We start from the raw sequence: 143,658 nt of genomic DNA, 5'->3' as shown, positions 1-143,658 counted from the left end.
CCCAACTTTGTACTAAAGTTAGTATAAAGTTGAGTCATCTATTTTGGAACGGAGGGAGTATTTAGGAACGGAGGGAGTACTCTGTACCTCCCTTCACGGCCAAAATCGTTGTCTTGCGTTTAGAGCAACTCTAGCAGACCCCGCAAAAAGCCCCGACCCACAAAATAACCGCCAAAATGCGGGTCGGCGCGGAAAAATCTCGCCCGAACAGACCCCGCAAACGCGGCCGGCCCGCAAAAAAATTTGAGGGACGCGGCAAAAACTTGACCCCAACCCGCGAATACGCGGGTTTGCCCCCTCCCCCCCGGCCCGTCGGTGCCCTGCATATAGCGGGAGCGGTTGATGGGAGGACATTTCAGCCCGCGCTTTTCCCCACCAACCACCTCCGCTCTCCCCGCCGCCCAAGATTCCGGCGAAAGTAGCCGGCGGAAGCACGTCGAAAGGCCGCCACACGCACGAGGTTGCCCTCTCTCCCTCCTGCGTTGGCGGGCCGAAAAGTTGCGGATCTGCGGCCCTTCATCGTGTGCCGCCGGATTTGGCTTTTCCGGCCGCCGGTGGCTGCGCCAAGCGATGGAATGATCGGGGAGCATCTCGCGCAGCCTCGGCAAGGTCGCATCGCCGCATGCAGGTACGGGTCCGTTATGCGGGGTCTGCATCTACGGCCGTCCGCGCCGGCCCGCAAAGTCGTTTTTCCGCGAACTGCAAACGCGTTCTGCGGGTCGGCGGGATGCGGGGTCTGCTAGAGATGCTCTTAGTGGAAGATTAACAAGATCTGACCCCGGTTTGAAAGTGTCTTCGTGTATGACCCTTTTTCTACCGCCAAACTACCTGGTCAATGGCGGTAGAACCTCGCCACATCACCCGGGCGTGGATGAACTGGATATGTGATTATGTGCAAACGTATGGATGGATGGATATGTGCTACGTTGTATGGATGCATATATATGTGCATATGTCATTGTCACCTAACTTTTTCTAACACAGGGCAACACCATTTTGGTGTATGATGATATTTGATAAATTGAAATGCATATGTATGGATAAATCATGAATGTGTGATGTTGCATTGTCATCTGTGTGTGGTGTTATGTAGGATTTGTCCAAATACATGCATTTTAAGAGTCTTTGGCATGTGTGTGAAGATGAAATGCATATGTATGGAAGTATGGATGTTCTCTTATGTGTTTCAAGTATGCCTTATTCATTTTGATTGCAAGTGCAAATGTCAAATATTTGTTGTAAATTTTATGACTAAGTGTGGATTATTGTGTTGTGTAGGATGACCAATCAGCTGGCCAATGGTCCTCGGTATCATGGGCTTGAGGCCAGTTACGACGCCACTCACCGGGCGCAGTACATCAAGACTGGGCATGTAAGAACCCGTCGAAGCGCTCCCGCCCCCGCTGGAGGCCGCGGCCGCCGCCTCCATCTTCACCGCCGCCGCGGCCAGCACCGCGGCCCTGCTTGAGGCGCCTCGCTTTCCCCATGGGTGGGTTTGGGTTGCTTGGGTTTTCGAGGCGGACGCTTCGGGGGTGGCGCGCCCGCAGCCGGCCTACTTTATCCCGTGACCACCCACCCTGGCGCGAGCTGGCGGCGCGGCCCTAGTCGCGGAAACTTTTCCCTTTTCGTTTGGGCTTCCAGATTCGGAAGAGCAGAGTAATGTCACTCCCTTTTCGCCGGCATGGCATGGCATGCATGCAACGACGTCCGTGAACGATGATGTTTGTAACAATGTTTTGTTAATTCGAAAAGGAAGACAATGTTATGTATACTATGCCTCCCTTCACGGCCAAAATCGTTGGCTTCGCCTTTTAGTGGAAGATTAACGAGATCTGACCCCGGTTTGAAAGTGTCATCTTATATGACCCCTTTTCTACTGCCAAAATGCCTGGTCAACGGTGGTAGAGCCTTGCAACATCACCTGATCATGTCCACGTGTCAAAGGGGTCTACCGCCACTACCAGGGCCGACGGCGATACACCCCTAGAGGGGTAGGGCTGCAGGGGTCGCGTGCAGGCCACCTAGTGCGCCTTTCTTCTCTTGTTCGGAATGAACAGAGGAGAAACCTCCTCTCTCTCCTTCCCTCCATCCCCCCTCCCCCTCGGATATTGCCTGTTTTTGCTCCATTTTTTGTGTATCTTTACTACCCTACGTAGATCAAGGTATTCTCCTTCGATTCCCGTCCCAAAAATGTGACTAAATCTTGCTACTTTTTATGTAACTTTTAGCAATGTAGATGAGCCATAGTTCCTCGGATATCTTCAAATTCCAGCCATGTGAAATCATATTGGTTGTTGTGGTTGGTTTACGTGCAAATCTATAAGAATGTGTACTTATATTACATATATATTTCACTTGGATTTTAATATGTTTGGATGAATGTTTTGGAGATATTTTAAAAAAATGTATGGATGAATGTTAGAGATAATATTTTTTGTTAGTGGTAAAGTAAGGAAACGTGCATATGTATGGAAGCATGGATGTTTCTCTTATATGCATATGTATGGATGAATTGGGTCTGTGATTATGTGCATATGCATGAGATATGTGCATGTGCCATCGTCACCTAACTTCTCAGACAAATTGCAATACCATTTTGGTGTATGGTGATATTTGATAAATTGAAATGCATATGTACCGATAATGTGTGATGTTGCATTGTCATGCGTGTGGTGCTATGTAGGCTCTGTCCAAATACATGCATTTTAAGAGTCTTTGACATGTGTGTGAAGATGAAATGCATATGTATGCAAGTATAGATGTTCTCTTATGTGTTTCAGGTATGCCTTATTCATTTTGATTGCAAGTATAGATGTCAAATATTTGTTGTAAATTTTATGACTAAGTGTGGATTATTGTGTTACATAGGATGACCAATCACAATAAGCTAGCCAATGGTCCTTGGTATCATGGGCTTGAGGCCAGTTACAACGCCACTCATCCGACGCAGTATATCGAGACTAGGCATGTAAGAACCAAATATGCTTTTTTCAGTCAATTAGTAAGGTATTGACCACAACTTCTATAATTTTGACAGTTGTTAAAACCTTTGCGCAAGAGAGGCCACCAAACATCGTGCGAGATGCCATATGATGAACGGTTCGAGGAGTACTTCGAGAGAGCGGGGCTACTACCCATCGTCCTCCAGTTTAAACATGCCCCGCCCAAGATCAACCAACCGAAGTGCAGAACATGGTTTAGAGTCCATATTACCTCAACTGGGACACAAGTGTAAGGGGGGCAACACTAGTAGAAAACTGGGCTTTGGTCACAGGGCAATATTCACATTAGTCCCGGTTCAGTCACGAACCGGGACTAATGTGAGCATTGGTCCCGGTTCGTGCGGCCAGGGGCCTGCCGGGCCTCGTGGGGGCATTGGTCCCGGTTCGTCCGGCCCCTTTGGTCCCGGTTGGTGGGACAAACCGGGACCAATGGGCCTCGCTCCTGGCCCACCACCATTGGTCCCGGTTGGTGGCTTGAACCAGGACCAGAGGCTCACCCTTTGGTCCTAGTAGCGGTCAGAGTTTAGTCCCACCTCGCCAACCGAAGGGCGCTCACACCGGTTTATAAGCCCGTCCCTCTCTGCCTTGTTGAGCTCCTCTCAAAGTGAAAATAGATGCCCTTATACAGGGAATTTGACCTAAATTCAGAGTAAATTTCTTTGAATTTCATAGAAATTTATTATGGATGTAGGTTGAAGTTTCTCTATAGGCGCATCTATGTTCATTTTTTTATAGTAAATAAAATAAATAAACCTTAATAAAATAAATAAACCTTAATAAAATAAAATAAACTATAGTAAGTAAAATAAATAAACCTTAATAAAATAAATAAAAATAGCAGCAGTAAAATAAATAAAAATAGCAGCAGTAAAATAAATAAAAATAAAATAAACAAAGTAAAATACATAAGTAATTAGAAACAAAATGGAATAAAATAAATAAGTTTTTTGTTGTACGTAGAAACAAAACAAAATAAATAAAGCAAAAGAGAAAACAAAAAACAGGGGAAAAAATTATGCCACCTACTAGGCCACCACGGCCTGAATACGACTTGAAACCCATCCATGGGCCAGGATTCAGGCCCGCAGAAGGCCCAGTAGGCCCCATAGGCAAAGAGAACGGTTAGGCCCGAAAGCCTGCAGTTGAGAGGAGCTCGAGAGGGTGGGCGCAGCAGCGCTTATAAACCACTCTCGAGCTCTCTCAACTAGCGAGGTGGGACTAAACTTTTGACGCGGGGCAGCACAAGGCCTTTGGTCCCGGTTGGTGCCACCAACCGGGACTAAAGGGGGGCATTGGTCCCGGTTCGTGGCACCAACCGGGACCAATGCCCCCCTTTAGTCCCGGTTGGTGCCACGAACCGGGACCAATGAGTTGCCTATATATACCCCATCGCCATAGCAGAGCACTCCACAGTGCTCTGTTTTTTCTGGCCGGCGAGGGGAGGGCATTTGGGTGCTCTAGCTCACCTCCTATGCACATGAGGTTTTCGATGGAATGTCTGAGCCACACTAGTTAATCTTTCTCCTCTCGAAACTCGACCTCCGAGCTCCATTTTCCCCGAGATTTGTCTAGGTTTAGCAGTCCGTCACGTCCCGTCCCCGTCTTCACCGCCGTCGATCGCCCGCGCCGATCTCGTCGCCAGCACCACCGTGGTGAGCCTCTTGTTCTTATCTTCTTTCTGAAAGAAAAAAATTCTTACTTTAGATAGATACTTGTCTAATTTTGTTACTTTTATTATTCCTTCTTATTACATAGTGCGATGGTTTTGGTATCCGCCCCCGTCGGCCCTCGTCCTGTCTATGATTCGGATGTGGTATATATTATCTTTTTATAACTATTTGGTTCATTTATTGTTTATGACAAATATGCCGACCAACGTGACATAGATTTTATTTATCTAGGAGGTGGTTGAACCGGAAATTCCAACCGACCCTATTGTCGAGAGGTTAAATTTAGTTGAAGAACAAAACAATTACTTGAAGGAAAAAATAAAAAAATGAGGAGGAGAAGATGATATTGGAGTTGCATGTTGCGGATGTCGTCGATGATCACAAGATCAAGATGGATGCAATGCGCTTGAAGATTAGAAAGATTAGAAAATATGCCATTCATACCGAGGCTTGGTATCATTATGCCGTTGGATCAATTGTTACCTTGGTTGCGATTATGATCGCATTTATTTTCGCATTGAAATGTTTTACATAGTTTCAATGTATGGTTTAATTAATTAGATGCTCTGGAGAGCTATATATATGTTGTTAGATGAGAACTATGTATGTACTTTGGTTTTAATGTGATGATGAACTTCTATTAATTTGGTCACTTAATTATCTATTCATGATGTTCTGTAATGGTTTTTGACACACTTAATTATATATAATGCACGCAGATGAACCGGCAATGGATGTACGGTGACAGACACACCTCCGAGTACATTAAGGGCGTGCATGATTTTCTCGAAGTGGCTGAGGCAAACAAGCAGAATGGTTTTATGTGTTGTCCATGCCCTACATGTGGGAATACGAAGTCTTACTCTGACCGGAAAATCCTTCACACCCACCTGCTTTACAAGGGTTTCATGCCACACTATAATGTTTGGACGAGGCACGGAGAAATAGGGGTTATGATGGAAGACGGCGAAGAAGAAGAGGACGATGACAACTATGTGCCCCCTGAATACGGTGATGCTGCAACGGGGGAAGCTGTTGAAGATCAAGAGGAACCAGACGATGTGCCCAATGATGCTGCAAGGGGGGAAGCTGCTGAAGATCAAGAGGAACCAGTGCCCGATGATGATGATCTCCGTCGGGTCATTGTCGATGCAAGGACGCAATGCGAAAGTCAAAAGGAGAAGCTGAAGTTCGTCGCATGTTAGAGGATCACAAAAAGGGTTGTACCCCAATTGCGAAGATGGCAACACAAAGCTCGGTACCGTACTGGAATTGCTGCAGTGGAAGGCAGAGAATGCTGTGCCTAACAAAGGATTTGAGAAGCTATTGAAAATATTGAAGAAGAAGCTTCCAAAGGATAACGAATTGCCCGACAGTACATACGCAGCAAAGAAGGTCGTATGCCCTCTAGGATTGGAGGTGCAGAAGATACATGCATGCCCTAATGACTGCATCCTCTACCGCGGTGCGTACAAGGATCTGAACGCATGCCCGGTATGCGGTGCATTGCGGTATAAGATCAGACGAGATGACCCTGGTGATGTTGACGGCGAGCCCCCCAGGAAGAGGGTTCCTGCGAAGGTGATGTGGTATGCTCCTATAATACCACGGTTGAAACGTCTGTTCAGAAACGAAGAGCATGCCAAGTTGATGCGATGGCACAGTGAGGACCGTAAGAAAGACAGGAAGTTGAGAGCACCCGCTGACGGGTCGCAGTGGAGAAAAATCGAGAGAAAGTACTGGGCTAAGTTTGCAGCTGACCCAAGGAACGTATGGTTTGGTTTAAGCGTGGATGGCATTAATCCTTTCGGGGAGCAGAGCAGCAATCACAGCACCTGGCCTGTGACTATGTATGTATAACCTTCCTCCTTGGATGTGCATGAAGCGGGAGTTCATTATGATGCCAGTTCTCATCCAAGGCCCTAAGCAACCCGGCAACGACATTGATGTGTACTTAAGGCCATTAGTTGAAGAACTTTTACAGCTGTGGAATGGAAACGGTGTACGTACGTGGGATGAGCACAAACAGGAGGGATTTAACCTGCACGCGTTGCTGTTTGTAACCATCAACGATTGGCCCGCTCCCAGTAACCTTTCAGGACAGACAAACAAGGGATACCACGCATGCACGCACTGTTTAGATGACACTGAAAGTATATACCTGGACAAATGCAGGAAGAATGTGTACCTGGGCCATCGTCGATTTCTTCCGACCAACCATCAATGTTGAAAGAAAGGCAAGCATTTCAAAGGCGAGGCAGATCACCGGAAGAAGCCCGCCATGCGTACCGGTGATCACGTACTTGCTATGGTCAATGATTTACACGTAATCTTTGGAAAGGGTCCCGGCGGACTAGCTGTTCCGAATGACGCTGAGGGACACGCACCCATGTGGAAGAAGAAATCTATATTTTGGGACCTACCCTACTGGAAAGAGCTAGAGGTCCGCTCTTCAATCGACGTGATGCACGTGACGAAGAACCTTTGCGTTAACCTGCTAGGCTTCTTGGGCGTGTATGGGAAGACAAAAGATACACCTGAGGCATGGGAGGACCTGCAACGTTTGCACGAAAAAGACGGCATGCCTCCGAAGCAGTATGAAGGTCCTGCCAGCTACGATCTTACGAAAGAAGAGAAAGAAATCTTCTTTGCATGCCTGCTCAGTATGAAGGTCCCGACTGGCTTCTCGTCGAATATAAAGGGAATAATAAATATGCCAGAGAAAAAGTTCCAGAACCTAAAGTCTCATGACTGCCACGTGATTATGACGCAACTGCTTCCGGTTTCATTGAGGGGGCTTCTACCGGAAAACGTCCGATTAGCCATTGTGAAGCTATGTGCATTCCTCAATGCAATCTCTCAGAAGGTGATCGATCCAGAAATCATACCAAGGCTAAGGAGTGATGTGGCGCAATGTCTTGTCAGTTTCGAGCTGGTGTTCCCACCATCCTTCGTCAATATCATGACGCACGTCCTAGTTCATCTAGTCGACGAGATTGTCATTCTGGGGCCTGTATTTCTACACAATATGTTCCCCTTTGAGAGGTTCATGGGAGTCCTAAAGAAATATGTCCATAACCGCGCTAGGCCAGAAGGAAGCATCTCCATGGGCCATCAAACAGAGGATGTCATTGGGTTTTGTGTTGACTTCATTCCTGGCCTTAAGAAGATAGGTCTCCCTAAATCGTGGTATGAGGGGAGACTGACTGGAAAAGGCACGCTTGGAGGGGACTCAATAATATGCAGGGACAGATATTCTTGGTCTCAAGCACACTACACAGTTCTACAGAACTCTACCTTGGTGACCCCGTATGTCGATGAACACAAGAACAGTCTGCGCTCCAAACACCCGGAGGAGTGTGACGACTGGATTACATGTGAACACATCAGGACTTTCAGCAGTTGGTTGGAAACACGTCTCATAGGTGACACCACTGTTTGTGATGAGTTGTACTCGTTGTCCAGGGGACCATCTTCGACTGTATTGACTTACAAATGATACGAGATAAATGAGAATACATTTTACACGATCGACCAAGATCAAAAGAGCACCAACCAAAACAGCGGTGTCCGCTTTGATGCAACAACCGAGAGGGGAAAGGACACATATTATGGTTACATAATGGACATATGGGAACTTGACTACGGACATGATTTTAAGGTCCCTTTGTTTAAGTGCATGTTGGGAATCGTAGCATAATTTAAAATTTTCCTACGCTCACCAAGATGCATCTATGGAGTCTACTAGCAACGAGGGGAAAGGAGTGCATCTACATACCCTTGTAGATCGCGAGCGGAAGCGTTCCAATGAACGTGGATGACGGAGTCGTACTCGCCGTGATCCAAATCACCGATGACCGAGTGCTGAACGGACGGCACCTCCGCGTTCAACACACGTACGGTGCAGCGACATCTCCTCCTTCTTGATCCAGCAAGGGGGAAGGAGATGTTGATGGAGATCCAGCAGCACGACGGCGTGGTGGTGGATGTAGCGGGTCTCCGGCAGGGCTTCGCCGAGCTTCTGCGAGAGAGAGAGAGAGAGAGAGAGAGGTGTTGCAGGGGGAGAGGGAGGCGCCCAAGGCTGTAGGTTGCTGCCCTCCCTCCCCCCCTTTATATAGGCCCCCTTGGGAGGGGGGCCGGCCAAAACCCATCTAGGGTTGGGGGGCGGCGGCCAAAGGGGGGAAGGGGTTGCCTTGCCCCCCAAGGCAAGGGGGAAGCCCCCCACCCTAGGGTTCCCAACCCTAGGCGCATGGGGGGAGGCCCATGGGGGGGCGCCCAGCCCACTAGGGGCTGGTTCCCTTCCACTTTCAGCCCATGGGGCCCTCCGGGATAGGTGGCCCCACCCGGTGGACCCCCGGGACCCTTCCGGTGGTCCCGGTACAATACCGGTAACCCCCGAAACTTTCCCGGTGGCCGAAACTTGACTTCCTATATATAATTCTTCACCTCCGGACCATTCCGGAACCTCTCGTGACGTCCGGGATCTCATCCGCGACTCCGAACAACTTTCGGGTTTCCGCATACATATATCTCTACAACCCTAGCGTCACTGAACCTTAAGTGTGTAGACCCTACGGGTTCGGGAGACATGCAGACATGACCGAGACGCCTCTCCGGTCAATAACCAACAGCGGGATCTGGATACCCATGTTGGCTCCCACATGTTCCACGATGATCTCATCGGATGAACCACGGTGTCGAGGATTCAATCAATCCCGTATACAATTCCCTTTGTCAATCGGTATGTTACTTGCCCGAGATTCGATCGTCGGTATCCCAATACCTTGTTCAATCTCGTTACCGGCAAGTCTCTTTACTCATACCGCAATGCATGATCCCGTAAATAACGCCTTAGTCACATAGAGCTCATTATGATGATGCATTACCGAGTGGGCCCAGAGATACCTCTCCGTCACACGGAGTGACAAATCCCAGTCTCGATCCGTGCCAACCCAACAGACACTTTCGGAGATACCCGTAGTGCACCTTTATAGTCACCCAGTTACGTTGTGACGTTTGGCACACCCAAAGCACTCCTACGGTATCCGGGAGTTTCACGATCTCATGGTCTAAGGAAAAGATACTTGACATTGGAAAAGCTCTAGCAAACGAAACTACACGATCTTTTATGCTATGCTTAGGATTGGGTCTTGTCCATCACATCATTCTCCTAATGATGTGATCCCGTTATCAATGACATCCAATGTCCATAGTCAGGAAACCATGACTATCTGTTGATCAACGAGCTAGTCAACTAGAGGCTTACTAGGGACACGTTGTGGTCTATGCATTCACACATGTATTACGATTTCCGGACAATACAATTATAGCATGAACAATAGACGATTATCATGAACAAAGAAATATAATAATAACCATTTATTATTGCCTCTAGGGCATATTTCCAACAGTGCAAATGGGTCAATCTGTCAGGAGGCGGGGTACAGGTAGACCCACAGTACGGAATGACAACAGTAGATCTGAACAATCTTGGGTACACTGACGAACCGTTCGTCCTAGCCAATGATGTGGCACAAGTTATCTATGTGAAGGACATGTCTACCAGACCGAGAAAAAGAAAAGATAAGGAAGCGAATACATCATACGATGAGCCAAAGCGCCACATAGTTCTTTCAGGAAAAAGGGACATTGTGGGAGTGGAGGGCAAGACAGACATGTCTGAAGATTATGAAAAGTTTCATGAAATTCCTCCTTTCAAAGTCAAGGCTGACCCAAGCATCCTGATAAACGATGAAGATTATCCATGGTTACGGCGCAATAAGCAAATGACACAAGCGAAGAAGAAGTGAAGACTTTCTCCCGCAACTATTATGATGATACCATGCCAACTTTGTAATAGACGAGTATGATACCATTGTCCGTTTTATACACGAAGTGCATCTAGTTTTTGCCGTAACCCTCTCAACTTTCTTGCACATGCTATGTGGATGAAATGATGATACCATGCCAACTTTCAACCTTTTCAGAGTTCATTTGAAATGCTTTTCAATTTTAGGGTCTTATAGCTCAAAATAATTAGTAAATGCATGAAAAATAACAAATGAAGTCAGAAAGGGTTGAAAATTGATGATGTGGCTTTAAATGGTGCATTTTGAACACACAAAAAGTCAGGAGTTCAAATAAGTTTTAAAAAATGAAATCCCTTTGTAACAGACGAGTTTCCGTATGAAATCCTGATACTTCGAAAGAGATTGTCCGTTTTGTACACGAAGTGCATCCAGTTTTTGCCGTAACCCTCTCAACTTTCTTGCACATGCTATGTGGATGAAATGATGATACCATGCCAACTTTCAACCTTTTCAGAGTTCATTTGAAATGCTTTTCAATTTTAGGGTCTTATAGCTCAAAATAATCAGTAAATGCATGAAAATGGTGCATGAAAAATAACAAATAAAATAAATAAGTAATTAGAAACAAAATAATATAAACTTTAATAAAATATATAAGTAGAAACAAAATAAAATAAACTTTAATAACATAAATAAAATTTATGAAACTAAAATTATCAAAGTATTTTCTGTTCAAAACATTATAAGCAACCTCTAGTATTATTGAAACTAAAATTATATAAAATTGATGCAACTAAAATTATCGAAGTATTTTCTGTTCAAAATCATTGAAAGCAAAAATAATTTTCATAAAGAACTTTTTTTGTTAGAAACTTTAATAGCAAAAGGAATTATCATAAAGTAAAGTAAATAAGTAATTAGAAACAAAATAAAATAAATAAGTTTTTTTGTTGTAAGTAGAAACAAAACAAAATAAAAAAAGCAAAAAAGAAAACAAAAAAACAGGCAAAAAATAAAAATTATGCCACCTACAAGGCCACCACGGCCTGAATACGACTAGAAACCCATCCATGGGCCAGGATTCAGGCTCGTAGAAGGCCCAGTAGGCCCACAGGCATGTACAAAGAGGTTAGGCCCGTAAGCCTGCTTTAGAAAGGAGCTCGACAGCTCAGGCGCACCGCACCTTATAAACAGGTGCGGCTCTCTCTCAGCTAGCGAGGTGGGACTAAACTCCCACCACCACGCCGTTGTGCAAGGCTGAAAGGATCGATACGGTCGACTAGAGGGGGGGTGAATAGGAGACTACAAATTTTACTCTTTCTTGTCAATTTTAAGGCTTAGCGGATAAAAAGGGTTCACTAGATATGCAACTAGGTGAACACAACCTATATGACAAGCAAGCTCTAAGCTAAATATGCTAGGCAACAAACTAATTAGCAAGCCAACAAGCATACAAGGCTAAGTAAAGTGCGGGAAAGGATTAACCACAAGTGAGACGAGGACGCGGATTTTATCCCGAAGTTCACTCTTCCTTGGGGAAGAGCTACTCTCCGTTTGGAGCGGTGCCGGAGCCAAAGCTTGCGGAACGCCACCGAAGGCTCGCCGTAATCTCCGAGTCACCCCCAACGGATGAGCCTTGAATCACTCAGGGTTGGTCTTGAAGGCGACCACCACACCTTTACAAACTTCTCCGGAGCACACCACAAGCAAGGAAGCTTCCGGAGGAACCTCTAACCGCCTAGGAGCCCAAGCTCCAAGAGTAACAAGTCATGGTGGATGAATGTTGCGGGGAATGCGATTTGGTTTGGTCAAAGTGTAGATCGGGTCTTGCTCTCCCAATCCCCAAAGTTTCAACAAGATTGGGTGGAGGGATTGAGAGTAGTGAGCAAAATGGGGTGTAGCAATGGAGGAGCTCAACAAGACATTAGGGTTGAGGGATGGAGGAGGAAGAAGGGGGCTTATATAGTGTTCTTGGCCGGGAGGGGATTTCTGCCCGTTGGACCCCGTGCGCACGGGGTGTCCAGTGAGTTTCGAGGTACCCCGTGCGCACGGGCTAAGTCAGCCCCGTGCGCACGGGGTGTCCCGAAATATTCTGACTACCCCGTGCGCACGGGGGTCAGAGACCCCGTGCACACGGGGTGTCCAGAAGATTTCTGATGAAACATCACAGGACACCACGGCAAAGCACACAATAAGTGGAATATCTGAGGAGGTGTAGGAGGGCTGGTGTATCTGTCTTGGAGGCATTCCCACACGACACTAATTTCACGAAGACCCCTCTTGATAGTGCGGTTTTACCTACGACTCAAATCGAACCAAAACGAAAAACCTTCGAGTCGCCGGTGACCACACCTTTGATCTTTTTGGACTGGGGGGTCGCACACCTCCATCAATGGACACCTTGGAACCAAAGTCCTGAGATAAACTTTAGCAACCAACATTAGTTCCACTAACCACATTGTCATCACACCAAAATATAATCTAAGTGATGCTTGCACTTTCAATCTCCCCCTTTTTGGTGCATTGATGACAATATGGTTAGGACATGGCATATAGGATACAACTTAAGTAAACAGCCATGTGACAATAGTTGATCAAAGGAGCTCCCCCTATATATGTGCAAGGAAAAAAATGCTTGAATATGCATCAAGCACACACATATGAGGCTCCCCCTAGATCCACATTGTCAAGGCATGCGATCAACATAATAAAACCCAACACGGTGCCTAGATCACATGCAAGTGTGGTGAGCAGAAAACGTGAGACTAACATATAGAAGTTTGATCATACTCCACAAGATATATCAACATAAGCATAGATAAATTCCATAAGGTAGATAGTCTCTCGCATAGACTAGGTAGCTCACGACCACACCGCGAAAGCAAGTAAATAAGAGTATCTCAAGCCAAATAAACACAACCAAAACAAACGAGGCCTTGAGATCTCACCCAACTGAAACCAACTAAATAAGAGTATCTCAAGCCAAATAAACACAACCAAAACAAACGAGGCCTTGAGATCTCACCCAACTGAAACCAACTGCAAACGCCCCTAATAGAACACTTCTCCCCCTTTGTCATCAAGACAACAAAAAGGGAAAAGGCGATACTAACGAGACTCTAGACAAGAGGAGGTGCGCTCGAAGCATCATCATCATCATCAAAATGACATCCCCCCAAGGGAAAAGAACGAGTTGTGGCCACACTGTCGATGTCCTCGGACCCTGGACCAACCTCCTCACCAGCTGCAGCACGCTCAGCCTTCTTCTGACGCCTCACCAGCTTGCCCTTGTTGATCTCCTTGACCTGACGGCGCTGAATGGACTGACACATTTTGAACATGTTGCTCACGGTCTTCAGAAGAGACTTCTTCTCCTCTCTGGTGAAACTGGCATCAGTAGCAACCTGCTTCCCTTTGCTACGCGGAATCCGCACATAGGATGAACATCCCTCAGTGTAGGTAGCACGATCCTCAGGCCTGGGGTTGCGCCCCTTCTTGGGAGGCACATATGGTGGAGGAGCAGCCGGAAGCCAGTTGGCATCACGCTTCGGAAAGGAGGTGCGGTACTTGGCAATGTACCTGGCGGGACAGACAGACTCAATCAAAGCTTGGATGAACGGAGCATAGATGCATGACTTGTTCTCCTGAACACACTGCCTGATCTCAAAGAACATGAAGTCCAGAACATCCACTTTCTTCTTGTTATGAAGGTAGACAAAGATGTCCAACATGGAGCTCCTCAGATTGTGAGAGTCCCCGGTCTTAGGATTAAGCGTGTACCTAAGAATGTGACGCATAGTATCATAGGTTGGCTTCAAATGTTTGATAGAACCGGTGGTGAAGGCCTTGTCTGGCTTGTAAGCAAAAGCAATCTCATCCTTCTCTCTACCTGTCTCACGAGCACGGCCATACTTAGGATGCTCCTCAGCAAAGAACTGATACGGAATGATGTCAGAGAACTTGGCCATGGAGGCCTCACACTCATATGTGCCAGACATCCAAGTCATAGTGTGAGCCTCATCACTGTGGAAGTATACGGTGGCAAAGAACTGCATCACAAGATCTTCACTGAACGGATGGTGGAAGGCGACGAACGGGATCAAGCCAAGCCTCCCAAGAGCATTATACACACCGGGATAGATATGATCATTGTCCCGAAGACCCTCCACACTGATTTGCTTGTGGGGGGCAAACTTGTTTTTCTTGGTCATGATCAGCTCAGAGAACACACGGTGTTGAAAATCACTCTTGAATATTGGGTCAACCCCTGCATCAGTGTTTGGCACATAGGGGAAATCCTGCCTGCGAGCCCAAAGCTCTGGCTTGGTCCACTTAGAGAGAGGTAGATTCTTGACATTCCGACCTCCTGGGAGCACATGTTCCTCTCCTTCCTCCTCATCAACATCATCAGCAGAATCATCCTCATCTTCTATCTCTGCATCTGCGGGGTTCTCATAGTGAGCATCTTCCTGCGAATCATACTCCTCTTCTGAATCCTCGGAGGCTTCAATCACTGGCTGCTTGGAGGCGGCACGGCGAACACGGCCCAGCTCAGAGCCCTAACCAATGCTTTCGGACGGCTAACGAGGAGCCAAAGTGAATTCCCTGGAACCTGCCTTGGTGCGCTTGCGACGGAGCTCGGACCTCTTGTCAGCAGAGTCTGAAACACAACAGCAACAAAACACAACAAACACGAGAGACACAAATAAGTACAAGTGCTCGAGAAGATGGCGAGGAATGGAAGACAGAGAAGAAACAGGACTGGCACCACTGTGTACCCCGTGCACACGGGGGTCTGACCACCGTGGACACGGGGGTCCCGTGCGCACGGTACAAGGCCCGTGGACACGGGGGCCCCGTGCGCACGGTACAAGGCCCGTGGACACGGGGTTCGCCCAGCGGCAACCACTTCCAGATCGAGATCCGGGAGTGAGTGCGGCAGGGAGAACCGCCACAGTAATGCCCATCCGATTCTAGTCTACCACAAGGGAACGACTGGCCTAGACTAGTAGAAGAGGAAACCCTAGACTAATAAGGATCCAAGGAGGAAAAAGAAGGACAAGGGGAGGGGGATACCAGAGGAGGACCCCATCCCGGGAGATCTCCACGGAGCAGTGAAGTCCCACGGCGCACGGAGGAGCACCGGCGACAAGGAGGCGGCGGCGGCGGCCTGGAGGCGATCTGGGGCGTGGAGGGGGCGACTGGGTGGGAAAGAACCCCAACCCCCCCACGTCCCACCTCTTCAGGGCCAGAAACCGCAGACCCCGTGCGCACGGGCTAAAGGCCCCATAAGCACGGAGGCCCGTGCGCACGGTACAAGGGCCCTGGGCACGGGGTATCCAGAGGATTTTGACAGGAAGAAGCTTGTTGGGTTATGGCTGAATGCAAATTCTTACCAAGACCCCAAAGAGCATTCCCGCCTCACTTCTGAACACGTCGCAGAAGAAATCCAACACTACTAGAAAGGAGTATGTGTAGCACTTGCACTGGAAGAGAATCGAGAAACACACACACATACCGAAACACGAACACAAGGACAAGAAGAACCACACATAAAAAAGAAAACGATCCAACCTCCAACGGAGGGCGGTGGCCGAAGCCACCATGTTTGAGTTTGTTTGGTATGGCACCGCGAAGATATGAACCTTGGGCCCAAGACCAATACTCATCTTTGAAGCACAAATGCCATCTTCAAATGGCTAATGTGAAAGATTTTGTTCAATTTATGCACTAGTAGGATAAGGTAGCTCATTAGTTGAGCTAGCTCCCCCTACTTAGGTGCCTACATCTAAAACAAGATACTAGAAGAGTATGTGTGTGTATGCAAGAACCTCAATCCAAGTTACTTATATCCACGATATTCAGCTCATGCCTTAACTCGCGGAATCTTGCTTCATCAAGTGGCTTGGTGAAAATGTCGGCAAGTTGCTTCTCGGTGTTGACATGGAATAAATCAATGTCTCCCTTGGCCACATGATCTCGAATGAAGTGATGACGAATCTCAATATGTTTGGTTCGGCTATGTTGCACTGGATTGTCGGCGATCTTGATTGCACTTTCATTGTCACAAAATAGAGGCACTTTGTCACATTTGACACCATAATCCATCAAAGTTTGCCTCATCCATAATAATTGTGCACAACAACTTCCTGCGGCAATGTACTCGGCCTCGGCGGTTGAAAGGGACACACAATTCTGCTTCTTTGAAGACCAACTTACCAATGACCTACCTAGGAATTGACATGACCCGGAAGTGGACTTGCGGTCTACCTTGTCTCCGGCCCAATCCGAATCCGAATATCCCAATAACTTGAAAGTTGCTCCTTTGGGATACCAAAGGCCCAAGTTTGGGGTATGAACCAAATATCGAAGGATTCTTTTCACTGCCGAAAAATGGCTCTCCTTGGGAGCGGATTGAAATCTTGCACACATACACACACTCAACATAATATCCGGCCTAGATGCACAAAGGTAAAGCAAAGAACCGATCATAGAGCGATATACCTTTTGATCCACATCTTTACCATTGGGATCAAGATTAAGTTGGCCATTTGTGGGCATGGGCGTCTTCATGGGCTTGACATCTTGCATTTTGAACCTCTTGAGCATGTCTTGAATATAAAGTGCTTGGTTGATGAAGGTTCCTCCTCTCAATTGCTTCACTTGAAATCCGAGGAAAAACTTCAACTCTCCCATCATGCTCATAGCAAATTCCTTGGTCATAAGATTCTCAAACTCAACGTTAATAGCATGGTTAGTGGAACCAAAAATAATATCATCAACATATATTTGGCACACAAACAATTCTCCTTTTACCCTCTTCGTGAAGAGAGTGGAATCTATTAACCCGATCTGGAACCCCTTCTCGCTTAAGAATGCCGTAAGGTGATCATACCAAGCACGAGGTGCTTGTTTAAGTCCATAGAGCGCCTTATGGAGTTCATAAACGTGAGAGGGGTGATCGAGATCTTCGAAACCGGGAGGTTGTTTGACAAACACCAACTCCTTAAGAGGACCATTAAGAAATGCACTCTTCACATCCATTTGATACAATTTAAAATCATGATGTGAAGCATATGCAAGCAAGATACGAATGGACTCAAGACGGGCAACGGGGGCAAAGGTTTCACCGAAGTCCAAACCTTCAACTTGGGTGAACCCTTGTGCCACTAACCTTGCCTTGTTCCTAGTGACTTGTCCATGCTCATCTTGTTTGTTCTTAAAGATCCACTTTGTTCCAATGACATTATGATGTTCTTTGGGTCTTTTCACAAGAGTCCATACTTTGTTGCGGGTGAAGTTGTTGAGTTCTTCATGCATGGCATTTACCCAATCCGGGTCGTCAAGTGCATCTTCAACCTTAAGGGGCTCAACACAAGAGACAAACGAGTGATGTTCACAAAAGTTTGCCAAACGTCTACGAATAGTTACCCCTTTGTTGATGCTTCCATAAATGTTGTCGGTGAGATGTTGAAGATGCTTTAACTTGGCGGCCGCTTTTTGCACTTTGAGGGTAAGCTCTTCTTCACTTGGTTTTGAACTTGTGGAAGAAGCTTGGCCTTGAGAATGCTTTAGCCTTGGAGACACCCTTCTCTTCACAACCTCTAGTTCTTGATCACTTGGATGTGATGATGTGGAAGACACTTGAGGTTGGGATTGATCTTGATCTTGATCAAGAGCTTGACCTTGGGCCTCACGGATTGGTTCTTCGCCATTTGGTTGAGCTTGCCCTTGATCTTGCTCGGGAACATGAGGGACTTGATCTTGTTCTTGGATAGGTTCATGATTTCCCATAGCATCTTGACCTTGTGGTGGCGGTGATGACTTCCCTTGTGGAGAATCCACAAGAGGGGCTCTTACTCCTTCTTCTTCTACTTGGACTTGGGGTGTTTCTTGTGGACGAATGTGGCCTATCCCCATAGTCCTTATAGCTTGTGAAGGAGCCTCATCACCTACAACACTAGGAACAATTTGCTCCGCACGGGAACCGTTATCTTCATCAAACTCCACATTTACCGTTTCCTCAATACATCCGGTGGATTTGTTGAGAACACGGTAAGCATGAGAGTTTGATGCATATCCAACAAATATGCCCTCATAAGTTTTAGGCACAAACTTAGCTAAACGGGATTTCTTATTTAGAATGAAACACTTACAACCGAATACTCGAAAGTATTTGACGTTAGGCTTTCTCCCGATTAGGAGTTCGTAGGGAGTCTTGTTCTTGAGCTTACGAAGATAAAGCCGGTTTGTAGCATGGCACGCGGTGTTGATGGCTTCGGCCCAAAGCTTGTATGGAGACTTGTACTCATCAAGCATGGTCCTTGCCATCTCAATGAGAGTCCGGTTCTTCCTTTCCGCAACACCATTTTGTTCGGGAGTGTATGGCGCGACATATTGATGCTTGATCCCCTCATCGCTCAAGAACTCGTTCATAGTGTAATTTTTGAACTCGGTGCCTTTGTCACTTCGAATTGCCTTGATCTCACAATTATGTTGACGTTGAGCTTCTTTGGCAAAGTTGATGAAGGTGTCTTGAGTTTCATCTTTACTCTTGAGAAAGAACACCCATGTATATCTTGTATAGTCATCGACAATGACAAGGCAATACCTCCTCCCTCCCAAACTATCATAAGATGGAGGCCCAAAGAGATCCAAGTGAATGAGCTCGAGAGGCCTCAAAGTGGTAATGATAGTCGTCACCTTATGAGCTTTTTCATGAAGTTTTCCGGCAATGCAAGCACTACAAGGACGATCTTTGGAAAAAGACACATTGGTTAGTCCAAGGATGTGCTCCTCCTTTAAGAGAGCTTGTAAATTTCTCATGCCAACGTGTGCTAGCCGACGGTGCCAAAGCCACCCCACGTCGGCCTTGGCCATTAGACATGTTGCAAGATAAGTTTTCTCATTTGAGAAATCAACCACGTAAAGGTTGTCTTCAACATGCCCAACAAAGACCACTTTGAGATTGCTTCTCTTAAAGACGGTCACATGAAATTCACCGAAATGAGAATCATAACCGGCACGTGCCAATTGAATCGTAGAAAGTAAATTGTAGTGAAGGGATTGAACAAGCATGACATTCAAGTGATGCATCACTAGAGATTACCACCTTGCCCAAACCCAATACCTTGCCCTTGCTATTGTCACCAAAAGAGATGTTTGAAGTGGCCTTGAGCGAATCAATGAACTCCACAAGCATCTCCCTCTCTCCGGTCATATGATTGGTGCAACCACTATCGATCACCCATTGTGTTCCACCGGAGGTATAGTCCTACAAGAATCAAGCTTTGATTTTAGGTCCCCATTTTGCAATGGGTCCTAGAGAGTTAGCAACAAGGGTCTTAGGAACCCAAATAGTCCAAGCATAATCATCATAGTTAGTGCCAACAAATTTAGCAAAGGTATAACCATCATCTCCTCTCATGAGGACATAAGATGGGTTGTTCTTGCCGGCAAACTCTTTGGGAATGGCCTTGTCCCTAGTGACCTTGCCATCCCCAACATTCCCTTTTTCCTTCTCCTTCTCCTTGTGTCCTTCATGAACAAATGCTATCTTTTTTTGGGGAGGAGTAGGACCGATCTTCTTCTTGTGGCTCTTCTTCTTGGTCTTCTTCTTCTTAGAAGAGGGGTCAAACCCAATTCCCTCCTTGGCAACACACTCCTTTTGGTTGCTCAAGAGGTCATTGAGGTTTTTCTCCCCTTGAATGCATGACACAAGCCCTTTCTCAATTTGGGCTTTTAACTTCTTATTCTCCTCTTGGAGAGAGGTGCAATCATGAGCAAAGTTAGCCGTACAAGATTCATCATTTAAATCAATATGAGGGACGGAAGTAAGAGCCTTAATGGTTGTAGCTTTAAGTTGAGCATAAGACTCGGTGAGGGCAATGAGGTCACCTTTGACAACCTTGGAACTAGTCACAAGGAGCTCATGTTCCTCAACAAGTCTAGTGTGATCAACTAGAAGCTTTTCAACCCTTACTTTAAGGGCATCTTTGTTCTCAAGAGCAAGTTGCAACGCATCATCGGTTTTAACGAAGTCAATTTTATGAGAAGACAAGGCTTCCTCAAGTGATGCTCTCATGACACTCTCTTCATGTAGCTCGTGCTCAAGGAGTTCGACTCTCTCTTTTCCTCTATGAGGAGGTTTTCAACGTTCTCAATAAAATCATCGCGTTCGGCGAGTGATTTAAGGAGATCGCTAAAACGAGCACGAGCTTCACCATGAAGAGTTTTCATGAAAGCCATCAAGGATTCCTCATCATTATCCACACCATCATCACACTCATCCTCCACTATCTCACATGAAACATTGGGAGTGTGGATGAAGGGTTTTAGAGATTTGGACTTTGTTTTTACCTCTTTGGCCATGAGGCAATGATGAGTGAACGGCTTGTCCTCGTTGGGAGAGTCGAAGAGGCCGGTGGTGGAGGAGGAGGTAGTGGCATGCATGGCAATGGCGGCCGTGCCCACATGATCATCATCATCATCATCTTCATCTCCGGACATGTACTCCTCATGAACAAGAGCCTTTTTATCTTTCCTCTTGGAAAACTTGGTGAACTTCTTCTTCTTGAGCACAAGCTTCTCGGACTTGTCTTCACGTCTCTCATAAGGACAATCGTGCACAAAATGTCTTGGGCTATCACAATTGTAGCATTTTCTTCGTCCAAACGATCTTCCTTGCAGATTCTTCCCTTTGTTTGCCATGGTCCCAGAATATTTCTTGACCAAGAGAGCCAAGTCTTCCGCAAAGTCATTTGCCGGCCATGAGGTGTCACCATCTTCCTCACAAGTCTCTTCAACAACTTCTTCATCCCTTGAGGGTTGGGAAACTACTTTCTTGGCCTTCAATGCAAGATTTGAGTTCTTGGTGGCTTGAGCTATGGCAAAGGTCTTCTTGGACTTGGTCTCCAAAAGAACATGAGTTGAGAAAGTGGATACAACTTGTGCCGCGGTCAACTTTTGATAGTCCGGGCGTTGATGTATCATCATCACCATGGTATGTTCCGTGAGAACCATAGCATCAATGAACTTGTCCTTAATGAAATCATCATTTGCCCAAGTGCACCCAAAGGTTCTCAAATTGAGCACAAGAGACTTCAACCTTCGATATACCTCTTCCGCGGACTCACCCTCATTTCTCACAAATAGGTTGACTTCTTGCTTGAGCAAAGCCAGCCGAGATCTTCGAATTGCTTCATCACCTTTGAGGGCCTCCTCAAGGCGATCCCAAATTTCCTTGGCGGTCTTGAGTAGAGCAATGGAGTCACTATAGTCATCGGTCACCACGGTGCGCAACATGTTGTGGGCGGTAGCATTGAGTTGATCATCAACCGCTTCTCTTGGAGTGAGATTCATGGGATCCTTGGGGTTGAAACCGTTGACCACAATCCACCATAGTTGTGTAGATGCACCGCGAATATGAGACTCCATATCTAGCTTCCACTTAGCAAACGCGTTAGCTTTCAAAGGGGGCGGAGGCCCCACGGGATTAATGCGAGGGTGCTGCAAGGGTTGTGGTGAGTAAAAGGGTTCCACGGCATTGTACTTGGGAACTTGAGTGCGAGCCGGGGATGCAAGAGGTTCTCTCGAATCATCCGCATCATGAACCGCATTTGGATCAAATGAGTTTGAGGCGGATGTCGAGGGCTTTAAGCGAGCATCAATTTCCTCCTTGACCGAGGAGCGAACTTCTTTCAACATAGCGGTTTTGAGGTCCGCAAACATTGAAAGAATATCGGCCGCGGTCAACGGGGCCCCCGGGTTAATGGGGGCAACGGGAGCAACGGCCGGAGCAACAAGTGCGTCGGCCGCGGCGGGGGGTAGGTTTTGACCATCCTCCGCAAGTGGTGCGTCACCTCCCTCATTCCCTAGATCGACCATATCCTCTAAGGTTGTAAAACCTTATATTAGAGCACGAGGCTCTGATACCAATTGAAAGGATCGATACGGTCGACTAGAGGGGGGGGGTGAATAGGAGACTACAAATTTTACTCTTTCTTGTCAATTTTAAGGCTTAGCGGATAAAAAGGGTTCACTAGATATGCAACTAGGTGAACACAACCTATATGACAAGCAAGCTCTAAGCTAAATATGCTAGGCAACAAACTAATTAGCAAGCCAACAAGCATACAAGGCTAAGTAAAGTGCGGGAAAGGATTAACCACAAGTGAGACGAGGACGCGGATTTTATCCCGAAGTTCACTCTTCCTTGGGGAAGAGCTACTCTCTGTTTGGAGCGGTGCCGGAGCCAAAGCTTGCGGAACGCCACCGAAGGCTCACCGTAATCTCCTTCGAGTCACCCCCAACGGATGAGCCTCGAATCACTCGGGGTTGGTCTAGAAGGCGATCACCACACCTTTACAAACTTCTCCGGAGCACACCACAAGCAAGGAAGCTTCCGGAGGAACCTCTAACCGCCTAGGAGCCCAAGCTCCAAGAGTAACAAGTCATGGTGGATGAATGTTGCGGGGAATGCGATTTGGTTTGGTCAAAGTGTAGATCGGGTCTTGCTCTCCCAATCCCCAAAGTTTCAACAAGATTGGGTGGAGGGATTGAGAGTAGTGAGCAAAATGGGGTGTAGCAATAGAGGAGCTCAACAAGACATTAGGGTTGAGGGATGGAGGAGGAAGAAGGGGGCTTATATAGTGTTCTTGGCCGGGAGGGGATTTCGGCCCGTTGGACCCCGTGCGCACGGGCCAAGTCAGCCCCGTGCGCACGGGGTGTCCAGTGAGTTTCGCGGTACCCCGTGCGCACGGGCCAAGTCAGCCCCGTGCGCACGGGGTGTCCAGTGAGTTTCGAGGTACCCCGTGCGCACGGGGTCAGAGACCCCGTGCGCATGGGGTGTCCCGAAATATTCTGACTACCCCGTGCGCACGGGGGTCAGAGACCCCGTGCACACGGGGTGTCCAGAAGATTTCTGATGAAACATCACAGGACACCACGGCAAAGCACACAATAAGTGGAATATCTGAGGAGGTGTAGGAGGGCTAGTGTATCTGTCTTGGAGGCATTCCCACACGACACTAATTCCACGAAGACCCCTCTTGATAGTGCAGTTTTACCTACGACTCAAATCGAACCAAAACGAAAAACCTTCAAGTCGCCGGTAACCACGCCTTTGATCTTTTTGGACTGGGGGGTCGCACACCTCCATCAATGGACACCTTGGAACCAAAGTCCTGAGATAAACTTTAGCAACCAACATTAGTTCCACTAACCACATTGTCATCACACCAAAATATAATCTAAGTGATGCTTGCACTTTCAAAGGCCATTGGTCTCGGTTGGTGGCACGAACCGGGACCAATGCCACCCTTTGGTCCCGGTTCGTGGCACCAACCGGGACCAATGCCCCCCCTTTAGTCCTAGTTGGTGCCACCAACCAGGACCAAAGGCCGCCGCTTCCCGCCCTTTGGGCTGCTGAAAAGAGGCCTTTGGTCCTGGTTGGTGGCACCAACCGGGACTAAAGGGGGGCATTGGTCCCGGTTGGTGCCATGAACCGGGACCAATGCTCTCAGTATATAAGAAAGCACTTAGCGTTTTTCAGATTCATCTCTGCATCAGTTCCCCCGCCCCGACGACGCCGCCAGGCTGCCCGAGCTCGCCCCGTCGACGCCGTCGCCGCCCTCTGCTGCCTCGTCGACGCGCAGCCGCCCCGCCCCGACCACGCCGTCGGCGGCCCGCCCCAACCACGCCGCGCGCCCCTGCCCCGACCACGTCGTCGTCGCCCCAGCTGCCCTGACCACGCCGCCGTCGCCTCTGCCTCGCCCTGCCCCGACCACGCCGCCGTCGCCTCTGCCCCTGCCCCGACCACGCCGCCGTCGCCTCTGCCCCTGCCCCGACGCGCCGCCGTCGCCTTGGTCAGGGCCGGCACTGCCCCCTTCCTCCCGATTTTTTTCTGCACATATATATGATGTTTTTTTTTCCTGATTATATGTATATGTATGAGTATATGTATGTGTGTATATCTGTTTATATGTCCTTTTTTAGATCTTTTTTTTGCATTTTTATAAAAATGTATATATGTATGTATATATGTTCTCTGTGTATATATATGTTCATGTATATATGCAAAAGATAGATTTTTAGAAAAGTTAGGATTTTTTTCTGTTCATAGATTTTTTTGGTGATATTAATTATTGTAGAATATGCAAATGTTTGTATATTCATATGAACAATGCATTAGGCAAAACCTTTACTTTTTCGAAATTTTCTATTTGAACATTTTTTTATGAATGAGAGGAAAAAGGAAAATAAGAAGAGGAAGAAAGGAGAAGAAGAGGAGAGGAAGAAGAGGAGAAATAAATAAGAAGAGGAAAAAAGAAGAAAAAGAAGAGGAGAAGAAGAAAGGAATAGAAGAGAAGAAGAAAAAATAGAAAAAAATTCTATTTTTTTCTTCTTCTCTCCTCTATTCCTTTCTTCTTCTCCTTTTTTTTCTTCTTTTTTTTCTTCGATCTTCTCCTCTATTCCTTTCTTCTTCTCCTCTTTTTATTTCTTCTTCATTTTCTTATGTTTTATCGGGTCTGTCGTCGTCGATATACCCCTCTCCCGATAACTTCAACACGAGGGGGGTCGATATACCCCCTCCCCGATAATATTATTTTCCCATGTACGTATGTCGTCGTTGTCGATATAACCCCGTCCCGATAACTTCAACACGTGGGGGGGGGGTCGATATACCCCCTCCCCGATAACATTATTTTCCCATGTATGTATGTCGTCGTTGTCGATATATATAACTCCCTCCCAGATAACTTCGACATAATGGACGGTCGATATTTATACCCCCTCTTGACCATGATAACTTATACCACGGGAGCACCCCCCGGCCCTCTCGCTCGACCAAAACTCTCGAGGACACCAAAACCCTAGAAAAAAACGATTTCGGTCTCCTACCCCCTCCCGCCGCGCCCCTACCCTTGAAGCGTTGCCGAGGCCACCCCAAACCCGGAATAAGCTAGGTCTACGTTTGCACTAATATATCCACCTGCTGTCATGTTTGTGTAATAATTGCCATGTTGTAATATTTGCAGAAACAATGGAGCACGGACGAGACGAGCAAGAAGAAGAGGTGTTGGGGGACATAATCTTAGCCGGAGGTGATATCTTGTCGTATCTTAACGACAATGATGGTCTGGAAGAACAGGGTGAAGAAGCAGGCTACGGTGATCGAAGAGTGGAGGAGGAAAGACATGATTATGATGGCTCCGGTGACCCAATGCTGGTGCAAGAAGGAGCCCGTGGTGACGGCTCCGGTGACCGAACAGAGTCCGGCCAGGTAAATATATTAGTTAAGCCTGTGCTGACTAGCTAATTGATGCATTCATTGTTTTGGTATGTACACATATTAATTAACACTCGTCTTTCTTCTTTTTTCTAGCCCTCCGGATCGAGCACAACTTCGGTAAAGAGACGAGGCCCGAAGAGAAAGTTGCGCTCGGATGAAAGGTTTGAGATCACAGCAATAGCGCGCGACGGCCAACTGATTGAACCCATCCGGACAAAGGATGCATTTGCTGCTCAGTGCGGGGTTCTAGTTAGGGACAAGATCCCGATCAGCATCCACCAATGGTATAAGCCTAAGAAGGAAGACCCTGAGGTGTCTTATGTCAATGATATGCAGAAAGATGATCTTTGGACTGAGCTGAAGGCAAATTTCACCCTACCGCCAGAGGAGGATCCGGAGAAGCCAGTTAAAGAGCAATTAATCAAGTCTCATGCTCTTAAGAAGATGGCAGACCTATTCAGGAGGTGGAAGAATGAGCTGAAAACGTTTGTCGACAAAGAAGAGACACCAAAATTCATTGGCCGGTATGAGAAGATCAGAGATCACTGGCCCGCATTTGTGGCCCACAAGACAACGGAAAAGAGTAAGAAGATGTCAGCGACAAACAAGAAGAATGCTGCGAAGAAGAAGCTTCACCATCGCACGGGGTCAGGTGGCTACCTCAAAGCCCGGCCTAAGTGGGCCAAGGCTGAGAATGATCTGCTTGAAAAAGGGATCGAACCACAGACAATGAACTGGACAGATCGTTGCCGGACTTGGTTCTTCGGGGCTGGCGGAACCTTGGACCCTGTATCAGGGAGGTGCGTTTGGACGAACGAGCTTTTGAGAATACCGGTCAAGAAGATTCAGCAATATATCGATGCAGCGCAGGAAGGGACGCTCGTTCCAAACAGAGAGAACGACGAGCTCACAATGGCCCTCGGGAATCCTGAGCACCCTGGACGGACACGAGGCACGCCAGGCTCCGTTCCGTGGAAGGCTGGTTTTCCGGACACAGGCGGTTACAAAAGCCAGGAGAGGAGGAAAAAAATGGAGCAGACCCAAATTCAGAAGCTGCACGAAAGGGTTCAAGCGCTAGAGGAACGAGACGACAATCGACATGCCGAAACTACCCCCGAAGCTACCCCGCCATCTCAGCGGAGAAGCAGCGTGGCTTCCACCGAGCTGCTTCAGCTGGAGCATGTCTTGACGGCTCCTGCTAGCTACCCCGTGGATGCTATCACGGAGTCTCAACATTGCCACCTTATGGCGCAATGGCAGAACTTCAAAGTCAAGGCGGTTGTTGGCTCTGTTTTACCTCTTGAACCCGGCGCAACCTACCACTGCCGGCCGATTCCAGAAGGATATGCTAGGGTGATGGTGGATGAAATAACGGAGGGATTTGAGGACCTCCAGCTTGACCACCCTACCGGTGAAGGGGAGACTCGGCTGGGTTTAGCTCTGAAGACTCCGTGCCTATGGCGGAAGGAGCTCATTAACCTTCCGAACTGGACGCCTCCGGCGAGTAAGGGCACTCCGCCGCCGCCTCCTCCTCCGGCGAGTGATCAGGGCACTCAGCCTCCTTCTCCGGCGCGTGGCGGCACTCCGCCTCCTCCTCCGGCGAGTGATCAGGGCACTCAGCCTCCTTCTCCGGCGTGTGGCGGCACTCCGCCTCCTTCTCCGCCAGCGCCGGCGTGCCAGAGCAGCCAGCCTCCTCCTTCTCCGCCTCGTCGGCAAGGGCGGAAGAGACCCGCCGCCGCTCCGGCTGCTCCCGGCGCGTCGTAGTCCTTCTCCTCCGCCTCGTAAGCAAGGAAAGAAGACAGCCGCAGCCGCTTCGTCTGCTCTGCCGGCGTCTAGCAGTACAGCTGCCAGAGGCGGGAGGCAATACAGATTCGGTCCTTCTCTGAAGACTCCAGAGAAGTTACCATACGAGAGGACCAAGGAGGAGAACGCGAAGATCGTGCGAGCTGAAGTGAAGAACTTCTTTGAAGGGGTGAAAGCAAAGAAACATCCACCTCCGGAGGAGAAGGTAGATCCGGTGAAAGCGAAGCGCACTCTGGATGCCCTAACAAAACCACCAAAGTCTCCGCCGAAAGGCAACTATAAGCGCATTATTGCAAAGACATTTGTCGAAGCGGAGCGGTCGGGAAGTACTGTCAGTGATCAAAGGTTAAAAGAACGACGAGCTGGGGAAAAAATTGCCCAGCTCGGCGAACAAGCGAACCAATCGTGCCCCCCGCTCAAGGTGTCTAAAGACATCGTCGCTAATGATCCGAGGATGGTGGCCAGTTATAGCAATCTTGGAGATTACCTGCCCGACGATGTACATTATGAAATCATGGAGGTGGACGAACACAAATACCATTACGGGAAGCCTCTTGTCAAAGATGAAAGATCTCTAACAACGATGATGCGAAGATTACATGATTGGTACATGAAAACCTGCAGAGAGTCTGATGGGATGAATACTTTGACGTTGAGAGTTAAACCGGAGCATGACCTCGTTGGAATTGAACTGTTGAATGTTCCATTTGAGGAGTTCTTCCAGTTTTTCAATCAAAAGGCCATCGATAAATCAACGATCACTTGCTACTGTGTGTAAGTAGTACTACTTCTGTCATTAAGTCTCTCTATATAGGTCAGCTCTTTCATTGCATGTATTTATAATTATCCTCACTATATTATGCAGATTGAAGATCGCCGAATTGAAGAAAAGACAAATCGGTGATATTGGGTTCATTAACACAAATCTCATAGATGCATATACGGTTGAAAAACATGCCAAAGAAGCCGAGGCCAACTTGCTACGATCGTTGGTATTAAATCAAAACAAAGATATAATACTCTTTCCTTACAACATCAAGTGAGTGTTACTGTCTTGTGCATATTCGGTTTCCCTTATTAGTCCAGGTTATGGTAATGTAATTGATGACTTATGCATGCATGCGCAGCTTCCACTATATTCTCCTAGAGATTAAGCTTGAGCAGGGAGTAGTAACCGTCTTAGACTCGAGACGAAAAGATCCCCAGGACTATGCGGACATGACTCAAATGCTCGAGAAGTAAGTTAAATCGATCATTATCCACCATATCAGCAACTTTGTTCATTTCCTGATATCAAGTAATTGTTTTCTTTGTCTGGCAGGGTTTGGAGAAAATTCACCACAAAAGCTCCGGGACTGCCGAAGAAGCTGCAATTTAGACACCCGAAAGTAAGTACTGTAGTAGCATGTTCCGCACATCTCCTAGTGATTCAAGCGCTAGTTTCATCAATACCATTTAGCATGCTTGCATATTAGTTAGATTGACCTCTATTTCTTGTAAAGTGGTTGTGGCAGGAACAAGGGAATGATTTCTGTGGATACTACGTTTGCGAGTCTATCCGCCACACGACCTGTGAGCGGGGCTACTCTGACGAACAATATGAAGTGCGTAAGCAATAATATTCACAATTTTATTTCATTACCATCATTTGTGTCGAGTTTCATTTATTCATATATATATGTATTGACCCCCTTCTTCAAATTAGATGTTTCGGATGCGGGATGAACTCCTAGCAGAAGATCGTATGCGAGCAATTCAAGAGGAATTGGCGGCATTCTTCCTTAACCACGTGATCGCTGAAAACGGAGAATACTATGTGGACCCTGTGTTCTTACAATTTAATTAGGAGATTATATTGTAAGAGATAATTATTGTATATATGTAGCCGGAAGTGTCAGATAGATATACGAGAACTTGTTGTTCGACCAATCTCTCGGAGAAGGAGAGGTGGTCGATATCACTTCTTTCTGTATGCATATGTTCATGACGATCTTCTGTTTCCTTCATTTGCTTACTAGCTAGCGTGTCTAGTCCTCTCCATACGTATATAGTACGTAGCGTCGACCAAGCACGGAGATAAGAGAGGACACTTCTCTCTATTAATTAGCTAGCTAACACAATATATGAAACACCTAAATTAACCCCCCAAAACCCCCCACCCCCTCCCCTTTCAAAAAAAAACAAAAACCCCAGCCCCTGAAATGCTGACGCGTGGATGCCTATTGGTCCCGGTTGGTGACACCAACAGGGACCAATAGGCCACCAACCGGGACCAAAGGCCCCCCTGCCTGGGCTGGCAGCAGCGGCCACGTGGAGGACCTTTTGTTCCGGTTCGTGTAAGAACCGGGACTAAAGGGTTAGGGCTTTAGTAACGACCCTTTAGTCCCGGTTCGAAAACCGGGACAAAAGGCCCTTACCAACCGGGGTAAAAGCCCCTTTTTCTACTAGTGCAAATAGCTGCACACAACCAAACATGCCCGAAATTCCAAGTTAAATGTTGAAATTTGCTTTCAATTAGAGCATCTCCAACAGATACCAAAAAAACAGCCGCCATGCCCGACAAACTGACATTTGAGGGACTTCAAAAACAGCTTATCTCTATTGTCTCGGAAAGAAAGATGCCCTATCTCTATACAGTGGCAAAAAAAAAATTACAACTACCCTAAAATTCTGCTACAAGTGTTGCAAACTTGCAGCACCTCTAGGAGCTGCCCTAAAGCCAAAAATGTCGTGGCGAAAACCCAACCACCATGGTGAAACTTCCTTGTTGCCGACCATCACCACCCCACGCCGAGGTTGGTTCTCACCGCCACAACTTCGTCGACCGCCCCTGGCCCCACCGCTCAAGACATTCAACACGCCCCCCCCCCCCCACACACACACACGACCACCACTGAATCCCATGAAGTCACCACCCAATTCCGACCGTTCCCCACTCCATTGCCGCCCTCCGACATCCATTGGCAGCCATCGCGACCCCCGCGTTACCATTAGCAAAGCCACTTCTCCTTGAAAGCTCTTGGCGCTCGGTCGGCGTGGCGCTGCCAAATTTGACCGCACCCCCCGATTCCCCTCCAACCTCTACCCCGCCCTCGCTGCATTTCCTCTACCTCTACGGACCAAAATCGAGCTCGACACTTGCAATTGTCATATCTGCCTCCCTGCCTCTCCACCATAGGATCTCATGTTTCAATTGCTTTCAAATTTTAGGTCATCAACTTATTTGAGATCATCCGTCCAGCCAATACCCTGTCAAACAAGTAATACCCACCCAACCGCTCATCGAAATCATTTCTTTTTCTTCCCAACCATGCAGAAAAGGCGAGCCAAAGATGGCTCCAATACGGCTAAGGCCCTGTTTGGGTTATCGTTTCCATTTCAAATACCCCTGTAAAACTTAGACCTCCACCAGTCGTTTTCATTTCTGGCAGGAAATAGCTCTTGGCCAGTAAGTTACACTTGTATTTAATTACATCGATGCCAAGCGCGGCCTAACTGGGAAAAAAGTTCAAAATGGCGCGCATCAGGAGCGTTCTAGACGGATTTGGATGAATTAAGTGCCAAAACTGATTAAAGCGCTCGCACACGCAAGCACCCATGGCCATGTAGCAACAACGCAACGTTTCACGGTTTCTCAGACAAAAACGAGATCACCAGACGTAAAACAAGCCGGAAGGGAACCAGTGAGCACAGCCGAAACCAGCCCGCCCATGCAGGCCCTAATCAGATTCAGATGAGCTGCCGCTGGACACAGCGTCAAGTTCCTCCTTCATTGCCGCAACGGCACCCCTGAAAATGTCAGACGTAGCACCGGTTATTATGGAGCCACCGTGGTGTTTTCAATTCAAGCTACGCAAGTTCAATATATTCCAAACTTCTTTTAAGAATATACTATTCCCTCCGTTCCTAAATATAAGACCTTTTAGACATTCCACTATGAACTACATAAGGATGTATATGGACATATTTTAGAGTGTAGATTTACTCATTTTGCTCCTTATGTAGTCTATAGTGGAATCTCTAAAAGGTATTATATTTAGGGACGGAAGGAATACCAAGGATTTCAGCTCAAATGTAATGATGCAACCAAATATACACCATGGGAATGCACATGATGACACTAACGACACGCTACGACAGTGCACCCGCTATGATAATAAATCATGCTTCACTTGATTATCAATTCTGCCAGAATAATGATATGCATAACATAACGACAAAGTTACGTATGGAGTCAAAGTTAAAACGAGTTATTATATTTAAAGGACCCTTGGAATTAGAAGACGTGTTGAAGAAAAAGAAAGGCGAGACGGGAAGAGTTACCAAAATGCTTCACGGATCTCCTGACTGGCAGGATCCAGCTTCATCGCAGCCATGTACGTGTCGCATGCTTCCTTGTGATCCTAGGATACAAGAACACAAAGCATATAGTTATTGTCTACATGAGGAGACGGTGTTGACATGTAAAACAGCAAGCTAAAGGCCAGCAATGCGCTGATTTTGTCTGACCTTGAGTGCCGTTAAGGCAGCTCCTTTCCGCCAGTAACCTTTTGGCCAATCAGGCTGCAGCCTTATGCAAGCATTGGCATCCACCAGAGCATCATGTGCTTCACCAATCCTTAGATGGCAAAGGCTCCTGTTTGAATAGAGCGTTGCATCTTCAGGATCCACTTTGATTGCCTGCATCAAACCAAATCATGAGCACGATCCGCCATCCCAGAATCAAAGGGCTCAAACGGATAGAGCAACAATATACCTCACTGTAGAATTTTGATGCACCGGCGTAGTCCTTCTCCTCTACTGCTTTTGCACCAAGTGATTTCAGCTCAGCCTTCTTATCTTGACCTACCTTGTCCTACACCATTAAGAGAACATGTACTTAAGCCCTCTCTTCAGAGCAACAATTTTATCACTTCAATTCATAAGCATGTTTAGTTGAAAACAATTGGAATGCCCTAAACGTGGTACTTTCATCTCCAAGCAACAGTATTGGCAAAATTGTGCAATGATAACACCTAAAAACCAGTTAATAATGACAAATGAATATGCGCAGCAAAACATACTTGACTGACTTGCAGTGAGTAATATCATGATGTTCTGTTTCATGCGACCAGTTAATAGGATTATGTTTCTATTTTGTACTTGCTTCCCTCTTAACCAGAGTTTCACTATATGTGTTCAGGACTTCCTGATTTTATTTGCCAGACTAGACTATTAACATCGTCCCAGTGATGGTTCCGCACTACTATTTCTACATATTTGTTATTGTAGCTGCTACACAGATGCTGTTGAAAAAGAATATCACACCATAGCGAACGAATGACATGCACCTTATTTCACACATCTCACGAACAGGACAAACATAAGGTTCTACAAATTGTAACATCGAAATAAATGAGCTTTGAATTGAGTTTGTACCTTGTCCTTCAAGTGCTTTGATTTTACGTGGGTAATGATTCCATCAACACTCCAGCTTGGCACACATTGAACGGGTTTGGTGTATGGAAATAGAATGTCCACGAGCTCTCTTCTTCCAGAGTCTGCAACGATTTCTATTGGTGTCGTACCGCACTGTTATGTACAAAAAAGAACAGGAGGAAGATATTTATGGAGGATGATCGCAATGTGACAACAGAAACATAGGATACATCCAGCTAAAACAACACTGTGATACACTAAAGCAGCAATAATTAAGACATTCCACGTGTTCCAACAGTTACCAACACGACATCATCACCACAAGTAATAGTATTATGACCTTTTTTCACAAGTAATATTCTATAAATGGAATATCAAATGATACAAACTGGTTAGCTGCCTCTTCATGGAAAATACCAAGAACCACATACAACAGCAGCAGCAGCAGCACAGTCTTTCAGTGCCAAACAAGTTGGGGTAGGCTAGAGTTGAAAACCATGAGATATCAACTCTATCACGTATATCAACATTCCCCGATCCTTTCTTGTGTGGCCATATATTATCCATCTCAACATGCGCATCTCTGCTACACCTAGTTGTTGGGCATGTCGCCTTTTAGTTGGCCAACACTCAGCGACATACAACATCGCAGGTCGAATCGCCATCCTATAGAACATGTCTTTTGCCTTTTGTGGCACTCTCTTAACATAGAGAATGTCAGACGCTTGGCGCCACTTCATTCATCCAGCTTTGATTCAATGGCTCACATCTTCATCGATATCATCATCCTTCTACAGTGTAGGCGTCTGAAACATCATCATCTGCACTCCTATCCAGGCGTAGGCGTCTGAAACAGTCTTTGTCTCCTTAATAGCCTTTTGGTTTTGGACATCATCATTCCACTACCTGGTATCTTTAGCTTCGATTCTACTACTGGTCACTCCAAACTCCCCTAAAGCTACCTTCCGAATGCAAGTCGTCATCTTCATCCACATATTGTTTGCATCGCCTCCTTCCTCCCATGGGCCCTCCGTAATAACCCTCTCCTTGAAAGCTACCTCCCCCTTGAGCTTCCACCAGTTTGTTCTATATCCTGCTGGACACGAATCCAAAAGCAAAAATCAGCCACCACAAGCTTATGTTGAGGGACAACACTCTCTCCAGGTATCACCTTACAACCTACGCAAGGATGCATGTCTTCTCTTCTCAAGAGGACGAAATCAATTTGGCTCGAGTGTTTTCCACTACTAAGTCACTAGATGGGATTCTCTCTTTCTAAAAAGTACCCACGATCATGTCGTAGGCTAAAGCAAAGCTTAAGACATCCTCTCCTTCTTGATCCCTGCTGCCATATCCAAAGCCCCCCATGCACCCCTTCAAAATCTGTGTTAGATGTACCCACGTGGCCATTGATGAGGTCTCCTCCTATGAAGAGCTTCTCACCAATAGGTACACCGTACACTCCTAACCATGTCCTTCGGGCCTTCCCATAATTCCATCTTGGTGCTCTCGCTATGGCCTACTCGCAGAGCATACCCATTGAGAACTAAGTCCCCAATGACCAGCTTGACCAGGATAATCCGGTCCCCTTGCCTTTTGACGTCTACCACCCCCTTCTTGAGGCTCTTTAATCAAGATGCCTACTCCATTTCTGTTTGTAGTCGTCCCCGTGTACCACAACTTGAAGTCGGTATCCTCTACCTCCTTCGCCTTTTGTCCCTTCCATTTGGTTTCTTGCACGAATAGGATATCAACACCTCTCCTCACCGCTGCATCCACAAACTCCCGTAATTTACCCGTCAAGGACCCTATGTTCCAGCTACCTACGCAGATCCTACTAGGCTCGGCTAGCTTCCTTACCCTTCACACTCATCGAGTCAAATGCTAAGAACCACGCAACTTAAAAAAAATACTCATTATGCCCCATGGTTCTCCCCTTTTTTAAGACAAAACTAACAACCTTTTGACCACAATGTTTGTTTTCTGGAAACATGTAATATTCTTACAAGTTACAATAACATTCCACATAAAACTTAAATAAAAGTCAACTACCCGCCACTTGTTGCAGTAAAATCAAGACAAAAGGGGTATGCGTCCAGCTCGAGTCGAACGGTTGCATTCAATAATCCTGCCCCGTTCAAGTTGAATCAACAAGCCCCCCCCCCCCCCCCCCCCCCCCCCCGCATCAATCTCGAAGAGGGAAAAAACTTTCCATAAGATTTGTAAGGTTAGACATGACTTATCCACCGTGTCACAAGCATATGACACATTGAGCCAACAAAGGTACCATATGCATCAAGAATAACAAAAAATAAGAGGAACAAAGATTCACCTGCTCATCTGGAATGTTAGGATTTGCACCAGCCTCTAGCAAGTACTTAATACAATCAGCCAAGCCATACGTAGCTGCCACCACCAAGGGAGTGTACGGATTAGCAGAATCCATGTCAGCACCAGCCTGTGGACGCATGTTATGCAAAGCAAAATGCCATGCATAAAACAGATAATGAAAAAAAGAATTAGATAACAAAACCCACTATATCTATATACTATACACACACACACACACACACACACAATCTAATGAGTTCCCGTCTAGAAATCAAGACATGAAGAAACAAGACAAACAGGATACCAGACCTTGACAAGTAGCTTGACACAGTTCAGTGAGTCAGATTCACTCACTCCATGCTTGGTAGAATTAAGAGCCATAAGTAGAGGGGTACATGAAACTTCTGACACCCTGTTTGGGTACAAATTAAAAAGAAGAAAATCAGTTTCCTAAGAAGTGACATAATTCAACAGTTACAGCAATAAGACTTCAAATACAACATAAGAACAGAAAACACAGGTTAGACGCATTTGACTATACACAGCCACATAATATGTCTGAACTCACATCCGTACATTAGCATTATTTTGGATTTGTAAAGCTATAAGTTACCAGCGAACTACCCTAAACTTGGCCACTATAGGTATTCCCATTATTCTGAACGTGAGGTGACTAGAAAATTTATGAATGAAGACATGTCAAAACAATACAGTAAAAACTTCAATACTTGTGAAAGTAGATTTGGTAAAATATCAAAGATAAGTCCAACATAACAGATGAAAACAAGCATATAAACCGTCTAGATTGCATCAAGTTGTCCAAATTGTCAATGAAAAAAGTATGGAATTTACACATTACATCTGCATGGTGGTCCAACAAAATCTTCAAAGCACCAGCATTCCCATAGTAAGAAGCAGTGTGCAGGGGCGTCCCATGAGCGCCATCTATATCCACACTGGCTCCTCTGGATAATAATAGACGCAGTACACATTCATGCCCTAGCAAAACACACGAATAGCATGGGTGTCATAAAGAACAACCATTAAAAAGACACACAATAAGGGCTGGCTAAGACAAATATGCAATAAATTCCTATAAGATGTGCACTGAGCCACTAAAGAGTTCCATAACAACCTTTTCTTCCTGTAATAAGCCAAAACATTTGAAGATACAGACATCAGTTCACCATAAAATTCATTTGAGTTCCTCTAAGTTGTTACAAAAAAATCTTTCAGAAATTGCAATGACAATCATGAGAAGATCAAAAGCAGAACCGACAACTGAACATTAATGGCACCTTAACCAGATGGGTCAATATTGTTACCCGGACACCCACGTCTTAAACTTATCAATGATATGTGTGGATCACTGGATCAAACATGGCTGTGTGCATTATGATGACGCAGAGGCCGGCTACCCCCTTTCGTTAAAAATGTGTGGATCAAACACCATTGCTTCAAAGCATGGTCTGAAAGAACCACTAGAATTAAATGCTGCCGGGATTGAAGGCTCATATTGACAACGGTAAGTAATGATTGTTAAGGAGTATTAGTATTAGGTCTAGGAGTCCTGTTAGGCTATGTTTCATTTCCTTGTACCCCAAGTCTTGTGTAATATTTATATGCCCCTTGGGCTATGCAATAGAGATAAATTGCATCATAACATGATATTAGAGCCTAGGTTTAGGTCTCCTCCGGACGCCCCAACTCGTCCTCCTCTTCCTATCGATTTTTTTTCGGTCTCCCGATCCAATCTCTCACGCCGCCGGTTTCTTCTGGCTGTCTGTCTCACCGCCGGCTGCTGCTCTGTCCTGACGCCGCGCATGCCTCCGCCTCTGGCCAACCTCCTTCAGCCCGCACGCGCTGCCCGCTTGCTCCGGCACCCCGCCCTGCAGTCCACGTCACCCCGCCCTGCAGTCCGCGTCACTCCGCCCTGCATGTCCACGCTCCTGCTGCAGGAGCGGCTGCAAGCGCTTGACAAGGCCAGGAGTGGCTGCTACTTCGTCCGCCTCCACCATCCGCAGGTCAACCCTGCCGCTCCTCCCTGCAGGTCCACGCCCCTGCTGCAGGAGCGGCTGCAAGCGCTTGACAAGGCCAGGAGTGGATGCTACTTCGTCCGCCTCCACCATCCGCAGGTTAACCCTGCTGCTCCTCCCATGACGCCGCCACCTCCCCAAGGTCACGTCGCTGCTGCTGCCACCCCAGGGCGCCGCCAGCTGCCGAATCCTGCTGCCTCTCTCTGGTCAACACCCGCCGATCCAGCCGCATGGATCAGCTCACCGCTCAATCCGCCAGCTCCGCGCCATTCCGTCCCAATTCAGGAGGCTTCCGATTCACTGGCCGTCCTTCGTCAACTGCTGCAGCGTCTAAACTGCTCTCCTACACCCGTGCATGAAGCTGCCTTTCTGGTCAATGGCCGCAACGTGTGCTTGCCCGCCCCCTGCTACGATCTGGCTGTCTCTTCTGCTCCGCTGCCATGGTTCCTGGACGCTGCGTTTTCGTATTTTGATTTGGTTCTTCTGGCTGATTGCCTGTGTTTAAAAAAAAAGACACGATTTTCTCGGGTGCCATGAGGATTCTGTAAAACAATTTCACCAACATAGCTTTAAGAAGATTGAGAGAAGAATGTTAAAGATAGGTACATAAAAGATTGTCGGGTGGTTTCTAGATTGCTGATCCTGAGGCCAGAACAGACCAGCCCAGCATAGAAAATATAGGGCAACAAATAAGTCAGTGGAACAAACTAACATGGAACAAAGAGTTACTGCACAACAGTGAAATTACCGGAAAGTATTTTCAATATTCAAAACCGGAAGGTTTGATGGTTACAGCTTCGCATTCACTTGTTCTTGTTTAGCAACAGATTAATATTCATGAAAATCACCAATGGATCAATGAGCTTATGCACAGAGAGAGAGAGAGAGAGAGAGAGAGAGAGAGAGAGAGACCATTTTTGGCAGCACAATGAAGAGGAGCAAAGCCTGTCCCATCTATCTTATTTGGATCGGCTCCATGGTTGAGAAGATATCTGGCAGCAACAAATTCTCCACACAACGCTGCACAACCCAAAGGTGGTGGACCTGCCAACAAACAAGTATTCTGTCAGGTCACCAATATATCTCGCTCTCTCATCTCAAAGGTGAAAACATTCAAGCTCTACTAATGTACAATACTATAAGGTATACATGTTTCTTTCTTACACGCATGTGCTGCCATTAGATAAATTCCTGTAAATGTGGCTGATAAACCACATTCCATGTAAATACTAAAAGATCCTCTCACCACCAGATAACCACATAAAACATGTAGTATGGTATGCGTGCATGAGCAGGCATGCCCACATGTGTGGTGTGTTCCAGTTTGCATGTTTGGAAAGGGAGGTAGATGCTCCCACGTGCTCTGAACTGCACTAAAAGATGTTATATGTGGAAGCATATTGACAAAATACCACATAAAAATGGTAAACAACTTTAAAGCCAGAATGTGATTAATTATATTAACAGAAAAACTAATCGGTGCAAGTGCCCAGATAGTTTTCCTATACAGCGGATTTCAATGTAGCGCCTCGCCTATAGGAAAGATGGTGTATGCATGTGGGGAACCTACCACTTCGTGCCGATGCCATCAGTGTTTATTGCTAAATTCAAAATTCAAAACAATTTATGTCCTAAACCACCAACCTGATTAACAACCCATCTTAATTGTTGAGTTCATCTCGGCAGAAGCTTCTAAACAAGATCCCATTTTGTCGCTACCAACTACCAGATGGTTACCAAGTAATAATGTATTTAAGCATTGCAATCTTGTGCAGTCTCAGAGAGTGAGAATTCAATTGTTGCCAGTAAGTAGGAGATGATATTAGACCATAGAAGTACCACCATGCAAGTCTTATATGAGTGGGAGAGTGATGTCCCTAATGTGGCAACCAAGCGTCTATAACCCAGTAACCAAGTGGCTATCACATGGTAACCAAGTCACTATAACCTAAAAACTACTGACAGAAAAAAAAGGTCATCAAAACATACCAACATGGGATCTAGTTTCAAAGATCTCGTCACAAGAATGCTAGTGGTGAAAACAGATCACCAATCAGGTACATGATTTGAGAGAAAAGATTTTGAAAATTCAAAATCAAGGTAATCTTCGCTGACATAATACTATGGATTGGTTTGCATGCTACATGCAAGTTAGATTACCGAGCTCGTGCCACCTTTATCGGCGGGCACCATATGGGAAGACTACCCGAGGGCCATGCATCAAACAGTTTGTCCTTCTATTTGTAACAAAGTAGAATATGTGTGATGATTAATTAATGTAATGGGAGCTACATATTTGATCATAAGAGCATCCCCAATAGCTTGTATGTATATGTGTTCGTAAATTTGTCCATGTCATCAACCAACAAGCTATCATACAATCATTCCAATAGAGTGTATATAAGAAAATGAGATAATAAATAGCTCTGCTTCCCCTTTGCACCTTGGAGCTGGATGCTAAAAATGACATAAAAAGTGAAAGGCTCTCAAAAGGACCTGCATCAGCATCATTTAGTTAAGCAGAAACACAAAAACATACATGCATTGAATTCAGCTTCCCAACGTGCCTTGAAAAAATAATATCAAGAACACCAGAGAAGTGCAAAACAGAGAAAAGAAACGGTGAAAACGTACAATTTGACAGCACAGCACCACTTGTTTCCACATGCAATTTCTGCTTTTAACATTCAGAATTAGATATGGCAATTGCATGCTAGAGCTAAAAAGAATATGTAAACAAAATAGCTAAGCCATTATCTGAGTTACATGTTGCATCAGACAGAACAGCTTACATGACAGTATGGCAATCCAAAATGCAGTAACTGATCTAGAAGAGGAAAAGCACGCACCACCACGGGAGCCACCGGCATTGACGTCAAGACGAAGCTCCTCTACCAGGTATTCGCAGACCTTCATTTGACGCGTGTATGAGGCCAATCCTAGCAGTCCAACGCCCTCTAGTATATCCATGTCAGCAAGGTTTGCTCTATCCTCCACATCCATTGCACGAACCAAATCTACATCACCCCAAAATGTGGCAGATGAGTTGTGATAAAATGCATATGAGAACTGTAAGTCTGCGACTCAGGTCCCAAAACAAAATGATTGCAGAATCTGGGTAAAATTGTCGATAAACATGGAAATTCAGCAGCCTAAAGCACCATGGTATAATCTCAAAACCAAATCTGGCCGAGAACCTCAGTTCATCACAAGGGTAGGTGCCACTACTTCCTTTTCAGGGGCAATTGGGTAGGTACCAACCACCACCATGGTGTGTCAGATGGCAAAAATAATCGTGATGATACACGTCCAGTACGCGCGAAGCAAACCAAGCGCTCCTGCAGGCAACAGGAGCCTCACGGGCAGGCGAGCGCGCCGCGGACGAGGCGGCGGGGGGCGGCGAGGCGTGCGGTGCGGTACGGGTACGGTACTCACCCTTGAGGCGGGGAACGTCGCCATCCAGGACCGCCGCGAGCAGCGCCCTCTCCGTCGGGCCGGGGCAGGCTGTAGGAAGCAGGGACCGAGTCAGCTCGCCGCCGTGGGAGACGAGGGAACGCGCGAGGCGGGGCTAGGGTTTCGCGCGGTGGCGGAGATGCGCGTACCGTCGAGCGTGGAGGCCAGGTCGAGGACGGGCTCGTCCGGGGACGACTGCGCCGCCCCCATTGTAGCGGGGCTTCCGCGGCGGGCGGCGGCCGGCGGCGGCTCCGGTGGCGGGGGCTCTCGGCGGTGGGTTCGAGGGGGAGAAGACGAGGAAGGGGAAATGGGGAGGAGAAGAAGCGGAAGCGGGAACGTGGGGAGCGAGCGAGGGAAAGTGAAATGGGCAGCCGGGCTTGTGCCACTTTTTTTTTCAATGGAAAAAGTTGAGGGAAAATGTGGGGATAGAAAATTTTCATCTGGGTGCATTTGGTTTTCGCGAAAGTCAATTATCACAAACCTTTTTTTTCGAAAATTATCACAAACTTTAATTAAAAGACAAATTTTTTGAACATCAGTACAGACGCAAGCACTCATACATACGCGCATACACTCACCCTTTTGAACGCACACACGCACACCCTGCCCCTATGAGCACCTCCGAGAGAAGAGCCGGCAATGTCATCTTGAAATTTACGAAGTCACCGTAGGCGCCTCGTCGCAAAGCGCTCATACACACGCGCATACACTCATCCCTATGAACGCACACACGCACACACGCACACCCTACCCCTATGAGCACCTCCGAGAGACCGAGCCGGCATGTCATCTTAAAATTTACGAAGTCACCGTAGGCGCCTCGTCATCGACGGGAACGTCTCCTCCCACTGAAAGCGCATCGCCGGAAATCATTTTGTCACCGTAGGCGCCTTGTCGTCGACGGGAACGTCTCCTCCCACTGAAAGCGCATCGCCGGAAATCCTGAAATAAATCCAGGAAATAATGCGAGCGCCAGGACTTGAACCCGGATGGGTTGGGATACCACTATCCCTCTAACCATCCAACCACAGGTTGGTTCGCAATCAAAGGACAAATTGATCGAGTAAACTATCTATCTCCACGATGCCAAATACATACATACCGCATGAAAACATGTTCCTTCATGAATATAATGTTTTTGATTTGGTATTTTAGGCGAGGACGTTTTTTCTGTAAATTTGGTCAGAATTTTCAAGGTTTGACTTTGACAACATCTTTTTCTGTTTTAGATGGACTTTGGAAATATCTAATACACACTATATTTTTTGGACGGTGGGGGTATTCTATTCATGCCTTCGGTTCGGAAAAACTGGGGCAAAGGAAAACAAAACTTGCTTCACTCGAGAACATAAAACAGAATGCATGTTAGGCACTCTCACAACCCTGATTGCAGACGGGGCGTTGCAAATAAATTATCATATGTCACCCTAAGCGTTCGTTTATTTCGGTTCGAGTAGTTCGGTTTATGGGTAATTCGGGTACTCGAAAATGGGAACAGAATTTTTTCTGTAAAAAAACCCCAAAATTTCGGTTTGGGTAATCCGGATACCCAGAAAACCCGAAATATTCAGAGCACACATCAGCTTTTTCGTATGAATAATTCAAGTAGTATGGGTAACATGACAGTGTGATAGTAGCATGAATAATTCGGGTAGTATGGGTATTTCGGATTTTTCAGACTGGAACCCGGAAACCGAATAGCCAAGAAATGAGAACCAAACCTTGACCCGATATCCGAATTACCTGACAATTCGGGTTCCGATAGCGGGTTAGGGTACCCAAATTCCCAGGGTGATATGTCCTCATCAGCTGTACCCTTCTCAATTTGTTGCCGTGTTGGTGTTGGTGATTCCACTGAGTGGTATGCCGACAAAATTCTTTAGCTTTTCATGTGCCATCAAACACTCTTTCACTCAGTTCATGTGGTTTTTTCTAGTCGTTGTGTTCCACGTCGCAAACAAAAGGAAATAAATGATCGGTGGTGTCTATTTCTTTTCTGATGATCCACTTTAGATTGAAGGCTTTCTTGGATAAATACAAGCGAGCCCAGGCTGAAGTTATTAGGACAACTATGCAGAGCGTCCGGCGATTCCAATGCCCACCCAACCCAGCCGCTCATCCAAATCATCATCCTTTTAAATTCTTCTCAACCATGCAGTGCGGCTAACTGAAAGAAGTTCAAAACGGCCTAGGGCATCTGTAGACGGATTTGGACGGACCAAACAGAGACGATAAAACAAGTTCAATCCAAAGCATCCATCACCAGAGTCTAGCAAAATACAGCACCATCCATGCTTCAAACAGATCGTCAAAGCACCAGACTAATTCAAAGCGCTCGCACGAGCAGCCATGGCCCATGTAGCAACAGCGCGGCGTTTCTAAGGAACTGAGCGCCACTTCGCCATACGTCCATGACAAAAAAGAGATCGACAGTTTCGCCAGACGTAAACACGCACGCAATGAGAAGCCTGGAAGGGAACCACTGGGCACGTCCACCCAGGCCGCGGCCCTAATCGGAGTCCGATGAGCTGCCGCTTTGTCCAGCGCCAAGTTCCGCCTTCATTGCCGCAACCGCCTCCCTGAAAATGGCGCAACAACCGTTGTTATGGAGCCTCCATGGTGGCCAGGGTTCAATTCAAACCGTGCAAACTTCAATGTATTCCAAAGAATGCACAAGATGCATGAAACTAGCAGTACACAACGACAGTGTGCAAGCAATACCAAAATAGTGACAGAGCTACATGTGGAGTTAAAACCAGGTTCTATTTAAGCAGTCCTTGGAATTAGAAGACATGTTCAGGAAAAGAAAGGCAAGATGGAAATACTCCGCATTGCAAGGTTAAGCGGAAAGAGTAATACCAAAATGCTTCATGCAGCTCCTGATTTGAAGGATCCAGTTTCACCGCAGCCATGTACGCATCGCATGCTTCCTTGTGATCCTAATGATTACAAAAAAAAAAACGAAGCACATCATTGTCTACTGGGGGAGATGGGGTTGAAATGTAAAACAGCGAGTTAAAGGCTAGCCATGTGTGGTTTTGTCTGACCTTGAGCGCTGTTAAGGCAGCTCCTTTCCGGCAGTAACCCTTTGGCCAATCAGGCCGCAGCCTGATGCAAGCATCAGCATCCACCAGAGCATCATGTGCTTCACCAATCCTTAGATGGCATAGGCTTCTATTCGAATAGAGCGTTGCATCTTTAGGATCCACTTTGATTGCCTGCGTCAAACCAAATCCCAAGCACGATCCGTTATCCCAGAATCAAACCACTCAAACTCAAAAGGACAGAGCGTATACATCCATGCCCAACAGCCAACTATGTTACCACAAATATGGAACAGCTGCAACAATATACCTCGCTGTAGAATTTTGATGCACCGGCATAGTCCTTTTCCTCTACTGCTTTTGCACCAAGTGATTTCAGCTCAGCCTTCTTATCTTGAATTACCTTCTCCTACACCATTAAGAGAAGACATTTATATCCACAGTACCCATTTGATGCAGCTTTTATAGTGTGCTAGATGTGCAAGATATACATACCTCGGAAGAGGACTTCCGTGCACTGGCATCCTCTTTCCGCTTAACCTTGCTGTCCTTGTCACTTTGCTTAACCTTGCTGGCCTTATCACATTGCTTACCCTGAATCACGATGGTTAAGCATGTTAATAAGTACAAAACATGAAAGTTAACAAACATGGAGAAGCTCAATTAAACAACTTTTATAGAAGTAAGAACAGCAATACTTTTATAGAGCAACAATTTTATCACTTCAATTCGTAAGCATGTTTAATTACGAACAATTGGAATGCCTTAAACGTGGTACTTCCATCTCCAAGCAATGGCATTGGCAAAATTGTGCAATGAAAACACCTAAAAACCAGTAAATGATGGCAAATGAATATGCGCACCAAAACATACTTGACTGACTTGCAGTGAGTAACACCATGATGCTATCTCAATGGAACAACCTATTAAAAGTTCTGTTTCATGCAACCAGTTAATAGGATTATGTTTCTATTTTGTATTTGCTATTTTGCTTCCCTATTGACCAGAGTTTCACTATATATGTGTTCAGGACTTCCTGAATTTACTTGCCAGACTAAACTAGTCAACTTTGTCCAAGTGATGGTTCTGCAATACTGTTTCTACATATTTGTTATTTAGTAGCTGCTAGGCAGATTCCGTGGAAAAGAATATCACACCATCACAAACGAATGGCATTCACCTTATTTCATACATATCTCACAAACAGGAGAAACATAAGATTCTACAGATTGCGGCATCGAAATAAATGAACTTCAAATTGAGTTTGTACCTTGTCCTTCAAGTGCTTTGATTTTGCGTGGGTAATGATTCCATCAACACTCCAGTTTGACACACGTTGAATGGGTTTAGTGTATGGAAATAGAATCTCCACGAGCTCTCTTTTTCCAGAGTCTGCAGCGATTTCTATTGGTGTCGTACCATTCTGTTGTGTACAGGAGGAAAATATTTAGGATGATCGCAAATATGTTTTAACAGAGACACAGGATACATCCAATTAAAAACAAGTGTGATACAGTAAAGCAGCAATAATTAAGACATTCCCACGTGCTCCAACAGTTACCAACACGACATCATCACCACGAGTCTCAGTTTAGAAGTGCCAAGGATAATATTATTCAAGAAAAGCAAGTCACAAAAGTCAAAAACTTACATAGTTGCTTGGAATATTGGCATCTGCACCGACCTCCAACAAGTACTGGACACATTCAGTTAAGTCTTTGCTGGTTGCTATCACCAATGGAGTATCAGGAGTCGTGCAGTTCAAACCAGCACCAGCCTGTGGATACAACCAGTGTAATAAATGAATCTGTGTGGATATTTACACTTCCATAAAATTCAGAAATCCGGTACAACAAAAGCCACACTGGATTTCCCGCAGCAGTCAAGATAAAAAGAAGATGAATTGGTTACCGTACCTTGACAAGAAGCTTCATGCACTTCAAAGCAGCAGACACAGAAATTTTTCCAGCGACACAAATAACATCAGCACAAAGAACTGCAGCAGTCATGGGTGTTCCTAAATCTGAAAAAACCCTGTTTGGCTACAGGTATTTGCGCAACAAAGTCAGTTCCCATGAAAAAGCAAAATAATTCTACAGATACAGAATCAAAACATTAAACTACTTATTACATCTGCATCATGCTGCAATAAAGACTGGACGATGCCATAATTCCCATCCGACACAGCCACGTGTAGTGGTGTCCCTTCACAAGAGGATATATCAGCACTAGCTCCTTTGGATAGCAACAGTCGTACCAGCCCATCGTTTCCTAAGAAAAATGAGAAGTAAAGTATATTAATTACAATGAATACTAAGTTGTTTTAGACAATTCTTATTTTAGGACAATAAAGTAACACAGATCATAAGATCAGGACTACACTATTCAATTGAATAAAGTGATGTATTTTGAGGACAGAGATACACATACACAGTGCACATAGCTTCAAGTACAAACTGGCAAAATAAGCAATTGAATTCCATTTCATACTAGAGAGTAAACACATAAGAGGTAATAAAATATATCCAAGAGGCACGTTATACATGTCATAGTGCTTAGATGCAACAAACCGTCATGCTTTGAGTACAAAGTACTACAAACATATAGATATGCAGTCTAAAAACAAACTGGGCATGGCCATTACTCATTGGTAACCAGATCAGGCAGGGCCTCTAACAAAGAAAATGAGTAATAAGTGGCAAAAACATTTATGCAGCGACAAAATAGTAAAGATACAAATGTAAATAGGTGCTGAAAGAGAGAACCACCTTTCTTTGTAGCATAGTGCAGAGGAGAAAAGCCCACACTGTCTTGCTTATTCAGATTAGCGCCTTTGTCAAGCAAATACCTCACAGCAATTGCTTTACCACGCGCCACCGCACAAGCCAAGGGTGTCATGCCTGCCAGAGCATTCAAATAACTCAGATCAGACATCTTTGGCAGACAAACACAACATAATGTGAGTGAGGCATAAAAGTCCTACAAATGCGCCATCGCATACCGGACCGCAACTACAACTTTAACATATAACAATCCACACATCAGCACAATATATTTACAGATAATATAGCATTGCAAAATGCAAAATGCAAAGTTTATTGAGAAAATGCATGCACGAAATTAAGAACCTGCAGTGTAGGTTACACATGTACAGCAAACAATTTACTACATATAGAGATGAATGAGCCCACACAATACAGCATTTAATCTAGCATTGAGGAAGCAGCAGGGGCATATACCCGAATCATTGTTGGCATCAGCATTGATGTCGAACCCAAGCTCCTCCACCAGGTACTTGCAGGTGTCCATCCTCCCCGTGCCGGCCGCCTCGTGCAGCGGCCCATAGTCCTCCATCTCCTCGTTGTCCGACGAATCGCTGTCGCTCGCATTCACATTGTCCAACATCCCTACAAAACGCAGATTTCCCAAAGGAGCCACGTCAAGGCACAAGTTTTTTTGAGAAGTAAAATAAATCTTGCAGAAGCCAACATCAAGGGACCCAAGAGACAGGGACCAACAGTTGACCGCACAATGCTGGGCGAGAACCCTGGGAAAACCCAAACCCTAGCTAGAAGGAGGGAAAAAGGAGGGGCATTTCGCGGGGGGTGCTCACTCATGGCGCGGTCGGGGTCGACGACGTCCGAGGACTCGATGACGCGCTTAATCGCCTCCGACTGCTCGCTGTCTGGAAGCAAAAAAAACAGGGGCACACCGCCGGCCATTAGTTAGAGACCTCTACCCGGACAGATCGGAGGGAGAGGGCGACGGATATCGGTGGTGGCGCGACGGACGTACTCATGCGGCGCATCCCGAGGTGGGCGCCCATGAGGTTGACGCCGGCGGAGATGTAGTCCTTGCTCCCCGAAGCGGCCGCCGCTCCGGCAGACCCGCCCCCGCGGGGCCGGCCGCCGCCGGCGGCGACGGCGCGGCGCCTCCCCTTCGCCATGGAGCGCGGCCGCAGAACCCTGGAGGGCGGTGAGGGAGGGAGTGGGGTTGGGTCGGTGGGGGTTTGGATTCCGGTGTGTGGAGGCGGAAGCTTCGGGAAGGTGGCCGCTGCCGCTGCGTGCTTTATGGGATGGGATGGGATGGGAGGGGCGGGAACGTGGGAGAGAGATAGACTCGGGAGCGCGGGATGCGGGGGATCGGGCGCCACGTGTCGTAGCCGACGGTCGCGATCGTGCAGGGAGCAGGTGGGGGAGGGGTTTCCGCTACGCGGCACCGGAAATGGTGGCTCCTGCTCGGGGGTTTTGAAATGGAAATGCTAGGCGTACATCCACTGCTTCCAAGCTCCAAGCTTGTTCAGGTGAACCATTCTCCCTCGCCCCTCTTCCGCGGTTTCTACCCGTGGGCGGTACCGTCCCTCCCCACCCCCTGCCGTTTCTGCTGTGGGTGGCACGGTCATCGGTTTGTCATGGCCGTGGATTCGCCTCCCTCTCTCCTTCGCCTCTCACTTGTTTGCCGCAATTTATGGTCGCGGGTCGGGAGGCCACGGATGTTGATTGTAGCGTTCACCGGCCATCATCACCGAGGGGAGAAACAAGATCGCCTCCCCCACTTATCTTTCCCATGTGTTGTCGTCCAGTTTTTATGTGGGTCGTTGCTAAATGTGTCACCATCTAGTGTGGGAATGCACATCACCGAGAGGACGTGCCCACACACCGACATGAGGATGGATGCATCAGTGAGGCACCGACGTACGGCGGCGAACGGGTGCAACGCACTGACGTGGCAAGTATTGACGACAGATCCAAATTTTATTCAAACTTTAATAGTTTCCAAAATATCCAGAAAAATCGTACCCCCTCCGTCCCATAGCATAGGAGCATTTTTTACACTAGCATAGTGTACAAAACGCTCTTATATGGAACGGAGGGAGTAGTAAATACTACATGTTTCCAGCGGTGATCTGGGAATATTCCAGTTTATCTAGAGAAAGGGGTTAAGAGATAATGATTTTTTTTCCTTGAGTGGACATTTAGTTTTCTCGTCGTTAACTTTGAGCCCACCCTCTGTTTTCCTCCTGGATCCGCCACTGTCTCTATGTATCTGTGCAAACACTATGAATATATAACGGTCACATCATATATATAAAATCAGTGCAGTTTCACGCCACACAGTCTTCAACTATTTCCAATCGAAGAGGAATTTGCAAGACCCGGTCTACATCAACGGGGTAGAGACATGAGCGGATTAGTGCTTCGTCCCACCGACCAGAGTGTGGGTCGATTAATTCTTCCACCTTTGTCAAGTAATTGCATCTCTTGTTCTTTTTTTTTTGTTGAGAAACCTGGTACATCATTTAAACGTCCATAACATCCGGTACATCATAGGAGTGGCAATTAACCAAACATGTCTACCACCAAGACCTAGCCAAGCCTTAAGTAAATTATTAGCACATTCAAAATTCCTTTGTCAACATAATTGCATCTCTTGGTGGTTTGCAGGTCGCTCGGCCCGTGCTCTGGGCTCTGGAGTAGCACCGGCCACCAGCATTCAACTCCCTGGTGGGTGGTCAGCGGCAAACTGGGGCTGCGGATCCGGAGCGGCAGGCTCAATCATGGACGCTTGAAACACGGGCAGGGAAAGTGCGGGGCCCAACCCTGTGCCTGCAGCGGCAGCGGCTCATGCATGTCCATGGACGCACTCCTGAAGAACTAATCCAGTGGGCGGAGACTCGCCTCAGACTGTTCCTTCCTCATTGCCTCAACCGCCCCCCTGAAATTGCCAACCAATTAGAAATGTTTGTCAGTTAAACGCGATGAAATGGGATTAGAGATGCTCCGTCCGGTTTCGTTTCATAGTCCTCCTTTTGTTTGAACACGGAGCTAGCAAGTACTCCCTCCGTCTCATATTAGCTGTCGCTGAAATGGATGTATCTGGACCCTTCCTTTTTTTGTCGCGCAAGGAATGATATGCTACAGTACAATATGTAACTACGTACTACTGTACCAAACAGCGAGCAAAGTAAGATCAACTTTCATAGCGTGAAACCATCATACAAGCACCAAGGTTCGACAAAACACGGTCCATGACATCGCTGCTGCTTAAAGGCAATTTAATTAAGCAATCGTTGAAGAGCAGCTGCATAAGGAGTGCAATGCGGGATTTTATCAGTTATAAATGTCATCCAAATTTATTTGAAGAAATAATGATTTACGCACTTACGAAAACATAAAAATTAAGTCAAAACAGATAAATCAACCATGACTGTTTCCCTTTGGTGGAGTATGAAATCCAATTTGGAGAACCTCCCTTCAGTTATTTTCACTTTGCGGGAAAAATCACCCCCTGGACCCGCTCCGCTAGGGTTCCTACCCTCGCCGCCGCCGCCCCGACCTAGCCGCCCCGCTGCCGCCGGCCGCCGGGCGCGCGCCTCCCGGCCCGCCCCGCTCCCCCCCTCTCCTCCCCTCCCCTCCCCTCCCCTCCCCTCCCGCGGCGCGCCCGGGGGGCTCCCCCCGCCGTCGCCGGCGAGCTCCATCGGGCAAAGCCCGGGGGGCGCGGCGACGGCGGGGCCTTCCATCCCCGTCCGCTTGTGGGCGCCGGCGCGGGGCGGCTCCTTCGAGCGGCGGCGCTGGACGTCCGCGGGATCCAGCGGCGCGGTGGCGGTTTCGCGGGGCAGCGGGGTGGCCTGCTGGTGGCGGCGCTCCGACGTCCCTCGTTCTGCGCGCGGGGCGGCTGCGGTGCTCCCGTCTCGGGAGGTGGCGCGCGACCGGTCTCTTGCCGGATCCGGTCGGATCTGGCTTTGGGGGCCGGCCGGCGGCGCCTGGCTCCGGTGGTGCGTGCTCGGCGGCTCCAGCGCTTGGAGCTCGCCGGGCGACGCGGGTAGGGCAGCGGCTGGGCGTGGCCGTTGCTCCGGCCATGGGCGGCGGCAGGGGTAGGTCTCGGTGGTGGCCTACCAGTGTCGTGGCGGCTTCACGGTGGCTCGATGGATCTGCCCGCGGCAACGGCCGGCTTCTTTGGCGTCGGTTTGTCCGCGTTCGGGCTGTCTCGACCTTCACCCCATCTCCTCGTCGCCCGGGCGCTACCCCCATCAATGGGCTGGTCCTCTCCCAGCTGCGGTCCACCGCTCGTCTCGCGCCCGATGCCGCAGGACCGAGCTCGTCTCGCGCACGATGCAGCAGGACCGAGCTCGTCTCGCGCACGGTGCAGCAGGACCGAGCTCGTCTCGCGCACGGTGCAGCAGGACCGACCTCGTCCCCCTCTCGGTGCTGCAGGACCGAGCTCGTCTCGCGCTTGGGGCAGCAGGATGGGTCGGTGGATGCCAGTTCTGGCCGACCTATTGGGTCTCGACGTTGGGGGTTGCCCAGGGGCGCGAAAGGTGGGACCTTTCCGCTCGTCCCTTCCGTTGGGGTGCGGCGGGTCTCGGGTGAGGTGGTGTCGAGGTCTTGGATGCTGGGGCGGCGGCCCTGGTGGTGGTTGCGCGGTGCTCTTGGGCAGAGCCCGTGCCTTGGTGCTACCCGGTCACCATGGTCGTGTGGGCGGCGTGGTTGCCGGGGTGTGGCGTTCGGTGGCGGTAAATATTGGCCGAGGTGAAAACCTGCTCTATCTTCGGACGGACCGGCGGCGGCGAAGATCGTTCCCTTCTTGAAGGCGTCGTCGCGGCTCTCATTGCCCGTCATGCGGCTCCGGGGGAAACTCTGATCCTTGGATCGGGAGGTGGCGGCGCTCCGGCGTCGTACCCTTCCTGAAGGCGCCGCCTTGGAGCGTATGGTTCGTCATATGTAGCTTCATCTCTTCGGGGCGGTAGTGCTAGGAGTGGTGTTGCTGCGCTCAGCGCCTATGTATCCTGTCCTGGGTGTGTGCGTGTGTTGCGGTGGCGTAGCGTGTGTTTGTACTGAATGCTTGTGGTTTGATGCTTTATATATAAAGCAGGGCGAAAGCCTTTTTCGGCAAAAATCACCCCCAAATTCTGATTCCTAAATCCTAATTAAGCTGTAACCTAGTTGTGTGAAACTAGTCAGTACATAGCGCAGACATGTAAATTAGGAAGGATGTTTAAAAATCAGTTCCCAGCTAATGTCGACTAGTTAATGTTACATTAGCAATACAGAAATAGAAGTGTTTTCCAATGGTTTTTCAGTAACAGCACTTACCTCCGTATAGAATTTTGATGCCGCAGCATAGTCCTTGCACTCAACTGCTTTTGCACCTTGTGATTTCAGCCAAGCCTTCCTATCTTTGTCACTTGACTTGTCCTACATTATTAAGAGAACTTGTACCAACATTAAATCGAAAAATAAGATGCCACAGGCTGTAAAATGTCGGAATAACGGATGTCTCATTCCCCGAACTAGTACAAAAAAACATGGTTTTCTTCATACAGCAGGATACATGCAGAGATATACTCAAGGTGAAATATTGTTAAAAAATAATAATCTATATACTTAAAAAGGGGATAGAAATATTAGTCAAAAGACACAAATCAACAGTAACTTGCTTTTGCTGGTATGTTAACTCCCGACCCTACACAGCTATACCTGTCAATTATAGCAGCACAACAAGCATTCTTAGATGTGGGAATCAGTAACCTGTATTGTGTGAACATGTACATTCGTAGGATGCCAAGCTATTGTCCACTACTTAGTGATGTCTTAGCAATATGAAAATAACAGTGCTCTCCAACAGCTTGTTCAGTAGAGGGCCATCGAAATGATTGCACAACAATATACCTCAGAATAGAATTTTGATGCAGCAACATAGTTCTTCCCTTCAGCAGCTTTTGCAACACTTGATTTCAGTGAAGCTTTGCTATCACTGTCACCTTTCTTAACCTAAATAATTAAACAAAACTTATGTTAAGATACGTTAAAAATTACAGATGCTGCAAAACTGTACTAAGGCAGGATAACCTGTCTTATTTCTCCTAGTAATAAGAATAGCTGATGACATATTAACTGTACAGAACTGAAGATGGCATTCTAACACAATGACATGGATTACTTTCATACATCACCCAACTATTAATATGCAGAGTAAATTTCCCAGTTCTCAATGAAATGATTCCAAATATCCCGTTTATTACACTGTATACCTCTGATGGATCCATCAAATATCCTATCTTAGCTCCATCCTATAGTTTTGACCCCAAAATGGATGGATCTAGGAAACTATCTATCTAGCTTTCAGACTATTATTCTTGAAAGCAGATCAAAGTGCTCTATCTATTCATCAACGAGATGAGTAGAGTTTGATTATTGCATCATCTTCTTGCATGGACTTGTCGCCAGCCATCTAAATTCTGGCAACAAGAGGCACCTGATACCAGTTTATACCAACAAAAAAACACTGCATAAATGTCCTTATTTGTTTTCCATCACTTCAATATCCATGTGTGTGAGAGAGAGGGTACCTTGGTTTCCCAAGCAGGCCAGGGTATGGAGGATAGAAAAAAGGAAAATACAAGGGCTGTGAGTTGAAAAAAATGACGCGAGAAGATTTTTGCAAAAACACGAAGATACATAATTTATAACATAATGCCATGAAAGACAACCAGTTTGAGACAAAACAAACAGTTATTTGGCTTGTGACATGTCTGGATCTAAAATTTCTCATGGAACTAGTAAAAACGTAACATCATTGGGCGCCTACAAACACTAAGCTAAACATGAAATTGCCCATATTGAAAAGCGAAGTCATGAATGATACTAGGTCTGGATCCAACAAGTGTCAGAGAAAACAACAATGATGTTAGAGCATCAAGTATCAAGGTTTAAGAACTAACATAAATTAGAAAAATAATTCACCTGCTTAGATGGAACATTGATATTTGCGCCAACCTCCAACAAGTATTTAACGCATGTGGTTAAGCCATTGTTAGTTGCTATCGCCAATGGAGTTTCAGGAGTTGTACAATTGACATCCGCACCAGCCTGTGGGTGAACAGACATAACATAAAACACATGGAGAATACAAAAGGTATCTTCCACCATAAGATTCGCTCAAGCAATCATAATGTGCAGAATGTGAACAGCACACCATACCTTGACAAGAAGTTTCATGCACTCTAAGCAAGTGGATCCATTCATTCTTTCAGGAGTAACATAGAGTGATGTGGTCAGGGGTGTACCAAGGTCCCATGAGACTTTATTCGGCTGCAATTTTAGTTTGAAAAACAAAAGTCACTTCCCAGGTTCCATATATGTTGGAGAAATATGATTCTAGGGATTGTATATGCATAAGAACTTGAGCTATGAAGAAAAGAAAATAGCTCAAATGGAAGAACATCAATTTACTAATTACATCTGCATGGTGCTCCAGCAAAATCTTCATAGCACTGAACTTCCCATGAGCTGCAGCGGCAACTAGAGGTGTCCCATGAGGAGAAGGTGCATCAACATTAGCTCCTTTCGATAGCAGCAGTCGTGCAATTTCATCACAGCCTAGCAAGAAAGGAGGCATCCACACAGTTTGAGTACCGTATCCACGACACATTGACAATTTTTTTATCAATTCAGAACAAATTCGTTTTGGGTATTATCACTCCCCCGCCGCATCCCAATCATAAACTAAAAGTGGGATGATCAACTCATAACCAGATCGGACAGCAATTCAACAGAGAAATATGATACTTGTCATATGCAACCATTTTTTACGGAGCAGAATGTGAAGAAATAGGCACCTGTTGCTACTGCTTCATGCAGAGGAGTCGTGCCGTTGGAGGAATCTTTTATGTTGGGATCAGCACCTTTTTCAAGAAAATACCTTGTGGCATTCACTTCCCCATGCCCCACCGCAAAAGACAAAGGCGTCGCACCTGCCAACAGAGCATTACAATCAAGCAATTTAGTCAAACATTGACACCCTGCCATACCGTAATAACAAACGGTTGGGCCTAAGAAATCTACTGCTGCCTTCTTCGCTCCCTTAGCATATGAAGGGATGCATATCACAAGCAATAATGAAGATTGAAATCTCACAGATATGTACACTTGCAGGTGCATATAAACAAGTGGTGGTATAATTAATATTGCATCGGAAAACCTCATTCACAAGCATGTTTTTAGAAGGAGATCTTATAATCATCAGGTTTCACTAGCACAAGCTTATATTACGCGGCAAAAATATGTTTAAACGAAGTAATAAACTGAATGGTAAGAATTTAATTAACCGGCCCGTACACGAGAGATGAAACAAATAAGGAAATCCCTATAAATGGAACGCGTGGAATGAAGTAAGTAGCTTGCTTCCCAGACACAAGAGCTCAACTGAAACACACAAGCATTTAATTTCGAAGAGGCGCCGTACCAGAGCCGGGATTAGCAGCCTCGGAGTCGACATCAAATCCAAGCTCCTCCACCAAGTACTTGCAGATCCCCATATCACCCTTGGATGCTGCGGAATGCAATGCCCCAACGCCCCTGAACCTCACGTAGGCAAGCGACTCCCTGTCATCGTCGTCCATGCCATCTACCACGGCTTCAAGACGACCCAGATTTCAAAAGAACCACATTAAGGCACAGCCTCGCATATATATGATACAATTTCCAACAAGATTGTTGCATGAAACAAGATCAAGATACCCGGTAAACTGAGGGTAATATAAATGTACCTTCCGAAATCCAACTTAACATTACCAAAATACAGTAATATAGAAGGGCCCCAAAAGGGCGAAATCAATCAATAAAAGTGAACAGACCATCATCACATAGCATTAGCATTTAGCAACCACGGCTAAAATAAAACCCTAATCCAGAACAATGGCATTACGGAGGAGGATCTTACCCTTGAGGCGGTCCAGGTCGCCGTCCTCGCACGCGAAGAGGAACTGCTCCTGCGGCGGCCACTGCCAGCCGGTGCTACCTAGATCGCGCGCGCGACGAGCGGGAGGCCAGGAAGGAACACGTCAGGGGCCATGGTAGAGCGAATGAATCTCGCCCGAAATGGTGAGGCGAGACAGAGCGGAGGGGGTCGCGTGCGCACGCACGTACCCACGTCGGTGACGGTGGCCTGGAGGCCGAGGCGGGCGGCGGCGTCGGTGAGGGCGCGAGTCGCCGCTGCTCTCTGGAGGTCGCTCGCGCTCGCGCCGCCTCCTCCTCCTCCGGCGCCGCTAGGGATCCTCCCATTCTCCATGGCGGGACAGAGCTCGAGTAGGCTCTGGAAGCGTGCGGGCAGACGGTTGGGTTTAGCAGCGGTGGGGCGGTGGCTTCTAGGGGAAGCAAGGAAAGGGAGCCTCGGTGTGGGAGAAGGGAGAGGGAAGTGGGAGAGAGAAGGATGGGATGCGACGGGACGGGACGGGGTGCGGAGGCGTCAGTGGGAGGACCGTTGAGTTGACTGCGGTTGACGACGGAGAATCCGGGGAGGCGTGACGGTGCCCATGTGTTGGTGCACTGTGGCTGTGGGTGAGCGGAGTGATGGCGAGCTGCTTCTGCTGCAGCTATCACTTCAACGTAGTGGATGCATCGAGTGTGTGCCCAAAATAGTGTAGCAGAGTGTGGCTTGCGTGCGTGTCGCGCGCACCGCTACGTTTTTTTCTCTCCCGATGGCAAGAGAGTTTTATCATCCAGAACTATAACTATGTTAGTTGGGAGCTCCCGAGCGTTCTCAGAGTTTAGATCATTTTTTTGGCCGTTCGATCGATTTTTTGATGCGTTTTGCACCGTCGGATCACCCCACCGGTTGACATCGGCCGTCGGATCGAGTCCGTGACACTGCTACAATGAACAGTTTCACCCCCGCTGTAAAGATCTCGTGCCACCGCCGTTATTCCCGTGCCCCGCAGAGGGTATTTTTGTCTTTTCACATCTTAGGTCAACATGCGCCCTTCTCCTATTCGTTGCCTCATCCCCAATCAGCCGATCTCTCCTCCACTTCCCTCTCCCGCACATCTCTCTCCCATCCTCCCCGTCCGCCACACCATCGCCGCCGCCTACCCTCGGCGGGCGGCCCACCCCCTCCTCCTTCTCCGCCGTGGCGCGGTGCTCCGCGGCAACCTCTCGCTGGTCTGGCCGGTTTGAGCCCCTTCGCGCTGACCCCGACCCCCCTTCTTCCAAGCCGCCGCGGCCACCATCGACGGCGAGGGCCGCAGCAGGAGCAGGAGCACGGCGGGAAGGAGGAGAACGACCAGGGGAGGTCGAGCCGCCATCCGTCGCCGGCCCTCGACACCTCCTGTTCGACCACACAGTGGGAGCACCGGACCGTTGTCCTTGTGTTCGTGCTCCTCCAGGAAGAAGACGACCCAAGGTGAGCCGCCTCCGATCCATCTTGCGGAGGCAGCGGTGAGCGCCCTCTCCACTCCCCCGATTCTCTCTCTCTCTCTCTCTCTCTCTCTCTCTCTCTCTCTCTGACCGTTGCTTCTCCCGAACTGCAGGAGTTCTCCTCCTCAAGGTGTCAACCGTCCTCGATCTACTGCTCCTCCTTGGTCTTCTGCGATGGCTTCCTCGCGTGTCGGCGCTGGTTGAGATGCTTGTGGGATTCCCGCAGTTGATTTGCTAGGTTGCTTTTGATATGGTCACGGGACTCACGTTCGATTTTGCTGCAGGTTCCTTCCTGTCGTTGTTTGCATTTGTTGCGGATCAAGGTCGTCCTGACGTCTGCTACTGCTGTGAGGGAGGAAGAAAGCTTTCTGGTCGTGAGCATTTCCTTTATTTCCTCTTAATTCCTTTGGATGCATTTGGTGCTCGGATCTGCTTCGATCCCTGGGGTCTTTTGTTGCTTTGCAAACAACTCAATGGCAAGCCCAAATTCGTAGTTTTTTGTTTCTTCCTTCTTTCGTCCGTTGGCTGTAGGTTTGGCATGTGCTGCTGTTGTTTGATTATGCAGGACTACAATATTTGGCTGGCCTCACTGTTACCTTGGGTTATTTGCTGGTTTAGGTGCCTGGCTTGAGGATTAGTTGCTGAATTGTGTCAGTCTAAAGTGTGTCCCAGATTTGTTGGTTTCGGTGTTTAGGTTAAGTTGGGCTGATTAGTCTCTGATTTGGTTCTTTGGCTTGACGATTAATTGCATAGATGGCGTGGATTTAGTTCGGTTAGTCATGGGTTTAGGTGCTCATCTTGAGGATTGCTTGCCGGATGATTTGGCCATTTAGCGAGAGGGTTAACCGCATGGATGGCATGGCTTGTTAGTTAGGTTAGTCCCTGGTTTAGGTGCTCACCTTGATGATTACTTGTTGGATTAGGTGCTTACGTTGAGGATTGCTTCCTAGATTATATTAGTCTGAAGTGTGTCACATATTAGTTGGTCTGGGTGCTTGGCTTAAGGATTGACTTTTGAACTGGTTAGTCTCTGATTTGGTTCTTTGGCTTTAGGATTCACTACACGCTGAATTATGTAAGGCTAAAATGTGTCCCAAATTTGTTGGTTCGAGTGTTTGGCTTGAGGGTTGATTGTTGGTCTGGGTTAGTCTCTGATTTAGTTCTTTAGCTTAAGGATTGATTGCATGGCTGGTTAGTATAATGAAGATTAATTGTTGGTCTGGGTTAGTCTCTGATTTCGTTCTTTGCCTCAAGGATTAATTGGGTGGATTCATAGCTGCTATGACATCATTATAGTGGTGATGGATACTGTTGGTTGTGAGCTATTTCTAGGCTAGAAATTATTCCTTTTCTTATGAAGGTTAATTATATTCACAACATCATATTTTGGAAACGAGCGGTTATGATTTTTTTTAGTGTCAGGAGTGCAGTGGATTATGATCAATTAAGACAAATCTATGGACAATCATTACAAATGTGATTATTTCATTGCCTGCAAATTTAGTACGTACTCTTATTTCCAGGATCGTTGGTTGGTTCTATTGCTATTTATTGTGCAAGGACCCTCTTTTGCTGGCCTCGGTCTTCTGCACTGTGTACCCTCTTTTGTTGGCATCAGCCTTTGAGATGATTTGCCCGTGTGTGTGTGTGTGTGTGATCTTGGTATAATGATGTGATGAACTAATCGATCCTACTTAGAACATTTGATATAGTCTTCTTCCACGAATAATAAATCATGCATGTGTGGGAGGGTGAAGGGGGACAGGAGATAGGATCACTATTTACCCTTATTGTCGCTTTTACATGTTCTTCTGGTGGGTTTCTGACGATTTGGCTCTTGGATGCAGGGTGGGAACGAGGAGATGAGTCTCGTGGCGGTGAGCGGAACGGAGACAAGGATGGCGACTTGATGTTTTGGTGGTCTGATGCTTTTAGTCACCGCTCTCGTTCCCGAGGTGCTCCTTTATCTTGACCATGACTCTGATTTTTAGTTAGACACCATGTTTGCAGATTCAAGTTCCAAAATCAGGGTACATTTTTTTATTTTTGGTAAGCTTTAGTGATCTGAAATATGTAGAGTTTGGATTGGGGATATAAGCATTGTTAAACTAGGTTACATACTAGATTTTTCTGAATTTCTCCTCCTTTTCTGGTTCATTGCATGCATGTTTATGGTTAAACTAGGTTACATAGCTTCTGGTTTCCTACAAGTGAGCTATAAAATTAATATGGGTTGTTATCATTGCATGCATGTTTATTATGAACTTTACCTAAATTTGGTTGTGTATTGTGCAGGTGGTGGCCAAAGGCAAATGGTATAGAGCCTCCATGAGATTTTGAATTCTGCTTGATGCATATGGGAAAGGATATTGTGAACATTTGGTTCATTTTGGTTGTGGATTGACCTATGCTGTGCAAAGGAAACATGTTGTCACGCCTTCAAGTGAGATTCTATCCGATAAAAATGTGCACTCTTGACATGCTTAATCTTTGATGTTTTCGGCTTCAATTGTGAGGCTGCACTGCAATCCAAATCTCCTTTTGGGTATTGTGTCTTTGTAGCATAGGATACCTTCATAAGATATGGCTGGCCATATGTACTTACGGTTGCCCTGGTGGTTTACTTCCTGCTTAGTGCTTTGGGAGAGATATATGCATTTTGGTTCATATCCATGTCTGTAGGGTGTGCCCAATTTTCAGTGCACCGCAATACCTGTTTTGGTTAGTGATTTGGCAGAAATATGTGCAGCGGGTAGTAGTTGCTGCTTCCTAACAGAGGAAGTCTACCTACACAGATAATTAATCTATGTGTTCCAGAATTAGACCGCCTCCTCATTGTTTATAGATTCACCAAGCAATGATTGATGGGTTGCATAGTCCATTAGGTCACCTGCTTATTGTTTATATACGAAAAAAATAACAGTTCCTCCTTGCTGATAAAGGAAAGTTGGGTAGGAAGAAATCTAGGTAGACAACCTTCTGATTGTTTTTATATGCATCAAGCAATAGTTGGTACTCGTTGATTGCATTAATGGTAACTACAGAAACCTTTCCATGCTCAGCATTATCGGCGACCTCTCAGATTTGGAGTTGTACTTCGTTATTGTGAATGATGAATATGGTCAACAATCTGAAGAAGAGTCACCTTCTGCCGAGAGAGTGATGCGTGTTACTGCCGGGAGAGCTGCTTCTTGCCGGGAGAGTGATGTGTGTTACTAATCTCCTATTTAGCATTGCTCTAGGATCAGTAGTACCATATGAACGATCAAACATTTCATTCCTCCTTTTGTTCTAATGCAAATGCTTGCTTATGTGGTTGCAGATCGACTTGCGATGTGTTAAGCGGATGATTGTGTAACTGAACGATCAATCAGAGAAGAGTGTTTTTCCACCCAAAGTGAGGTGAGATGTTTCTGTTCATCTTGGTTGTACTTAAGATAAGATTTAGTTACAGATATTCATTAATCACCTAATGTATTTCTTTGCCAAGTGTGTAGTTAGAGCTAATGTGTCACTTGTTATTTTACATCCTTTATTCTTATTCCCTTTAACCTCCAAATGAAATACTCTACGAGATTTGTTGGTACTCCATTAACCAAATATCGCTGACAAAATGTGGTTCTCATTTCAGTTGAGAGAAAAATTGCATACTTTGTGAACCAACGGGAGATTCATCTTTAATATTATTCTTTAATCACTAAATCATATAGGAGATTCCTTTGGTGCCCCATTAACCAAATATTAGTATTACTAAAAAAACTGACAAAATGTTATTCTGGTTGCGACTGAGCCCTGCTGAGGCGAGGTCGCCCCTTTTACCCGGTTACATCCTCAATCGGTGAGTCCCTGACACCCCTCTCTTTATTGATTGATCCATATATCGCCAGGAAAGAATGGCCATCAGTTCAGCAACTTCAGCTACTGTTGGACTATGAATTATTGTTTTTTAGGGAAATTAATTACTCCTTGGAGAATCATAGATCCATGTTCTATTTTGTCATGTAAGTTAGGTTATAACTATGTAGTTACAACCACATATTTAGAATTGCAATAAAAAACAATTAATAATAGAAACAAGTCAATTATGCGACTCAGTTGCGTCTTTCTGCATATCAATCTTGGTTTAGGTCATTTATTATTTGATCCAGTGATTGTGTTGATGGCTTAGTTTCTATTTCTTCAGAAAGGCACAAATAGGATCACCTCTATCCAATTAAAGTTTAATCACCTCACATATACATCCTTTTTTTCAATATAGAGTTGTATTCAATTTGGCTAGGATGTAATCCCAGTGCTCCTTCAGTTATTCCCCAAGCAATCACATATTTGCAGTGTTCTTTTAGAAGAAATGTCTTCCTGCACAATACTATGTATGGCTAGCTGCTAGCTGTTGATTTATATTGATTTCTGTCAAAGCAATTGCAGTTATATAAACCTTAATGAGACATCTTTGAAGAGAGTTTAGCCATTTCATATTTCTCTTTCGGGCATGTGTTGGCATGAGATTAATACCAGCGACTCATGTGGTGGCTTACATGAGAAGTGTTACATGTCTTGGCATGATTTTATATAAGCTAGTAACACCGTTTTATTATCTGTCTGCCATAATTTATCAGTTTGGTTGTTATAAATCAGTTTTTCATCAAGCTCGTATCACTGTTTATTTGAATTCCTTGCATTTGTGATTAGCTGACGGTATAAGCATTATTTATCAAGTGAATTTGTAGACTGATGTACTTGCAGACTAATAATAGTATTGACATTTGCTTACTAACTAATGTCTCTGTAGCAGGCCAATTTGTGTGTTTTTGGTTGTGGCAGACCATTTTCAGTCAAATTGAGAAACAACCGCCTTTTGATCTCGGCCCATAACCAGCCGTGAAAGACGAGATGTTTATGCTGCCCTTCTACCTTCCTCCTTATCCCTACTTTTCCCCATCGCGTGTTGGGCTCTCTGGAGTAAATTAAACAGGAAACTATATGCTGAAAAGTGGGGTGATAAATATCCAGTTACTAAATTCACTAAAGTTGTGATCCCAATATTGTGAGCAAAATAGTGAAATGTCAGGGTTTGCTCTACTGCAAATTTGCAGTTTACTTTAACTTTGTTGTGATGAGCAATTCTGGTCTGACCAAACTAATAAATGCATGTGCTTTCCATGTTTTGTTCCCAGTAAGAAGTTGATTCTGTATTTTATGTATTTGTTGTGAGCTACTTTTAACTCTGATAAAGAATGTACATTGGATTGTTGCTTGCTGGTGTTCTTACATCTTTGAGCTGATGCTTTATTACCGGGTTGGGAGTGATCGCACGCGTAGGGGTGCGGCAAGCCACAATTTCTATCTGGTCTACGTTAGGCCTGTCGAGATGACTTCAGCTTCTGTCGTCATTTCTACCATCCAAGGATTTATCAGTTTGGTTGTTATAAATTGTCTGTAAGCTACTATGTGCTGTCGAATCTTTTATGCCTGAGATATTTAGGGCTAAACCTAACGGCGAAACATGCTTTCTATGTTCATGCATTGTTCAGAGGCTTCTTATTGTGTGTATATAAACATTTGGACCGGCACCCCGCGCCAAGGCGCGATACCGATCTAGTCACTTAAGATACATGGTGGGAGGAACCCAGCCTCCTTGGAGTTTAGAGCTTTCTGGCCGTTGGATCTCTCCTCCGACGCGTTTTCGACCGTCCGATCACGAGATGGAGGGATCTGGGACGTCGGATCAAACCGTGAAACTATAGATCGAAACAGTGTCCATACCGGGATGCCACCGCCTGTAGTTTTGATCGCCCACCGAGGGCATTCCTGGAATTTCTCTATGAGGGATAAAAGCTCAACGCCCATAGGATTTCTCCTCAATCGGCTTCCTCTCCGCTTCCTGTTCCACGCGAGGAGCCGCCGCCGCCCCTGCCCCCTCCCCTTCCACCCTAGCCGCCGGGTGCCATCGTGCAACGGCGAGACCGCCCTCCCATCCCCCTCTCCTCTCCATGGTCCTCGGCAGAGGCAGCACGAGCGACCGCCGCACCACTTCTATATGCATAGGGTCACAATCGAGAGGCGACAACTCGTCAATACAAGGTGCACCTCTACCAAGCCATACAGCAGTTGTGCTCTCTGTACGGCTATACAATACCAACCGATGTGCTACCCTATTTTGCTCACGTTTAATTTTTGAAGGAATAAACTCTCGCTCAACCATGTGATGCCGAATCTCCGCTACCAAATGTCCATACGCCGACCTGGTAAGACTCTCCCCAGTCATAGCCGCCAGTGCCTCTGAGGAGTACGACTGAATGATGATAGGTAAGGTACAGTGTTGGATAGCTAGCGCCATACCCTGCATTATCGCATGTAGCTCCGCCTTCAACGCATCATTACAGTTAAAGATGCACCGGTAGGCCGTGAATATTACACTTCCATCCTGCCTTCGCAGTATCATCCCTGCCGCCGCCGATCCATCAGAATGTAGGAACGCTCCATCTACAGACAGAGCAGCTCGGTCAGCAGGTGGGTGCAGCCATGGCAATGGTTTGCCCGCTCCAAGCTGCTCGACGGTCATCTCATGAATCATTGCCATCTTTCCTTTGATAATCTCTTACATGGTGACCCTCCTGCACATATTCAGTGAGTTCATATAACTTTGAAGAAAGTCGGCCGTTGTCGCCAAGGATGGAACATCTTTCCCATGCGCTAAATCAGATCGCAAGGACCATATTCTCCAAAGCAGCATTATTGTACAGTCACGCATGCTATAATCACAATTTGCAAGGATGTTCAGGAGCCAATCTTTCCGCGCGGGCACCGGTACGGTTAGAGTCACTTGATAAATCTGGAACTAAAAACACATGCGGATGTGCCCGCGGGCATTATTCGGTCACATCCTAAACCTCAGTTAGCATACCTTAAATTCATACAAACTTATGCAACTACATAAACGATGAATTATACACATCGTCCGGCTACTACATCAGAACATGCCATCCGACTACCAAAATTTGGCGTGTTTACCCTACATGCTAGCTACGGAGAAGATCATCCACGACTGCTCTTGCCCTTTCCGGCGCCCTTGTCGTCCTTCTCGCGAAAGTAGAGGTCGAAAACACAGTAAGAATCGAGCCGGATCTGCTCATCATCAAAGTTGTCCGACCCGTCACTGTCCTGCTCACTACAAAAAACAGACACACCTATAACATTATGGGCCGAACAAAAACATTTTTTTGTCATGAAAGTGATGATAATTGTGACAAAAATACGTATCATCATGGATGTGGTGGGCTCATACTTATATGGAAAACAAATGAGATTTTCGTCATAGGCGGGCCGAAAGCACATGACATTCTTTTTTTTTGTTGCCGTCAAAATCATGGTAGAATTGAGGGCGAGAATTTTTCGGGGATTTCCCAGTATACGGTGGGTGGTCGGGCCCGAGCGAATGCAGTGTGGTTTGCGCGTTTTTCTTGTACGCGCGCATGTGCGAGCCCTTCATTAACTGAACCCAAGCGAGCTATTTGTTTATAGTACCCGATCGATCGATCCCTCTCGCACGTACTATACTACTGAACACAAGCGACCGATCACTCGGACCACGTACTGAACCTAAGCGATCCCTACGCTGCTTACTGAACCCGAGCGATCCCTTCACTGCTTACTGAACCTGATCGATGCGAGAGAGACTTGTGCACGTACGTAGTTTGCTAGCCTGATCGATCCATGCGTTGCATCAACCCCCCGCGTGAGACCTGAATTGACCTAGCCGGTTGACTGCCTCTCGATAAATAGTCCCCATTGCTGCCCCGCATGCGATACGTAGATGGAGTCAAGACCAACAACTGGTTGCATCGATCCAACCCTTCGTGCAATGTGTTGACCTAGCCGGTTGGTTGGTTGTGGATGAGCAGTCCCCGCTACTGCCACCCACGTGTACGCCCCACCCCACCGGTGTGGGTTGGATGAACAGTACCCGGCCATGCAGGCGGTTGCCGCTGGATGAAAGGACCCCGATCTATCGAGGAGGCCGTGTCGCGGTACCCCCACACCCTAGCCTGTTAGGGGTGGAAGAATAGGACCCTGTGGAGGCTGTAGGTAGTTGACGATGAATGAACAGTAGCCCGTGGAGTCCGTAGGAAGTAGATGGTGGATGACCAGTAGCCCGGGGAGTCCATTTTGTGGTACGCCACACCCTCCCGATGAATAGTACTTTGTTTCGACCGTAAGTAGTTGAACTGAACTCTGTTTCGTCTGTTTTACGGTACTCCACACCCCTTCAAATGAACAGGACCCCGTTTTCGACCGTAGGTGGTTGAACATAACTTTGTTTCATCTGTTTTGCGGTACGCCACACCCCCAACAGGTGCGGGAGGGGGTTCAATGAACAGGACCCCGTTTCGGTTGTTCCGTCCAAGTTGGTTGGCTCCCGATGAATAGGACGCATTTCGACCCAGTAGGTCGGTTCCTGATGCACATGACACTGTTTCGTCCGTTTCGACCTTTCCGATTGGCTGCCGATGAATAGGACGCCGTTGCTGCGCACCCCACCGTCCATGGAGCCAACCTGTTCAGTAAGCGAAGGGCTTGCACATAGTCACGTGCAACCACACATGCATCACTTGGGCCCGACCACCCACCCACCGTATACCGATCCCCGGAAATTTTCTCGCCTTCACTTCTATCATGATTTTTTATGTCATGGATGGCCCAAAAAATGTCATGCAGGTCCGCCTCTGGCCCGCCCAGGACCAAAAACCCAATTTCTGTCGTAGAAGTAGGTGTCCACCACATCCATGATGATATGTAATTAAATGTTTTCGTTCGGACCATAATGTCACATATATGTCTTTTATTTTTTTGTAGTGTGAGTTAACCGACGTGGAGAATGCTGGATGGTATTCTCATTTGATTGAAGAAGTGTCCTCCCTTATGATGCGTCAACTATATTGCAGATTCCAGTTAGTACGCGAAATGTAGAGGATTTCTGGTCCTGGAACTTTAAGAAGTCCGAAAGGTTCACCGTCAGATCAACATGCAACATACAAAATGATTGTTCAAACAAAGTAGAGAAAATTGGCTCGATGAGCGTGCGGGGTCCTCCAACACTTCTGCCTTTGAAAAATCTTGGGAGACGCTTTGGAAGGTAGTAGTACCAGCAAAATTGAAAATGTTTCTATGGAGACTAGCATAACATTCCCTCCAAACGGAAGATGTTCGGAAACATAGGAACATGAGCAGCGTTGATTATTGCTGCGTGTGTGGTATGCAAGATCTATGGCGTCACAGTCTCATCGAGTGCGCGATGGCGAGATGTGTGTGGTCTCTGGTTGATCCAGTGCTATTGGAACATATGATCGCCGCTTCGGAGGTTCTCCATGATGGAGGTTCTGCCGCATGAGGAGCTAACTCGTATGATGGTAACATTGTGGGCGATCTGGACGGCGAGAAGAAAACTCATCCATGAGGGTATATATCAGAGCCCCCTTTCCACTCACCTTGTTGTGACGAGTTCTATTTCACAACTTGATCAAGTTATCCCTTTGCTGACGCCAAACATCGGCCTTGCAAATCAGGGGGAGAAGAGATGGATGCCACCTCTTGTTGGATGTGTTAAGATGAATGTTGATGCGGGAGTATCTGTGAACCATAATATTGGGGCGGCTGCAGCAATTTGCCGTGACAGAGATGGCACATACTTAGAGTCATCAGTCCTGGTCACTAATGGTGGATCCTACTCCCTCCGGAGGCAATTGGTACAAAGTTGGTACAAAGTTGAGTCATCTATTTTGAAACGGAGGGAGTACTTCACTAGAGGCAATTGCATGCAGAGAAGCTCTGTTGTTGGCTGAAGACTTAGGGGTGCAACATCTTCATATTGCATCGAATTGCAAAGAAGTGGTGAAAAATATCAATTGTGTGGCAGGAGGATCTTATGGTGTCGTCATCAAGGAGATTAAGGAGATGGAGGAATCTTTTGTTTCATGCTCTTTTGTTCATGAATTTCGAGCTTCTAATTTTGAAGCTCATAGTTGTCTAGGCTAGGTGTTTCCCTACCACAGGGTAGACATTTGTGGTTAGGTGCTCCTCACGATCCATATGTAATACCTGTAAACATTACCTCGGTTTAATAAAGCCTAGCTGATTTTGCTCCCCCAAAAAATACAATTATAGCAGTACCGAAAGAAAATGTAGCACCAGAAATATACCTTGCTAGCTGTGTTTGCCTTCAACCGTTTTAGCCTCCATAAATATTAACAAATGTCCTTATGGCAATCGAAATTCTGCAGGATCCACTAGAGTTGCTCTTGCAAGCCCTGAGCGGAGGACCAATACATCTTGATCGGAAAACCAATGAAAACATCCAAGCTGCATCAAACACGCAGAAAAAAGAAGACATGCCGACTGCCGAGCGGCATTTGGTAACAGTTTCAGGTACTGATAAGAGCTCCCAGCATCCAAAGAGCGTTTTTGATCGTAACATGCAAAACCACTACACAAGTACGTTCTACCTTTTTACAGGTACATATACACAGAACGAACATTCCGAAAAGACTACTGTGGAAGCAGAAGCACTCCTGAAGAACTAATCCAGTGCGTAGAGACTCGGCTCAGACTGTTCCTTCCTCATTGCCTCAACCGCCTCCCTGAAATTGCCAACAGGAATTTGAAATCTCAGTCCTTTCACACGACGTGACGCGATGCAATGGTATTAGAAATGCTCCAGGTTGTTTCATTTTCACACAGCCATTTCATAGTCCCTTTGTTTGAAAATCAGACGGGAATGCTATTTTTTCGTCGCAAAAAGAATGATATGCCACAGTACAATATGCACTACCATACGGCGAGCAAGGTAACACTAACTTTCATAATGTGAAACCATCATACAAGCACCAAGGTTCGTAAAACATGGTCCATAATATCACTACTGTTTACAAGTAATTTAATTAATCAACCGTTGAAGAATAGCTATGGAAGGAATGAACTGGATTGTAATACCTATGCGCCTCCTGCATCTCCTTGCTGTTAGGCGCCAGTTTCATTCCAGCCGAGAACGCATCAGAGGCCTCTTTGTACTCCTAATAATGAAATCATCGTTCAAAGATTTTCTACAGGGCCGGAGGTGATGTATAAAGCAGCAAAAAAACATTTATTCTTACCAGAAGAGACATAAGGGCGGCTCCTTTACGGTAGTAACCTTTATGCCACTTAGGGTCCAGACTTATGCAAGCATTGGCATCCATCAAAGCATCATGTGCTTCACCACACTTCAGATGGCAAAGGCTCCTGTTCGAATACAACACCGCGTCAGCGGGATCCAGCTTGATTGCCTGCACCAAACCAAATGTTAAAAGACCACGAAGCACAACTTGTTTATTCCGGGATAAAACAAGAACCATGATCTGCTCCATTTGTGTTAACTAGTTAATCATACATTATTACATTAGCAATACAAAAATAAAAGTGTTTTACGTTGGGTTTTCAGTAACAGCGTTTTTGAGTATAACTGCCTCAAAATATACCTCTGTATAGAATTTTGATGCGGTGGCATAGTCCTTGCCCTCAACTGCTTTTGCACCTTGTGATTTCAGCCGAGCCTTCCTATCTTTGTCACTTGACTTGCCCTGCATTATTAAGAGAACTCGTACCAAATTAAACAGAAAAGTAAGATGCCACAGACTGTAAAATGCCGGAATAACGGATGTCTTATTTCCCAAACTAGTACAAAAAGCATGGTTTTCTTCAAACAGCAGGATACATGCCAAGATATACTCGAATCCAAATGAATGGGCAGAGCTTTCACTATAAGTGTTATATTCTCATCTAATATCCACGACTGTGATGTATTAGCAATATGGAAATAACAGTTCTCTCCCAACAGCTTGTTCAGTAAGAGGACCATTGAAAATGATTGCACAACAATATACCTCAGAACACAATTTTGATGCGGCAACATAGTTCTTCCCCCTAACAGCTTTTGCACCGCTTGATTTCAGTGGAGCTTTGCTATCACTGTCACTTTTCTTAACCTAAATCATTAAACAAAACTTATGTTAAGATGCTGCAAAACTGTACCAAGGCAGAATAACCTGTCTTATTTCTCCTATTAATAGAAACAGCTGGTGACATATTAACTGTACAGAACTAAGATGACATTCTAACACAAGGACACGAATTACTTCCATAAATTACCCACTCTTAATATGCAGAGTAAATTTCCCAGTTCTCGATGAAATGATTCCAAATATCCCACATTTATCGGAAAGGTGTGGCTACTCTGATGGATGGATCAAATCTCATATCTAGCTTTCCATCTTATAGTTATGTCCCCAAAATGGAAGGATCTAGGAAACTATCTATCTAGCTTTCTGACTATTATTTTTGAAAGCGGATCAAAGTGCTCTATCTATTCATCAAAGAGATGATTAGAGTTTGATTATTGCGTCTGATTGTATAGACTTGTCGCCAACCATCCAAATTCTGGCAACCAGAGGCACCTGATAGGCTGATACCAGTTTATACTTTATACCAAAAAAACGAACAAATAAATGTCCCCATTTGTCACTCCTACATCAGAAAATCCCAGCTGACAGTTTCTTGTTTGCAATAACCCTTCACTATTGTTTTCCATCACTTCAATGTCCATATGTGTGTGTGAGAGGGGTTTCCCAAGCAGGTCAGGGTATGGAGGATGCAAAAAAGGAAATACAGGGGCTGTGAGTGCAAAAAAATGACACGAGAAGTTTTTTGCAAAAATCAAAGATACATAATTTATGCAACCTCCTCTATAACATAATGTCATGACAGACAACTAGTGTGAGCAAAAGCAAACAGTTCTTGGGCTTGTGATATGTCTAGATCCAAAACTTCGCATGGAACTAGTAAAAACGTAACATCATTGGGCGCCTACAATTCTAACACTAAGCTAAACATGAAATTGCAAATATTAAAAAGTGAAGTCATGAATGATACAATGGAACAGCAACAGATCTCAGCAATAGGTTCATTCCGTCCAGATGACCTCCATGCTGGAAATCATCAGCACCTACTTTTTGGATAGGACTACTGGGGCTTCTAAACTGATTTTCTCTCCATGATTTTGTCTCAACGTCACTGAACCTCACATATTGAATACTACGATATGCACTGAAGGAGCAGTAAACAAGAAATACTACGATATGCACTGAAGGAGCAGTAAACAAGAAATACTACGATATGCACTGAAGGAGCAGTAAACAAGAAATACGATTTGAGTGCACTCCAAGATTTCCATGAGACATAACATAATCATCACCAGGACAAGTTTATGCAACAAGTGCCAGAGATAACAACAATGGTGTTAGAGCATCAAGTATCAAGGTTTAAGAACAAACATGAATTAGAAAAAATAATTCACCTGGTTAGCTGGAACATTGATATTGGCGCCAACCTCCAACAAGTATTTAAAGCATGTGGTTAAGCCATTGTTAGTTGCTATTGCCAATGGAGTTTCAGGAATTGTACAATTGACATCCGCGCCAGCCTGTGGGTGAACAGATATAACATAAAACACGTGGAGAATACAAAAAAGTATCTTCCGACATGAGATTCCATCAAGCAACCAAAATGTGCAGAATGTGAATTGCACACACACCTTGACAAGAAGTTTCACGCACTCTAAGCAGGTGGACTCATTCATTCTGTCAGGAGTAGCATAGAGTGCTGTGGTCAGGGGTGTACCAAAGTCCCATGAGACTTTGTTCGGCTGCAATTTTATTTTGAAAAAATACAAGTCACTTCTCAGGTCCCATATATGTTGAACAAATAGGATTCTAGGGATTGTATACGCATCAAAACTTGAGCTATGCAGAAAAAGAAGTAAGCTCAAGTGGAAGAACATCAATTTACTAATTACATCTGCATGGTGCTCCAGCAAAATCTTCATAGCATTGAACTTCCCATGGGCTGCAGCGGCAACTAGAGGTGTCCCATGAGGAGAAGGTGCCTCAACATTAGCTCCTTTCGATAGCAGCAGTTGTGCAATTTCATCACAGCCTAGCAAGAAAGGAGGCGTCCACACCGTTTAAATAGTTATATCCTATCAGTATACACAACATGTTGACAAGAAGGTTTTCAATTGCTGGACAAATTCATTTTGGGACATTTTTTTTAAAGAAGTCATGTAGTGGAACCATCACTTCCGTATTATCACTCCCGGGCTGCACCCCAATCATAAACACAAAGTTGGGACGGTCAACCTCATAACACAATTGGACAGCAACTCAACAGAGAAATATGACATCATATATATGCAACCAACTTTAACAGAGCAGAATGTGAAGAAATAGACACCTGTTGCTACTGCTTCATGCAGAGGAGTCGTGCCGGTGGAGGAACTTTTTGTGTTGGGATTAGCACCTTTGTCAAGAAAATACCACGCAGCAGTCATTTCCCCATGTGCCACCGCGAAAGACAAGGGTGTCGAACCTGCCAAGAGAATTACAATCAAGCAATTTTAGTCAAATAGCAACCGGTTGGGCCTAAGAAATCTACTGCCATTGTCTGCACTTCCTCAGCATCATATCACAAGCAATACTGAAGACTGAAATCTCACAGACACGCACATTTGCAGGTGCATATAAACAAAATGGTATAATTAATACTACATTCACAAGCATGTTTAGAGGGAAATCTTATAGTCATCAGGTCTCACTATCACAAGCTAATATTATGCGACAAAAATATATGAGAACTGAATAGTAAGATTATTATTTTTGAATTTTGAATAGTAATAATTTGATTAATTGGCCCTAACACGAGCAGATGGTCAGAGCATGAGAGATGAAACAAATAAGGAAATCCCTATAAATGGAACGCCAATAATCCACGTTCCATCTACGAATTGCGTCGTATGGTATGATTATGAAGTAGTAGTAGCTTGGTTCCCAGAAACAAGAACTGGAAAGGAACATTGGAACCCGAAATGGCGGCGCGAAACGGGACAGAGAGAGGGGGGGTCGGTCGCGGCGCGGCGGCACGTACCGACGTCGGTGACCTCGAACCCGTGGCGGGCGGCGGCTTCGGCGAGGGTGAGCGCCGCGGCGGCTCGCTGGACGTCGCTCGCGCTCGCCGCCGGCGCGCGCCCTCCTCCGGCGCCGCGGCGGCTCTTCCCCTTCCCCATGGCGAGAGGCGAGAGGCTAGAGAGAGCTCGAGAAGGGTCTGGAAGCGGGCGGAGGGTCGGGTTTAGGGGTGGCGCGGTGGTGGCTTCGGTGGGAAGGAGCGGAAGAAGGGCGAGGGAAATGGGAGAGAGAAGCCCGGGACGAGGTGGATCGCTCGACGCGTGTCTCCACGGACGGTGAGGATGTGACGGGGCGGGGTGCGACGGGTTTGGCCGTGCGGAATCAGGGGGGCGTGCGCGCCGTTGACTGCGGTTGACGACGGAGAATCCGGGAGGCGTGATGGTTTCCAGGTGATACGAACGACCAAGCGTGGCATCACTGTACGTTGAATTAGGTCAACTTCAACGCGCCGATGCAAACGGACGCATATTTTATTCGTCTTTTATTCGTCTGGATTGTTGGTAGAGGCGGCGTTCGCTCCTTGTCCGTGCATTTCTAGGCCGTCCAACCAGGCCGACCCATTTGATCCATTTCGGCCGGTTTTCTAATAAACATATTTTCATCATCAAAATAGCAAGCGGATGGCAAAATAAAGCTAGAAAATTGTTGCATAGTATTATATGCCATGCCGGCGTACATCATTGCGTTAAAACAATCGCATCTTGGACATGGCATGCATCTCGGCCCTAATTATGCAAAACGGACAAACATAAGATGATCGCGCATCTCGCTCGAGCATTAACTTTTGCTTCTTCTGCAACCAAACCTTTTTTTTCTTCTTGGGGGCATCCTGCTCAGTTGGCCTCATGATCTCTAGTTCGTTCGAGATTAGCGCGAGCTCTACCTCCTTGGCTCTTGATCAGGCATTGTCCTTCATTGCCTACTCTTTCTCTTGTCGCTTCCTCTCTTCTCTCTCTTCTCTCTTCTCAATTGACACCTCCTTTTGGGTCACGAATCCCTTCGAAGTTTCTTGCAATGCGAGTGTCGAAGCATCACGCTTTGAATCCACCTTGGATTTGGTCTTTTCCTTCTGCCTCTTCTCACTTTCACTTGGGCCGACAGACGATACAAGGAGCTAATTAGAGCATATTACAACGCAACACATACAACAATCTAAAGGAATCAAAGAGAGAGTATATCTTGTAAATGTCGATGCCCACTACACTCAATAACCTAAAACGACTAAGCAAAAGAGGTATCCTGGTTCAATCGACAGCTACGAGAAGAACGTTGTCGATGCTGCTCCACCGGGATGAGGGAACACAACTCCTTCCTTCTCTAATTCCGAAGAAGGACCCTACCCTCTCGTCATGGCTCGAAGGATGTCGCACCGGCAGCAAGAAGAGGCGCTCACCCGAGAGCTAAGCAAGGAGCTGGTTACGCGGCCACATGGAGACATCACGGCACACTGCTCGCTCGAAGCACGAAGCACACGACACAACCTACATCGTCGTCGTCCTCGGACACCTGAGCGAAGGGGAAAGCTACCGGGGGTAGGCAAAGAAGAAATGCAACTCCGAGGATAGGGAAACAACTGGTGTGCCGGTACAACGTGCGCCTGAGCGGAGAAAGAACCTGACACTCCCTGCCGTGGCCGAGCTATAGCCATCGAGGAGGGAAACCCGATTCCCCTTCCTCCCAGGGACGAGGACGTCAAACCATTGGGACTCGATGACGCAGGCTGGACTGGAGAGCACCGCCAACAAAGAAGACGACACACCTGCAAGAAAGAATAGTGCGCGCAATTACCACACAAGGCTCGGAGCCGCCGGTCACCTCCGCCCCAAGGCACCACCCTACCAAGACCAATTCCCCCAAACAACGTCTCCAAGGAGAACATGACGCACACGTCGCCGCCCAATCCACCATTGATTTTGATCTTTCACTCGGGAAAGAAGCCGGTGATGGGGAGGCAGTGTCCTCAACAACGCCTCAGGGGAGGAAAGCAGTGCCCTTGGGCGCCGCCACTGCCGTGGCCGAATTGGTTGGCCAGCGTTTCCCTAGGACCCGAGCGTACCACCATCACCATGCCAGTGAGAGAACCAGGACCAGAGGCCATCGAGAACCCTAGGTGGCAAGGAAGAGTGGGCCGGAGAGGGGAAAGGGGATCGAACCTACAAATCTCGATTTGAAAACCGAAGGTGCACCGACGCCTTGACCACCACCCGCCGACACCTCGTCGCGCCCACGCGGCCAAGAGATCCGGTCGCCAGCCCCAGCGAACATCATCTGCCGAAAGACGCCGCCACCTCTCCACTCGGGAGCCCCGTCCCGCGATCGGAGTCCTTTGCCCGAGAGACAGAGCAACGCGAACCTCGCCACCACCTTCACCGGCGACTGCGCGAGCAAAGCCGACTTTCTTCTCTGATGACGGTGAGTGATTTGGAGGAGGATGCGTGGCGGAGAAAACGGGAACCGAGTCGCCCTCGAGAAGACGACGCGAGGGCCTGTTTCTTTTCACTCACTTTGCTATGTTATACTTTTTAAATAGCTCAATTATGTTAATCTGTGTGTTCCATCAAACATGCAAGCTGGCAATTCTTTAGATGTAAAATTCATTTTCAGGAGAAGCAAATTTTGACTGCGGAGTGCTTAAGTTTATTCCAATATTCCCTAAGACTGCAACATGGTTCCACTATATCTTATATTTGTTTAGTTTATTCACTATTTTACTTCAACCAAACATGCTTCATTCTTTCACCCATTTTTATTTCTAATGTTCGTGCTTCCTTTGCTTCATACACATGCCTCTTTTGTATAAATGGTTTATTGCACACAATGATATATGCTTCCTCCGCCCATCATGTTTCTATGGTCCTCGTTGTTCAACTTGATATATACTCCATGCGCTATCACTATCAATCCATGCTTCTTTTATTTTTCTTTGTGTTGCACATAATATATTTTTTTGACAGCATTCCACATAAATTTCACTATTTCTCACATATGTTTCCATGGTTTACCAATTGTATTCTGCAGCCGTTATTGAGTACGAGCTTCCTCCAGTTCTCATGTATCCTATGTACTGACAACAATATGGATATTGTCCACATTTTCAATGTATGCAATTATGGTTCACTATTTAGTTACATGTGTACCAATGGTGCTGGAATTTTGCATCAACCACCATTGATGTGTGATTCTTATTGTATAAACATTTTCTCTAAACCACACGTGCCACAACCACCGTGAGCATAGCTTCTTCTAATGAACTTTTATTTTACTAACATTTTCCCGATACATTTCCATTGCAAGTGTGTGCTTCCTTGTTTCTATTTGTTTTGTTTTGTTTATAGACATTTTTCTGCACCTGACTTTAGCCATGATCATCCCATTGCAATGAAAATTGTTGTTCATACCAAGAGATTTTTTTTCCAATGGCATACCAAGTGGTTTGTTCCAATTCTTCATGGTGATTGTTGCGCTTCCAGACGTGTTTTTTCACCAGTAATATGTTCAATCACACGAGAATTTGATGCTTCTAAGGGACTTTCGGTTGTGGTCATACTACAGAAAAGTGTTTACTATCATGCGAGCATTTCGTTTCAGAAAAATGTTTATTAGCATGTGATCAGTTTGTTCCAAAACGAAAATTATGCTTCAAATACCCTCAGTCTTTTCACCAAGCTTGTAACAACACTTATGGCTACGTGTTTAGTTAGGCTTTCCACACTGTGGTTCCATTTTTCTGATGGCAATCTAGCCAAATTGTGCGAAAAAGGGAAGGTACCCTCGGTCTTTCTTCAGTCATGTTTGGTTTGCGTACCATAATGTTTGCCACGAGTCGCGCCACACTTCTATTAGACCTATGGCCCATAGGTAAAATACACATCTTCCACTTACAAAAAATACTTTGGAGCTATGCAATTATAAAATATTACAGGGCAAGCATGCAGTTCTCAAATATGTTCCTCAATTCAAATTTGAAGTTTGAAAAAGCAAAATATAAATATACAAAGCAGCATAAAGTAGATAAATTGATGAAGCAGCATGGCATTGTTCCACACCAAAATAAATTGGAAGTGTATGAACGTATCAATATAAATTAAACAAGCAATTGTATACAAGTTAACACCTGAACTTGTGAAGAATCCCTTTGTATGGAACTTCAAACGTGAAAAGCAACGGTGAGAACCGGAGCCGCGGTATCAGAGAAATAATGTGCATAGCTCAGCTCTGTAGGAATTTAAAACCAACACCCTACCAGCACAATCGCATCGGACGGCAGATGCAAAACCCACTAAAGACCAAAGCCACCAGCTCCACCTTTCTCACATATTTTACCCACAATTCTCGGTTGGCGTCATTCATGGTATTTTGGGTCATAGAATACACTACCAAAAAGTGGAGTGGCAAGTACTCACTCCGTCCCATAATATAAGATGTTATTACAACCGATGAATACATTGGTTGTAATAACATCTTATATTATACTCGGAGGGAGTAAGAAATTGACTAAGAAACATGTGTCTCACACATCAGAAGGTAAAACTAAAATCATGTCTTAGACAACACAATGGCGTCCAAGGATAAACATATGGGCCTTTATGGTGGATAGTAGATACACCACAAGCTTGTGTGTGTTATTCACCATGCTTGCGCGGCTGACAGGTGTGCGCCGATTTGCCATATTTCTCCAGTATGACTAACTGCGGTCGTGAACTAAGCAGTAAATCAAACAAGTATGAAATGCATTAACTTCTGGAGGCAGACTTGTTATCATAAACCAGGCAGGACCAGCAGTCCAGCACTAAAGTGCTGCCAAGTTTACAATGTAGATACACAGTTAGGCATGCACGAATGATTAAGTTGAAACCGTCCATGTGAAAAAGTTTATGATGTACATGAAAATGTTTGACCATCAAAATGGGAACAACCAAAAGAATAGTTCACGATGAGCAGTATCTTAGACACTGCAAAACATAATTCTTAGTAGGCACATTTCACATAATCAAGTCAAAAAGAGTTTTGCTGGTGCATTTGTTCTCAACTGACAAGTGGCATGCACATAACCATTCCAATCTGTCAATCTAGTTACATCTTTTATATTCTACTTATATAGAAATATGTACAAGGATAGGTGTAAAAAGTAAATTACACAGGACATTGTGAATGCTTTGCGAGATGTAATGGGATTCCTCAAAAAAATTATGGGCTTATGAAGTTTGACTAAACTAGCCACACGTATGACTAAATTTTATGTGTTCCATGTTGACTAAATTTTATGTGTTCCATGGTAACACTATGCCTGTAAATATTCTCTCCTCTTGGAGAAATACCAATATGTATGCTGGTTCAAGAAATCGTGTACATTACCATGTTACTTCAGAGTAGGAAACATGCATATCCAGTAGATGCGCTCCACACATTCAGGAAAACTTGGTCCCTCGATTTCCAGAATGTCGAGGGTTGAGTGTATCCTGGGAAACATGAAAATAAAAATGCACACTCCCTTCGCAGGCATTATCCTGTTCAGGTTCAAAGGGACTTTCTCAGCCCATATCGCAACAATCCAGGCCAAGGGGCCTTAAGATCGTTGGGAATACAAGCACCCCTGGTGCAACTTTCATCACTAGCAATCCCATAATGATATGCAAAGACAATTATAACATAAGTAACACAACATAGAGTTCACTTTTATTACAACCCATAATCCATAATGACATTAAGAACTGACGCTAAGCAGCAGTAGCTTTATTGAGGCATATATCCTGCTTACCACCTCCTAACAGAAGATGGTAGAAGTGCTGCTGACAAACGACCTAGCCACCAAATCTGCATCACTTGGATCAGACGGCTGCCAAGGACATCTGCACAAAGTTTGTATTTCTGAATTCAGAGATTACATTAGAGAGATACAAAACATTGTCTATTTCACACTGGTACATTATACAAGTCAACGATAATCATCGTTTGTTAACTGCCTTAAACTTACAATTGGAAAAGGTCACTTCAATAAAAGTTCATTATGATGTCAACGTAATTGGTTCGAATTTAATGAATGGATCATTCAACCACATTGTCATGCTACTAAATGTTTGCTTAATTCGACCATTCTAAAACACAGTTTGTTTAATTCGACGCTGACTTTTTAAAAGAAGATAAAGTTTGCTCAGTGCTGGAAAAGTTTCACACTCTATGCAAATGGAACTAATCCATTGCATGACATCACAATGTAGAACTATGATCAAGCAGATCATGCAATGCAATTACGATATGTTCTAACTGATGGGATCATCCTTGGTTAGAATTATTACCTAGAGGATAAAAAACATATGTGGCTCCAAATTTAAATTGTGCTTTATTTTCTGAAATATTTCAGATGTAGGGGGAATAGCAGTATTATTATCATGTATAGTCTTCCCAAAGGGGAAAAGTTTTATGAGCGTCCTCTCCTACTTGCAAGACAATCTTTAAAAGATACACAACAAACTAACCTTATTTCTGAACTACGTAGCTTTCTGGCACATAGATTTCCCCTCCAGCTTCACCATGTTGTTCGCCACTAATTGTTTTTCTTGCAGCCAAAAATTCAGCACTCATCTCACTCATTCCTTGTCTCACCGCTTCCTCTACTGTCCCGTAACCATGTTCATCAGCATACTTTCTAATATCCTCGGTGATTTTCATCGAGCAAAACTTGGGACCACACATTGAGCAGAAATGTGCTACTTTGGCGCCATCAGACGGCAGTGTTTCATCATGGAAAGACATTGCAGTAACTGGATCCAGGGATAAAGCAAATTGGTCCAACCATCTAAACTCAAACCTTGCCTTGCTTAGTGCATCATCCCATGCTTGTGCATAGGGGTGACGCTTTGCCAAATCAGCAGCATGAGCAGCGATTTTGTAGGATATCACACCTGTCTTAACATCATCCCTGTTAGGCAACCCAAGGTGCTCCTTTGGTGTTACATAACAAAGAAGTGCAGTGCCAAGAGCCCCAATGTTGGCAGCACCAATGGCTGAGGTGATGTGATCATAACCAGGTGCAATATCAGTGGTCAATGGACCCAACGTATAGAAAGGTGCTTCGTTGCACCACTCCAGCTGTTTCTCCATATTTTCAGGAATCTTATGCATCGGAATATGCCCAGGACCTTCATTCATCACCTAGAAGTTAAGAAGTGTAAATATCAGAAAGACAACTCCTAAGTTTCGACTATTGAATAACATAGCAGATAGAAACAATTCATCGTTCAAAGCATAATACAGTTCCAAGTTCAACTGTTGAGTCACTAGGGCATAATAAATGATTGATCACTTAAAGCACCTTACAATCAAGAATTCGAATATTAGATCTCCGATATTTCCTCACGTGTTGGTTTCTGACAACTAATCTCTATGCAAGCTTATTCATTAAGGTAAGCTATGGTACCCTATAGATGTATATGTTTGTCTATACAATGTTTCAAAAACAATTGACCCATTAGGCAGCAGTGCAGAAATCTTGTTTTTAACTGAAAATGCAGAAACGTTGGATGATAAACAGCTAACATATATCCTAATAAAAGTGTTCTTTTACATGTAATATATAATCTGTCGATCTGGCGATCATCTTCAACTGTAGTGGAAAAACAAATCTTGTTTCTACTATTACCAGTTACTTGAAATATCCACTTATCTTATGCATATAGCAAGGTACAGTTTTGAATGGATAACGTAGTTAATAGTCTTGTGAGCAGAATTTATATCAAAGGTTGATTACTCGAAGCAGAATTTTATATCAAAGGTTGATTACTCGAAACTTATTTAGAACGTCATGTTGCTGATTATTGCAATAGAAAAAGAAAAGAAAAGCATAACTGTACATACTAGAATATTTGATATTGTAAAGGAAACAACTCTGCATGTTGAACTTCACTCCTATTATTCTCACCTGCACATCTTTCTCCCATGCTCGGCGAGTTAGTTCCCCCTGAGTCAGCAGTTCTGCAAACTGAGCACTATCATTAGCATCATAAATGGAACCAGGCCTCAGGCCATCACCAATAGATAATGCCACATCATACTGGTTACATATGTCAAGAATGTCATCCCAGTGCTCATAAGCAAAGTTCTCCTTGTGATACGTCAAGCACCATTTTGCATGGATTGATCCACCACGAGAAACTATGCCGGTCATTCTCTTTGCTGTGAGAGGAATATATCGAAGCAGCACACCAGCGTGGATGGTGAAGTAATCAACACCCTGCTCGGCTTGTTCAATTAAAGTGTCCCTAAAGACTTCCCAGCTCAGATCTTCAGCAATACCGTTAACTTTCTCAAGTGCTTGGTAAATAGGAACAGTTCCAATAGGAACCGAAGAGTTACGAATAATCCATTCCCGGGTCTCATGGATATGGCGCCCTGTTGAAAGGTCCATGACAGTATCTGCTCCCCACATTGTGGCCCACTGGAGCTTGTGGACTTCCTCCTCAATGGAGCTCACAACAGCAGAGTTCCCAATGTTAGCATTCACCTTTACAAGGAAGTTTCTTCCAACAATCATGGGTTCCAATTCCAGGTGCCTCTTGTTGGAAGGGATAATGGCTCGTCCACGGGCGACTTCTGACCGGACAAATTCAGGAGCAAGGTTCTCGCGTTTGGCACAGTACAGTATCTCCTCTGTTATGATTCCCTGCTTAGCATAGTACATTTGCGTGTAACGAGGACTACCCAACTTCTCTCTCCTGTCAATCCATTCCTTTCTTATCTTTGGGAGTCCTGTAAAAGTTTAATGCATGCTTATTACAAACTTACATTACTTGAATTGTATGTTCTGTTTTTAATTATATGGGATTAACGAAAGAATTATATTGGTATTTTTATTCTATCTAACTTTTTGAGGGACCTAAATAAACAGGAGGAAACTACTTTTTTTTTCTGAAGGAGTGGGGAGAACCCGAGTCCTGGACCAAAACCTTGTGCTCTACCAACATTTTTGGTTTTTTAAATTAAATATATCTTTATCTCTACTACTAGGAAAAAATATCAACAAAAAGAAACAACTCCAACTAAACAATAATGACGACATAGAGAAGACAAATCTCAACAAGGTAGAGCCAATGTGCTTACTAGGGTAATATGATTATTTTTATCCTTATCAAAGCACAGCCATTCAGTTAGGTAAACTTAAGAATGCGCAACAGTCTGAAATAATACAACTAAGAAAACACAAGACAAATATCTAGAGATATCCAATATATGATCATAAAAAGTTAATAGGTCTATTGTGCCTTTTCAACTATTTTCTAAGTCCAAAATCAACCCTCAACTCCAAAACCAGGAATCTGAATACCATCCGACTGTTGAAACAATGAAACTGTCCATTATTTGACTATAAGATGAACTTATTAACACACAAAAAGGGAAACATCAGAGCAATTCAAGGCACCAAAACTAATACGTGGTTGCATGAGAGCAATAATAGAAACACACCATGTAAGTTCCTATTGGACAGCTGATCTAGATGTTATGCTTATGAGTACAAACAGTCTACATGGTTTAGGACAGAGAATATGACAAGAGAGATAAGGCTAGTGAGTTACCGAGCCTTGGGCTTATGTTTTGTGGACCACTGGTGTCATATGTGTCGAAATGCCCGCTATCTCCGGTCAAATGGACTCTCCGAAATGGAACCTTCAGGGCATGACCTGTTTCCTCATGAACGACTTCACTGCAGAGCATAACCATGCCAAATATAAGATAAAACTGATACATTAGAACACAACAATATTGGCACACTCCCAGTACAGTTGCTAGGTGAAGCAAAAGCAGGAAGCATGCCTGCATTCTTTGGTGCTCCGTGGGAAGCAGTCTTCAAATGCTGGGAGCGGCAGAAATTCGGGAGCAGCAGGATCAACTGTGTGTTTCGTTTGCCTGGGTTTTGCTGGCTCTGCTACTGACTGATCAGTCACTGAAACTGCCTTGGGCCTTGAACAGGTGAGGCTAGCATTCCTGTCCTGCACATCTTGAGGGCGCGAAATGCCACCGAAACCAGGCAAAAGTGCAGTCTTGGGGAATTTCATGGTGTTGCAGCTATTGTTCATAGCCATTAGTGAAGAGAACGATGGTTGCAGCGCGGCCATTTCCTGTTCAAGGTACAGATTAGTAGATGCAGGCAATATGTTGCAATAGATTAGTGGATGCATATTTCATGACCGCAAACTACGTTACACAGTACGAGGATACGGATGCGGGGACACGGGAAAACGGGATTTTCCAAAAATGCATTTACAGGGATATGGCAAGTATATGTATATGGATGATGAATAAAATAGTTCAACAGTGAATCACGAACTAAATTAATACAACCTCCATCCGTAATTAAGATATACTCATTTCAGCGACAGTTAATTCTAGGCTGAGGGAGTAACATATAAGTATAAATTCATCGGACAATTCACAATTGATCAAAAAAGTTAATCCAGTGGATGGCGACGGACAGTTGATCCGACACAAGTAATCCACCGAAGCAAGAGATATATAGCAGTCCAGCAGAAGATGGACGAGACGCAAGATTGAGAATTTTTACGCCACTAGTGATAGACGACGAAACATGATGAACGTACTTGGCTTGGCAATGGAGCTTGCCTGCGAAATGGAGATGGACGGAGACAGTGAGACTTACGGCGAGGCGCTGCGTCGCTGCCGGCGGCGCGGAGAGATCGGCGAGAGTTGTAAGTGAGGGTTTGTTTTCGCGATCAGACGTTGATATAAGTTAATTATAAGGCAACCCACGTCGGCCTCCTGACGGGCTTTGGATCAAGTGGTAACAGCCCATACGTATCCTTGAGGTATCCCAGCCGTTTACTATATTTTTTTCCTTTTTCTTTAATTCAGAAAAAAGGGATACATCAGAGGATACGCGTATCCCGGGCGTATCCCCGTTCTGGCCGCGTATCCTGCACCGATTCGGCAAAGAGGTGCCGTATCCCTGCAGCAAATGCCAAAGATTGCAGTAGTACTGCTGTCTCTATTCAACTTTGATGCATTTTGTGCTCTTGTGAAAGAAAAACCTCGATGCAACAGGGAGCATTCTAATGACACGTTTTTGTAATTCCTGTGAAAAGATGAATGTTGAACCCTCCTTTACATTAAAAACAAAACAAAAAGGATGATTAAACACCCCCGGCCTCTGCACCGAGGTGATGCTTACATTTTAACTTTGTTATTATTACAGGAGGCTAGCTGTATCTGAACCACACGCTCCTACTGCCGATCTTGGGTCCTTTCTGCAACTACACAGCCACCGATCTCCAGGTTTAGACAGGGCAACATCACACTCACTCGATTGTGAGGTCTCCCAATTCCCATTACAAAACGGATTCTCTATGTTTTCTTCTTCTTTCACCAGGGACAGTTGGACATGGATCAATTGAACTGACACAAACGAAAAAGTACTCGCAACTCGCTTAGAAACCCAGCAAAAATTGGAGCAGCTTCCCACAAATTCAGACCCAAACAAGCATCCACTCTGACCGGGCAGGGAGGGGCCTCACCTGAGAAACGGCGGATCCGGCGAGCGGCGCGGGAGGGCAGCCGGAAGCGTTGCTGACGGTGAGGAGAAGGGATGGGAGTGCGCACCTGGTCAGTGGTGCCGAGAGTGAGATTTTTTATAGAGGGTGCGGCGGATCCCGGAGCACGGGTGGCCACAGCTCGCCGCGGAGAGCGACAAGCCGCAACCGGACGTGGCGGGTGCCTGAGTGGGGGCGGCCAGCCAAAATGATGGGAAAACGACGCCAGCAGTGGCGCCAGATATTTCTCCCCGCCGGAGATATTTTCCTCGCGCTCGCGACAAGCGCGTCCACCTCCACGGAAAAGGCGGCCATGACGCCTCAACGGACACAGGATCGCGGGCTGATCGACGGAACAGCGTAGCTGACGGCGACTCGGCGGCGACGGTCGAATGCGGGCGGCCTGCCACGGCGCGGTCGCGGGGGACGGCGAGGGGCGTTGGGCGTGACAAGGCTTGGCTGGGCCTCTTGCGAGGCGCTTTAGAGCGGATGGGCTGGTAAAGTTTGTGTAGCCTACTGAGCTGGCCAGTGGAGCTATTGGGCTGCCCAATATGCGTTTCCCCCGGCTTGCCTTAAAAAAAAACAATACCAGTATCTGCGTGTTTCTAAAAAAAAGTGTATGTGTGTGTGTTATATCTTCACCTAGCGTCCTAGCACCCCTAAAGAAAAAGAACCTACCGTCCTAGCCATAGGAAGCTATGGGGGTGTTTGGTTACAGGGACTTTTTTATGTTGGGACTAAAAAAAAGTCCCTAGCAAACCAAACAGGGGGGACTTTTTTAGGACTTTTGCTAAAAGTCTTTAGAAGCACCACTTGAGAGTCTTTTTCAAAAAGTCCTAGGGACTAGAAAAAGTCTTAGGACTAGAGAACCAAACACCACCTATGTTTTCTCGTGTGTGTTTCCGGCGGTTCCTATGACCTATTTGGCACCGGGGAGGCAGGGAAACCACTTATCATCGTTCAAGTGAGTGCAAATTGTTTTCTCAATGTTAGTTTTCCATGTCCATGGGGGCGAGGTCTTGGTCTGATCACCATGGCTGACACGGCACAAATTAGAAAGTCTATGGTGTTTTGGTGCCACGGATTTGATGGGTGATCATACGAACTTCGGCATGTTAAGGCAATGCAACAACAAGTTTGGGGCCGAGCTTGGTATGGTCAATGGTTCTTCCATTTTGCCCTTTTTTCTAATCTAGCAAGGAATAAAATGGTTCGACAACCTGACTAGCAAGAGGTTTGTACCTAGGGCCCATGCTTGGGGGGGGGGGGGGGGGCACCCCTATTTCTCGCTTTAAGCGAGCACAGGGGGCAGCCTCGAGCGAGGCCACAGCCTGTTTTTCCGGTTTATTTTTAGGTTTTTGGTTTCGTTTTCCGTTTTATTTTGTACTTTTGTTTATAATTTAAAATATTTTAAATATATTTATATATTACAAAAAGCTGTATAAAAATCATTTTGAAAATGTTAAATAAGTATTTGAAAAATATTGAACGAGTATTTGAAAAATATTATCAAGTATTCAAAACCAATGTTGAAAAAATGTTGAACAAGTATTTAAAAAATGTTAATGTAGCATTCAGAGAAATGCTGAACAAGTATTTGAAAAAATGTCGATCAAGCATACGAAAAATGTTGAACAAGTATTTGAAAAATGTTAATCAAGCATTTAGAAAAATGTTGAACAAATAGTTGAAAAATGTTAATCAAGCGTTCAAAAATGTTGAACGTGTATTTGAAAAATGTTGAACAAGGATTTAAAAAGAATGCTAATCAAGCATTCGAAAAATGTTGAACAAGTATTTGAAAAAAATGTTGATCATATATATATAAATGTTGAATAAGTGTTTGAAAAAAAATTATGGAGTATTTGAAAAATGTTGATCATGTATATAAGAATGTGGAATGAAAAATAAAAAATAACAAAGAAAAAACCCAAAAAAGGAAAACCAAAACTGGATAAGAAAAAAATAAAAAAAAGGAACAAAATGAAAAAAAGGAAAAAGAAAATGAAAAAAGTGTTGAAAACAAGAAAGAAAAAAAGAAGGAAAATGTGTAAAAGCCGACTCTTTTCCTTCTAATAGGTCATGCCTTACCTATTGTACATGAAATCGAGGCTAGCGAAGTGGTTAGCAATGCCGTCGGGCAACCAGGAGGTCGCAGGATCGATCCCTCGTAATTATTTTACTAAAAAGTTGATGTGACCAGCTGAAGGATTTTGGAAAGGTGTTTGGTTTCTTATTTATTACGGAAAAAATTGAAGTCTTTGTATGATAGCAATCTAAGGAAATTTCTCATACTAACTCGTCTAATGTTGATCTAGATGATTTTTTCTATGAAATAAAAGTATTGCAAGTAACTTGCCGGTCGATGAGGGAGGGTAATGGCGATGACGCGCCTTCGGCTCGCTCCAGTGCTTGTACGCCAGATGGGGCATAGCCCGCCCAATATTTTAAAATTTGTACACAACTTTTTGTACTGTTGGGCCTTAGAACACCGACCCACAGGCTATTTCTTTCATTTTGGCCCGCTCAGCCCGCCAGAGTTGGGCTTCAAGCTCCACCACTGACTATTTTGGTACTGTTGGGCCTTAGAACACCGACCCATAGGCTATTTCTTTCATTTTGGCCCACTCAACCCGGCAGAGTTGGGCTTCAAGCTCCGCCACTGGCTAGGTGGTCTAGAACCTTGATGTAATTCTTACCTCTAGTGTTTTTTGTAGTATCACGACAGTAGATAAACAGATCGAAAGTTTTCTCGCAAAAAGACTTTCTAGTTGATTTGAGTCAACCCTTGAGATTCTTCAGTTTGTTACGGATGTACTTTCTCTTTTTCTAAATGTAAGCCTTTTTAGATATTTTACGGACTACATACGAAGCAAAATGAGTGAATCTACATTTTAAAATATGTCTATATACATCTGTACGTAATACATGTTGAAATCTCTAAAAGGGCTTATATTTAAAAACGGAGGGGGTAGATTGTTATCCAAATGTTTGGCACGTATGACCATCTCTGTACTATCGGTATATACTCTTGGTCGATGGTCATGCGTGACTTAGAGCTGGTACAGAGATGATGTTCGTCCAAGTCTAGCAAATGGAAAAAGACGAGGAGAAATTGGTAAGTGGAGTTGGAAAAGGTGACGCTACGTAGATACCAAAAGTAAAAAAGTGCAGGCCGAATGTCACCCGACACGGTCCGCTCGTCGTAGGATTCTTACCAACATTACACTATTACTTACGCGTAACAACCAACAATAAGGTGAGTGGCCAAGTTGCATACAGTATCCGGATCCGCTTCAGCAAACTTTTTAGATACTTTGAAGGAAATATCAATCATCCACTATAGAGAAACACCAACGCTAATCTAATTAACAACAAAGAAACAAACCAATTCAGTTATGCAATTTTCTAAAGGTCTTTGACCTTACGCGGATCATTGGGTCTCGGGTGCCAATGCACCAAATTTTTAAAAAATACAAATTGCAAAAAAAAAAGTATAAACTTTTTGAAAATAAACATGACCTAATGTCACACTCGTGCGTGACGTTTAGCAGAGGAATGGTTTTCATGGTATTCTGGCGAAAAAAGACAAAAGCAACATGAACACACTATACAAAAAGTTACTACTATTCAAGAGCGGCGTTTCTGCTCCCGGTCTCAGATGAGCCCGGGCAAAATCAAAAATTCGTTTGAAAGCAAAATGCTCATGTGCGTGATGTTCGTGCAAAAATTGGTGGAGTTTGGACATTAGAGAAGAGCGCGACAAAAAAGACAAATTTCGGATGTGTGAGTAAGGTTATTGTTCACGCAATTTTTGGACCGATTTTCTCTTTTTTGCCACGAGCTTCTCAGATATCCAAATGGGATGAAATTTTGCACAGATATCACACACGCGAACATCTTCCATACAAAAAGAATCAGATTTTTTTGAATTTTCTACTGTAGCTCAGGAGCAGATGAGCCCGGACGCCGAGTTGGATTTTCGCTGCTATTCACGTTTTTTTTATTTTTACTCGTAGTTTTGTTTTCTTACCCTGAACTAAGTCGACCGAAGTCATTCTTTCGTGAAACTATTTAATTTTAATTTTATACGAGTATAACACTAGATCATGTTTGTTTTTAAAAAAATAGAAACTTTTGCCTTGTCATGGCATTTCCGGTCTTCGACCCGATTATACTACTGGCTAGATTTTTCTGAATTGTCTGTGCGATTTTGATCACAGTCCAACTGTTCCGGAGTTTTGAGTACCACTCTACTTTGCTTTATTATTAATTAAGAGAAGAGAAAATAGAGTAATTAACTAGTCCATTTCTGTTAAATGTTCGTCCAAACACTATGTACACTTGCAGCTTGCACAAACACTCTAATTAATTAAAGCTGACAACAACAATCAACAAAAGAAAGATCTCCTAATTAAACCAGACCGATCAAAAAAGAGAGTGGATCGAAGGCGACCGTCAGTCATCACAAGACGGCGTCGATCCCGGTGTCCGGGCGGAGCAGGTCGTACTTGGCCCAGACGGCGTCGAGCGGGCAGGGCCGGCCGGCGTCGAGCCGGTCCCACGGCTTGCCCTTGCCGCTCCAGTGCAGGAGGCTGACGGGGCCGGCGTGGAGGCCGCGGCATAGCCCGCGGTAGTTGTCGCCGCCGAGGCCGTGCTGGTTCCAGCGGTGGTCGACGGCGGCGATGCGGCCGGCGAACACCAGGAGGAAGGGCGGCAGGGAGCCGAGCTCGTAGATGCGCACCCGCCGCTGCAGCTCCATCCACCCCTCGATCTGCGCCGTGTACCCCGCCGCCCGCCACCGCGGCAGGTCGAGCACCATGACGCCCGTGTTGAAGTAGCACGCGCGGCGCCCGCGGAAGGTCCGGGAGAGTGCCGGGCTGGCCCAGAACCCCGGCGTGAAGTAGGCGGTGAAGTTGGCGCCGCAGTACTCGGGCGCCGCCACCGCCGCGTTCCCCGGGAGCGGCGTGGCGGCGAGCGCGGCGACGTCGTCGGTGAGCACGACGTCCGAGTCCAGGTACACGACGCGGCGCACGCAGGGCGGCAGCGTGGTGGCCAGGTAGGAGCGCGCGTAGTTGAGCGGCCGGTCGAGCGCGCCGCGGACGGACGCCGAGATGCGGCCCGCCACCCGCGACTCGTCGAACGGGTACGCCCGGAACGCCAGCGACGGGAACGACGCGCGCACGGCGGCCACCAGCTCCGCCGTCCGGGAGGGCGACCCGGCGGCGGTGAGGAAGTGGAAGTGGACGGACTCCGGGCAGGAGGCGTGGCGCAGGACGGAGAGCACCGCGGCCATGGTGCCCCGCAGGTAGGACGCGTCCAGCGTCATCGCCACGTGCACGGCCGCGCGCGGCGAGCAGGCGCCGTCGTCCTTGCCGGACGCGGGCGGGAGCGGCGCCGGGCAGCGCGCGGAGGCCGAGTTGGTGAAGTGCGGCGCCTCCCTGAACCTGGGCAGGGGCGCGGCCGCGGCCGCCGCGCCGGCGGCGCAGAGGAAGAGCAAGACGAGGAGGCGCGACATGCTTGGCTACTGCTTGGTTTAGAAGGTGGTGCGTGCGGTGGCGCGTTGTTTGTGTGCGGGCATGAGAGCATGAGCATGAGCGCGCGGCCGACCGTGTTTTTATACGGGCGCGTGGCCGCGTGCGGCGTGCGGGAAAGGGGAGGCGTCAAATTTGGGTCAAAGGCTTGGAGAGGTAGGAGCGAAGGAAAGCGTGTTTGAAATCATGTGTAACACGCGCGTAACTTGGTAAAGAAAACCGGGTGAAAATGCCGGTAGGTCAAACGTGTCTACGTGTTCGACTATGGTCTATAGTATGGCATTGGGCAGCAAAATCGATATATTTGTACATGAGTGCAAATGTGATGCATCTTCCCGAATATCCAATTCTGAGCTTAAATTTGTTTTTTTTCTAAAGTTACTCAATGTCCAAACAATTTAAAATTTGGAGCGGACATCACCCACCAATTATCTGTCATGGCAAAAAAAAGGAATTTTTTGAAATTTTCTACTATTTGTTTTGAATTTTTTATTCAGCATGGGTGCAGATGAGCCTGCGAGCCAAAACGCCTCACTCTGCATCTTCCATTTTACTTGTAATGAGCATTTGAAATCATGTGTTTCAGTGTACGTGGATATCAAATGCTTACCACTGTGAACTGTGTTTGTGGGAGCGGTGATAGTTTTCGTTCATAAAGCATCTACAGTTGGGCGCCCCAATTCCGTCTTAAACGTCCGGACGGACGGCCCAGTCACTAACCGGTCATGAAAAATGCGATCCATATAGGCTTTTTAAACGGGACTCAAACGTCCGAACTGACGGGCGCCCCTCATATCCAGCTCAAATATGGGGCGTATATGAGGGCGTCCGGGCGTGTCCCTCACGTCGGACTGATGATGGGGTCCCACAGGAAAACAGTCTTAAACCCGGCGGTCCGAAGCTTGTTTCCTTTGTCGGACCAATGTTGACGTTCCAGCGGGTCGCGTAGTGCCTACCCCGGCTATTTAAGCCGACCGCCGACACTGAAACTCAACCCGTCAATATTCCCTCCCCCCCACCACCTGGTCCGCCGCCGTCACATTCCACTCTCCGCCCGCCACCACTAGCATCGAATGCCCCCACGTCGTCGGGTAAGGAGCTATCCATGTCTAATGCTGGAGCGCTGGCTGCAGCTCCTTAAGCAGATCTGGACAAGGCGCGAAGTCCGGGTCACTGCGGGGCTACCTCTGGATGCAGTGGATCCAGAGGAAGACTTGGAGGAGGAGGAGCCGAAGGAGGATGTGGGGGACGCTGGGGACGCGGATCTGCAGGCCATCCTCGGTTCCTTCCGCTCAGAGTCAGATGCGGAGGCTAGACAACGTTGTCAGTAGGAGATGGAGGCAGAGCACTCTGCGGAGGAGGAGATGCTCGCGTACATGGATGGGGTCAAGGAGGAGGAGGAGCCCTCCTACGTGCCCTTCCACCCGGCGCCCTGCACCGACGTCGTGGCCTGGCTGCGGGACCTGGTCAAGTAGTACGTGCCACGTGGTAGCATGCTGCCCGATGCCAGATCTGTCTGTGCGAGCGAATCCTCCGGTACAATGTCCAGGCTCGCGTCTGCCCAAGGCGCGGCGGCGGTGGAGAGCTCTGCCCGAGGGTGAACGGCGATCTTGAGAATTATTATCAGTACTAGTAGTAAACCCAAGCGAGAAAGGAAAAACAATGTTGTCATGCTACGACGTAAGCATGGGCATATAATTTTTTTTGCCATGACATGCAAAATAATATCCCGAGCATCATAAATAAGGTGTACCCTCAATAAAAAGAACGCACTAATTTGAAACAACTCCTTATTCCGGATGGGCAGAAAAATGCAAATATTTATAATCAATCGAGATTTACTAAAGTACTTGTTTTATTTTATCTTACAAATGATGACTTATGAATGTCAACTAGACCAATTATGCACGCCTGACTCCTTTGGTTTTATTTTAGAATGAAAGGACACCTCGACATTTGTAGCAACTAATGTCAACCACCTCTATAAACCACTTCTACTTTGATTTTATTTTGAAAAGAAAGGACAATCCGACCTTTTCAACGGCTGATGCCTGCTACAGCAATATGCAACACATGGTATAACATAATTCGCAAAAAAAACACATGGTATAACATATACATCACATATTCTTTTACAAAAGGTCATAATCCAAATCAGATGAATAAAGTACAAAGCATGGGCATCACAAATATATAATTGTTAAATAGGTTATAAGCTGGGTCTCACTCAATATGCTATAGCAAACTAGAATTCCTCCAATGCTTAATACCACTGGGAGCCTTAGGGTGGAGTCTACATGCCACCATTTCCTCTTCTAGTTTTGACCCCTCAAATCATGCGAGAGGAGAGAGAAATACGTTTTAATTCTTTATGGCTTGGTTTTAGTACATAACCCGGTGTTAGTTAGTTTTTTTTCAAAGACCCCTTCTGACAATGTTTCAGAATAGGTTTTAAGTGTTTCTTTTGGCTTAAGACCCATATCTTTGCAACATTGGAGATGACCTTCCATGCAGTAATAAGAAACAAATCTGGATAAAGTGGGTAGCCGTATGGATGATAAATATTAAAAAAAACTCTCATTTTGCTATAAGCATGTAACAATTCCATACATCTTATTATTAGCCACACAATTTGACAAGGACCTGAGCCTTACTTTGTTCCTTTGTCCTGAAAATCCCTTTGGCGAAAATATTGTCTCGGGTTGATGGAAGTTTATTTCCAAAAACACATGCCAAGTCTTTTTTTACGGGGGAACACTATGTCAAGTCCTGGTGCCGCTACTAACAACAGATGCTCTGCTTCGGTTGACTCTCATAAGCCCTTTCTAAAACGTAGAGGCCAGCCATTCACCGAGTGCGGTTGTGTCGGCTCGACATAAAGATTGAATGAAATGCGATTTGTCAAAAAAATACACAGAGTTATCGAGTTGCATCATGATTTGGCGTTGAGTTCTCTAGTGAAGATGCCCATCATTCATAAATTCTTACTGCGATCCTTTTATTCTGTCCAAGGTGAACTTATTAGGTGAAAGTGAAACCAAAGCCAATGTGCCGATGGTCCATGGGTTTAATTAAAAAGAGTTTCTACCATACACTTACCCATTTGTCTCACAGAAGGCAACACGCCAACAAGTCTAAGGTGACTTCCGCGAGCAGGTCAGACGGGTAAATGGTTGGTCAACTTTTAGGCGACTGTTTTTTTTTGAGGGGTTTTTAGGCGACTGTTAGGCACGTACACCTGGAGTCCACATCTCATCTCTCTTTTTTACCTTTTGATCGAGACCACGTCGATCCATTCAAACAAGCTTACCATGCCACCCCTCGAAAGCGCTATAACAGTAGTAGAAAAGCGCGGGAAAACCAGCGGAGTTGAGTGTGCGTCCCTCACAGAATCTCAGGTAAAATATCTCGGCGCGTACAGGTACGCCGACTTGCGGCTCGCTCGCTCATGATGTGGGGCGAACGGCCGGGATATATTTCGAGGTCTACGTACCATAGCGTGTGACTACGAACTATGAACTATGACCCAGTACGCCGCGGTTGGACCATGGACTAGATAGTTAGTTATGCATACACTGATCGATCCAGGAGCAGCGCACGGATAATATCTAGGATACATTCTCAGTTTCTTTGTTTGCAAAAAACTTTCGATCTATTCATTCTCAATCATGACAGTATAAAGAAGATCAGAGGTTACTCGCAAAAACAAAGAACATCAGAGGTAATAAAAATTTCAAGCAGGTCCGTGGACCACCTAGCGACAATTATAAGCACTAGAACGAGCCGAATGCGCGCCGCCATCATTGCCCCCTCCCTCGCCAGAGCTGAGCAAACCTTGTTGTAGTAGACAGTAGGAAAGTTGTCGGGCTAAGACCTCATAGAACCAACGCACCAGAGCAGCAACCATATTCAATGGAGAAAATCGTAGATTGGAAGGATCAAACTTGTAAACACCCAAACGAAGACCAGATCCAAACAGATCCACCGAAGACCAGCACCGAAAGAATAAGATTTGAAAACTTATGGGGAGATATTGCCGCGCCGACGCAAGTACGATGAGACAACACCGGACATTCATTAGATCATCTTATTAATTATGACATGGTAGAGAAAATCAACTGGTACCGTTGGTTTAAACCCGTGACGAGCAAAATCCTCTGAATAAAACACACCATGAAAGCACGCAGATGGCATCTACCTTGCATGCTTGAATTTTTTTTCATGGAAACCGAAGTATAAACGATGAATCGGGGGAGGGTGGTCAGGGGTAGTAAAGGGACGTCATGGGGAAGGATGGTTTGAATAATGGAACCTTGTTAGATGTTTCGTAAGAGAGTCACACGTCAAAAGGATTAATACTACTGTTAAAACCGAGTGAGAAAGGAAAACAACTATGTTTTCATGCTACGACGCAACCATGGGCAAATCAAAACTTTTGGCCATGACATGCAAAAAAGTATCTCGGGTGTCAAAAATAAGGTGTACCCTAAATAAAAGAACACATTAATTTGAAAACCACTCCTTATTCCGAATAAGCAAAAAAATACAAATGTTTATAATCAATCGAGATGTACTATAGTACTTGATTTATTTTATTTTATTTTACAAATGATGACTTATCAATGGCAACTCTACCATACACGTCTGACTCCTTTGGTTTTATTTTAAAAAGAAAGGACACCTCGACATTTGCAGCAAGTAATGTCAACGGCCTCTATAAACCACTTCTAACTTCTTTGTTTTTATTTTGAAAAGGAAGGACAGTCCGACCTTTTCAACGACTGATGCATGCAACATATTTTGATGAAATCTATTATTGCTTTTGTAGAACGAAAAATGTATTATTGTAAAGCATAATGTCTTCATGCTACAGCAATATGCAGCAAATGGTATAACTTATACATCACATATTCTTGTACCAGGTCATAAACCAAATCAGATGAATAAAGTACAAAGCATGGGCATCACATCTGTTATAAGCTGGGTCTCACTCAATATGCTATAGCAAACCAGAATTCATCCAATGCTTAATACCGCCATGGACCTTAGGGTAGTAGTAGTTTTGACCCCTCAAATCATTTTTATTCCTTATGGCTTTGTTTTAGCACTATGACCCAGTCTTAAGATTTTACTGCTACCCCTTTTCACAAAGTTCAGGGTGGGTCTTAAGTTACCTTTTTGGCATAAGATCCATGTTTTTTCAACGTTGGAGATGCCCCTCCACACGCCGTAATAAGAACTAAATCCGGATAAAATGGGTAGTCGTATGGATGAGTTATAATTACAAAAATCTCTCATCTTGTTATAAGCATGTGAGATTCCATACATCGTGCCATTGCTGACCGCAAATGCTCTCCTCAATTTGACTCCTGTAAGGCCTTACTAGAACGTAGGAGCCAGTCATTTGCTCAACGCGGTTGTCGAGTTGCACCATAGATTTGTCATTGACTTTTCTAAGTGAAGGTACCAGTTATTACTTGTTCCGCCGGGATTTATAACCCCTCTTGTATTTTTGGTCAAATTTTGATCATAGATTTAATTAACAAAATATAAGTTACACACCACAAAATTTATATAGTTGGATTCCTATTCGTGGGAAGTTTTGAATGGAATTATTTCTAATAAATAAAACATATAATTTATTGGTTAAATTTACAGCCAAAATTTGACACAAAATACAAGGCCGACTAATGAACCAAGACAGAGGGAGTGTGAAGAAGTTTTTGTTTTTTTAACTAGTATGAAGAAGTTCTTACCGCAATCCTATTGTTCTGTTACCGAAAAAGGATTTCCCCCCGCTTTGTATTCCAACGCAACCAGCCAACATAGGATACATCTCGACGCTGGGGCGAGCAGCACAACAAGCCCAAAGACAAAAAAAGAAGAAGAAACATAATGCCAACAACGGCAGATCGACAAAGCGCGGAAGGCCCGCCACCGCTGCGCCCTTCGGAAACACCCCACCACCGCCCGAGGCTCCGAGTGCCGCATACCAAGCAGCACCTCCAAGAAGGTATGCGACGCCGACGACGCTGCTGCCCGGACAAGTCCTAGGGTTTCCCCCGGTATGCGGAGGAAAGTAGGGGATGGCTACCACCGAGGCCCTTCAAGAAGGAATGGTGGCACCCGCCGGTGTCACCGCATCGGCGCCGGACGAACCGGCAAGGATTTCTCCCGCACACCAAACACCACCGCCCATCCGGAGCCAACCATCCAAACTACCACCCAATGCGCCATCGCGGTTGCGCCGCCGCACACGCCGTCTCACTACGAGGCCGAGAAGACCGGAGAGAAGCGCCACGCGACGAGAACAACAACACCAATGCCGAGCGGAAGGGAACCACCTCCACCGCCGTCGTGCGAGAAGTCGAGCCTCCGGCACTGTCGCGGTAGCCGACCGGACACGGCAGCGGGGCATACCAGGCCACCCCTGGCCCGGCCAGGCCCGAAACGGGCCCGCTAAGCCCCGCCGGCCGTGCTGCAGCAAGCTGGCATCGGTGCCGCCAGCCCCCGTCGCGCAACACCGCTCCCCTGCATCCTGGGAATCACGCCGCCAACCAGCCCAGGCGCCGGCCCGCCCAGGCCCAGATGGGCCCGTAGGGCCTAGATCTGGGCTGAGCGCCGCCGCCAGGACGAGCCACAGCGCCACCTCGCCGCCAACGACGACGCCGCCGCCCAGCCGCCCCCTGCTCTGCGACAGGGAACCCCGCCGCCAGCTGGACCGCCACCGCCTAGGAGCACCCCCCGGTGCAACTCCGCCCGCGCCGGAGCCACCGGGAAGGGAAGGGCAGGAAGGCCGCCGCCACCAGCGACCCCGGGGCCAGGCCGGCGCGGGCGCCAGCGACGGCGGCGGGGAGGAAGGGGAGAGGGGGGCTGGAGGCGGGAGAGAGAGAGGTGCGCGGCCGGCTGCCCGCAGGGGGGCGACGCGGTCGCGAGAGAGGGCTCAGATTTTCTCTTCGTGATGAACCTCTCCGAAAGCCAGTTTACCTTGCCATCCCTATTGTTCTGTTCAAGATGAACTTGAGGGAAACCAAAGCCAATGTGCTCACCGACAATAAGCCGAGCTTCACCATGGGTTAAAAAAAAGAGTTTCTACCATACACGCACTCATGTCTCACAAAGGGCAACACACGCCAACAAGTCCAAGGTGACTTCCGCGAGCATGTCAAACGGGTAAACCGTTGGTCAACTTTTAGGCCACTGTTAGGCACGTACACCTGCCCGCGACGCGAGTCCACATTTTGTCTCTTCTTTTTTCACCTTTTGATCGAGACCACGCCCGTTCATTCACACGGCTTACCACGTCCCCCGGCCCCTCGAAAGCGCTAGAACAGCCGTGGAAAAGCGCGGGAAGGAAAACCAGCGGAGTCTTTTTTGTGCGTCCCTCACAGAATCTCCGGTAGTAAAATACTATCTCGGCGGCGCGTACACGTACTCGAGTAACTCGACTGCGGCTGATGATGGGGCGAACGGCCGGAATATATATATATTTCCAGGTCTACGTAGCATAGCGTGTGACTACGACCCAGGACGCCGAGGTCGGACTATGGAGTAGATAGTTTGTTATGCATACACTGATCGATCCAGGAGCAATATCTAGGATGCATTCGAAATATGTAGCATGGTACAGATGATGCATTGCATTGGCAACATTGCATTTACACTGATCATCTCCATGTTATCCGGCAGATGAGAAGTATGAGAATGACGGATAGGCGCGAGTGGTACAAATGATGCGTTTCATTGGCAACATTGCACTTATGTCGCTTGCTATTCAGTTTTTACTATGCATTGCCTTTTGGAAGCCACGTCTTCTGATGAACAAAAGTGCAATTATTTTGACATGCGGCATGTATACCTTTTACTAGTTGGTGCAGTGCTCCGGTCGCTAGTCTACAGGGTCGCTAGGCAGTGGCCATTCCACTCATCGTAGATCGGCTTGCCCAACCCACTCCCCGGTCCGACTCAGTCGATCATCGATCCTTGCCCGTATAGTGTCGGCAACCTGCATCATCTTCCGTGAAGCTTCCCACTAGCCGCGCCCGCGCTCAGCATGCATGCCAATCATCCAACCCCCTCGTCCCATAATTTTGAGAGTAGACACCACTCTTTTCTCTTTGTTTTTGTGTGCAAACCACCCATGGAAATTCCCTAAAAAAAAAAAACTATCCATGGACATGAAGAGCTTTTCTAGTACGTAAAAGTGAGCAAGCTAAAGCATTGCATCGGCGGTCCATGTACATCTACGTCCATGAAGAAAAGAAAGTTTGGATAGATACGATTCGGCGTTCCATGTACAGCCAAGTTCGGACAGCTACGTCCATGAATGAGGAAAAAGGTTTGGATAGATGCGAATCGGTGGTGCCCAAAGTACAAGTAAAAGATAACCGAAAATTCGAAGTCGCGGTAACAGTGCATTCATACACGGTGACGACTCTAAATTTTGATGATGATATACAAGCGTCTAAGAGCATCTACAGCCGGTCGCCCCAAACCCGCCTCAAACACCCAAGCGGTCCGTCTGGTCACTGACCGGCCACAAAATTTCGACTTAGACGAAAGTCTCAAAAGGGACTCAAATGCCCGAGCTAACCGGCACCCCTCATATCCAGCCAAAATATGGGGCGGATATGGGGCGCCCGTGCGCGTCCGCCACGTCGAACCCAGTCCACGCTGGCTCACCTGACCCCACATATATTCCTCTCCATCCACTCGTTGGATCAAACCCTAGCCACTTCACACTCCACTCCCATCCACTCCCTCCGCCACCCAAACTCACCTCCAGCGATCTCCGACCGTCTCCGGCATGACGGGCAGCGGATCCGAGTCCTTCACCTCTATATCCATCGACCCCGAGCTCATCCCACACGCCCCCGAGGAGGAGATGGTTGTCCGCTTGCGCTTCTCCGCTCCCGGGAGGAGGCCCGTGCTCGGCAGCGCTCGGACTCCTTCCGTCGGGAATCCATTGTGTCCGCCCAAATGGCGCATGGATCCGCGCTAGGTGTGTCGTCGCTGCCTCGCAGGAGGCGGTGCGGTCCGGCTCGCGTCCGAACGCGGTGGCGGGTATCGGTGTCAAAACCGGCAGATCTCGGGTAGGGGGACCCGAACTGTGCGTCTAAGGATCGAAGGTGACAGGAGGCGGGGGACTCGATGTTTACCCAAGTTCGGGCCCTCTTAATGGAGGTAATACCCTACTTCCTGCTTGATTGACTTTGATGAGTATAGGGGTTACAAGAGTTGATCTACCTCGAGATCGTAATGGCTAAACCCTAGATGTATAGCCTGTATGTTTTGCGATAGTCTCTACGGACTAAACCCTCCGGTTTATATAGGCACAGGAGGGGACTAGGGTTGTACAAAGTCGGTTTACAGAGGAAGGAAACTACACATCCGGACGCCAAGCTTGCCATCCACGCAAAGGAGAGTCCCATCCGGACACGGGAGAAGGCCTTCTATCTTGTATCTTCATGGCCCATCAGTCCAGCCCAGGTCACATAGGCCAGCTCCCCGAGGACCCCATAATCCAGGACTCCCTCAGTAGCCCTTGAATCAGGCTTCAATGACGACATGTCCGGTGCGCAGGTTATCTTCGGCATTGCAAGGCGGGTTCCTCCTCCGAATACTCCAAAGTGGTCTTTCGAACATGAGAACGGTATCCGGCTCTATTTAACAGTTACAACCCTCAACCGCAAGGGCACAATACTTAATCAAAAAACAAGTCATGTCTTATTGAACGCTTTACTGGCGAAACGTTACGTCTGGCCACTTTATTATTTCGAACCGTTTTTCGGCCTCGCGTTTCGCGTTTTGAGACACGACCTCCGGTGACACGTCTTGTCAAAGCAGAGATAGTGTCCCCTTATCGCGGGATTCTCATCAATGCGGGTTTGGGTAACCCAACCGTGCCGTTCGCACGACCCCTTGGGAACAGGCGAGTTTTAAGGCTTAAGGGGGGGTGCTCGATATTCACTTCCTTTATAAGAGGATAAGACCTCGTCGTTTTACCCCACGCCTTCTTCTTCCTCAGCCCTTCCCTCCTCGAGCTCCAGCGCCCATGTTTCGATCCTTTCCAACGCCACCAAACACTCCAGCCATGTCCGGATCCGGCTCTCAAGGCAAGTGGGTGGCTTCCTCCGTAACGGAGAAGGACGTCAAGGAGCTCCGAGAGGCGGGATACCTGAGTGCGGACGTTGCGCACAGGATCCCCACCAAAAAGCAGGTCATCCCCACCCCGGAGCCTGGTGAAAGGGTGGTATTCATCCCCCACTTCCTCCGCAGACTAGGGTTTCCCCTTCACCCTTTCGTCCGCGGCCTTACGTTCTACTACGGGCGGATTTCCATGATCTAGCCCCGAATTCTTTTCTCCACACCTCGGCGTTTATCGTCGTGTGCGAGGCGCTCCTCCGCATCCCCCCACACTTCGGCTTATGGCTCAAAGTTTTCAACGTGAAGCCGAAGGTGGTCGACGGGCAGCAGACGGACTGTGGTGGCGCCATGGTGAGCAAGCTCCCCAACGCCACCTGGACAAAGGGGGCCTTCGTGGAAACCGCCAAGATATGGCAACAGGAGTGGTTCTACATCACTGAACCCTGCGGCGCCAACTGGGCGGCCACTCCTGAGTTTAGGTCCGGCCCCCCAATGCGGCTCGAGTCGTGGACCAACAAGGGTCTAGTATGGGGGTCAACGGACGAAGTGATGATGCTGCAAAAGCGCATCAAAAATATTATTGACAAGAACACCAGCCTCACTGACGTGATCCAGGTGATGTTATTCCGCCGGATCCTTCCCTGCCAGCGCCGGCCTCTCCACATGTGGGAGTTCAATCCGGAAGGACCGCGGACCCTGCAGCGATTCTTCGGCACGACACACGGAGATCTGGAAGCTGCTTTTCAAGGCCCAGAAGAAGTGGCCGAAGACGACCGATGACATCGGCCTCGATTCACATTTTTAGAAGGGTGTATTAAAACTCCCATCCTTTAATCAGGGCTGGACAAGGAAGGCAGAGCGGATCAAATGTCCGGCTCCGCTGCCCGAAGACCCCGCTGACCCTTTGCTAACGAGGATCCGGTCCCGGCGCAGTACCAGGCGCCGGAGAAGAATGCCAAGAAGAAGGGCAAGGAGGCCAAAAGTGGCCTCCGCCGTAAAGGTACTTCGGACGTACTGTCCGAAGAGACCGAGGCTCATTCCTCCCACGAGGGAGATGAAGACGAGGAGGAGGAAGAAATCAACTCTCCCCCTAAGGGGAGGAAGAAGAAAAGGGCGGCCTCCGCAGATCCAGAGGCGGAGGCGTCCAAGAGGGGGAAGCTATCCCTTTCGGATGGCTCGGATTCATACATCGAAGCCACCCCCAAGCGGCGCCCTAGGGCAAAGCCCCTGGCCGAATCGCAAGTATTCAAAGATACTGTGCATATACCTGGTTTTACACCCTACGGTTGTAACACATTGAACTACGTGCTGCAGTCCGGCCCGCGATCTCCCCCAACGATCATCGTCTTCTGGGAATTCGCTAGGGCCGAACATGATGAAAAGCGAGACGCCTCCACAGGCCTCTCCGCCCACTACTACGGACAACACCGAAGTGTTGTCCCGAAGAACCTCTCCAGGCCATGGGGAGGTGCATGAGGCCGTCAAGGTGGCACCAGAGGGTAATACATCTACCGCCGAAAACATGGAGGAACCGACCCCCATGGAGACCGGCGACGGGGGCCATGCCCAATTCGGCCCCCGACCGAATATAGTTCCGGAGATCCGCACGGCTCCGGAATCAGGCGAGCAGCCTCCTTTGAAAGAAGGAGGCGCGTCGACTCCACCGGCGACCTCTGTCAATCCAGGGGCGCCGGACACTCTGGTGGAAGCACTTCAGCGCGCTTCCATTGTGGAGGAACACCGTACCCTTATGGGTACGGTGGTCGAAAAGGTCCAGTCCGCTAAAAGCGGATTGAATGAAGCTTATACCAGCCTTCTCACAGGCTTTGAGGTTTGTGATGTAATATTCCTTTTATGTATATATACGAAAGGTATGCCTGATATAGATAGTAGCCCCTGAGACTCCATGCGGCTTTTGTAAAGAAGGGCCGAACAGAGGGTCAAACAGTATCCAAAGGAGATAACGTACGTATCTATTGTAATCAACAGGCTTTGCTGGGAGAGGCTGATACGTCTCCAACGTATCTATAATTTTTGATTGTTCCATGCTATTATATTATCCATCTAGGATGTTTTATATGCTATTTTATATGATTTTTGAGACTAACCTATTAACCTGGAGCCCAGTGCCAGTTTCTGTTTTTTTCTTGTTTTTGAGTATCGCAGAAAAGGAAAACCAAACGGAGTCCAATTGACCTGAAAATTGACGGAGATTATTTTTGGACCAGAAGAAGCCCACGAAGTATCGGAGATGGGCCAGAAGAGTCCCGAGGCACCCACGAGGGTGGGGGGCGAGCCCTACCCCCTGGGCGCGCCCCCTACCTCGTGGCCGCCTCGGAGACCCCCCTGACTTGTTCCCGACGCCAACACCTCTTATATATACCCAAACTTCCAGAACATAACCTAGATCGGGAGTTCCGCCGCCGCAAGCCTCTGTAGCCACCAAAAACCAATCGGGACCCTGTTCCGGCACCCTGCCGGAGGGGGGATCCCTCACCGGTGGCCATCTTCATCATCCCGGCGCTCTCCATGACGAGGAGGGAGTAGTTCACCCTCGGGGCTGAGGGTATGTACCAGTAGCTATGTGTTTGATCTCTCTCTCTCTCTCTCGTGTTCTTGATTTGGCACGATCCTGATGTACCGCGAGCTTTGCTATTATAGTTGGATCATATGATGTTTCTCCCCCTCTACTCTCTTGTAATGGATTGAGTTTCCCCTTTGAAGTTATCTTATCGGATTGAGTCTTTAAGGATTTGAGAACACTTGATGTATGTCTTGCATGTGCTTATCTATGGTGCAATGGGATATTCACGTGATCTACTTGATGTATGTTTTGGTGATCAACTTGCGGGTTCAGTGACCTTGTGAACTTATGCATAGGGGTTGGCACACGTTTTCGTCTTGACTCTCCGGTAGAAACTTTGGGGCACTCTTTGAAGTTCTTTGTGTTGGTTGAATGGATGCATCTGAGATTGTGTGATGCATATCGTATAATCATACCCACGGATACTTGAGGTGACATTGGAGTATCTAGGTGACATTAGGGTTTTGGTTGATTTGTCTCTTAAGGTGTTATTCTAGTACGAACTCTAGGATAGATCAAACGGAAAGAATAGCTTCATGTTATTTTACTACGGACTCTTGAATAGATCGATCAGAAAGGATAACTTTGAGGTGGTTTCGTACCCTACCATAATCTCTTCGTTTGTTCTCCGCTATTAGTGACTTTGGAGTGACTCTTTGTTGCATGTTGAGGGATAGTTATATGATCCAACTATGTTATTATTGTTGAGAGAACTTTCGCTAGTGAAAGTATGAACCCTAGGCCTTGTTTCAACGCATTGCAATACCGTTTACGCTCACTTTTATTACTTGTTACCTTGCTGTTTTTATAATTTCAGATTACAAAAACCTATATCTACCATCCATATTGCACTTGTATCACCATTTCTTCGGCGAACTAGTGCACCTATACAATTTACCATTGTATTGGGTGTGTTGGGGGACACAAGAGACTCTTTGTTATTTGGTTGCAGGGTTGTTTGAGAGAGACCATCTTCAACCTGCGCCTCCCACGGATTGATAAACCTTAGGTCATCCACTTGAGGGAAATTTGCTACTGTCCTACAAACCTCTGCACTTGGAGGCCCAACAACGTCTACAAGAAGAAGGTTGTGTAGTAGACATCAGCGGCTACCACTCAGGCCGCCGAAGTGTCCGAACTGAAGCGGAAGTTGGAGGAAAAGCAAGGTATGCAATACCTATGCATATCTGAGGTGATATGAATTCTTATTTGTTATCTGACTGATCTTTATGATTATGCTCATAGTTGATGCGTCTGAGGTCGAGACCCTCAAGAGCTTGCTGGCTGAAGCCAAGAAGGAGGCGGAGGAGGAACGAGCCGCCCGACGAAAACATGAATCGAGGGTGGAGGAAGTCCAGCAAGAGCTCAAGGATGCTATAAGTAAATGTGAGTCCTTGGAGCGCAAAATCTCGGATCGAGACTCCGAACTTGTTAAGGCCCTCCAAAGCATGAAGGAAACCCGGGTTGAAGCCCAAGGCGCCTACCGGGAGATCCAAGAGGCAAAGCAGATAGCGGCGGGTAAGGCCTTTACTATGCAAAGCAAATTTGTAGGGAGAAGGTACATCTTACTGACTCGGGTTTGGAGTTCTCCAGGAGCGTTTGCGGATCTTCCCCGGAGTGTTGCTGATGCTGCGGAGTTCTTCCGAGCCGAAGAGGGGAGCTCAACGGAGAAGCTGTTCTGGTCGTAGTACCTTGCGCCAGAGCATCCAGTACCCCTCAACGATCAGCTGAAGCAGTTGACCGAACTGCATAGGGTGACCGAATTGGCCATGAAGGATGTTATAGTCCGTCTTTTGCCAGCCGAGCCCATACCCGCAGCTACTTTGGACTTGTGAAGCGGCTAGTCAATGCCTGCCCCCGGTTTGACGCCATAAAGCGGTCGGTCTGTATCGAAGGTGCTCGGATGGCCTTCGCCCGTGTCAAGGTGCAGTGGGCGAAGATGAATGCCACCAAGCTTGCGACCGAGGGGCCACCCGCCGGCAAGGAGCATCGTACGCCGGAGAAGTACTTTGAAGAGGCCATGGAAGGCTCCCGCATTGTAGAGGGCCAGTGTTCGAAGGATATTATTTTTTGAATGAATGTATCCGTGCCTAGACTTTGTATTATGGAACAACTCCTTGTAATATATGTATGCTTTTGTCTGAAATTATTTTCCTCCCATGCAGACGTTTTTATTTCTGAGAGTTTACCAGTCGTCGGCTTCAGCCCCTACGTAGTTATTACGGGGGGTGTTCGGAGTAGCGCATGACTACACTTGACCCAACGTCTTGGTCCGTGAAGGAGGTGTCAGCGCGGCGAACCAGGCAATCGGACTATGAGGTTTTAGCACTCTTGCTTAACCAAAGAAGTTTGACAATGGGGCTATTAGCTAGCCCCTGGTGTGTATGCGGCTATCGAACTAGGACGCCTTAAGCGCATGACCAAACCGAGGCTGGTCCTTCATATAATACGGAAGAAATCGCAAGGGATTTATATTAAGTTGCCGAATAGCTGACCAGCTCTCGCCGGATCATGACAGTCAGTTTTCGGCTTTCTCTACTGAGGTGCTTGACCGGACGAACCGGAAGCACAATCGCAGTAGTTCTCCCTTTACTACCTTAGCCGAAAAAAGGAACGTAAGGTAGTAAGCACAGGAGCCAGGCAACCCAACTATTGACCAAAGACATGATTCGGAGCCGATGCATATAATGCTATATTCGGGACGCCGAAGTGTACTGTAAAAGTGTTCGGACTTCTTCGTTTAAAAAATGTATGTGGCCAGATGCAGCCCCTGGCGACTTGAATCACGCCAAGGTATGTGCGATAATCTGACGTAAAGAGGGGATACAGATTAGCAAAGAAGCCAATATCGCACGGGATTGGGCGAAGATGTTTCCATTATAGTCTGATTGGTACGTCAAAACGTATTTTTACGGAGGATGCGATAAGCATCGAGGCTATTTTACATCCCGAATACAAGGGAAAGCTGTGTACAAGTCCTAAAGAGAAAAGGGTGATCTTGAAGATCCTTTGGACATTCTGTCGCATGTCTGCGCAGCTGTTCACCCTGGTGTATAATCCTTTGAGAGGATCTCATGATCGAGTATAAATAGGGAACCTGAAAAAAGGAGCCCTTGGCATCATCAAAAAGTGATGTGTGTCGTAAAGAACCTGAAAAGAAAAAATAAGAAGAAGAAAAAGAAAAAGATACGAGGGTCCGCATAGGGTCGAGCCGTATTGTGGACCTTGCTTGTGGTGTGCCTCCGTCCTTGCCCATGGTATTTTTAGTGTGTAGTTATGTACGCGCGGTATATATGCCGCTATGAAGTTCGGGTTCAGACGGGGGCCGGATTGCTAATCTAGCTCTGGACGAGCTGGACTGTACGGCAGGGTAGACCGGACTCGTTTGACAGTGTCCGGGGGCTTGACTGACGATGTAGTGTTCGGCTTAATGAGGCCAACCTATACTTTGGCTGCAAGGGCCGCGGTATGCTCCTCGGTACGGAGGGAGCGATCCGTGTTCCCATTGACTGTTATGACGCCGCGTGGTCCGGGCATCTTGAGTTTTAGATAAGCATAGTGCGGGACCGCATTAAAGCGGGCGAAGGCGGTTCTTCCGAGCAATGCGTGATAACCACTGCGGAAGGGGACGATGTCGAAGATCAAGCCTTCGCTTCGGAAGTTATCCGGCGAGTCGAAGACCACTTCCAATGTTACGGAGCCCGTGCAACGAGCTTCTACACCGGGGATTACCCCTTTAAAGGTGGTTTTAGTGGGCGTGACCCTTGATGGATCAATACCCACTTTGCGGACAGTGTCCTGATAAAGTAGGTTAGGACTGCTGCCGCCGTCCATAAGGACTCCCGTGAGATGGAATCCGTCGATAATTGGATCGAGGATCAATGCTGCCGAACCTCCGTGACGGATACTGGTCGGATGGTCCCTGCGATCAAAGGTGATCAGACAGGTTGACCATGGGTTGAATTTTGGGGCGACCGGCTCGACGGCGTAGACGTCCCTTAACGCGCGCTTGCGCTCCCTCTTGGGGATATGTGTGACATATATCATATTCACCGTTTTTACCTTGGGGGGGAATTTCTTCTGTCCCCCTGTCTTCGGTGGGCGAGGTTCTTCATCGTCGTCCTCGCTGGGCGACCCTTTCCCCTTGTGTTCGGTGTTTAATTTACCGGCCTGTTTAAAGACCCAACAACTTCTGTTGGTATGGTTGGCAGGCTTGTCAGGGGTGCCGTGAATCTGGCAAGGTCGATCGAGTATTCGGTCCAAGCTAGATGGACTGTCTTTGTTTCCTTTGAATGGCTTCTTCTGCTGACCGGATTTAGAGCCACTGAATCCGGCATTGACCGCCGTATCTTCGGTATCTGTACTGTTGTTTCAACGCTTGTGTTTGTTGCGTCGGGGCCTACCGTTGCCGTTTCTGGCTTCGGATGTGCCAGGGTCGCTGGTACTGTTGCTGCTTCGGGCTAGCCAGCTATCTTCGCCCGTGCAAAAGCGGGTCATGAGTGCGGTTAGGGCTGCCATGGATTTTGGCTTTTCTTGGCCGAGGTGTCGGGCGAGCCACTCGTCCCAGATGTTGTGCTTAAAGGTCGCGAGGGCTTCGGCGTCCGGACAATCCACAATTTGGTTCTTTTTAATTAAGAACCCGGTCCAGAGCTTCTGGGCTGACTCTCCGGGTTGCTGGACTATGTGACTAAGGTCGTCGGCGTTTGGAGGCCGGACATAGGTGCCTTGGAACTTGTCTCTAAAGGCATCCTCCAAATCTTCCTAACTGCCAATAGAGTTTTCTGGGAGGCTGTTTAACCAGTGCCGTGTTGGTCCCTTGAGCTTCAGGGGGAGGTACTTGATGGCGTGGAGATCATCACCGCGAGCCATGTGGATATGGAGAAGAAAATCTTCGATCCATACTGCGGGATCTGTTGTTCCATCGTATGATTCAATGTTCATGGGTTTAAACCCTTCTAGGAACTGGTGCTTCATTACCTCATCGGTGAAGCATAAGGGGTGTGCGGCGCCTCTATATTGGGCGACATCGCGGCGGAGTTCAGATGATGTCCGTATGCGGTTTTCGGCCCGGGTGAGGTTGTGCTTATCGCGCCAGGCCTGATGGCCGTCCTCTCGGGTTGGGGTGCGCCCCTTTGATCCGTAGATTGATCTGATCTGACCGGCTCTATTGTCCAGGTCCTGTCGTAGGTCGTAGGTATGTCCTAGGGCCGCTGTCTTCCTGCCTCTAAGCCGGGGTGGTGCGGTCTGGTGTTCGGCCTGAGTGGCCGCTCTATCCCGTCCGCGCGGTGGCCGGTCAGGTTCGTCAGCAGCATTATACTTTGGCGGTATTGGCTCAAGGGCCTCGTCGTCAAATTGTGGTAGTAGCTCGCACTTCGGGTAGCTCTTTGTTGGGCGTTCGAGGCCGTACTCTTCGGCTGCCAGGACTTTAGTCCATCTGTCGTTGAGCGTATCCTGCTCGGCTTGAAGTTGCTGGTGCTTCTTTTTTAGGCTTCTCGCAGTGACAATTAACTGGCGCTTAAAGCGCTCTTGTTTGATGGGTTCCTCTGGCATGATAAAATCTTCGTCCCCAAGGCTTACATCATCCTCAGATATTGGTAGATAATTGCTATCTTCCGAGTCCTCGTTCCCGATTGGTTCGTCGGGGTTGACTTGCCCCTCCTCCCAATCATCTTGTTCGGATGTTGGTTCGACGGGGGGCTTCCTGGTCTTCAGCGTTCTCCAGAGTATTATTGTCTCCGGTGCCGGTATTGCTGTCCTTTTCGCGACGCGATTTCGAGCGGCGCCGTTGACGTCGACGCTTTGGTGGTGTCTCAACAGGCTTGTCCTCGACTGGATCATTCCCACCATTGCCGTCATCCTCTTTGGGTGTGCCCACCATGTATACGTCATATGTGGAAGTGGTTGTCCAGCGTCCGGTGAACGGCGGGTTTTGGTCTTGCTCATCTCCGGCATCGTCGTCCATATCGTCGATGTCTTCGGAGCCGTAGTCAAGCATGTCGGTTAAGTCCTCGACAGTGGCTATGAAGTGGGTGGTGGGTGGGACGTAAAATTTCCTGCTCTCAGCCCCTAGTCCGGGCTGGACACAATTCGGAAGCGATTCCTCTGTAATGGCGAGGGATCACATTAAGTCCAGAGCCTCGTTTAAGAGTGAGGTTTGGACGGGGGAGCGAGAGTCCGTGGAGCTGGGCGGGGCAGAAGTCTCCTGGCCGAGCTCAAGTGACGCGACCCTTGAGAGTTCGGAGCTGATATCCGGAGGTGAGTCCAGCTTTACGATGACAGAGGGAACCTGGTTTAACTCCGGGCCTGCTGGTAACGCAGTCCCCTCCGGATCTCCGGTGGCGAGCTCTATAGCTGCAGAGAGTCCGGTGGGCTCTAAACTCCCGTCTTCGGACCTGGTGATATGCTTCGGATCTAAGGCCAGAGCTGTGGTCGAGGCCGCGAACCCTTGGAAGATCAAGTCTCCTCGGATATCAGCGATATAGTTCAGATTTCCAAAACTGATCTGATGACCAGGGTCGAAGCTGTCGATTTGTTCGAGGTGGCCAATTGAGTTGGCACGCAGCGAGAAGCCGCCGGACACAAAAATTTGACCGGGGAGGAAAGTCTCCCCTGAAACAGCATCGTTGTGGATGATTGATCAGGCTATCGAACCTTCCGTCGACGACACAGAGGAACTCTTAGTGAAAGCACCAATATCGGTGTAAAAACCGGCAGATCTCGGGTAGGGGGTCCCGAACTTTGCGTCTAAGGATCGAAGGTGACAGGAGGCGGGGGACACGATGTTTACCCAGGTTCAGGCCCTCTTAATGGAGGTAATACCCTACTTCCTGCTTGATTGACTTTGATGAGTATAGGGGTTACAAGAGTTGATCTACCTTGAGATCGTAATGGCATAAACCCTAGATGTCTAGCATGTATGTTTTGTGATAGCCTCTACGGACTAAACCCTCCGTTTTATATAGGCACCGGAGGGGACTAGGGTTATACAAAGTCGGTTTATAGAGGAAGGGAACTACACATCCGGACGCCAAGCTTGCCATCCACGCAAAGGGGAGTCCCATCCGGACACGGGAGAAGGCCTTCTATCTTGTATCTTCACGGCCCATCAGTCCGGCCCAGGTCACATAGGCCGGCTCCCCGAGGACCCCATAATCCAGGACTCCCTCAGCGGGCGTGCAACCCCTCTGTTGGCGCGTCGAGCTTCAGGATGCACCATGGGCCTCGTCCGACGAGAACATGGCACGACGTGCCCGCCGTGCGAGGCAGCGGGCGCGGGAGGCGGCAGCAGCCCTCGCGGCGGTGGACGTCGGTGAGGCGGAGTCGCATTCTCCGACGCCCATATGGTGCAACAGTGCTGACGCCGCAACCGCGTCGTCGTGGACGTCATCGGCTCGTCCGAGGACGAATTCATCATCGATCCGACGTCCACCGGCACCGTTCGGGTTCCGGTGAGGAAGAGTAGGGCATGGGAGACGACGGTGCCTTGAGTCTCGTGAGCCGGCTCATGTTCCATGCCCTACTCTACCTTGCCGGCGTCCGAACCAACACTCTGAGGGGCGTCGCAGACCGCCGGACATGGGCACGGCGGAGCCGGACGAGCTCCACTTAAAGATTGATGTGTTGCGTGTAATAATACGGATTTTAGGTTTCTAATTTGAGGTATCCAGATGTGGAATGCATTATTTGAGACATGACCGGTCACTGTCTGCGGACACGCCTGGGCGCGTCCGCCGGCGTTTGAGGGGTCGGATTTACCAAGTCCAGCTGTAGATGCTCTAAATGAGTCAAGTATATCGATGTTTTTCTTTTCCAAACACAGTACAGACGCAAACACACAACATGCGTGCACACTCATCCCTATGAATAGGTACGCAAACTCTATTTTTATAAGCATCTTCGAGAGAACGTGCCGGTAGATCTTGCATCTTGTCTAGGATTTGAATCGGTGGTTTAGTTCCACGTAATAAAGAACTTAACAAAGGAAACCTTGTTTTGCTTTGTCTTCGTTCAGTTCATCGGCGTGGTCGGCACAAGAGGCTGAGGCTGGTGGCGATTCAGCAGAATAGCCTGGATGCAGACAAATTCACAGGTCTCGTTGCACATGCCACAGGGATTCTGCTTGTGTGTGGAGCAAGTGCAGTAGCGTCGCCGTTACAGTAGAAGATTCGGTCAAGTGGTGAGAGTTTCTGAGATAGCCAACAAAGATGAAATAGCCCATCTCCAACCTTCACAAACAAGCATAGACATAGATCCTACATTCAAATTTACCGATATTTGTACAAGAATGGCAACACCTTGAGCTTGCTGTCAAAAGGTACATGAACTGTCACTTTGTGCAAACATGAGAATTATTACATGTAAATGTACTCATCTACACTGTCCAATCTAGATTGATACAGGTTACAGACACGGGGGGATGACCTCCCAACAATTGTACACCACGTTTATCAAATCAAAGGAGTCAAAACTACAAAACATAGGATGATGTATCATGCAGAGGAAGACCATCCAGATCTAGATACACAAACTCCATGGACCCTTCATACAAACATTCGAACGAACAGAACTTATCTCCAATTTGGTAGAGATAAGCCTACACCAAGGTATGCTCTGGCAACTCCTACCAAACACCACCACAATTTTGATGATAGCGGTAACCAATTTAAGCTGCGAGGAGGCTTGCGATCACAAGAACCCCGACCATGATAAGAAGGGCCTTGAGGTAGACATCTGCCTGCTGCTGCTGCTGCCCTAGCGGCCCCTGGCGGGGGACGCCGTGGGCGTGCTGCCCGCCATGGAAGCCATGGCCATGACCAAACCCGTAGTGGAACCCGGCGGGCTGAGCATATGCAGCTGGATCTGGAAATCCATGCATCTGGAAGCTGAGCATAGGGAATAGGCCCCCAAATGCAGCCGAGAACGCATAGTTGCCCCACCGTCCATTCGCTAGCGGAACACCCGCCCCTGCACCCGCGCCCCCCATGCCCATGAACCATGGATTTGCATGGGCGTTGCCGAAATTGTTGTTAGGATCAGCTTGTTGGGCTGTCGCAGGCCTCTGGCCAGCTGGGCGTTGAGGAATGTCGACTCCAGGAGTGTTCTTTGACCTTGGGTCGACGCGGTCCTTGCCACGGCCATAAAGGGGGACAAGCTTGTCTTCTTCAACAATGGCCTTGCACACAGGGCACTCTGGTGTGTTTGCGTGCATGTGCAGCCATCTGTAGAGGCACGGCCAGCAGAATAGGTGACCGCAGAGAGTTACTATTGGCTCCTGTGGCAACTCAAAGCAAATATTGCACTCGAAGCTCCCTCCAGCTGCATCACTGCTGCTGCCACCGACTGCCGCTGATTCCCCAACATTGGCAGCCATCTTGAGGTTGCTAACGGTTGAAACCTGCGATTTCAAGTGATAACGATCACCAACACTGCTAGAAAGAGCTATGGCAAACACTACAAAGTTATTACAAACAGTAGAGAGTTACACCACATACAGCAACCTATTCTTTGCACGAGCCTCAGTCAGTACTATGAAACCTCCCAAAACCAAAAGGGTCTTGATTTTGGGCGAATGTGAAAATACATCATCCATGTAATAAATATGAAAAAAAAACTTAATCTAACAAGATTTTTTTTTCGAAACGGAAATCTAACAAAAAGATCACCTATAAAGATTGCTCATGGTTACAACTGTGCTAAAATACAGCTGCGTTGTATAATACTTCCTCCATCCGGAATTACTTGACGCTCTAGATGTAGACGCTCGAACAGATGTATCTAGACGTATTTTAGTGTTACATACATCCGGACATACGGAGTAAGAAATACTAATACATCTCTAATCATAAACATTTTAGTATTTAGCCTAACCCACAGGGCATTCAGCTAAATAAGGCACTTGATGATCAGGGACTCCCAGAAATGTTGATTTTGCTACTCAGGTGAGCATATTATTTTCTTACAAAATAATCTGAGTACCCACAGCAACAGAATCACTGATATAACCTACACCCTTTCAGCCCGCTCAAACAACAAAATTCCATGGATTATCCACAGAAGAATATTCATCAGACCCTCTAGAAATCAGACACGGCTACACCAGATCGATTTGAGTTCACAGTCCAGGCTCTAGAAGAAGATTAATTTCTAATAAACTACTCGGGAATATTGAATTGCTGAATCAATTCAATCTATTTCTTCAACAAACGGAAGGAAAATTCCCAATTTCCCCCAAATCACCAAGCCGCGCCCAGGGATCCAATTCCGAGCGCAAATCAGCACCCCGAAGCCTACCACTCAAGGCTCGCCTGGATCACCAGGACGCCGACAGGATACCCCCATGAATCGGCCAGCGGACGCAGCGAGAGACCCCATCGAACGAATCACATCCGCCCCCACAGGAAGCGAGTAAATCCTAAATCACGACGAAATTTCACGCGGAGCGACAGGGGGGGAGGGCAGGCGCCATTTACCTCGGGGGAGCGGCGAGCGGAGGCCGATCGGCGGGCGGCGGGCGGCGAGCGGCGAGCGGAGGCCTGCCTGCAAGGCGAATCGACGGCGATGGCCTGGACGGGACCACGACGGCCCTTAATAAAATCGGGGAGGGCGCGCGGCACGCCTGGAAGATTCCAGCAGAATCTGGACGCCTTCGCGGCGGGTCCGCGGTTTGGCCCGCTGAATTCCGGGGCGGGAGGCGTTTTCCGTGAAAGATTACGGAAACTGCCTTTTCTTTTTTCTTTTTTTATTCTTTACGAAATGACACAGAAACTTCTTAGAAACGGCAGACACAGGGCACGCACTGAACTAGCGCCAGCCAGATGTAGGGTAGGAAAGATCAACCGTTCTCCCCAGCGGTTTTTTTCTTTTTTTGCGGGTAGTTGTTTTTTGACAACAACAAAACAAAGTCTCCCGGGCAGTTTGATTATCACGCGCGTGACCGACGGATTGGGTCTACGCATCGTCCTCCCATGTCTCGCACAGCGGCACCCGTGTGCCCGCAGAGGATGCTCCCTTCTGCGGCAGCGCTCCTCTTCCACTCGCCGCGGTAGGATTCTCTAACCTCCAGCATAGGCCCTTCGGAGCATCGCGACACTTGCAGCGAGTGGCCTCGTTGCATCGGCGAGTTACCTCGCTGAACCGATGACCCCTTGCTTGCAGCATCTATCTATATATCATGTAGAATGATGGCGCCCTCGTCGCAGATTCGACACGTAGCACGGTGGTGCTCCTCGTACCTTTGGATCACTACAACAATGGACCTTCCAGCATCTGGCTCGGAGCACGGCGACGCTCCTCGCAACTCTAGTCCGCAACAACCACGGGCCTTGAAGCATCTTGCTCAAAGCACGACAAGGCCCCTTGCAGCTCTGGTTCGCAGCACCTACGGGCCTTGCATCATCTCCCTCGAAGCACAGTGGCGCCCCTCGTAAATATGGTCACCAGCACCGCCTTGCAACATTTGCGGTGGGTCTCTCATAGCAACATCACGTGCTTCTGGAGTGTCAATGGGCGGCCCCCTCTACAACAGCTCGTGTCGGGGCTTTCACCCCCTGAATCATTGGGTGGCCATCTCCCTCTCCTTGCAACAGCTCACGCCGAGATTTATAGCATCCCGATCATCTGCCTAAAGCAGCCACAACGGTGGCTGGTGGCTATCATCTTCGTGGCTTACGGCAACTGCGGGTTGCAACAACGCTAACAACACGAGCTACCTAGACGCGTGGTGGTCCGAGAGGTTCAAGAGCGGCGACGTGGGTGGCACAAGGCATTGTGTGTGGTGGTAGATACGGAGATGGAGAAGGGGCGGTGGGTAGAGGAGAGCGTTGAGAGGATTGGATCAGTGTAGAAAGACAACATAGTGGACCATAGGCTTTGGTAAAGGGGAAAGTGGTGTGTGGGTTCCATGGGGCACGTACCCTGTATACATGGCGGTTGATGCATCATAAAAAACTGTTCAATTGAAATGAAGTGATTTCTTTTGCGGGAATTGAAATGAAGTGATTTCCCACATTGAGAGGATGTCAAGATATGATTTGTCATGATGGCACAATGCTCCAAGAGTTGTCGTTGGGCAGCAGCCAACACAGCTGCATCGGAGTGCAAGCCTGCCTAGATAGGAACCGGCTCCTTTGACATATGCGATGAAAGGCCGGGAAGCTACAATACTACTCCCTCCATGCCATAATATAATAAGTTTTTGCAAACTTGAACGGAGGGACTACTTCCTTGTGTAAGATAGTGAAGGCAAGTCATAGAGGTGCAACGCATAATGTGGACAATCAACCTAGATACAATAATGTTCTGGTCGCTTTTCGTCTGCATGTAGCAGAGACAAGCCAGGGTATTGTAGCTCCCCTGACTTTACTTCATACATCACAAAATATGGATCCGCCGAGGTATGACTTGTCGTGACCAAGGTTTTGGATTTCAGCCGACGAAAGTGAAGTGTGGCTGAAATTTAACAATCTTGTCTGGGCCGACATAACTGAAAGCACAAGTGCTCCCTGGGTGATTTTGGTAATTAATGTGAACATATCTCTTGTTGGACTAATGCTTCTACCTAGTATGTTTCAGATAAGTTCAACAATGGAGTGGCATGGACTAGAGGATGTGGAACCCCTTTAAGATGCTGAGGACAAAGGATTGGCTCAAGCTCAAAACTCAGGACTCTACATTTTCTATTTTAGTGATCCAAGATCACATTGAGTCCATAGGAAAGCCAATACTATTAAGAGGGGATGAGGTGTTGCTTAATGGCTTGCTTGCTCAAAGTGCTTAGAGATATGCTCCAAAGCCCTCAACCACTTTCTCATATCCACAATATGTCCCAAACCAAAAGTCAAACTCGGCCCCACCGAAACGTTCTATCCGGCGCCACCGAGTTCTCTTGACATAGCCACTGCCACAAGCCCTGATCAATTCGGTCTCACCGAGATGGGCTTGCAAACTCTCTGTTGCCTACTACAATAATTTCGGTCTCACCGAGATATGCAATCGGCTCCACCGAGTTTGCTTGGCTAACTTTTTGTTTTGCTTATTACCCAAATCGGTCCCACCGAGTTTGAGTAATCGGTCGAACCGAGATGAGGCTTTACCCTAACCCTAGCACATCGGTCCCACCGAGTTGATCAATTCGGTCCCACCGAAATGCCTAATGGTCACATTATGAACTAAATCGGTCTGACCGAGTTCTCTGAATCAGTCCCACCGAGTTTGGTAAATTGTGTGTAACGGTTAGATTTTGTGTGGAGGCTATATATACCCCTCCACCCACTCTTCATTCATGAAGAGAGCCATCAGAACATGCCTACACTTCCAACATACATTTTCTGAGAGAGAACCACCTACACTTGTGTTGAGGTCAAGATATTCCATTCCAACCACATAAATCTTGATCTCTAGCCTTCCCCAAGTTGCTTTCCACTCAAATCTTCTTTCCACCAAATCAAATCCTGTGTGAGAGAGTTGAGTGTTGGGGAGACTATCATTTGAAGCACAAGAGCAAGGAGTTCATCATCAACACACCATTTGTTACCTCTTGGAGAGTGGTGTCTCCTAGATTGGTTAGGTGTCACTTGGGAGCCTCCGTCAAGATTGTGGAGTTGAATCAAGGAGTTTGTAAGGGCAAGGAGATCGCCTACTTCGTGAAGATCTACCCGAGTGAGGCAAGTCCTTCATGGGCGACGGCCATGGTGGGATAGACAAGGTTGCTTCTTCGTGGACCCTTCATGGGTGGAGCCCTCTGTGGACTCGCGCAACCGTTACCCTTCGTGGGCTGAAGTCTCTATCAACGTGGATGTACGATAGCACCACCTATCGGAACCACGGATAAAAAATCTCCGTGTCTCCAAATTGTGTTTGCACACTCCAATCCCATCCCTTTACATTCTTGCAACTTGCATGCTTTACTTCTGTTGCTCATATACTCTTGTCATGCTTGCTTGATATGTATTGTGAATGTTTAAACGTGTGCCAAAACTCCACTTCAACTTAAAGAATTTAAAAACTGCAACTTTTCTTACTTAGAGTCTATTCACCCCCCTCTAGACACCTCTTCTCGATCCTTTCAATTGGTATCAGAGCTTTGGTCTCCATGGCTTTGGTTTAATCACCATTGGAGGAAGATGGATGAGTCTACGTTGGGGAGTCTTAGACGTAGAGTGCCTATTCTTGATGGAGAGTTCTTTCATGAGTGGAAAAATGAGATGCTTGAGATTTTCAATGAATATCGTTTGAACAAGTACATTACTAGCCCTTGTGCACCTCATGTTGATCCTTTGCATCCTACCCTTGATGAGTCTATTGACATGATCCGCAATCTTAGAACTGTTAATCTTATCACTAGAGGCTTGCCTAGAAACTTGATTGGATGTTTGCCTACTCTTGATTGTGCCTACACTATATGGAGATTTCTTGAGGAAAGATTTCCAAACTATTCCTTGCAAAACTTAGATAAAATTCTTCACAAGTCTATTGCCTTGAGTAAGATGAACTCTAGTGATCCCAAGTTTGGTGATTGTCTATTTGAGCTTACCAATCTCATGCGTGCCAAAGGAGATGTTGAAATCATTAGCAATATCATATCCGAAGCTATTAGAATTCATAAAGGTGACCATTCTAATGATCATTTATCTAATGAATTACCCTCTCTAGGAATTGATCAAATACAAGACGATGTTGAACATGGATACTATGATGAGGATGATGATAGTGACTATGATCTTGACGATGCGATGAGACACTTTGGTCTTATGGCTAATCTTCGCGGCTACATGGCTGGAGGAAAGGAATGGGTCCTTGATAGTGGATATACTGATCATATGACCTGAGACAAAGATATGTTTCGTGAGCTTGCTGAAAACGACGGCCCTCGAAAGTATGTCACTTTTGGTGATAACTCAAAGGGTAAGGTGGTTGGCCTCGGTAAGGTGGCCATCTCACATGATAGCTCCATACAAAATGTCATGCTCGTTGAATCTCTTGGGTACAATTTACTTTTAGTATCTAGACTTGCTGATTTCGGCTTCAATGTCCTATTTACTGAAGTAGATTGCCAAGTGTTTCGAAGAGACAATCATAAAATGGTCTTTACCGGTATACGTAGAGGTGATCTTTACATTGTTGATTTCTCTAAAAAGGCTCAACCTAGAACTTGCTTAATTGCTAAATCTTCTAAAGGCTGGTTATGGCATAGAAGGCTAGGTCATGTGGGCATGCGAAATCTTGATAAGCTTATTAAAGGTGATCATATCCTTGGAGTAAAAAATGTTATATTTGACAAGGATAGACTTGTAGTGCCTGTCAAGCAGGAAAACAAGTTGGAGGGAGTCACCCCGTGAAGAACATCATGACCACGAGAAGACCGCTCGAGCTACTTCACATGGATCTCTTCGGTCCCAATGCCTACAAGAGTCTCGGTGGTAACTCATTTGGTCTAGTCATAGTCGATGATTTTTCAAGATTTACGTGGGTGTTCTTTCTTGATGATAAATCGCAGGTCCAAAAGATCTTCAAAAACTTCGCTAGGAAGGCCCAAAATCAATTTGAAGTGAAGATCAAGAAGGTTCGGAGCGACAACGGAAGGGAGTTCAAGAATGCAAATGTGGATACCTTTCTTGACGAAGAGGGGATTTCACACGAGTTCTCGGCTACGTACACACCTCAACAAAATGGAGTTGTTGAGAGGAAGAACCGGACTCTTATTGAGATGGCAAGAACGATGCTTGATGAGTACAAGACTCCAAAACACTTTTGGGCGGAAGCGGTTGAGACAGCTTGTCATGCAACAAATCGCTTGTATCTTCACAAGCTACTCGGCAAGACGGCATACGACCTCCTCACCGGTAACAAACCTCAAGTTGGATACTTTTGAGTATTCGGCTCAAAGTGCTACATTCTTGATAAGCATCGTCGTTCTAAATTTGCTCCTAAATCTCATGAAGGTTTCCTACTTGGTTATGGCTCAAACTCTCACACTTACCGTGTCTACAACAATTTCACCCGAAAGGTTGAAGAGACGGTAGATGTGAAGTTTGATGAATCTAACGGCTCGCAAGTAGAGCAATTGCCAATTGATGTAGGAGACAAAGACCCTTCAGAAGCAATCCAAGACTTGTCTATTGGCAAGATTCGTCCAACGGATGTGAAGGAGAGTACCTCGTCCGTCCAAGTGGAAGCATCCACCTCACGACAAGGTGAACCAAGAGTTGATACGGAAGCATCCACAAGTGGGACACACCAAGACGAAGAGAACGAGGAAGTACACCAAGATGAACATCAACAACCTCCTTCTCCACCACGACAAGAGAACGACAACGTCAACAATGAAGAAGGCCAAGAAGAAGAACAAGATGAAGAGGATGTTCCACCCTGAGCCAAGCAAAATCTCCCACGAGTTCGAGCAAGAGTCGCCAAAGACCATCCCGTCGAGCAAATCTACAATGATATCCAAACCGGGAGAATCACTCGCTCTAAAACTCGTTTGGCTAACTTTTGTGAACATAATTCATTCATCTCTAGCATTGAACCTATGAAGGTTGAAGAAGCATTAGAAGATCCGGATTGGATAAACGCCATGCATGAAGAGCTACACAACTTTGAGAGAAATCAAGTGTGGATATTGGTCGAGAAGCCCGACAACAACCACAACATCATTGGTACCAAATGGGTGTTTCGCAACAAGCAAGATGAAGATGGACAAGTTGTTCGCAACAAAGCACGTCTAGTCGCCCAAGGCTACACTCAATCGAAGGTATGGACTATGGTGAGACATATGCCCCCGTTGCTAGACTTGAGTCCATTCGCATCATACTTGCCTATGCAAATCATCATGAGATCACCTTGTACCAAATGGACATTAAAAGTGCTTTTTTAAATGGTGAAATTGAGTAGGAAGTTTATGTTAAGCAACCTCCTGGCTTTGTCAATCCTAAGAAACCTAATCATGTTTACAAACTTCACAAAGCTCTTTATGGTCTTAAACAAGCTCCTAGAGCGTGGTATAAATGCTTGACCAAGTTCCTTATTGAAAAAGGCTTTGAAATTAGAAAAATAGATTCTACTCTCTTCACTAAAAGGGTTAATGGAGAACTATTTGTGTGCCAAATTTATGTTGATGATATTATATTTGGTTTGACTAACCCTCATTTTAGTGAGAAGTTTGGAAAGCTAATGTCAGAGAAGTTTGAGATGTCTATGATGAGTGAACTCAAATTCTTTCTTGGTTTGCAAATCAAACAAACTAAGGAAGGTACCTTTGTCTCTCAAACAAAGTACACCAAGGACTTATTCAAGAAGTTCAATATGCAAGAATGCAAAGGTATGACTACACCCATGCCTACTAGTGGACATCTTGATTTGACCTAAGATGGTGAACCGGTTGATCAAAAGGTCTATCGCTCCATGATTGGTTCATTGTTATATCTATGTGCCTCTCGTCCCGATATTATGCTAAGTGTGTGCATGTGTGCACGATATCAAGCGGCCCCTAAAGAATGTCATCTTAAGGCCGTGAAAAGGATAGTGAGATACTTAATACACACACCAAATTTTGGCATTTGGTATCCTAAGAGGTCTTCTTTCGATCTTGTTGGTTACTCCGATTCGGACTATGTCGGAGACAAGGTTGATAGAAAGTCCACTTCGGGTACTTGTCAATTTCTTGGTAGATCTCTTGTGTCTTGGTCTTCCAAGAAACAAAACTCGGTATCCTTATCCACCGCCGAAGCGGAATACATTGCCGCTGGTTCATGTTGTGCTCAATTACTTTGGATGACCCAAATCTCAAGGACTATGGGATATATGTGAAACATGTTCCATTGCTTTGTGACAATGAAAGTGCTATCAAGATTGCTCACAATCCCATGCAGCATTCTCGAACTAAGCATATTGAAGTTCGTCATCATTTCATTCGAGATCACGTTGCCAAAGGGGACATTGATCTTAAGCATGTTCGCACCGATAAGCAATTGGCGGATATATTCACCAAACCGCTTGATGAGAAAGTCTTTTGCTGTTTGAGAGGTGAATTGAACATCATTGATGCTTCAAACTTGGAGTAGGAACTCCATTCGGATACATGCAAGGCATGAGCCTTTGACTAATCCTTGATATTTCTTTCATGTTGCTATTTATATGTCTTGGATATATTTGCACCCTTGCATGCTATCTAACCCTTGTAGGTACTTGGATGAATCTAAATCTATGAGATTGCAACCCACTCACATCTTGAGCAATTTCTACATCACCAAGTCTCTACACAATGGTGGTTGAAGACAAGGAAGCACGAAACCCTTCAAACATATCCTTTGACAAATTCTATATTAAGTTTTATGATTGTCATTTTGGATACACAAGTGCTCTTCCTTGCAAGACTAACCCATGTAGGTAGATGAACTCAAATTCCAAGTGGTGCTCCCAACTCTTGATGAGCTACATCAACCTTGAGCAACCCACACAAGTTCAGCTACATGATCAAGATCAACACCACCACCCAAGGTATGTTATTCCATCTTAGAGAAGCTTTACTCCAAGTCATGGGTCAAAGCAACTCAACAAGATGTGAATACATCAAGATGCTTAAACGAAAAATGGTAACCCCATTTTGAGCTTAAAACTATGAGTATGACCTATGATCAAGTGATCTCACTTGACTCCTAAGTCAATATACTCTAACATAGGTGACATTGTCACCAACCAATTCTAAATGAAGTTCTCTTGTGTTTTTCTGTGCTCTTGCATTTGTCTCATCATATTTGTTTCCCCTTTCAAAAAAACTTCATCTAGATTTCTTTTCTTTTTTCTGCTTTCCCTGCATCCAATTCTTTGCAAATCTTTCAGTTAATTTCTTGCAAATACTTGTGAGATTTTACCTGCCTAGTGAGCTGAGGTGACAAGTGTTTTCACTGTGATGAACTCGGTCACACCGGTTTGTTTCCTTCGGTCCAACCGAATTCTTTTGGCGCCACCGAAGCACACAACTCGGTGCCACCGATTTCACTGCAGGAAAGACAGCTTGCCACTTGTTCCTGCATTCTTTTTGCTCCAGCTCCACTCAATGATTCTTGTCCTCTACCAGCATCACATTCGACTTGCTGCTTTGTTCTGTGACTCAAGGACCAAACCCATTTGTAACAAAAATCCAGAAGAACCCTTCTTGGAAATTGATGTCAAAGGGGGAGAGAGAGATCACATCAAAGCTTAATCATTTCTATAGGGGGAGAGAATACTCAGGGAGAGAGTGTAAGAAACCCCAGATGCTTGGTGTTCAAGAGGAGAGAAGTCACATGTCTTTAAGAGGGGAAAGACATGTTCATATTTGATTGTTTGCATTAGCTCTGTCTCTTTTCTTTGCTCTGATTTTCTGTTCCCTATCTTCTCCCAGTATCCCATGCTAGATTCAGGGGGAGCAAGACATCTAAGGGAAGGAAATCCTTGAATTCATTGCACATCTTTACCTTTGGGGACATGTCTATATCCAATGGGGTACTCAGTACTCACTCTCTACATGTCATCCCAGTCTTGGTACTCTTGTGGTTTCTTTTGTTTGCTCTGGCTAGTAGGTGTATCTGTGTCATCTAACCTTGTTTACTCAGGTTCATTCCTTCCTAAGCCAACTCAAGACCACAAGGTAAGTATATGCATCACAGTCATGTGTATGAAGATTTCTTGCTGATGTACATACTGTTTGCAAGGACTCATGAGCATGAAGGTACATTTCCTATATTCACATCATTTGCTCTGATGCATATAGCCAAGATACATGTAACACATTGCTTACTCTGTCATGCTTATGCATTCACATGCTCCTATATTCCATATTTACATGATTGCATACATGTAGGGGGAGCCTATTGATACGTCTCCGTCGTATCTACTTTTCCAAACACTTTTGCCCTTGTTTTGGACTCTAACTTGCATGATTTGAATGGAACTAACCCGGACTAACGCTGTTTTCAGCAGAATTGCCATGGTGTTATTTATGTGCAAAAACAAAAGTTCTCGGAATGACCTGAAACTCCACGGAACATATTTTTGGAAAATATTAAAAATACTGGAAGAAGAATCCACGTCAGGGGGCCCACACCCTGTCCACGAGGGTGGGGGGCGCGCCCCCTGCCTCGTGGGCCCCCTGACGCTCCACCGACCTCAACTCCAACTCCATATATTCGTGTTCAGGGAGAAAAAAATCAGAGAGAAGGATTCATCGCGATTTACGATATGGAGCCACCGCCAAGCCCTAAAACCTCTCGGGAGGGCTGATCGGGAGTCCGTTCGGGGCTCCGGAGAGGGGAATCCGCCGCCGTCATCATCATCAACCATCCTCCATCACCAATTTCATGATGCTCACCGCCGTGCGTGAGTAATTCCATCGTAGGCTTGCTGGACGGTGATGGGTTGGATGAGATTTATCATGTAATCGAGTTAGTTTTGTTCGGGTTTGATCCCTAGTATCCACTATGTTCTGAGATTGATGTTGCTATGACTTTGCTATGCTTAATGCTTGTCACTAGGGCCCGAGTGCCATGATTTCAGATCTGAACCTATTATGTTTTCATGAATATATGCGAGTTCTTGATCCTATCTTGCAAGTCTATAGTCACCTACTATGTGTTATGATCCGGCAACCCCGAAGTGACAATAATCGGGACCACTCCCGGTGATGACCGTAGTTTGAGGAGTTCATGTATTCACTATGTGTTAATGCTTGGTCCGGTACTCTATTAAAAGGAGGCCTTAATATCCCTTAGTTTCCGCTAGGACCCCGCCGCCATGGGAGGGTAGGACAAAAGATGTCATGCAAGTTCTTTTCCATAAGCACGTATGACTATATTCGGAATACATGCCTACATTACATTGATGAATTGGAGCTAGTTCTGTGTCACCCTATGTTATGACTGTTACATGATGAACCACATCCGGCATAATTCTCCATCACTGATCCAATGCCTACGAGCTTTTCACATATTGTTCTTCGCTTATTTACTTTTCCGTTGCTACTGTTACAATCACTACAAAACCCAAAAATACTACTTTTGCTATCGTTACCGTTACTTCCATATTACTTTGCTACTAAATACTTTGCTGTAGATGCTAAGTTATCCAGGTGTGGCTGAATTGACAACTCAGTTGCTAATACTTGAGAATATTCTTTGGCTCCCCTTGTGTCGCATCAATAAATTTGGGTTGAATACTCTACCCTCGAAAACTGTTGTGATCCCCTATACTTGTGGGTTATCACCTATGCATGTTACATGTCTTTCCAAAGCTTTACTTGTTATTCTCTATATCTTTATCTAAAGCTTTGATGTATGTTGTCATCAATTACAAAAAGGGGGAGATTGAAAGCACAAGTGCTCCCTGGGTGATTTTGGTAATTAATGTCAACATATCTCTTGTTGGACTAATGCTTCTACCTAGTATGTTTCAGATAAGTTCAACAATGGAGTGGCATGGACTAGAGGATGTGGAACCCCTTTAAGATGCTGAGGACAAAGGATTGGCTCAAGCTCAAAACTCAGGACTCTACATTTTCTATTTTAGTGATCCAAGATCACATTGAGTCCATAGGAAAGCCAATACTATTAAGAGGGGATGAGGTGTTGCTTAATGGCTTGCTTGCTCAAAGTGCTTAGTGATATGCTCCAAAGCCCTCAACCACTTTCTCATATCCACATATGTCCCAAACCAAAAGTCAAACTCGGCCCCACCGAAACGTTCTATCCGACGCCACCGAGTTCTCTTGACATAGCCACTGCCACAAACCCTAATAAATTCGGTCTCACCGATGGGATCTCGGTCTCACCGAGATGGGCTTGCAAACTCTCTGTTGCGTACTGCAATAATTTCGGTCTCACCGAGATATGCAATCGGCTCCACCGAGTTTGCTTGGCTAACTTTTTGTTTCACTTATTACCCAAATCGGTCCCACCGAGTTTGAGTAATCGGTCGAACCGAGATGAGGCTTTACCCTAACCCTAGCACATCGGTCCCACCGAGTTGATCAATTCGGTCCCACCAAAATGCCTAACGGTCACATTATGAACTAAATCGGTCTGACCGAGTTCTCTGAATCGGTCCCACCGAGTTTGGTAAATTGTGTGTAATGGTTAGATTTTGTGTGGAGGCTATATATACCCCTCCACCCACTCTTCATTCGTGGAGAGAGCCATCAGAACATGCCTACACTTCCAACATACATTTTCTGAGAGAGAACCACCTACACTTGTGTTGAGGTCAAGATATTCCATTCCAACCACATAAATCTTGATCTCTAGCCTTCCCCAAGTTGCTTTCCACTCAAATCTTCTTTCCACCAAATCCAAATCCTGTGAGAGAGAGTTGAGTGTTGGGGAGACTATCATTTGAAGCACAAGAGCAAGGAGTTCATCATCAACACACCATTTGTTACCTCTTGGAGAGTGGTGTCTCCTAGATTGGTTAGGTGTCACTTGGGAGCCTCCGTCAAGATTGTGGAGTTGAACCAAGGAGTTTGTAAGGGCAAGGAGATCGCCTGCTTCATGAAGATCTACCCGAGTGAGGCAAGTCCTTCGTGGTCGACGGCCATGGTGGGATAGACAAGGTTGCTTCTTCGTGGACCCTTCATGGGTGGAGCCCTCCGTGGACTCGCGCAACCGTTACCCTTCGTGGGTTAAAGTCTCCATCAACGTGGATGTACGATAGCACCACCTATCGGAACCACGGATAAAAAATCTCCGTGTCTCCAAATTGCATTTGCACACTCCAATCCCATCCCTTTATATTCTTGCAACTTGCATGCTTTACTTTCCGCTGCTCATATACTCTTGTCATGCTTGCTTGATATGTATTGTGAATGTTTAAACTTGTGCCAAAACTCCACTTCAACTTAAAGAATTTAAAAACTGCAACTTTTCTTACTTAGAGTCTATTTACCCCCCCTCTAGACACCTCTTCTCGATCCTTTCAATAATTTTCCAGCCAGAAAAATTTGGCCCGATTTGAATTTTTGGACTGTGAGGGTTATGTTGAACCTCGATTTGAATTTTTGGACCGTAAGGGTTATGTTGGACCTCGATTTGAATTTTTGGACCGTGAGGGTTATACAGAAACTGCCTTTTCTTTTCTTTTTCTTTCCTTTTTTTCTTGATGAAATGACACGAAAACTTCTTAGAAACGGCAGACACAGGGCACACACTGAACTAGCGCCAGCTAGATGTAGGGTAGGAAAGATCAACCGTCTCCCCAACATTTTTTTGCGGTTAGTTGTTTTTTGACAACAACAAAAAAAAGTCTCCCAAGCAGTTTGATTATCACGTGCGTGACCGACGGATTGGGTCGACGCATCGTCCTCCCATGTCTCGCACAGTGGCGCATGTGTGTCGCAGAGGATGCTCCCTTATGCGGTAGTGCTGTTCTCCCGGTCGCCGCGGTAGGATTCTCTAACCTCCAGCATAGGCCCTTCGGAGCATCCCGACACTCGCGGCGAGTGGCCTCGCAGCATCCGCGAGTTACCTCGCTGAACCGATGACCCCTTGCTTGCAGCATCTATCTATATATCATGTAGAATGATGGCGCCCCCGTCGCAGATTCGACACGGTGGTGCTCCTCGTACCTTTGGACTACTACAACAATGGGCCTTCCAGCATTTGGCTCGGAGCACGGCGACACTCCTAGCAACTCTAGTCCGCAAAAACCACGGGCCTTGAAACATCTTGCTCAAAGCACGACGACACCCCTTGCAGCTCTGGTTCGTAGCACCTACAGGCCTTGCATTATCTTGCTCAAAGCACAGTGGCACCCCTCGTAAATCTGGTCAGCATCACCACCTTGCAACATTTGTGGTGGGTCTCTTGTAGTAACATCACATGCTTCTGGAGTGTCAATAGCCGCCCCCCTCTACAATAGCTCGTGTCGGGGCTTTCACCCCCCTGAAGCACCGGGTGGTCGTCTCCCTCTCCTTGCAATAGCTCGCGCTGGGATTTATAGCATCCTGGTCATCTGCCTAAAGCAGCCACAGCGGTGGCCGGTGGCTATCATCTTCGTGGCTTATGGCAACTGCGGGTTGCAACAACGCTAGCAACACAGACTACCTAGACGCGTGGTGGTCCGAGGGGTTCAAGAGTGGCGACAGGGGTGGCACAAGGCATTGTGTGTGGTGGTAGATAAGGAGAATGGAGAAGGGGCGGTGGGGAGAGGAGAGCGTTGAGAGGATTGGATCAGTCTAGAAAGACAACATAGTGGACCATAGGCTTTGGTAAAGGGGAAGTGGTGTGTGGGTTCCATGGGGCACATACCCTGTATACATGGCGGTTGATGCATCATAAAAAATAGTTCAATTGAAATGAAGTGATTTCCCACATTAAGCTGATGTCAAGATATGATTTGTCATGATGGCACAAGGCTCCAAGAGCTGTCGTTGGGCAGCAGCCAACGTAGCTGCATGGGAGTGCAAGCCTGCCGAGATAGGAACCAGCTCCTCTGACATATGCGATGAAAGGCCAGGAAGCTACAATACGTCAATACTACTCCCTCCGTGCCATAATATAAGAAGTTTTTGCAAGCTTGAACGAAGGGAGTACTTCCTTGTGTAAGATAGTGAAGGCGAGTCATAGAGGTGCAACGGATAATGTGGATAATCAACCTAGATACAATAATGTTTTGGTTGCTTTTCGTTTGCATGTAGCGAAGACAAGCCAGGGTATTTTAGCTCCCCTGACTTTACTTCATACGTCACAAAATATGGATCCATCGAGATATGACTTGTCGCAACCAAGGTTTTGGATTCCAGCCAATGAAAGTGAAGTGCGGCTGAAATTTAACAATCTTGTCTCGGCCGACACAATTTTCCAGCCAGAAAATTCGGTCCGATTTGAATTTTCGGACCGTGAGGGTTATGTTGGACCTCGATTTGAATTTTTGGACCATGAAGGTTATCTTGGACCTTTGATGTTGATTTTCAATCCCCAGTGCTAGGTCGCGAGAACTATATCTTGCGCTACACAAGATGGAAGATACTCTCGCTTAAGATTTTTACCTCGTATTGTAGCTACCATTTCGTTTGTTTTTCCCTTCACCGAGTTCGTTCAATCGAATGAGTTTGCTGGTTCGCTCGCCTCGCCCTATTTTTTCTTTGTTTCTTCATGTTTTTTGGTTTTCTGTTGGTTTTCTTCGCGGGTTCTTTCATGGTTTCTTCATCGGTTTTCTTCGTTTTTTCTTTTTTCTTAGTGAAAGGTGTTGGAAATATGCCCTAGAGGCAATAATAAATGGTTATTATTATATTTCTGTGTTCATGATAATAGTCTTTTATTCATGCTATAATTGTATTGTCTGGAAATCGTAATACATGTGTGAATACATAGACCACAACCTGTCCCTAGTAAGCCTCTAGTTGACTAGCTCGTTGATCAACAGATAGTCATGGTTTCCTGACTATGGACATAGGATGTCACTGATAACGGGATCACATCATTAGGAGAATGATGTGATGGACAAGACCCAACCTAAGCATAGCATAAAAGATCGTGTAGTTTCGTTTGCTAGAGCTTTTCCAATGTCAAGTATCTTTTCCTTAGACCATGAGATCGTGCAACTCCCGGATACCGTAGGAGTGCTTTGGGTGTGCCAAACATCACAACGTAACTGGGTGACTATAAAGGTGCATTACGGGTATCTCCGAAAGTGTCTGTTGGGTTGGCACGGATCGAGACTGGGATTTGTCACTCCGTGTAAACGGAGAGGTATCTCTGGGCCCACTCGGTAATGCATCATCATAATGAGCTCAATGTGACCAAGGCGTTGGTCACGGGATCATGCATTGCGGTACGAGTAAAGAGACTTGCCGGTAACGAGATTGAACAAGGTATTGGGATACCGACGATCGAATCTCGGGCAAGTAACATACCGATTGACAAAGGGAATTGCATACGGATTGATTGAATCCTCGACACCGTGGTTCACCCGATGATATCATCGTGGAACATGTGGGAGCCAACATGGGTATCCAGATCCCGCTGTTGGTTATTGACCGGAGAGGCATCTCGGTCATGTCTGCATGTCTCCCGAACCCGTAGGGTCTACACACTTAAGGTCCGGTGACGCTAGGGTTGTAGAGATATATGTATGCGGAAACTCGAAAGTTGTTCGGAGTCCCGGATGAGATCCCGGACGTCATGAGAGGTTCCGGAATGGTCCGGAGGTGAAGAATTATATATAGGAAGTCCAGTTTTGGCCACCGGAAAAGTTTCGGGGGTTATCGGTATTGTACCGGGACCACCGGAAGGGTCCCGGGGGTCCACCGGGTGGGGCCACCTTTCCCGGAGGGCCCCGTGGGCTGAAAGTGGAGGGGAACCAGCCCCTAATGGGCTGGGGCGCCACTTTGGGCCTCCCCCCCATGCGCCTAGGGTTGGGAACCCTAGGGGGGGGGGAGTTCCCCCTTGCCTTGGGGGGCAAGGCAACCCCTTCCCCCCTTGGCCGCCGCCCCCCCCTTGGAGATCCCATCTCCAAGGGCTGCGCACCCACCTTGGGGGCCTATATAAAGGGGGGGGGGAGGGAGGTCAGCACACTACAGCCTTTGGCGCCTCCCTCCTCCCCTGCAACACCTCTCTCTCTCGCGCAGAAGCTCGGCAAAGCCCTGCCGGAGAGCCGCTACATCCACCACCACGCCGTCGTGCTGTTGGATCTCCATCAACCTCTCCTCCCCCCTTGCTGGATCAAGAAAGGAGGAGACGTCGCTGCACCGTACGTGTGTTGAACGCGGAGGTGCCGTACGTTCGGCACTCGGTCATCGGTGATTTGGATCACGGCGAGTACGACTCCGTCATCCACGTTCATTGGAACGCTTCCGCTCGCGATCTACAATGGTATGTAGATCCACTCCTTTCCCCTCGTTGCTAGTAGACTCCATAGATGCATCTTGGTGAGCGTAGGAAAATTTTAAAATTATGCTACGATTCCCAACAGTGGCATCATGAGCCAGGCCTATGCGTAGTTACTATGCACGAGTAGAACACAAAGAAGTTGTGGGCGTTGATGTTGCCAATTCTTCTTGCCGCTACTAGTCGTTTCTTGTTTCGGCGGCATTGTAGGATGAAGCGGCCCGGACCGACCTTACACGTACGCTTACGTGAGACAGGTTCCACCGACTGACATGCACTAGTTGCATAAGGTGGCTAGCGGGTGTCTGTCTCTCCTACTTTAGTCGGAACGGATTCGATGAAAAGGGTCCTTATGAAGGGTAAATAGAAATTGGCAAATCACGTTGTGGTCATACGTAGGTAAGAAATCGTTCTTGCTAGAAACCTACAAACCACGTAAAAACTTGCAACAACAATTAGAGGACGTCTAACTTGTTTTTGCAGCAAGTGATATATGTGATATGATATGGCCAGAAGATGTGATGAATGATATATGTGATGTATGAGATTGATCATATTCTTGTAATAGGAATCACGACTTGCATGTCGATGAGTATGACAACCGGCAGGAGCCATAGGAGTTGTCTTTATTATTTTGCATGACCTGCGTGTCATTGAATAACGCCATGTAATTTACTTTACTTTGTTGCTAAACGGTTAGCCATAGAAGTAGAAGTAATCGTTGGCGTGACAACTTCATGAAGACACAATGATGGAGATCATGATGATGGAGATCATGGTGTCATGCCGGTGACGAAGATGATCATGGTGCCCCGAAGATGGAGATCAAAGGAGCATGATGATATTGGCCATATCATGTCACTATTTGATTGCATGTGATGTTTATCATGTTTTTGCATCTTATTTGCTTAGAACGACGGTAGCAAGTAGGATGATCCCTTATAATAATTTCAAGAAAGTGTTCACCCTAACTGTGCACCGTTGCGAAGGTTCGTCGTTTCGAAGCACCACGTGATGATCGGGTGTGATAGATTCTTACGTTCGCATACAACGGGTGTTGACGAGCCTAGCATGTACAGACATGGCCTCGGAACACACGCAATACACTTAGGTTGACTTGACGAGCCTAGCATGTACAGACATGGCCTCGGAACACGGAGGACCGAAAGGTCGAGCATGAGTCGTATAGAAGATACGATCAACATGGAGATGTTCACCGATCTTGACTAGTCCGTCTCACGTGATGATCGGACACGGCCTAGTTGAGCTCGGATCATGTTTCACTTAGATGACTAGAGGGATGTCTGTCTGAGTGGGAGTTCATTAAATAATTTGATTATATGAACTTAATTATCATGAACTTAGTCTAAAATCTTTACATTATGTATTGTAGATCAAATGGCCCACGTTGTCCTCAATTTCAACGCGTTCCTAGAGAAAACCAAGCTGAAAGATGATGGCAGCAACTATACGGACTGGGTCCGGAACCTGAGGCTCATCCTCATAGTTGCCAAGAAAGATTATGTCTTAGAAGCACCGCTAGGTGAAGCACCAATCCCTGAGAACCAAGACGTTATGAACGCTTGGCAGCAGCGTGCTGATGATTACTCCCTCGTTCAGTGCGGCATGCTTTACAGCCTAGAACCGGGTCTCCAAAAGCGTTTTGAGAAACATGGAGCATACGAGATGTTCGAGGAGCTGAAACTGGTTTTTCAAGCTCATGCCCGGGTCGAGAGATATGATGTCTCCGACAAGTTCTTCAGCTGTAAAATGGAGGAGAACAGTTCTGTTAGTGAGCACATACTCAGAATGTCTGGGTTGCACAACCGCTTGTCTCAGCTGGGAGTTAATCTCCCGGATGACGCGGTCATTGACAGAATCCTCCAGTCGCTTCCACCAAGCTACAAGAGCTTTGTGATGAACTACAATATGCAGGGGATGGAAAAGACCATTCCCGAGGTATATTCAATGCTAAAATCAGCGGAAGGGGAGATCAGAAAAGAACATCAAGTGTTGATGGTGAATAAAACCACTAAGTTCAAGAAGGGCAAGGGTAAGAAGAACTTCAAGAAGGACGGCAAGGGAGTTGCCGCGCCCGGTAAGCCAGTTACCGGGAAGAAGTCAAAGAATGGACCCAAGCCCGAGACTGAGTGCTTTTATTGCAAGGGAAGTGGTCACTGGAAGCGAAACTGCCCCAAATATTTAGCGGACAAGAAGAAGGCCGGCAACACCCAAGGTATATGTGATATACAAGTAATTGATGTGTACCTTACCAGTACTCGTAGTAGCTCCTGGGTATTTGATACCGGTGCGGTTGCTCATATTTGTAACTCAAATCAGGAACTACGGAATAAACGGAGACTGGCAAAAGACGAGGTGACGATGCGCGTCGGGAATGGTTCCAAGGTCGATGTGATCGCCGTCGGCACGCTACCTCTGCATCTACCCACGGGATTAGTTATAAACCTCAATAATTGTTATTTAGTGCCAGCTTTGAGCATGAACATTGTATCTGGATCTCGTTTAATTCGAGATGGCTACTCATTTAAATCTGAGAATAATGGTTGTTCTATTTATTTGAGAGATATGTTTTATGGTCATGCCCCGCTGGTCAATGGTTTATTCTTGATGAATCTCGAACGTGATGCTACACATGTTCATAGTGTGAATACCAAAAGATGTAAAGTTGATAACGATAGTCCCACATACTTGTGGCACTGCCGCCTTGGTCACATTGGTGTCAAGCGCATGAAGAAGCTCCATGCAGATGGACTTTTGGAGTCTCTTGATTACGAATCATTTGACACGTGCGAACCATGCCTCATGGGTAAGATGACCAAGACTCCGTTCTCCGGAACAATGGAGCGAGCAACCAACTTATTGGAAATCATACATACCGATGTGTGCGGTCCAATGAGTGTTGAGGCTCGCGGAGGATATCGTTATGTTCTCACTCTCACTGATGATTTAAGTAGATATGGGTATGTCTACCTAATGAAACACAAGTCTGAAACCTTTGAAAAGTTCAAGGAATTTCAGAGTGAAGTCGAGAATCAACGTGACAGGAAAATAAAATTTTTACGATCAGATCGTGGTGGAGAATATTTAAGTCACGAATTTGGTACACACTTAAGGAAATGTGGAATAGTTTCACAACTCACGCCGCCTGGAACACCTCAGAGAAATGGTGTGTCCGAACGTCGTAATCGCACTCTATTGGATATGGTGCGATCTATGATGTCTCTTACCGATTTACCGCTCTCATTTTGGGGTTATGCTTTAGAGACTGCCGCATTCACTTTAAATAGGGCACCGTCTAAATCCGTTGAGACGACACCGTATGAATTATGGTTTGGGAAGAAACCTAAGCTGTCGTTTCTAAAAGTTTGGGGATGCGATGCTTATGTCAAGAAACTTCAACCTGAAAAGCTCGAACCCAAATCGAAAAAATGCGTCTTCATAGGATACCCTAAGGAAACTATTGGGTATACCTTCTACCTCAGATCCGAAGGCAAGATCTTCGTTGCAAAGAACGGGTCCTTTCTAGAGAAGGAGTTTCTCTCGAAAGAATTGAGTGGGAGGAAAGTGGAACTTGATGAGGTGATAGTCACCCCTTCCGAACCGGAAAGTAGCGCAGCGCGGGAAAATGTTCCTGTGGTACCTACACCAACTGGGGAGGAAGTTAATGATGATGATCATGAAGCTTCAGATCAAGTTACTGAACTTCGTAGGTCCACAAGGACACGTTCCGCACCAGAGTGGTACGGCAACCCTGTCCTGGAAATCATGTTGTTAGACAACGGTGAACCTTCGAACTATGAAGAAGCGATGGCGGGCCCGGATTCCGACAAATGGCTAGAAGCCATGAAATCCGAGATAGAATCCATGTATGAAAACAAAGTATGGACTTTGACAGACTTGCCCGATGAGAGGCGAGCCATAGAAAACAAATGGATCTTTAAGAAGAAGACGGACGCAGATGGTAATGTGACCATCTACAAAGCTCGACTTGTCGCTAAGGGTTATCGACAAGTTCAAGGGGTTGACTACGATGAGACTTTCTCACCCGTAGCGAAGCTGAAGTCCGTCCGAATCATGTTAGCAATTGCCGCATACTATGATTATGAGATATGGCAGATGGACGTCAAAACGGCATTCCTTAACGGCTTCCTTAAGGAAGAGTTGTATATGATGCAGCCGGAAGGTTTTGTCGATCCTAAGAATTCTAACAAAGTATGCAAGCTCCAGCGCTCAATCTATGGGCTGGTGCAAGCATCTCGGAGTTGGAACATTCGCTTTGATGAGATGATCAAAGCGTTTGGGTTTACACAGACTTATGGAGAAGCCTGTGTTTACAAGAAAGTGAGTGGGAGCTCTGTAGCATTTCTCATATTATATGTGGATGACATATTATTGATGGGAAATGATATAGAATTCTTGGAAAGTATAAAGACCTATTTGAATAAGTGTTTTTCAATGTAGGACCTTGGAGAAGCTGCTTACATATTAGGCATCAAGATCTATAGAGATAGATCAAGATGCCTCATTGGTCTTTCACAGAGTACATACCTTGACAAGATATTGAAGAAGTTCAGTATGGATCAGTCCAAGAAGGGGTTCTTGCCTGTATTGCAAGGTGTGCAATTGAGCACGGCTCAATGCCCGACCACGACAGAAGATATAGAAGAGATGAGTGTCATCCCCTATGCCTCGGCCATAGGGTCTATTATGTATGCCATGCTGTGTACCAGACCTGATGTAAACCTTGCCGTAAGTTTGGTAGGAAGGTACCAAAGTAATCCCGGCAAGGAACACTGGACAGCGGTCAAGAATATCCTGAAGTACCTGAAGAGGACTAAGGATATGTTTCTCGTTTATGGAGGTGACGAAGAGCTCGTCGTAAAGGGTTACGTCGACGCTAGCTTCGACACAGATCCGGATGACTCGAAGTCACAGACCGGATACGTGTATATTTTGAATAGAGGAGCAGTAAGCTGGTGCAGTTGCAAGCAAAGCGTCGTGGCGGGATCTACATGTGAAGCGGAATACATGGCAGCCTCGGAGGCAGCACAGGAAGCAGTCTGGATGAAGGAGTTCATTACCGACCTAGGGGTGATTCCCAATGCGTCGGGCCCAATGACTCTCTTCTGTGACAACACTGGAGCTATTGCCCTTGCGAAGGAGCCCAGGTTTCACAGGAAGACCAGGCATATCAAGCGTCGCTTCAACTCCATTCGTGAAAGTGTTCAAAATGGAGACATAGATATTTGTAAAGTACACACGGACCTGAATGTAGCAGATCCGTTGACTAAACCTCTCCCTAGGGCAAAACATGATCAACACCAGGACGCAATGGGTGTTCGATTCATCACAATGTAACTAGATTATTGACTCTAGTGCAAGTGGGAGACTATTGGAAATATGCCCTAGAGGCAATAATAAATGGTTATTATTATATTTCTGTGTTCATGATAATAGTCTTTTATTCATGCTATAATTGTATTGTCTGGAAATCGTAATACATGTGTGAATACATAGACCACAACCTGTCCCTAGTAAGCCTCTAGTTGACTAGCTCGTTGATCAACAGATAGTCATGGTTTCCTGACTATGGACATAGGATGTCACTGATAACGGGATCACATCATTAGGAGAATGATGTGATGGACAAGACCCAACTTAAGCATAGCATAAAAGATCGTGTAGTTTCGTTTGCTAGAGCTTTTCCAATGTCAAGTATCTTTTCCTTAGACCATGAGATCGTGCAACTCCCGGATACCGTATGAGTGCTTTGGGTGTGCCAAACGTCACAATGTAACTGGGTGACTATAAAGGTGCATTACGGGTATCTCCGAAAGTGTCTGTTGGGTTGGCACGGATCGAGACTGGGATTTGTCACTCCATGTAAACGGAGAGGTATCTCTGGGCCCACTCGGTAATGCATCATCATAATGAGCTCAATGTGACTAAGGCGTTAGTCACGGGATCATGCATTGCGGTACGAGTAAAGAGACTTGCCGGTAACGAGATTGAACTAGGTATTGGGATACCGACGATCGAATCTCGGGCAAGTAACATACCGATTGACAAAGGGAATTGCATACGGATTGATTGAATCCTCGACACCGTGGTTCACCCGATGATATCATCGTGGAACATGTGGGAGCCAACATGGGTATCCAGATCCCGCTGTTGGTTATTGACCGGAGAGGCGTCTCGGTCATGTCTGCATGTCTCCCGAACCCGTAGGGTCTACACACTTAAGGTCCGGTGACGCTAGGGTTGTAGAGATATATGTATGCGGAAACCCGAAAGTTGTTCGGAGTCCCGGATGAGATCCCGGACGTCACGAGAGGTTCCGGAATGGTCCGGAGGTGAAGAATTATATATAGGAAGTCCAGGTTTGGCCACCGGGAAAGTTTCGGGGGTTATCGGTATTGTACCGGGACCACCGAAAGGGTCCCGGGGGTCCACCGGGTGGGGCCACCTGTCCCGGAGGGCCCCGTGGGCTGAAAGTGTAGGGGAACCAGCCCCTAATGGGCTGGGGCGCCACTTTGGGCCTCCCCCCCATGCGCCTAGGGTTGGGAACCCTAGGGGGGGGAGTTCCCCCTTGCCTTGGGGGGCAAGGCAACCCCTTCCCCCCTTGGCCGCCGCCCCCCCCCTTGGAGATCCCATCTCCAAGGGCTGCGCACCCCCCTTGGGGGCCTATATAAAGGGGGGGGGGAGGGAGGGCAGCACACTACAGCCTTGGGCGCCTCCCTCCTCCCCTGCAACACCTCTCTCTCTCTCGCAGAAGCTCGGCAAAGCCCTGCCGGAGAGCCGCTACATCCACCACCACGCCGTCGTGCTGTTGGATCTCCATCAACCTCTCCTCCCCCCTTGCTGGATCAAGAAAGGAGGAGACGTCGCTGCACCGTACGTGTGTTGAACGCGGAGGTGCCGTACGTTCGGCACTCGGTCATCGGTGATTTGGATCACGGCGAGTACGACTCCGTCATCCACGTTCATTGGAACGCTTCCGCTCGCGATCTACAACGGTATGTAGATCCACTCCTTTCCCCTCGTTGCTAGTAGACTCCATAGATGCATCTTGGTGAGCGTAGGAAAATTTTAAAATTATGCTACGATTCCCAACAAAAGGATCGATATGGTTGATTAGAGGGGGAGGGGTGAATAGGTAACTAACAATTTTTAGCTTTCTTTTACCAAATTAAACTTAGCATCAAAAAGGTTGTCTAGATGTGCAACTAGGTGAGCAACCTATATGATGCAACAACAACAAGCACACAAGCAATCAAGGGATATAACACTATGAAAACTTGCACAAGTAAAGGTAAGAGATAACCAAGAGTGGAACCGGTGGAGATGAGGATGTGTTACCGAAGTTCCTTCCCTTTGAGAGGAAGTATGTCTCTGTTGGAGCGGTGTGGAGGCACAATGCTCCCCAAGAAGCCACTAGGGCCACCATATTCTCCTCACGCCCTCACACAATGTGAGAAGCCATGATTCCACTATTGGTGCCCTTGAAGGCGGCAACCGAACCTTTACAAACAAGGTTGGGGCTCTCTCCACAACCGAATTGGAGGCTTCCAACGAAACCATGAAGCTTCACCACAATGGAATATGGCTCCGAGGTGACCTCAACTGTCTAGGGTGCTCAAACACCCAAGAGTACCAAGATCCGCAAGGGATTAGTGGGGGAATCAAATTTCTCTTGGTGGAAGTGTAGATTGGGGCCTTCTCAACCAATCCCTAGAAAATCAACAAGTTTGATTGGCTAGGGAGAGAGATCAGGCAAAAATGGGCTTTTGAATGGCAATGGAGCTTGGGGGGAAGAGGTCAACCCTAGGAAGAAGAAGACCCCCCCTTTATATAGGGCAACAAAATCCAACCGTTTTCTGCCCTGTGCCCGTAGCTAAGCGGTACTACCGCTTAGGCGGTACTACCCCGCACAAGCCTAAAATACACATAGTGTACATACGGTAGTGCCGCCGGAGCGGTACTACCGCTGACCCTAACGGTACTACCGCCTAGGGTTTTTAGACCTGGAGAGGCAGCAGTGGTAGAGGGTGCCAGGGCGGCAGTACCATGTGAAGTGGTACTACCGTTCTAGTGCCGATCTACTATCGCTTAGCGCAAAGTGGGAATAGGAGCTTGCACAGAGGAAAACCCAGGGGTAGTGACGACGGTAGTACGGGCTGTAGTACCGCCAGAGCGGTACTACCATGCTACTGCCGCCCTACTACCGTGAAATGCAGACCGACAACAGAACGTTGCACGCTCGGGGAAACCCTAAGCGGTAGTGCCACGGAAGTACCTAGCAGTACTACCGAATAAGCGGTACTACCGTGGGCACTAGCGGTGCTACCGCTGGCAAGACACTGAAACACCACAGAAAACATGGAAACGCTCCAGAGAAGGGAAAGCAAGCTGTGGGTGCATATGGGGCTGTGTACGTGTTGATTCCACCCATACCTTTCCGAAGCGGACCCCCTCTTAATAGTACGGGTCTCCTACGACTCAAAACCACAAAAAAGAAATCATCGGGAAATAACCGTCTTCACTCTTTACCATCAAGGGGAGACAAACCGTCTCATGCCTATTGATATATTCTCTGAAAAGGTCAATGCACATGATTAGTCCGCAAAACGTATTGTCATCAATCACCAAAACCACTTAGGGAGAAATATGCCCTTACAATCTCCCCCTTTTTGGTGTATTATTGGCAATACGGGATTTGCACATAGAGATATAAAACATGATCATAAGAAAACCCAAAATCTATAAAATATAGACAGGCTCCCCTAGATGTGTGCATTCTATAGATATGCTTTGGACTGCACAGCACACACACTAGGATCAACACTCCCCCCATATTTTATAGACAAGGCCATCCTTGCAACAAAATAAGAGACACTATGCATGGAAAGCAATAAGAACAATAAGCATAATCTCACGCACATAGGGATATAATAAGGATAACTAGGGTAGCATATGTCTTACACCATATGATAGAGTCTTGATACGTCTCCAACGTATCTATAATTTATGAAGTATTCATGCCATGTTTACAACAATTTTATATGGTTTTGGTATGATTTGCATGTAACTAACCCGGACTGACGCTGTTTTCAGCAGAACTACCGTGGTGTTGTTTTTTATGCAGAAATGAAAGTTCTCCAAATGAGCTGAAACTTTTTGACAATTTTTTTGGAACAAAAGAGACCCCCCGAAGCTTCGTGAGAGGGCCAGAAGAGCCACGAGGAGGGCACAACCCACCAGGGCGCGCCTGGTGGGCCTAGCTTGCCCCAGTGGGTTGTGCTCACCTCGAGGCCCATCTTAGCATGAAACCAACGCCAAAAAATCCTATAAATAGAGAAACCATCAGGGGTTAACCTAGATCAGAAGTTCCGCCGCCGCAAGGCTCTGTAGCCACCAGAAACTAATCTAGACCCCATTCCGGCACCCTACCGGAGGGGGGGGGGAATCATCTCTGGTGGCCATCTTCATCATCCCGGCGGCCACCACGATGAGGAGGGAGTAGTCCACCCTCGGGGCTGAGGGTTTGTACCAGTAGCTATGTGTTTAATCTCTCTCTCGTGTTCTTCAGATGTCACGATCTTGATGTATCGCGGGCTTTGTTAATAAAGTCGGATCATATTGTGTTCCCCCCTCTCTATCTTGTTGTGATGAATTGAGTTTTTTCCCTTTGAGATTTCGTTGTTATCGGATTGAATACTTTTATGGATTTTTAGAACACTTGATATATGTCTTGCAATTGAATACTCGTGGTGACAATGGGGTATCATATTGATTCACTTGATATATGTTTTGGCATTCAACTCGCGGATTCCCGAGGTGACATTGGGGTAATCTATGCATAGGGGTTGATGCACGTTCTTGTCTTTGTTTCTCCGGTAGAAATCTTGGGGCACTCTTTGAAGTTCTTTGTGTTGGATTGAATATTATGAATCTGAATTTGCTTTGGTGTTATTTTAGTACGAACTCTTGGTTAGATCGATCGGAAAGAATAGCTTCGTGTTATTTTAGTACGAACTCTAGGATAGATTGATCGGAAAGAATAGCTTTGAGGTGGTTCCGTACCCTACAAACAATTCTGTCTTATGTTCTCCGCTAGATAGGAACTTTGGAGTGATTCTTCGTTGCACGTTGAGGGATGGTTATATGATCCAATTATATTAGCATTGTTGGGAGATTGCACTAGCGAAAGTACGGACCCTAGGCCTCATTTTCAAGCATTGCAATACCGTTTTTGTGCCTGTTTACTATTTGCTACCTTGCTGTTTTTATTTATTTAGATTATAAAAATATATTTCTACCATTCATATTACACTTTTATCACCATCTCTTCGCCGAACTAGTGCACATATACAATTTGCCATTGTATTGGGTGTGTTGGGGACACAAGAGATTTCTTGTATTTGGTTGCAGGGTCATTTCAGAGAGACCATCTTCATCCTACACCTCTCATGGATTGATAAACCTTAGGTCATCCACTTGAGGGAAAATTGCTACTGTCCTACAAAACTCTGCGCTTGGAGGCCCAACACGTGTCTACAAGAATAAAGTTGCGTAGTAGACATCAAGCTCTTTTCTGGCGCCGTTGCCAGGGAGGTGAGTGCTTGAAGGTATATTTTTAGATCTTGCAATCGAATCTTTTAGTTTCTTGTTTTATCACTAGTTTGGTTATAAAAGAAAACTACATAAAAAATGGAATTGAGGTTGCATGATATTATTGATCATCTCTATAATATCTTTCTTGAAAATGATGGAAAGGAAAATTGGGCTCAATTGATAGAAGAAGAATTCTATAAAATGTTTGGCATAAAATCCATGAATGATGAGCATGATTGCAATGTTGTTAGTATGAATTCTTTGAATATCCACGATGCTAATGATGTGCAAATCCACAAGCTTGGGGATGCTATGTTTGATCAAGATGATATTTTTAGTCCCCCAAGTTTTGATGAGAAAATTTATTATGATGAAAGCATGCCTCCTATCTATGATGATTATGGTGATGACATGTATGCTATAAAGAATAATGATAACCATGAAACTTGTCATCATGATTTTAATTTTCACTCTCATGATAGTTATTTTGTTGAGTTTGCTCCCACTACTATTGATGAGAAGAAATTTGCTTATGTGGAGAGTAATAAGTTTTCTATGCTTTTGTGTCATGAAAAGAATGCTTTATGTGATAGTTATATTGTTGAATTCATTCATGATGCTACTGAAAATTATTATGAGGGAGGAACTTATGCTTGTAGGAATTGCAATAATATCAAGTTTCCTCTCTATGTATTGAAAATATTGAAGTTATGCTTGTTTTGCCTTCCTATACTAGTTGATTCTTGTTCCCATAAGTTGTTTGCTCACAAAATCCCTATGCATAGGAAGTGGGTTAGTCTTAAATGTGCTTTCCATGTGATTCATGGTGCTCTTTTTCATGTTTCAATTCTTTACTTTTATGCGAGCATCATTGAACTCATCATGCCTAGCTAAAAGGAATTAAAGAAAAGCGCTTGTTGGGAGACAACCCAACACTTTTACCTACTTTTTTTTGTATGTTCACATGATTATGCTACTGTATTGATCATGTTTTATTGCTTTTGTTTCCATAAAGTACCAAGTAAATCCTATAGGATCATGTTGGGTGATAGTTGATTTGATCTTGCTGAAAAACAGAAACTTATGCGCTCACGAAAATAATTCCCATTTTTAACAGAAGAGTGCTTTTGAGTTGGTTCTTTTTGCAAAAGATTAATATACAAATTTCTCACGTGTTCATAATTTTTGGAGTAGCAGAAGTATGATAGTTATCCAGATCATTACAGACTGTTCTGTTTTTGACAGATTCTATTTTCAATGCATAGTTTGCTTGTTTTCTAGTTTCTATGGCTTATTGCTCAATATAAATTGTGGAAATGATATGCTAAAGTAGGAATTGTGTGGAAACAATTATTAATCTTGTCTTTGACAGTACCAAAGTGAAATGGTTTACTCTTTATCATACTAACCTATCTCAGAAAGTTCCGTTAAGTTTTGTGTGATTGAAGTTTTCAAGTTTTGGGTGAGATGTCGATATGAGGAGAATAAGGAGTGACAAGACCCTAAGCTTGGGGATTACCAAGGCACCCCAACATAATATTCAAGGAATATCCAAGCAACTAAGCTTGGGGATGCCCCGGAAGGCATCCCCTCTTTCGTCTCCAACATTATCGGTAACCTCACTTGGAGCTATGTTTTCATTCGTCACATGATATGTGTTTTGCTTGGAGCATCATTTTATTTTGTTAGGATTTGCTTTATGTTATTTATAATAATGCTTTGCATCTTTTATTTTAATAAAAGTGGCATTGATAGCCTTTGCCATGCTTATTTTACAAGTCTATATGTTTCTGTTTGAAAACAGAAAGTTTATCGATGTTGCAAAAATTCCCTAGAAAAGACAGAATGTGATAAAATGTTGAAACTTTTTGCAAAATAAGCTCTGATAAATTTTCTAAAGTGTGGTAATTTTTTCGGAATTTTTGTAGTTAGGTAAGTATGATGAATATTGCATTCTTTACAGACTGTACTGTTTTGGCAGATTGCTGTTATGTTTGCATATGTTTGCTTGTTTAATGATTCTATTTGAGGATAGGAGTATTAAATATGCAGAGGAATTTAGTATGAAATGTTGAATAATAATTTTAGTGATTTGCTACAGTAGAGAATGATAAAGTTTTTGCATTGGTTTATACTAACTTATCTCACGAGTTCTTGTTGAGTTTTGTGTGGATGAAGTTTTTAAGATTGAGGGAAACCGTGATATAAAAGGAATTAAGGAGACACAAAAGCTCAACCTTGGGGATGCACAAGGCATCCCAAGATAATATTTCAAGAAGTCTCAAGCATCTAAGCTTGGGGATGCCCCGGCAGGCATCCCACTTTTTCTTCTTCAACAAATATCGGTTAGTATCGGTTGAGCCTATGTTTTGCTTCTTCACATGATGTGTGCTATCCTTGAAATGTCATTTTATTTTGTTTTGCTTGCTGTTTTAATAAAGTACTTAGATCTGAGAGTTTTTAAACAAAATAGAGTCCTCAATTAGTTGCCAGGGAGGCTAGGTAAGCGGCAAGCCCCGTCAACGAAGCTCTTTTCTATGGAATTGCTCTAGTGCTTCACTTATATATTTTTGAGCATGGTGTGCTTTAGTATTTTTGAAGAAATTCTATCTTGCTTCACTTAAATTAATTTGAGAGAAAGAAATATTATGCTCATGATCTTCACTTATATTTGTTTGAGCTTATCAAAAGCAACACATGAAAATTAGTTCCAAAGTGAAAATTAGTTCCAAAGCAACACATTCTGGTGATTTTTAACAATTATTTTCGTGAACAGAAAGTTTCTGGAATTTTCAGCAAGATCAAATAATTATCATCCAAGAAGATCCTATAGGTTAAACTTGGCACAAACACTAATTAAAACATAAAAAAATCTAACCAGAGGCTAGAACAAATATTTATTCCTAAACAGAAGCAAAAAGCAAAAAACAAAAAATAAAATTGGGTTGCCTCCCAACAAGCGCTATCGTTTAACGCCCCTAGCTAGGCATAAAAGCAAGGATAGATCTAGGCATTGCCATCTTTGGTAGGCAATCCATAAGTGGCTCTCATAATAGATTCGTAAGGTAATTTTATTTTCTTTCTAGGGAAGTGTTCCATGCCTTTCCTTAACGGAAATTGGAATCTAATATTCCCTTCCTTCATATCAATAATTGCATCGATCGTTCTAAGGAAAGGTCTACCAAGAATAATAGGACACGAAGGATTGCAATCTATATCAAGAACAATAAAATCTACGGGCACATAATTCCTATTTGAAATAATAAGAACATCATTAATTCTTCCCATAGGTTTCTTAATAGTGGAATCCGCAAGGTGCAAGTTTAGAGAGCAATCATCAAATTCATGGAAACCTAGTAAATCGCATAAAGTCTTTGGAATCGTGGAAACACTAGCACCCAAATCACACAAAGCATAGCATTCATGACCTTTAATTTTAATTTTAATAGTAGGTTCCCACTCATCATAAAGTTTTCTAGGGATAGAAACTTCCAACTCAAGTTTTTCTTCATAAGATTGCATCAAAGCATCAATGATATGTTTAGTAAAAGCTTTATTTTGACTATAAGCATGAGGAGAATTTAGCACGGATTGCAACAAGGAAATACAATCTATCAGAGAGCAATTATCATAATTAAATTCCTTGAAATCCAAAATAGTGGGTTCATTAATATCTAAAGTTTTGGTCTCTTCAATCCCACTTTTACCAATTTTTGCATCAAGATCTAAAAACGCCGAATTTTTGGAACGCCTTCTAGGTAAAGGTGGATCATATTCAGTCCCATCATTATCAAGATTCATATTTATAAACAAAGATTTAATAGGGGACACATCAATAACTTTTAGATCTTCATCTTTATTTTCGTAGAAATTAGAAGAACACGCTTTCATAAAGCAATCTTTCTTAGCTTGCATCCTAGCGGTTCTTTCTTTGCACTCATCAATGGAAATTCTCATGGCTTTGAGAGACTCATTGATATCATGCTTAGGAGGAATAAATCTAAGTTTCAGAGAATCAACATCAAGAGAAATTCTATCAATGTTCCTAGCCAATTCATCAACTTTAAGCAATTTTTCTTCAAGCAAAGCATTGAAATTCTTTTGTGAATTCATAAATTCTTTAACACTAGTCTCACATTCAGAAGGCATCTTATTAAAATTTCCATAAGAATTGTTGTAGGAATTACCATAATTATTAGAGGAATTACTTGGATACGGCCTAGGATTAAAGTTTCCTCTATACGCATTGTTACCAAAATTATTCCTACCAACAA

The 143,658-nt window shown here is 46.2% G+C and overlaps 6 protein-coding genes and 1 pseudogene across 10 annotated transcripts; all 7 read right to left on the bottom strand.

Annotated features, from left to right (window-relative positions):
• Nucleotides 1-30,960: 30,960 nt before the first annotated feature.
• On the bottom strand, nucleotides 30,961-41,163 carry LOC123095676 (ankyrin repeat and protein kinase domain-containing protein 1-like; annotated as a pseudogene).
• A 1,877-nt stretch (nucleotides 41,164-43,040) lies between these two features.
• Nucleotides 43,041-47,922, bottom strand: LOC123095675 (ankyrin-1). Its single transcript, XM_044517217.1, has 13 exons — nucleotides 47,655-47,922; nucleotides 47,473-47,544; nucleotides 47,099-47,266; nucleotides 46,628-46,759; nucleotides 45,991-46,130; nucleotides 45,776-45,901; nucleotides 45,511-45,636; nucleotides 45,130-45,282; nucleotides 44,355-44,453; nucleotides 44,170-44,268; nucleotides 43,863-44,033; nucleotides 43,675-43,754; nucleotides 43,041-43,394 (listed from the first exon to the last, which is right to left on the bottom strand). The coding sequence occupies exons 1-13, from the start codon at nucleotides 47,803-47,805 to the stop codon at nucleotides 43,325-43,327; spliced, it is 1,587 nt and encodes a 528-aa protein (XP_044373152.1). The 5' UTR covers nucleotides 47,806-47,922; the 3' UTR covers nucleotides 43,041-43,324.
• Nucleotides 47,923-48,961: 1,039 nt separating this feature from the next.
• On the bottom strand, nucleotides 48,962-56,049 carry LOC123095673 (poly [ADP-ribose] polymerase tankyrase-1). 2 transcript variants are annotated; one of them, XM_044517216.1, is made up of 10 exons: nucleotides 55,787-56,049; nucleotides 55,581-55,658; nucleotides 55,104-55,274; nucleotides 54,478-54,612; nucleotides 54,099-54,238; nucleotides 53,840-53,950; nucleotides 53,603-53,728; nucleotides 52,529-52,630; nucleotides 51,953-52,054; nucleotides 48,962-49,574 (listed from the first exon to the last, which is right to left on the bottom strand). In XM_044517216.1, the coding sequence occupies exons 1-10, from the start codon at nucleotides 55,926-55,928 to the stop codon at nucleotides 49,563-49,565; spliced, it is 1,119 nt and encodes a 372-aa protein (XP_044373151.1). In that variant the 5' UTR covers nucleotides 55,929-56,049; the 3' UTR covers nucleotides 48,962-49,562. The 2 variants fall into 2 exon arrangements, with proteins under 2 accessions (XP_044373151.1, XP_044373150.1); XM_044517215.1 differs by lacking the exon at nucleotides 48,962-49,574 and adding an exon at nucleotides 49,582-49,940.
• An 11,212-nt stretch (nucleotides 56,050-67,261) lies between these two features.
• Nucleotides 67,262-72,339, bottom strand: LOC123095672 (ankyrin repeat domain-containing protein 17). Its single transcript, XM_044517214.1, has 10 exons — nucleotides 72,062-72,339; nucleotides 71,372-71,506; nucleotides 70,935-71,074; nucleotides 70,674-70,784; nucleotides 70,437-70,562; nucleotides 68,968-69,069; nucleotides 68,563-68,664; nucleotides 68,200-68,370; nucleotides 68,039-68,118; nucleotides 67,262-67,686 (listed from the first exon to the last, which is right to left on the bottom strand). The coding sequence occupies exons 1-10, from the start codon at nucleotides 72,198-72,200 to the stop codon at nucleotides 67,626-67,628; spliced, it is 1,167 nt and encodes a 388-aa protein (XP_044373149.1). The 5' UTR covers nucleotides 72,201-72,339; the 3' UTR covers nucleotides 67,262-67,625.
• A 4,822-nt stretch (nucleotides 72,340-77,161) lies between these two features.
• On the bottom strand, nucleotides 77,162-83,878 carry LOC123095671 (phosphomethylpyrimidine synthase, chloroplastic). 4 transcript variants are annotated; one of them, XR_006446286.1, is made up of 7 exons: nucleotides 83,622-83,878; nucleotides 81,907-82,211; nucleotides 81,669-81,796; nucleotides 80,018-80,844; nucleotides 78,576-79,251; nucleotides 77,858-77,967; nucleotides 77,162-77,692 (listed from the first exon to the last, which is right to left on the bottom strand). XR_006446286.1 is itself a non-coding variant. In XM_044517213.1 (6 exons), the coding sequence occupies exons 2-5, from the start codon at nucleotides 82,206-82,208 to the stop codon at nucleotides 78,577-78,579; spliced, it is 1,932 nt and encodes a 643-aa protein (XP_044373148.1). In that variant the 5' UTR covers nucleotides 82,209-82,211; nucleotides 83,622-83,878; the 3' UTR covers nucleotides 77,726-77,967; nucleotide 78,576. The 4 variants fall into 4 exon arrangements, 2 of the variants coding, with proteins under 2 accessions (XP_044373148.1, XP_044373147.1); XR_006446285.1 differs by having other exon boundaries at nucleotides 77,858-77,948; XM_044517213.1 differs by lacking the exon at nucleotides 77,162-77,692 and having other exon boundaries at nucleotides 77,726-77,967.
• A 4,047-nt stretch (nucleotides 83,879-87,925) lies between these two features.
• LOC123099377 (probable galacturonosyltransferase-like 1) lies at nucleotides 87,926-89,217 on the bottom strand. Its single transcript, XM_044521548.1, has one exon. The coding sequence runs from the start codon at nucleotides 89,152-89,154 to the stop codon at nucleotides 88,102-88,104; it is 1,053 nt and encodes a 350-aa protein (XP_044377483.1). The 5' UTR covers nucleotides 89,155-89,217; the 3' UTR covers nucleotides 87,926-88,101.
• Nucleotides 89,218-110,157: 20,940 nt separating this feature from the next.
• LOC123095670 (E3 ubiquitin-protein ligase RNF5) lies at nucleotides 110,158-112,635 on the bottom strand. The gene is made up of 2 exons (XM_044517211.1): nucleotides 112,370-112,635; nucleotides 110,158-111,294 (listed from the first exon to the last, which is right to left on the bottom strand). Exon 2 carries the CDS (start codon nucleotides 111,268-111,270, stop codon nucleotides 110,563-110,565), a length of 708 nt encoding a protein of 235 aa, XP_044373146.1. The 5' UTR covers nucleotides 111,271-111,294; nucleotides 112,370-112,635; the 3' UTR covers nucleotides 110,158-110,562.
• Between the last annotated feature and the right edge of the window lie 31,023 nt (nucleotides 112,636-143,658).

This window comes from Triticum aestivum, chromosome 4D (genome assembly GCF_018294505.1).
Source record: "Triticum aestivum cultivar Chinese Spring chromosome 4D, IWGSC CS RefSeq v2.1, whole genome shotgun sequence".
NCBI lineage: Eukaryota > Viridiplantae > Streptophyta > Magnoliopsida > Poales > Poaceae > Triticum > Triticum aestivum.
The sequence above is the reverse complement of the archived record's forward strand: the minus strand, read 5'-3'. Positions and strand labels throughout refer to the sequence as shown.

Coding starts and splice junctions, on each gene's coding strand:
- LOC123095671 (XM_044517213.1), bottom strand. CDS start 82,208: ATGGCCGCGCTGCAACCATCGTTCTCTTCACTAATGGCTATGAACAAT. Junction 80,845..81,668: donor AAACATAAGCCCAAGGCTCG/GTAACTCACTAG, acceptor AAACTTTTACAG/GACTCCCAAAGATAAGAAAG. Junction 79,252..80,017: donor CATGGGAGAAAGATGTGCAG/GTGAGAATAATA, acceptor CTTAACTTCTAG/GTGATGAATGAAGGTCCTGG.
- LOC123099377 (XM_044521548.1), bottom strand. CDS start 89,154: ATGTCGCGCCTCCTCGTCTTGCTCTTCCTCTGCGCCGCCGGCGCGGCG.
- LOC123095675 (XM_044517217.1), bottom strand. CDS start 47,805: ATGGCGAAGGGGAGGCGCCGCGCCGTCGCCGCCGGCGGCGGCCGGCCC. Junction 47,545..47,654: donor CCTCGGGATGCGCCGCATGA/GTACGTCCGTCG, acceptor TTTTGCTTCCAG/ACAGCGAGCAGTCGGAGGCG. Junction 45,637..45,775: donor GCATGAAGCTTCTTGTCAAG/GTACGGTAACCA, acceptor TTGTATCCACAG/GCTGGTGCTGGTTTGAACTG.
- LOC123095672 (XM_044517214.1), bottom strand. CDS start 72,200: ATGGGGAAGGGGAAGAGCCGCCGCGGCGCCGGAGGAGGGCGCGCGCCG. Junction 71,075..71,371: donor GCATGAAGCAGTAGCAACAG/GTGTCTATTTCT, acceptor CTTTCTTGCTAG/GCTGTGATGAAATTGCACAA. Junction 67,687..68,038: donor GAGATGCAGGAGGCGCATAG/GTATTACAATCC, acceptor TGGCAATTTCAG/GGAGGCGGTTGAGGCAATGA.
- LOC123095673 (XM_044517215.1), bottom strand. CDS start 55,928: ATGGAGAATGGGAGGATCCCTAGCGGCGCCGGAGGAGGAGGAGGCGGC. Junction 53,729..53,839: donor GCATGAAACTTCTTGTCAAG/GTATGGTGTGCT, acceptor GTTCACCCACAG/GCTGGTGCGGATGTCAATTG. Junction 52,631..53,602: donor TCAATGTTCCATCTAAGCAG/GTGAATTATTTT, acceptor TTAATTATTTAG/GTTAAGAAAGGTGACAGTGA.
- LOC123095670 (XM_044517211.1), bottom strand. CDS start 111,270: ATGGCTGCCAATGTTGGGGAATCAGCGGCAGTCGGTGGCAGCAGCAGT.